The sequence below is a fragment of the Theobroma cacao genome, chromosome 4 (genome assembly GCF_053813885.1).
Source record: "Theobroma cacao isolate CCN51 chromosome 4, ASM5381388v1, whole genome shotgun sequence".
Lineage (NCBI taxonomy): Eukaryota > Viridiplantae > Streptophyta > Magnoliopsida > Malvales > Malvaceae > Theobroma > Theobroma cacao.
In genome coordinates, this window is record NC_142642.1 from 34,142,448 (window position 1) to 34,258,674 (window position 116,227).

The 116,227-nt window shown below is 33.2% G+C and overlaps 13 protein-coding genes, 2 long non-coding RNA genes and 1 other non-coding gene across 32 annotated transcripts; 9 read left to right on the forward strand and 7 right to left on the reverse strand.

Annotated features, from left to right (window-relative positions):
* Positions 1-2,147: 2,147 nt before the first annotated feature.
* Positions 2,148-11,847, forward strand: LOC18602534 (2-isopropylmalate synthase 2, chloroplastic-like). 3 transcript variants are annotated; one of them, XM_007033980.3, is made up of 12 exons: positions 2,156-2,991; positions 3,487-3,700; positions 3,784-3,864; positions 4,551-4,643; positions 4,740-4,826; positions 6,491-6,591; positions 7,904-7,937; positions 8,024-8,098; positions 9,106-9,189; positions 10,118-10,252; positions 11,265-11,410; positions 11,504-11,847. In XM_007033980.3, exons 1-12 carry the CDS (start codon positions 2,300-2,302, stop codon positions 11,634-11,636), a joined length of 1,875 nt encoding a protein of 624 aa, XP_007034042.2. In that variant the 5' UTR covers positions 2,156-2,299; the 3' UTR covers positions 11,637-11,847. The 3 variants fall into 3 exon arrangements, with proteins under 3 accessions (XP_017975277.1, XP_088661415.1, XP_007034042.2); XM_018119788.2 differs by lacking the exons at positions 11,265-11,410; positions 11,504-11,847 and adding an exon at positions 9,945-10,035 and having other exon boundaries at positions 2,148-2,991; positions 10,118-10,251; XM_088805289.1 differs by lacking the exon at positions 9,106-9,189 and having other exon boundaries at positions 2,154-2,991.
* A 2,654-nt stretch (positions 11,848-14,501) lies between these two features.
* LOC18602535 (protein CYTOSOLIC ABA RECEPTOR KINASE 5-like) lies at positions 14,502-19,226 on the forward strand. Of its 2 annotated transcripts, none has more exons than XM_007033983.3 (8): positions 14,502-14,813; positions 15,764-15,932; positions 16,903-17,156; positions 17,304-17,430; positions 17,549-17,822; positions 18,272-18,404; positions 18,525-18,611; positions 18,766-19,226. In XM_007033983.3, exons 2-8 carry the CDS (start codon positions 15,839-15,841, stop codon positions 18,901-18,903), a joined length of 1,107 nt encoding a protein of 368 aa, XP_007034045.2. In that variant the 5' UTR covers positions 14,502-14,813; positions 15,764-15,838; the 3' UTR covers positions 18,904-19,226. The 2 variants fall into 2 exon arrangements, with proteins under 2 accessions (XP_007034045.2, XP_088661416.1); XM_088805290.1 differs by lacking the exon at positions 14,502-14,813 and adding an exon at positions 15,114-15,161.
* A 675-nt stretch (positions 19,227-19,901) lies between these two features.
* On the forward strand, positions 19,902-25,722 carry LOC18602536 (spliceosome protein-like protein). The gene is made up of 4 exons (XM_007033985.3): positions 19,902-21,132; positions 22,880-23,144; positions 24,145-24,322; positions 24,899-25,722. The coding sequence occupies exons 1-4, from the start codon at positions 20,040-20,042 to the stop codon at positions 25,433-25,435; spliced, it is 2,073 nt and encodes a 690-aa protein (XP_007034047.2). The 5' UTR covers positions 19,902-20,039; the 3' UTR covers positions 25,436-25,722.
* A 447-nt stretch (positions 25,723-26,169) lies between these two features.
* LOC18602537 (uncharacterized) lies at positions 26,170-27,605 on the forward strand. The gene is made up of 2 exons (XR_001927540.2): positions 26,170-26,431; positions 27,276-27,605. It is a non-coding gene; the product is annotated as an uncharacterized LOC18602537 (long non-coding RNA).
* A 454-nt stretch (positions 27,606-28,059) lies between these two features.
* On the reverse strand, positions 28,060-33,640 carry LOC18602538 (inositol transporter 1-like). Its single transcript, XM_007033987.3, has 6 exons — positions 32,933-33,640; positions 32,173-32,243; positions 31,369-31,704; positions 29,625-29,732; positions 29,360-29,545; positions 28,060-29,074 (listed from the first exon to the last, which is right to left on the reverse strand). The coding sequence occupies exons 1-6, from the start codon at positions 33,072-33,074 to the stop codon at positions 28,424-28,426; spliced, it is 1,494 nt and encodes a 497-aa protein (XP_007034049.2). The 5' UTR covers positions 33,075-33,640; the 3' UTR covers positions 28,060-28,423.
* Positions 33,641-40,819: 7,179 nt separating this feature from the next.
* On the forward strand, positions 40,820-48,645 carry ARI7 (IBR domain-containing protein). 2 transcript variants are annotated; one of them, XM_018119717.2, is made up of 16 exons: positions 40,820-41,068; positions 42,062-42,261; positions 43,004-43,128; positions 43,414-43,519; positions 43,635-43,725; positions 44,014-44,186; positions 44,501-44,605; positions 44,701-44,789; positions 45,013-45,120; positions 45,911-46,001; positions 46,099-46,188; positions 46,950-46,997; positions 47,562-47,633; positions 47,721-47,820; positions 47,926-48,052; positions 48,282-48,645. In XM_018119717.2, the coding sequence occupies exons 2-16, from the start codon at positions 42,070-42,072 to the stop codon at positions 48,484-48,486; spliced, it is 1,722 nt and encodes a 573-aa protein (XP_017975206.1). In that variant the 5' UTR covers positions 40,820-41,068; positions 42,062-42,069; the 3' UTR covers positions 48,487-48,645. The 2 variants fall into 2 exon arrangements, with proteins under 2 accessions (XP_017975206.1, XP_007034054.2); XM_007033992.3 differs by lacking the exons at positions 40,820-41,068; positions 46,950-46,997 and having other exon boundaries at positions 41,933-42,261.
* A 358-nt stretch (positions 48,646-49,003) lies between these two features.
* On the reverse strand, positions 49,004-52,395 carry CPK24 (calcium-dependent protein kinase 24). Its single transcript, XM_007033993.3, has 8 exons — positions 51,632-52,395; positions 51,274-51,397; positions 51,010-51,153; positions 50,715-50,867; positions 50,185-50,300; positions 49,918-50,085; positions 49,587-49,820; positions 49,004-49,491 (listed from the first exon to the last, which is right to left on the reverse strand). Exons 1-8 carry the CDS (start codon positions 52,163-52,165, stop codon positions 49,351-49,353), a joined length of 1,614 nt encoding a protein of 537 aa, XP_007034055.2. The 5' UTR covers positions 52,166-52,395; the 3' UTR covers positions 49,004-49,350.
* Positions 52,396-54,477: 2,082 nt separating this feature from the next.
* Positions 54,478-54,570, reverse strand: LOC148763332 (small nucleolar RNA snoR8a). Its single transcript, XR_016026085.1, has one exon. It is a non-coding gene; the product is annotated as a small nucleolar RNA snoR8a (small nucleolar RNA).
* A 2,794-nt stretch (positions 54,571-57,364) lies between these two features.
* LOC18602543 (Tetratricopeptide repeat (TPR)-like superfamily protein) lies at positions 57,365-60,873 on the reverse strand. Of its 2 annotated transcripts, none has more exons than XM_018118771.2 (2): positions 57,955-60,873; positions 57,365-57,793 (listed from the first exon to the last, which is right to left on the reverse strand). In XM_018118771.2, exon 1 carries the CDS (start codon positions 60,793-60,795, stop codon positions 58,597-58,599), a length of 2,199 nt encoding a protein of 732 aa, XP_017974260.1. In that variant the 5' UTR covers positions 60,796-60,873; the 3' UTR covers positions 57,365-57,793; positions 57,955-58,596. The 2 variants fall into 2 exon arrangements, with proteins under 2 accessions (XP_017974260.1, XP_017974259.1); XM_018118770.2 differs by having other exon boundaries at positions 57,365-57,876.
* Positions 60,874-62,640: 1,767 nt separating this feature from the next.
* Positions 62,641-64,621, forward strand: LOC18602544 (uncharacterized). Its single transcript, XM_018119084.2, has one exon. It carries the CDS (start codon positions 62,643-62,645, stop codon positions 64,095-64,097), a length of 1,455 nt encoding a protein of 484 aa, XP_017974573.2. The 5' UTR covers positions 62,641-62,642; the 3' UTR covers positions 64,098-64,621.
* A 417-nt stretch (positions 64,622-65,038) lies between these two features.
* LOC18602545 (flavonoid 3',5'-methyltransferase-like) lies at positions 65,039-67,922 on the forward strand. Of its 3 annotated transcripts, XM_007033998.3 has the most exons (7): positions 65,039-65,172; positions 66,413-66,486; positions 66,558-66,643; positions 66,770-66,914; positions 66,988-67,119; positions 67,249-67,417; positions 67,527-67,922. In XM_007033998.3, exons 1-7 carry the CDS (start codon positions 65,157-65,159, stop codon positions 67,598-67,600), a joined length of 696 nt encoding a protein of 231 aa, XP_007034060.2. In that variant the 5' UTR covers positions 65,039-65,156; the 3' UTR covers positions 67,601-67,922. The 3 variants fall into 3 exon arrangements, with proteins under 3 accessions (XP_007034060.2, XP_017974179.1, XP_088661645.1); XM_018118690.2 differs by having other exon boundaries at positions 67,249-67,922; XM_088805519.1 differs by lacking the exon at positions 66,413-66,486 and having other exon boundaries at positions 65,089-65,172; positions 66,519-66,643; positions 67,249-67,922.
* Positions 67,923-70,379: 2,457 nt separating this feature from the next.
* Positions 70,380-74,532, forward strand: LOC18602546 (S-adenosyl-L-methionine-dependent methyltransferases superfamily protein). 2 transcript variants are annotated; one of them, XM_088805126.1, is made up of 9 exons: positions 70,380-70,576; positions 71,347-71,523; positions 71,678-71,740; positions 71,956-72,022; positions 72,178-72,278; positions 72,726-72,770; positions 73,028-73,498; positions 73,799-73,860; positions 74,092-74,235. In XM_088805126.1, the coding sequence occupies exons 2-9, from the start codon at positions 71,389-71,391 to the stop codon at positions 74,096-74,098; spliced, it is 951 nt and encodes a 316-aa protein (XP_088661252.1). In that variant the 5' UTR covers positions 70,380-70,576; positions 71,347-71,388; the 3' UTR covers positions 74,099-74,235. The 2 variants fall into 2 exon arrangements, with proteins under 2 accessions (XP_088661252.1, XP_017975930.1); XM_018120441.2 differs by lacking the exon at positions 73,799-73,860 and having other exon boundaries at positions 70,386-70,576; positions 74,092-74,532.
* Positions 74,533-75,319: 787 nt separating this feature from the next.
* Positions 75,320-79,302, reverse strand: LOC18602547 (gamma-secretase subunit APH1-like protein). 3 transcript variants are annotated; one of them, XM_018119821.2, is made up of 6 exons: positions 79,068-79,291; positions 78,783-78,938; positions 78,305-78,390; positions 77,717-77,842; positions 77,328-77,455; positions 75,320-75,902 (listed from the first exon to the last, which is right to left on the reverse strand). In XM_018119821.2, the coding sequence occupies exons 1-6, from the start codon at positions 79,178-79,180 to the stop codon at positions 75,765-75,767; spliced, it is 747 nt and encodes a 248-aa protein (XP_017975310.1). In that variant the 5' UTR covers positions 79,181-79,291; the 3' UTR covers positions 75,320-75,764. The 3 variants fall into 3 exon arrangements, with proteins under 3 accessions (XP_017975310.1, XP_007034065.1, XP_007034066.2); XM_007034003.3 differs by lacking the exon at positions 75,320-75,902 and adding an exon at positions 76,208-76,373 and having other exon boundaries at positions 79,068-79,302; XM_007034004.3 differs by lacking the exon at positions 75,320-75,902 and adding an exon at positions 76,435-76,915 and having other exon boundaries at positions 79,068-79,300.
* A 409-nt stretch (positions 79,303-79,711) lies between these two features.
* LOC18602548 (endonuclease III homolog 1, chloroplastic-like) lies at positions 79,712-86,376 on the reverse strand. 4 transcript variants are annotated; one of them, XM_088805511.1, is made up of 11 exons: positions 86,150-86,375; positions 85,911-86,032; positions 85,039-85,102; positions 84,612-84,680; positions 84,075-84,193; positions 83,294-83,360; positions 82,023-82,114; positions 81,664-81,801; positions 81,481-81,585; positions 80,674-80,783; positions 79,712-80,238 (listed from the first exon to the last, which is right to left on the reverse strand). In XM_088805511.1, exons 1-11 carry the CDS (start codon positions 86,298-86,300, stop codon positions 80,124-80,126), a joined length of 1,152 nt encoding a protein of 383 aa, XP_088661637.1. In that variant the 5' UTR covers positions 86,301-86,375; the 3' UTR covers positions 79,712-80,123. The 4 variants fall into 4 exon arrangements, with proteins under 4 accessions (XP_088661637.1, XP_007034067.1, XP_088661638.1 ...); XM_007034005.3 differs by having other exon boundaries at positions 80,674-80,757; positions 86,150-86,370; XM_088805512.1 differs by lacking the exon at positions 80,674-80,783 and having other exon boundaries at positions 86,150-86,376.
* A 6,523-nt stretch (positions 86,377-92,899) lies between these two features.
* LOC18602549 (putative NAC domain-containing protein 94) lies at positions 92,900-96,239 on the forward strand. Its single transcript, XM_007034010.3, has 3 exons — positions 92,900-93,180; positions 93,681-93,934; positions 95,633-96,239. The coding sequence occupies exons 1-3, from the start codon at positions 93,036-93,038 to the stop codon at positions 96,080-96,082; spliced, it is 849 nt and encodes a 282-aa protein (XP_007034072.2). The 5' UTR covers positions 92,900-93,035; the 3' UTR covers positions 96,083-96,239.
* Positions 96,240-98,685: 2,446 nt separating this feature from the next.
* Positions 98,686-102,096, reverse strand: LOC18602550 (uncharacterized). 4 transcript variants are annotated; one of them, XR_001927368.2, is made up of 6 exons: positions 101,965-102,096; positions 101,726-101,847; positions 101,077-101,135; positions 100,816-100,887; positions 100,653-100,721; positions 98,686-100,234 (listed from the first exon to the last, which is right to left on the reverse strand). It is a non-coding gene; the product is annotated as an uncharacterized LOC18602550 (long non-coding RNA). The 4 variants fall into 4 exon arrangements; XR_016025737.1 differs by having other exon boundaries at positions 100,529-100,721; XR_016025738.1 differs by lacking the exon at positions 100,816-100,887.
* Between the last annotated feature and the right edge of the window lie 14,131 nt (positions 102,097-116,227).

Sequence of the window (116,227 nt, forward strand, 5' to 3'; positions counted from 1 at the left end):
AAAAACATGAGACACGTCATAGTTAGGTCGTTACACGTCATGTAAAAAAACATATTACACACGATGTATAAAAATATGTGACATTATATGATTAGGTTGTTATATATCATGTACAAAAATATGTGACACGTCATGGTTAGATTGCTACATGTCATGTATAAAAACATGTTATACGTCATGTACAAAAACATATAACACACCATGATTAGGTTGTTACATACCATATTTAAAACAAAAAATATTGTTGTTGTACGTCATATTGAAAAAATATTATTATTACACGTTATATTCAAAAACATTTTGTTACATTTTAATACTTAAAATGTTGTTGTTATTTACAAACCAAAATTTCAAATCTTCTCAACTTTTTTCATATTTTCTAACAATTTGGCACCTATTAAAGTATTTCTAATATGTTTTCATAAATTAAAACACAAATTTTCTTATCTAAACACCTATTTCGACTAAAAATTGAATGTTTTTTTTTTTAAACCTAAATTTATAAATTTCAAAATTTTGAGTTTATTAGTGTCTAGGTCCCGAATCGATTCAATTAAAAACTATTTCAAACATTTGTGATCATTTACTTAAAAATCAAATTTTCCAAATAGTCATCCACCTAAGCACAACAAAACTATCGCTTAGTGTATTGAAAGCATAAAAAATAAAATCTGAAAATATGAAAGAGATAAATCAAGAACATAGCAGACGAATGCTGAAGAGATAAATCAATAAAAGAATAGAAAGTTGGATGGTGACAGAGAAATTGAAAGCACAAATTGTGAAAAATTGTGCTGAATATTTAATTTATTTAAAATAATTTTAAAGGTATTTTTATAAAATCATAATTAAATATGACTAAAAACGATTAAATTTATTTTGATGATTATTTTTAAAAAACACTTATAAAAAAAAGTTATTTTACATAATTTTTTCTTTAAATAATAAATATAAGTGTGTTGTTGTAGAACAAGCAAAGTACAAACATTGGGTCACTTCAATTTTTGAACATTTTTGTTTCGATGCCTAACATATAGATTCCTGGGTGATATGACAGGTCCTAAATTGCACGTGGAAGTCAAGTGCAAAAATCAAATAGCATAGCAAATAAGCAATATATAAACTCATATAATCTTTAAAACGTTTATTTCTTTTCTATACCAGGTAATCTTATCTTTAGTTTGCATATTAAATTGGAAAACAGCCTAGCTGGAATTGGTTAGGGGTGAACAACCGGTCAATTTAGTTCGTTATACGTAAAGATCAAATAGTTTTAAAAAATTAATTAAATATAAAAAAAATAAATTGACTAAATATTGAATTAATTTGATCTGTTTGGTCGGTTATATCTAAAGATCAAATGCGTCAAATATTTTTAAAAAATCGACCAAACATAAAAAAAAACTAAATTTATTAAACATCGAATTGATTTAATTGGTTGGTTTTGAATCAAAATGTTATCATTTTTTTGTAAATTATAATATTAAAATTTATAAATTTTAAAAAATAAAAATTGAAAAAGTGAAAAGTGGGGAAGATAACTTAATAAATAATAATTAAAAATTAAAAATATTATATTTTATGTAAATTTAAAAATAATATAATATTATATATATATTAATATATATGTAATTAATTTTATTTTTTATCAATTTAATTAAAATTTTTTAAAATAAAAAATCAATCAAATAAACTAATTGGATTAAGCTTTTTGAACTAATAAATCCAATGAACCAAACATTTTACTTAAATCATAATTGATTTGAATGAATAATTAATCTGATTTAATTTTATTTACAGTTAATTTAGAAACTAGCAAAGTCATTATCCTTTGGAGGCAAAGTTGGATGTGCATTGACATCAGTTTTTCATTGGAATTTTGTACTTAGTTAGAGTATTGCAATTAAGTATAATCTTGAACTCAAACTAATAATTTACTTTAATTAATACTTGTTATAAAGAAGATGATAATTCTGGACAGCCACGTCATACGATCTTGGATTTGAGCAAGGAATCTTCGTAGTCGAAGCGACCAAACATTGGAGTGGCTTGGTTGAGTTGGGCTTCTGCATGTTGGGTTGTGGGTCCCACCTTTAACATTTTGATCCTTTTTAAGAGCTTATCAGGACACCCTGGAACACCCCGTGACGCTGTGCTGACCTCGACTCCACTCCCCCTACTCCTCAAAAACCAAACGCATAAACCTCGACCCAAAGTCTTTCGGTCGGTCTTCACTTTCGCTTCCTCCTTTCTCACTAGGGTTTGAGGGTTTTACACTTTCTTTCTTTCCTCTTCCTCCATGGCTTCTTCTATCTTAACTTCCTCCAAATTCTCTCCTTTCTCTTCCCCCTCCCTCAAATCCTCCCTTTTCCTTTCCCCTGCTTCCCTTCACTTCCCTTCTTCCAAGCTACCCTCTTTCCCTTCATTTCCTTCCAAATCATGCTCTAAAACCTTCCTCATTTCTTCCTCTCTCACCCCTAACCCTCCCTCCCCCTCCCGCCGCCCCCCTTATATCCCCAACCATATTCCCGACCCCAACTACGTCCGCGTCTTCGACACCACCCTCCGCGACGGCGAACAATCCCCCGGTGCCACCATGACTTCCAAGGAAAAACTCGACATTGCCCGTCAACTGGCAAAGCTCGGCGTAGATATAATCGAAGCTGGGTTTCCGGCTGCATCGAAAGACGATTTTGAAGCGGTCAAGACTATTGCTAAAGAGGTTGGAAATGCAGTGGATGAGGATGGATACGTGCCTGTTATTTGTGGGCTTTCTAGGTGTAATGAGAAGGATATTAAGGCGGCTTGGGAGGCGGTTAAGTACGCGAAAAGGCCTAGGATTCATACTTTTATAGCGACCAGTGGGATTCATATGGAGTACAAGTTGAGGAAGAGTAAAGCAGAGGTCGTGGATATTGCTAGGAGTATGGTTCGGTTTGCTCGGAGTTTGGGTTGCAATGATGTTGAGTTTAGCCCTGAAGACGCTGGCAGGTTTGAATTTTTATCTCCCTTTTCTCTTCTTATGCTTTTAAAATGGATTGTTCAAGAATAAGATCATATTCAATTAGTATTTGTTTTCATATGAAGAAAAGAAACAACAGAAATATTGCAATTATGAGGATATTTAGGCTGCAATAAAATGTTAATCTGGAAGAAATGGATGCTTTATTTGGTTAGAAATAAGGAATTGAAGTTTAAATATGGATAGACTATGATTTAATCCGCTTTTCTTGATTGCATTAATTGAAGCCTAACCATTTTGGCCAAAGATATGTGGTTGATCAAATATTGCTACAACAGTTGCATGCTTGTTTTAGTATGAGGTGGCCTGACATTCCCTGGGATTCAGATAACGGCTAGTTTGCAGTCGCAGCAGTGTATGCATCTGCTGTATGCTGCTTTTGAAATAAGATGAGTAAATGTAAAAGGGTATTACAATTTCTTCTCTTGTGGACATTATGGTCTTATTTCTTTGGATCCCAACAGATCTGACAGGGAGTTCCTGTATGAGATATTGGGTGAAGTGATCAAGGCTGGAGCGACAACTCTCAACATACCTGATACTGTTGGCATAAATTTGCCCAGCGAGTTTGGGCAATTAATTGCTGATATAAAAGCCAATACCCCTGGAATTGAGAATGTTATTATTTCAACACACTGCCAAAATGATCTTGGGCTTTCTACTGCCAACACTTTAGCGGTAGGCCACTGCGTTACTTTGTTAATTGATGCACACTGATATGTACTTGGATTGCATTTACATCTTAGCTGTTATGAATTCAGGGAGCTTGCGCAGGTGCAAGGCAAGTGGAGGTAACCATCAACGGCATCGGAGAAAGAGCTGGAAATGCTTCATTGGAGGAGGTGAGCTTTTGCTTTTTGCAATACTAGAATGATTGTGTATTTGGAATTTGATTTATGCAGTAGTAGATGGAAATACCCCATTTTCTCTTGCACCATGTGGTATTCTTGGACATTTTAGTTAAATAATTCATCAGGCATGAGTTCGTACTACCTAAGACCCCCTCTGCTTCAACCAATCTGCTTTAGATGGCAACAAGTTACCCTGAAATTTATTTAAAGGGGACTTATGGAATTTCGTGTGCTTCACTATATGAGATAGGTGCTGTCTTGTGTGCCTTCAATGTACTATGATTGTCTGTCTCTCTTTTATGGCCCTTTTTTAAGTTTCATAGTTAATGCCAAAGATGGAGGAGGGAGAAAGGGCATTTGAAGGCTCTCATTATCGAGTAACAAATGACAGAAGTTGTATCTGTTGTTCGATAAATTGGCAAAGAACCCAACCAGTTCGGGATCTTGACAATGAGGGTGTTTATGCATCAATCAGATTTTCTTATTCCAGTTTTGTAGGCTGCCTATATTAAACATTTAAATTCTGTAAGTAAATCACTTGAAGCTGTCAGTTGCTATATTTTAGAGTCTACATAAGAATTGTTAATTCGGTTGTAATTGTTGATCTTCTTTCTCTCAACGGTCCTTGTAATATCATATATATATTATTCTGTTGAACTTTACTTTCATTTGTGTAGGTTGTGATGGCGTTAAAATGTCGTGGTGAGCATGTGTTAGGAGGTCTTTATACAGGAATAAATACCCGACACATTGTGATGGCAAGCAAGATGGTATTCTTTTGTGAACTTCAATTTCAATCCAATTGCTTCTTGCTCTAGACTAAATTAGCTTTGGAAGTTATTATTGACTTAAAAAGGTTTACTTAGGTGGAAGAGTACACGGGATTACATGTGCAGCCACATAAGGCCATTGTTGGAGCCAATGCTTTTGCTCATGAAAGTGGCATCCACCAGGTTGGTTTTCCTAGTGTTTGATTGCTTATATGTCATCTCTGTGACCTTCCAATCTCCTTTTATGAAGTTTGTTTGTTCTATGGCTGATCACCTTTGGTGATGGTGGAAGTGTATTTATCAATGTATTTCAAAAATGATAGACTGCACTAACATGTGCCACATTTTCTCCTTTTGCATTTTCAGTTTATTTTTGCTGCTGATGGATGCAGCTTTGTCGGTTTATCTTAAGAATTTCTTCAGTACTTGCAGTAAACTAGTTAGGACAAATGCTTCTCTTTGGTGGAACATTTGTGCTTGTAGAGGGGTTGAGTTATCTTATTGAAAGCTAAAATATCATCTTTCGCTTTTTATTAATAGTTTACGAGAAGGTTAGACCTTATTTGAAATTTAAAGGTGGAATTTGTTCTGTCTTTTTTTTTAAAAAATGTTTGAGGGGTTAGCAAGCAAACTCTTGCTAGGGAAACAATGTCTCCTGAGGAGCATGTTTGAGTGTTGATTCTTTCTTTTGTTGGGTAGATTTTTAGGATTAAGTCAGATAAATTTGGGGAATTAAATGGGAGATCTCTTTAAGAACCATCCTTACAGCTTGGAGGTTGACTCTGTATATCTAAACCCTCGTTCAACCAAAGTGGTTATGATTTAATTTGCCAATGTAGATAATAATATAAAGTCATGCATGTATAATAATTTTTAATCATGTTGAAAGTCCTGACTAGGCAGGTTATTATTTAGCCCAGTGTTTGTTTGACCTGTCAACTTCCATTGTTGTTTCTCTTTTTCTCCAATGATGATTAGATGTATGTGTATCCATGTATGCATATTTAGGCAATATTGTTGAATGCACTCCACTATTCGCTCTCATGTTACTATTATTTTGATGAGTGAAACAATTATGACAAAGAGAAACTATTACATAGGCCTTTTCTACCATGCCAACTATAGACTATTAATTCAGGATGCAAGATGCCTTTAAAAAAATGTTATGCCAGTATAAATGGGGCCGCAATTTTATTATTTTAGTCAAGGTTATCATTATTACGTTGCGGTACCATTTAAGCTAACATGGCAATTTCTAATACCGGCTTTCATTGTAGGAATGTAATAATTTCTCCTTGCTAACTTTTTATTCTTAAGAAGAAATAAAGCTTCCTTTTATTCTTTTGGAGTTTAGTTGAATACGTAAACTATAACCTCTGATTTTCTTGCATGGGTGTTCTTCTGTGTCTTTTGTTCTCCTTTTTCTGTATTTCTTTCGCCTCTTAAGTGAATTGTAAATATTAATTATTAATAATAATTTTTACTATGTTAGCTACGCTTTCTTGTACAAATCAGGCTTGGTGAGTGAAATTGTTGACAATTAGTGATGGTATCGTTAAGAGCCAATTTAACTGAACTCTCCTAAGCCTTAATCCAAAACTAGTTGTACCCGGTTACAAGAATCTTTTTTCCCTATCTGTTTGTTTAAGGGCGATATCCTCTGAAAGATTAGAGAAGGCTTCATTTTTCTTTGTTTTGGTTAATATAGATATAGATATATAGATATAGATATATAGATATAGATATATATATATATATATATATATATATATATATATATATCTGCACTTCATGAAAAATAATAAAAACAATAAGATATATATTCCAAAATGCTTTCTGTTCTGTAGGATGGAATGCTAAAGCACAAAGGTACATATGAAATTATATCTCCTGAGGATATCGGGCTTGAACGGTCCAATGAAGCTGGTATTGTCCTTGGAAAACTTAGGTATGTATTTCATTTTTCAAAAATTTTCCTCCATTTTTCTGATAATTTTTTTCTTTTAGCTATGTTTTGAAATAGAGTTTAAAGGCATGTGCCTGGTGAAATATGTTTAGTGATAGCAAGAGCAATGAATGGTTTTTCTGTCGCTTTTCAATGTTGGATGCAATGTCACCCTGAATTTGACACAAATTGTTGAGGTTTTAACATAAGAAGCAATATGTTTGGTCACCATTACAAAAAATATTGTCTTTAGGTTCATGAATACATCTTATATCCAATTTTGATGAGTATTTTGCTACTTTTGACTGTGAGCTTTATTAGACAATAGTGGAATTGATCCAATGGTATGGGTCGATCTTTTAATAGGTTTTTCCTTGGCTTTTTTCCTTTTCTCTTATGAAGGAAAGTGTTTATCTGCTGATATCAAGGTAGTCTAAGGGCAAAAATAGTGTTAATATATATTTTCTGGGATAATTAAAAAAAGTGTTAAGGATCACCTGAATTGCTAGGCACCAAAAATTTCTTGACCAAGTAAAACAGGGTACATATTATCAATACATTTGATAAATACGTTAATTTTACGTAATATTCTAGAGTGGCTTGGCTAGTTATCAAAATGTGAAGCATAAAGGTTCATTCAAGTTGTTAGATTTTCTGACAAGTTTCTTTGTGTATACATAGGCTTTGCTACCTTTTTTTTCCCTGATGCACCAACTTTTAGCTTTCACCATTTTCATGAATCAACTTCCATGGTGCTATATTGCTTGGAATTGGATATGAATGTTGGACACAAGTACATGTCAAGTACCATTCAATTATTCTGAAGGTTTTCTGTATAATTGAAGGCTCATACCTTCATACCTCTAATCCATTTGGAGGTTTCAGTTTGTGTTCAACTTGGGTACTATAGTAACATAAAGAGTCAGAGCAAGGTTTCCAAATATGTATGTTCATGCATTTTATTTTAACAGAATAGAGTCTTGCATTCTAGCCTGTGGGGGTTGGGCGGAGGCAAATTGCAAGATGAAGCTTAAATGTGTCAAGCAGGCCTGGAATTCCCTCCCATCCCCCACCCTACCACCAACATCACCATAGAAAAAATGGGGAAAGCATTAATGAGTGAATTAGCAACTTCTTTTCTGAGATTGATACCATCTTCTGTTATTTTACTACTACTTAAATCTATGCAGTTTTGTCATGATGCATATCACAATTATGTTGTCAGTATCTTCCTATTCATTTTTCATTTTTACAGATTCAGTTGTTAAAAATGTTTGACTGATCTTTTTTTTTCTTTTCCTATTCTCTGGTAAAGTGGACGTCATGCTTTGAGTGACCGATTGAAAGAGGTATGCTGCTATTAGGCATGCATAAAATTGATCAAATTACCTCACTTTGCTGTATTTAAACACCTAGTTCTTCCTGTTTTCCTCAGCTTGGGTATGAGCTTGATCAGGAGCAGCTTGGGAACATATTCTGGCGCTTCAAAGCAGTAGCCGAACAAAAGAAGGTGAACAAAATTCTACACTATTTCTTATTTCTTTTCCCCTCATATCATTGTACAATCAAATATTTCTAATATTTCCAACTGCACAAGTTATATTTGCAGTAATAATTTAGAAAATGAAATATAAGGAGAGATTGTCTAGAGGATAATGTTGCATAATTTAGCCTCAGTCAACCAGCATTATTATCATGGATAACATTTTTCAACAGTTTCCCGAGTTCTCCATCTCTGTTTCTCTGTCATTTTGAAAACATGGTTTTCTAGTTCTGGCAACTAAACTTCCTTTTATTTATGTGGAAAATAAGAACAGAAAAAAAAAAAAAAAGAGAAAAGAGATACAAGACAGAGACAGGAAATAAGTAATGTTTTGCTGGTAAATGTAATTTTTATATTAGTGGGTGGAGTCATAAGCTCCAGTTGGATGCTGGATGTACCTTTAACACGAAAAATACCTATCTTTCTTAATCCATCATGGAGTCATGACACAGTTGACCTTGTAATTAAGGCTTAAAGACATTGTGTTGGTTACTGGGCCTGTGGGCTTAGAAAACGAATTTTTATAGGACATGGGCCTGGAAGGTGGATGGTTGCTGGTGGCTGATATGTTGCAAGATTTTCTGGTTAGCCACCAGTTTTAATGGTTCTGGTTGTCAATGATGGCTTAGGAAACCTTTTATCAGGAATTTAGGTGAGTTTTGTGTTCCAAGTAATTGAAAATATATTTTCAAGATTGTATAATGATTATAAGAAAAAGGTGGAAAGTAATTAATTTTTATGGTTATGAATGCTTGTGTCAGTTAGTTTCTAAAGTTGCCTGGCTTCCCTGATGTTTTAAGTTTTTGGATGTGGAAATTTAGTTTATTTTAGTTGACTTGGTAGTTGTTTTGTACTTTCTTGATTCTTAAGGGAAAAGTAACATGTGTCTAAAGCTCTGGTATGAATGCGTAGTTTCTATTGTTTGTTTATGAAGATGATGTGGTCTATTCTTTGTTTATTTACTGGTGTTCCAGAGAGTCACTGATGCTGATCTAATAGCATTGGTTTCGGACGAAGTTTTTCAACCAGATGTTGTTTGGAAGCTTCATGATCTGCAGGTAACTAGGAATTAACTTTGTACCATAAGTTAACAGGATCGTGGTATGTCTCAAGTCATAATAAGGGGTGTGTGACTTTAGATTTTTTTTGGTACGGTGGGGTTGAGCTTCATTGGTTCGTTATTTTGGGTCGCAGTATGCTACAAAGCATTGTCAGGGTTGTATTGCCTTAAAAGATGTAAATGTTTTTTTTTTTTATTACATGAGTGTATTTCAATATGAACATATAAGTTGATATTGCCTTAAAAGATGTATTTCAATAATCCATAATTTTCATTATTAGAAAGAAATACATTACTTTTAAAGTGGTTACTTTTGGCGCATGTAAATTTCTTCTTTTAAAGATAAGAAATAATAATGGTAAATTTGAATAGTAATTTGTTTCCTCTTTATTTTGCAAATGATGTGCCAGCCATTTATCTAATTCCCAGTGAATAAAGGAAATATTGGGAATGAAATACTGCATTGAAGTGGACCAAAAACCACTTGAAGTGATTTTGGTAAAACCTTAATAACAAATTAATCAAAATCCAAAACCATGCTTTTGTATAATTAAAAGTTAACTCATGCCGTCGCACCCTGTCTACCCCCAACTTTGGAGTTTCCTTATTCTTTCTTTTTCTATTTAATTTTTTTTCCCAACCAGTCATCTCCTTTTCTCATTCTGTCTTCGCTGTTTCTTGTTTGTACCTCTTTCTTTGCTGACTTATTACGACCTCCCTTTCTTTCTATTACACCCATCAATGGTGATCCAGGTCGCTTTTTTAAAGCGATCCAGGATGCAAAAGAACTACGATCTGGGATATATGAAGTGGATTGCATTTCTAGGGGGTAGCAGCGATCCTGGTAACTATGTTTTATACTATGTTGTTATTATCTGGTTTGAATTAGGTTTTAAGTTACAAGTTTTATTCAATTGGACATGCAGGTTACTTGTGGAACTCTTGGTCTTTCCACTGCAACGGTTAAACTCATTAGTGCTGATGGGGAAGAGCATGTTGCTTGCTCAGTTGGAACTGGGCCAGTAGATTCAGCTTATAAAGCTGTTGATCTCATTACAAAGGTTTGATGTAGGAAATTATTCGTTTTGCTTTGTTCTAGGATTTTCTGTTGGGTGTTGATAAGATATGATCCAAGATTTACTGTTAGGGTTAATTAGGATTTTGTGTATGATAATTAAGGTTATTTTTTGAATTTAATCTTTATTTATAGTGTTTCATTGGCTGTAACTATAAATGCTTTAGTTCATAATTTGCAGTTAGAATATGAAACTTCAATTTGGTCTTTTCTGCTTTCACCTATTAAGTGAAATTCTTTCTCTTCTTTACTTTTCTCCCTAGTTTTTCTGTTTTTTCCTCTTTTGCCTCAGATTTCTCTCTCTTTCTCCTGTTTTCTCTCCCTAACTTCTCTTCCCATGCTGCCTAAATTTAGTACCAGAGCAAATGGCTAGTTTTTATTTGGTTAGTTAGTCGATAGATATGTTTTTTAACATAAGCTTAATTTGCCATTTCTCGTGCCACAGAAATAAACTCTTGTTGCCTGCTTTGAGAACCTTGTTTCTTTTCATCCAGCATTTCTTAATTGAATTGTGGCTCATGACTAGGGCTTTATGGGTTGTAACCTTAAGTTCTTTTTGTGGCAGGTATATTACTGCTTCTTTGGATAAATGAAAATTTTACTTATCCAAAAAAAAAAAAAAAATCAGTTAGCTTTTTGAGAAAGGGAATTCAAATTTAGTTTTTCCATAAGTGAATATCTTTCATTCGTCTCCCTTTTCTTCACTTTCTACCTTGTTTCTCTTCCCACATTGCATCAAGAAAATTATGTGAGCATTCTTCGATGAATATTTTCCGAGGGTTGTCTTTTTGTCCATGATGGAGTGTGACTGTCTGCTGTTAAGAGTGATGATATTGATGACAGTTTCAATTAGTTCATAATTTCCCTTTCTTTTATTCTAGTTTTTCCCCATGCACTCTATCTTCCCACCCTCTTCTCTCATGTTAGAATACTTTTCTGAACATACTTTTGCTGAGATTGTGGAGCAATACTTCGATATAATTTCCGTAATTTTGCAGGAAGCAGTTACACTTCTCGAGTACTCCCTGATTGCTGTTACAGAAGGCATTGATGCCATAGCCACCACCCGTGTTCTAATTCGTGCAGAGAAAAGTCACATGTCTACTCATGCTTTGACTGGCGAAATCACTCATCGAACATTTAGGTAGGTCAATTTTCTTAGCCTTGTTTTCATTGACATTTTTCTATTTCCACCTCCAAAATTCAGTGCATAAAATCATTTCTCCTTTGGTGCCAGTGGAACTGGTGCAGGAATGGACATTGTTGTTTCCAGTGTCAAGGCATATATTGGCGCAATAAATAAGATGTTGGGTTTCAAGGAGCAAATTCCAACAAAAGGTTCAGCAGAGAGAACTACAATTTCTGCTTGAGAAGTAAAAGTAGCTTATCATACAGTTCTCCCTTGCATACATACCATCATCAGTCAGTTTTGCAACTACATAGTTCTCCCTGTTCATCATGCAGTAGTGACAATGCTTTGAAGGGTTTCTGTATACAAGTTTCAGAGACAACAATTGTTCATAAGTTATAGTATGTGTTAAGAACTAGCCAAAAACTGAATGAAGCATCAGTTATATTAAAGATGAGCCAGTTTATTCGAACCAAAGGTGTCCAGATTTCTCCACCATGGGAATGTGGCAAACATTTAGAGGTTTGCCACTAGTCCAGAACTGAGAACAGGCCCTCACTTCCAATGCCTATTTCAAGCCCAATTATGCTCCAAATCTATCAAGTAATCACCAAATATGTTGGCCAAGGGAAGGGTGCGTGGGACGAGCAATGGGAATATAATATAGGAAAAAAGGACATGTTTAAGTTTCTCAGGAAGTTGAATATCCACCCATCTTACTCGGTCTACACTCAATTGAATATAACCCATTGACTTGGACTCTTACTAAGAAAGCAAAGCCCACTTTGATTTGCTGGCAAGGGTGGGGAGTTCTCATTTCTTTATAGTATAGAGCAAGAAAGGCCTAAGCTGTCACAGCCCTTTTTGGAGGCACAAAAACATTAAATTTTTGGTTGTTGGAGCTTTCCATCTTGACCTTGTTGCCCATAACTCCTACCCCTCCAGGCTCCAGGCCGAGAGTGGGTCAATTCCATGGTCCATGCCCTTGCAAAGAATGACAGCCTGACAGGAAAGAGACAAACTTTGCAAGTCTAAGATGATTCTGCATCAAAGTCATCCACATTGCCCATACGAAATTTTGTTATTACATTTTGACCATACTCTTTTCAGCTTCTCACTTACAATTCATCCATTTATCTTTGTGTAAAATCCTACTATTAAATAAGAAAGGAGCTCAAATATTATTTCCTAAATATGGAAAATAAAATTGGGATAAAAAGATTTAAAGAATGTGACAAATTAATGTGGGACATACCTCAAAGCCTCATTTCATATGAACAAAATGTTTTAAATATAAATTGATTGATTGGTACTTGACTTTGCTTTGACATGGTCAAAGGACAATGACTATTTATTTATTTGTCTTTTATTTCCATTATTATCTGTTCTATTAATTCCAAACAACATATTATGCTCCACACTTTCAGCTAGATGGGTGTATTTATATAGAGAAAATTAATCCAGGAGGAAGAAAAGAAAAAATGTTTAGAATATGGTTTTTATTTTTTGAAGGAGAAATTTATGTATAAATTTTAAAAAAAAAGTAAAGAAATTCATAATCTAAAATGGTTTATTATTTTTTTTTCTTTTTGCAAATTTATACTCTCTTCAACTTGTTAGAAACTATATATAAAATTTTAATCTAGTCATCACGATATATAATTCTTAAATATGTCAAAAAAATAGAAAGATCATATAATGTCACAAAATCATTCCTTTCTCTCTAAAATATTTGCTTAACTTAATAAATGTACAACGTTTACATTTATAAAATTTTCAATATATTTTATTTTTTGATGTAAAATTAAAATAATTGTTTATTTTTACAACGTTTGAGGTGATAATAGTATTATTAATTTTCTCTCGTCTTTCCATAGTTGCTTTTCTGTTAAGAAAGCATATTAGTTGAACTAATAATGAAAAGACCTTGTCAAGGAACATTAAAGAGGGAAATCTTCCATTGAAAAAAAAAATATATATGCTTTTTTTTTTTTGGGGGGGTATAAGAGACATATTAATTAGATTAGAATGATGAAAGAAGAATTGAGTCATCAATCAATTGGAATTTAGCATAGGCAACCAACACACTCTTCCAACTATGTCTTAATCTGTCCCATCAATCATTAGAATCCCATGATGTCAGGTTTCTTCTTCTCCTCTTTTGCATTTATAGATGCCTTACCTTCGCTTCAATTTGGTCAAAATTATATATTAAATAAAAAAAATCAAATTTTAAAATACCATTTATAATATTACTTTTGTATTAAATGTAGTAATTAAAAGATAATGCGATGAATTTCAACTTTAATCTTATTAAGTGTATATAGATTTTTAGTAATTAAACTCGACAAAGAAATGTACTTTAAAAGTTCAAATGAACATTCTAATGATTAAAACTTGAGTTTGAATCTTCAATCGAGAACACTGAAATTATTTCATAAGAGTAATTTAAATTCATAAATTAAAAATGAAAGAAAAAAAGATAAGGTTTATTTAAATTTGAAAAATGATGTTAACTACCATTACACCTCTATCAAGCCGTTGTATTCAAAACTTTAGAATGGAAATATCAAAACTTGATACCATTTTGAGGTTAAAGCCTGACCCAAATCTTTAAAACGTACAACTAACCGCTTGATGGTTCTGGTTCTAGATAACTAGAACAGGAAAAAATAAATACGGAAGCAAGGTATGGAGACGTGTCAAAAGCATTATAATATGATACTAAATAAGCAGGATGAGTAAGAGTAGACATAAAAACAGAAAAAACAGTTGGCTTTTGGGCCAATTCATTCGCCTCCACCGCCCTTGCTTTCTTCATCTAAAGCTAAGAGATTGTCCTTTTTCCCAACAAGAAGAGAAGCAATATACGTCTAGAAAGAGAAGAAAACCCATGTTTCTAGGGAACTTTAAAGATATTTACGTGAACCCAGAAATTTGGAAGGTAAAACAATGAAAAATACTATATTTTTGAAAGGAAAGGAAAAATATTTAATGGGTATTTTTTGGTGTGTAAAAATAGTTAATTTTTTTTTTTTGAAAATAAAAGAGCTTCCATTTATAGAGAGAATCTAAAAGAGAGAAAAAGAGAAAAGCTAAATTAAAGAGAGAGAGAGAGAGAGAGTTTCCATTGAATTTATCTTTTTACCCGCGTCGCCTTTGCCTCTCTGTCAATTGGCCTTTTCTTCTTCTTCTTCTCCTTCTCTTTTTCTCTCTCTTCCTTCAAAACCAAAAACCTTTCAAAAATCAAATCTTCCTATATCTCTCTGTCTCTGTCTGTTTCTCTCTCTTTCTCTCCGTTTCTCCAACCCCCCCCCCCCCCAAAAAAAAAAAACTAATACAACAAACAAACCCTAGAAAGAGGAAGAGAGAAGATTGTTTAACAATCAGAAAGAGAGAGAAAAGAGAGAAAAACCAGGTATATTTCTTTTTTTTTTTTTGCAAACTTTGTTTTTCCATTTTAATCCTTTTATTTCGGTTTCGATCTTAAGGCTGTTCTGCTTTTGCTTATCTGTCTCTCTCTTTTTTCTTTCATTATTTTTACCCACCTTTTCCCTCTCTCTTTCTCTCATTTTGAAGCAAACTTGAGGGTTTCATTTTATCTTTTGATTCTTTGATTTCTTTGGTGAATTTGCGTCGACCCATTTTAGAATTCGGGCTTAATTTTCTGGGTTGTCGTTTAATTTTTTATTTGTTTGCGTTTTTTTGTCTTCAATTTCTCTGTTTTTGTTTAATGGAAGACGGGTGTTATCGGCGTGGCTTGGTGGTAAGGCTTAATGGGTCTCTTTTCTCTTTTATTTATATATGTATCCTAATGTTAAAGATGTGAATTTTATTGAAAATTCGCCTCATTAAGGTTTACTTAATTATGAAAGATTCAATTCTGTTGAAAAAATATGTAACTTTTTATCTATTATTTACCGGGGGTAAATTGTATGACATTGCATTCAATTTTGATCAGACATTTTTCTCCGGATATATGGAATTGATGTATATTTTTTTTATTGGTACATATATTGGCGTGTTTTCTCTATCATGAGGTTAATGAATTTTGCAATCCAATCGTCAGTCATTGTAAAATTCCTTTTCTTTTTGGTAGTAATTTTCCAGAATCAATATAGCTGATGGGGCGTGTTTTTTTTGTGTCAAATTTTACACTTTTATTAATTGTACGTTTTTCAGTTAAATGTTCTTGACTTTTATTGGAGCTTTGACCTCTTGCAATCCTTTTTCAGCTTGTTTCCTGTCCTGGCATCAGGCAAATTTGGTTGCAACCTTTTTCTGCATAGATATTTGTTTCGATTATCATAGTTTAATTTTACAATGCGATTGTTGGATTATGAATAAATGTCTTCTGCAATTGTGCAGGCACATGCACCTCGTCCTAGCTACTTTGTTCGACTAGAAAATACTGACGATTTGTATTTGAAGAAAAGAACAAGGATGCGTCGGTGGCTTTGCTGTTCCTGTCAGGTAGAGGAGAATTACCAATCACATGAAAATGAGCTCTTGAAGAGCCCCAAGCATCATACAGATGGTATGTTTCTTTGATGCTAACTTGATTTGGTAATTCTGATTTACTGTTGGAATTTTTCGGTGTATGATTTGCATATTTATGTCCTGGCAAATATGGATGTTACTAAAATAAGTTTTGCAGAACACCTTGTAGGTGTTGTCCTTATTCTGTTGAAGAGAATTGCGACTCAGGCATATTTTTGTATTTGTTAGTCTTGTTCATCAACTGTTTTTTACCTTGTGTAGAAAGTATTAAGTGCTATACATGTTTTGTGAGGGCTGCTCTATGACTCTGTCTCTCGACTGTGAGTAAGGCATATAAATGTCTTTTGTCATTTTGTTTTGAAATATTGTTGGAATATTCTTTATTTGTGTGAGGACAAGAGGAGGTCATTATTTTCTCTTACTTTGCCTTTGTTTTTTTTTTTTCATAACATGATATATTCTGGTTTAAATCTGCCTTGCACTCTAATCATTGAATTTCACTGTGGAAGTTTCTACATTTCTAGTCCACCATGTGCATTTAGGCTTTACGTATGTTATTTGCATAGCATCTGCCTTTAGGATGGAAAGGCGTGAGAGAAAAATAACACTTCCAAAATATTTTGTTTATTAGTGATCTTTGGACAATAATAACCTTTACTTTTTGGGTGATTCAAGCTTGTAATTAGTTAGGCAAGAATTAGCGATTAACCTAGATTGCCATAATTGTTTTATATTTGGCTTTTAATTGCTAGGTTAATGTTAAGCTGTCTTCCTTTTTTAAGATAATTTTTAGTCTTTCCCAAAAGAAAGATGGTTTTGCATACAATTTAAGATGATTGGCATATGTTTTCCAATATTCTACTCTGGTATTTGAAACATGGATGTCTCTGTCTTCTTTGCAAATTTTTTTTCTTATTACTGTTTAATTGTTCAATTTCTATCATTTTGCTGTTTGCATGCTTGTATTCTTAAAATCATTTCTCATTGCTCATGCTATGTGCTTCCAGGGCATCAAAAAAACTCAAAGGTGGCAGCTCCCGCCAAACTTGAAGTGCAAAAATCAGCACCACCTATTGAGGTCCCTGCATTATCATTGGAAGAATTGAAAGAAAAGACTGATAATTTTGGATCAAAGGCTTTGATTGGTGAGGGTTCCTATGGAAGAGTTTATTATGCAAACTTGAACAATGGAAAAGCTGTGGCTGTGAAAAAGCTTGATGTTTCCTCTGAGCCTGAATCAAATGTGGAATTTTTGACCCAGGTGTGTAAGCAATTGGACAGAAGGGTCTTTCTAATCAATGTGCCTGAATCAAAAGCTTGATGCTTCCCCTTGTTTCTTAGCACTTCCACTGCACGAATTTTCTTTGTTTAGATTTCAATGGTTTCAAGATTGATTTTCTTTGTTTAGGTTTCGATGGTTTCAAGATTGAAGCATGACAATCTTGTCGAATTGCAAGGTTACTGTGTTGAAGGAAATCTCCGCGTGCTTGCGTATGAGTTTGCGACGATGGGATCACTACATGACATATTGCATGGTTTGTGAAGCCATCATATTATTTATTAGTTCAAGATATAGATGTATCCGATCAAAATTTTGTTATGCAAATTTGACATTATTTGTTTGACTTTTTTGTTTCTTTTTGGCAATTATAGGAAGGAAGGGAGTTCAGGGGGCGCAACCAGGTCCAGTGCTTGACTGGATGCAGCGGGTAAGAATTGCAGTTGATGCTGCAAGGGGCTTGGAATACTTGCATGAGAAGGTTCAACCCTCTGTTATTCACAGAGATATTAGATCTAGCAATGTGCTTCTCTTCGAAGACTTCAAAGCAAAGATTGCAGATTTTAATCTCTCAAACCAGGCTCCTGACATGGCTGCTCGCCTTCATTCTACTCGAGTTTTGGGGACCTTTGGCTATCATGCTCCAGAGTATGCTTTCTAAGCTCCTTGACATTGTGTTTGCTTTTTCTGAACCAACCAGTCATGGGCTGTTGCCATGTATAGGGTAGGATATGTAATTTACATTTAACGTGATTCTCAGTTAACAGCTAGGACATTATGCAGACGTTTGTAACTGGTCTGATGTACAAATACGTTATTATTTTTTCTACAAAAATCCCTATTGGTGTCATCTTTTTTCCCAAATGATATTGCTATTTGGATTCCTAGCTTCTTTTCCACCTCTTTTAGGATAGGTAGATGGACAAATGCATCTAAGGTGCAATGGGCTGTATGTGGAGTCCACTGTCTGTGTTGCTAGAACCAAGGATGTGAAGGGAGCACCAGTATTTTTTTATATGCATTTTAACTGGTTGTCGTCCTGAGGAGCTGTAGATTATTTAGGATGTTAACTGATTTGTGGCTGTAATGTTTTCCAGGTATGCAATGACTGGACAGTTGACCCAGAAGAGTGATGTGTATAGTTTTGGGGTTGTCCTTCTTGAGCTTCTGACTGGGAGGAAACCTGTTGACCACACAATGCCTCGTGGACAGCAGAGTCTTGTTACTTGGGTGAGTTTATTGCTTTCTCTACTTTCTGTCATCCATTGCAATAGTGCATTTCTGTTTCTTTACTTAGTGCATGACCTTTTCAGTTCTCACTCTTTTAGCATTTCTTTTTCTCCAAATTAGGCTACTCCAAGACTGAGTGAAGACAAAGTTAAACAATGTGTAGATCCAAAACTGAAGGGAGAATATCCTCCCAAAGGAGTTGCTAAGGTATGCCTATCCTGTGTCTGCATAACTTTGTTCAAGGATGGTGTTTTTTCCCCCAGGGTTGGGGATGGGTTTTGGTCGTTTGAACTCTGGAAGACATGTGCAGGCACACAGAACTAGCACTTAATGGTTTTTTGTCATATTTCCGTTGATGCAGCTGGCAGCTGTGGCAGCATTGTGTGTGCAGTATGAAGCTGAGTTCCGTCCAAACATGAGCATTGTTGTTAAGGCCCTCCAACCACTGTTGAAGGCTCCAGCTCCAGCTCCAGCTCCAGCTCCAGCACCAGAGACTTAAAAGCAGATGACTCCAGTTTCTTCACCTTTTATCGAAATTTCTGCAGCCTATACACAGTTTGGTTTCATTTGACTGGCAGATTTCAGCAGATCACTAAATATTATATTTCTTCTTTCCAATTTTTCATATATGACATGGATGTCAAGGATTGGGTTGGACTGTTAAAATGTCACTGATATGATCTGTCTTTCGCTGGTTTGGACGCGGGTGTTGATGCTTTGTTTGAGTTGTAGTCATAAATTTGATCAAGGGATTGGGTTGTGTGGTGGATATAAGTGTTACCGAGTATTGTTTGCTTCCTATTGCTTTTTGTGCTGCGCAAATGATTTTATTTGTACGTATATTTTCTACTGGGCACAATGAATTAAACCAAGTGCAAGTATGCGATTTGTTGTTGGTTAGCTTATGCTTCATCGTCCCCAGGCCTACTGCCTAACCTTCTGCAAAAAGTTTGATTTCGAATTCTTATCATTTGGCAACGACTACACATTCATTCCCATATCAGCTTTGCTTGTAATCTGTTCTGTTATACACTAACATAACAATTATGAGATTAAAGGAGGGCAGCATCTGTCTGTCCAGGGAAGTAGTCGCTTCTTCAATTTGTATATAAGAAGGCTCATTGGCTCATACTGTGCTATACAAAGACAAAGCTCTTTACTTCATGAATTTCACTCACTTTTAAAGGTTTAAATTAAATTGAAAGCTTTTAAAATTTTGATAATGTGCCTGTTTATGAAGATATGAGACTGTCATTTGCTTTACAAAGAAATGCTAGAATTTAAGCAATCTTGCCTTCCACGGTTTAAGTACATATAGAGGAACAAAAACAAGAGGCCAGTGGCCCAATGACCCAGCGTTAAGGGTTAGTGGTTGCTCGCTCCAGCGTTAAGGGCTTGGCCATGGTATCTGACCCAGCCCAGAAGGCATCCTCCATTCTTCCGGAGTCTGGACCCTCTCAACGAAGGATAAAATAAATATTAGTTACCGGTTAACAAGGGAAAATACAAAGTAGAACCGCTTCATTTCTCTCCCAAGCCCCATCCTAAAACCCCAGTCCCCAGACACCTCTCTCTCTCTTTCTCGCTCTCTCTCGCTTTGGAATCAACAGTTTCTCTAATCTCCCTTTCTCATTGATGGCTGACGATCAAGTGGATTCTGATTCATACGCTGGTTCCAAGCGTAGAACCACTTTTGACGCTGAACAAGAAGAAGAAACTCTCTTTCAACTTCAACTTTTGTCTCCTCTCTCTGAAATCACTACCCTCCACCACCACCAAGAAGAAACAGCTTTGGATGATAGCAGTCCCAAGAAGAAACTCAAGTGCTCTTCTCTTCTTTCTGAGGTAAACCAAGAACTGGGTCTTCAATCTTCCACCGAGAATGTTTCCCTTTCTGGGTCTTTTGAGAAAGAACAAAAAGATAATGTGAGAAGCAAAGAGGGCATCTTTGGAGTTCAAGAAGTTGATACCCAGGTCAATGCCATTCAAGTTGATGGGGGTTCTGTTCTTGAAGCTAGTAAGAAGGAACATCTGGGGACGTGTTTGGAATTTGAGGAGAAAAGGGCTATCAAAGGAAAAGCCTTGGATTCTGAAAATGTGCTGGAAGCTGAAAAGAAAAGACTTCTGGGTGAGCTTGAACTTGGGAATATTTTTGGTGCCAAAACCTGCACTGGACACACCTTTGGTTCTGCAACAGACTCGTCCAAGATTGATGATGGCAAGAAGATTGATGGTATCAAAGGACTTGATTTACCTATTAGAAGTTCTTTAAAGGTCGAAGTCATCGATGATACGGCATTGATTGAATCATTTCCACTCTCCAAAACCGGAAATGGCAGTGTAAAGGATGAGAAGAAGAAGAAGGGAAACCAGGAAATTGATGGTAAGAAAGCTAAAAGATCCCGAAGAAAGGGCAAGAATGCGAAAAAGGTTTTAGGGGAAGCTGAGAGGAATATGGAGTTAACAAAAATTGTTGTAGTTCAAAATGGTAGGAAAGAAAGCAACACTCAAAGCAAGAGAATGTACTCAAGAGAAGACTTAGAGGCTTTAAGGTTTGCTAAGGTTGTAGAACAGCGGAAAATTTGGATGGATATGTATAATGGTCTTGGTGCTGCTGTAATCAAAGAGTATGAGGACTTGGCAATCTGGAAGCATCAGAAGAACATTAGTTTGAGCGCTGATACTCGTCACTGCTTTGGAAGGAAGGCAGAGTCTCCTGCAATTATGAGTATGTTTTTATCTCTTTTTTCAGATGCGAATTTTCATCCTTCAAGTATGCCTTTGGTTTTAGTTATTGCTATTTATTTATCTTGGTTGTGATGGAACTTGTTTGCTGCTATAAATAAATAGGTAAATGATCTGGTGGTGATAGAACTTCATTAATCTTTTGGATTTTTTAGTGTGTGATGAATAGTGGTGAGCCGTGTGTGGTTCTCTTCTGCTTTGTATTTAATTTTGAACCATTTACTAAGTTGGTAGTTTCTTAGAATGAGGCTTTGTAGTTTATACCAAAGGTTTTGTTAGGAGAGAGAGAGCTCATTGCTGTTTTAGTTTAACTCTGGAGGAAGGAATGATTAGTATTTTGATATGTAACCTGATAGCCTGGCATAAAACTTGGCATACTGTGAGTGCTATACCATAGGTTTTCTTTAGTATAGCTCAGTGGCCCTGGAAACTAATTGTCAGTGTTTCTTTATATAAGGGATTAAGCTTTAATGAATATTATCTGATCTGCAGAATCTGAAATTAATTCTTTTTATACTTACGGACTTGTTAGTTTACTTTGTGTTTTTTCACTATACCTGCTATACCTGAAAATTGGGATTCTCTGTTTTCATACTTGTCCACCTAAAGAATAGGCAATTAGTTCTTTCATATTTATCAACCTTTTAGTTTTTAATTTGTCTTTAGGCACTACATTTGTGATACCTGAAAATTGGTGTTCTTTGTTTTTTTTACCGTGGTAGATATTTCTTTCCTGCTGTTGTTAAATTTCATTTTGCCTATCTTTTTCCTGGGTGTCTTACACTATCCTAATAGTTTCCCCATACTTGCATTCAAAGATAGCAGAGACCCATATCTGTTATGAATCTAGACTCTTGTTGTTCATGCTCAAGTTAAAATTGTTATTATGCAGACAAAGATTTCAAATATGTTTTACTTGTAATCCAGAAGCATTTCTAAGTACTTGGTGGCGCTCTCTGGTTGCCTTTCCAGCAAGTAGGTTCTTTTTTGTTAAAAGCAAAATTTTGGCTAGTTTAATAGTGAAAAATTTACTTTTCGCTTCAGGTCTTCTGAGTTTTCTATTTCCTTTACTATGTTTTCTTCATTCCTGGAAACCACTCTATAGAAAATTGTAATTTCTTTTTTCAAAAAAAAAAAATCATTTTTTAAGCTTTTCCTCCTTGGGGTTTGTTCAGTTCTTTTCCATAGACAAAACTGGTGTCTTATAATTAATATAGAAGCTCATACACATCTGAGCGGTTTTGATCTTCCATCTACTAGAATCCAGCTTGTAGAGTGTCAACTTGATGGGTTCATTTTCTGTTTGTCACAGGTCTGGTTGCTGGAAGGGGAAGAAGGAATGGTCTCAATATCTTTGTACATTGAAGAATGGCCTGAAGTGATCTGCAAAAGGCCTTATGTTTAAGAATTCTATTCATAGAATTTTCTTGTGCATATTTAGGTGCATTATATCTGTGTTTACTGCCTCCGTAGGCTACTTGTACATAGATTTTAATTCTTGGTGATAGCTTGTTAGTAATACAGATGATATGTTACATTCTTTTGTAACCAGAAACTAATAAAGTGATGATATTCTTTAATGAAATTCAACTTTTTTGAATGTCTTGCAAGTGAATGAGAAGAGATGCTATTAGCTGTTTGCTGTTACTTGCGTTGTAATGTTGCCATTCCTTTTGATTATTGGAGTTTTGAATTGCACAAGCACTTCTAAAGTTTGCCATCACTTTCAGGGGAAGACTATTTTGAAAATGTGGATAATGAACTAAAATACATGGAGGATAATGGGACTGAAAATGTATATTCGTTGCATCTTACTTGTACACATGATGTTGGAGATGAAGATGCCTTCATTGATGTAGAAGAAGAATGTATTGAAGATGATAACAGTGATGAAGATTATACCAGCATTCTTAGGCCTGCTTTCATTGTAGAAGGGGAACCTGACTTTGATTCTGGTCCTCCAGAGGATGGATTAGAATATCTTAGGCGTGTCAGGTAATCATTCTTGATCTTTAAATTGTGAATTAATTTATTAGTTTATTTATGTATTGACAATGCGATTTTGTTTAGTGTTGAAATTTGAGGGTTAATTTGTTGTGGGCTATTCTAGGATTTTAAGGAGATTAATTTAGGGTTGATTTGCTTGAAGCAGAACTGGATTTGAAGCAAGAAAAGAAAAGGATGATAATAAGATGTAGGTTTCACACCTATTCTTAGGGATTGCTTCACAGTTCACACCAAGCCAAAGAAAGCACAACAGCTGCTGAATTCTTTTAAATATGTTCTCATGTAATTGAAAGAATTTGCATGTTAATATATAGAGTTCCAGTAATTAGTTGTGTAATAGCTGTTACAATTCCTTAGTTCCACTGCCAGCCCAACATCCAAGGTGGGACTCCAGAGAAATCTGAACATAGGTCCCAGTGTGACTAATCTATAACTAATTTAAACTTGCTGGAGTCTGGGTGCTGCAGCTGTAAAAACAGCAATGCCTGTTTAGGCTGGAATATCATCTATTCTGCGCTAAGTAAACTTCCCTTTTCTGAGTAAGAATTTCAACCACTGAACCCTAAATTACTCTTTCGCCAACTAATCAAACTTTAAATTAGAAGTTTTTTGTTTCACCATAGTTTCCTTGTCAATTTGATGTAAACCTCCCTGGCTCTTCCAGGTTACGGTAATGGTGCCATGACCTGCATTAGAATGGTTTTTATCATCACTGATACTAGCACAAGTTTTATTTTCATAATTTGGTGGCCATTTCTCTGCGTATTAGGGTCGGTCTTATGGAGCTGCTGGTACAAAATACTCGTTTCCTTCTAGTTATTTTCTGTTGAGATATTAAATCTTATTATGAACCTCTTTGACTTTATTGCATTAATTTGTGAAATCCTTATTAGAGCTGTTTTTATGACTGATAGGTGGAAAATTAATTTTTTCTAGGATTAATACAACTATGTTTTAATTGTATTGAGTACTTCTATTTCCTTTGTAGGTGGGAAGCTGCTCAAATTCCAAAAGTAACTATTGCCAAGCCTGACAGGACTAAATTGAACGAGGAACAAAGTGTTTACATGCCTCAGATTCCTGAAATTGCCAAGTGTCCAGAACATTTACTGCCATTGAAACAGTGGGAGGAAGCATTTCTTGCTGATTTTTCCGAGCTACGACTGGTATTTACTTTTGGCCCCATTTCATTTTGTGTTTCTGTTTACAAGAGAACAGCTCTGCAGGTTTTATGTCCATCACTCCGTCTACCCTTTGAATGTCCTTTTATTTACATTTTTCCTTCCACCATCATCCCTTGACTCTGTGTGCTAACTGAATAATCTTGAAATTTTATATTGAAATGTGGAAAGTGCTTATGAAGTGAACCAAACAATCTATATCACCTAATGCTGCTTGCTTCCTACTTTTTCCATCATATTGTCCAAACGTTTGAAACTGAATTTCCTGATACAAAATGGAGCCTATAGGAATGAGGAAAGCCTTGATTTCTTCAAATTCTTTTTAGAAATCCACATAATGCGATTTCTTTCCTTTCCACATTGTTATCCTAAACCATAGATGTCTTTTCTTTGTAGTAACAATTGGGAAATGAAAAAAAAAAAACAACACAAAGAGGAGGTTTTCTATAAAACCCCAGGACCTCAAGCTGATTACCTTTAAGATCTGGAGAACAGTAAATTTTTGGCAATTATGTACGCAAGGCAACTGGCTTTAACTTTTGGTTCCTCTCTTGATCTCAGACTCTGTCACATTTGGAGTATCCCAGCGTTGAAATTTCTTGTAAACTGCCAATGTTTACCGTTCAAGAGGACAACTTGTATCAGCTTCCTGAGAGTGGTGTTGAGAAATGTAACAACCTTACAACCAGTGAAGTCCTTTCTGACGGGACATCTTTGTCAAATGCTACAGACACTGTGATTCTACTGTCTCATCAGAATCTGAGTGCTAAAACCTCTGTTAGTGATACTTGTGATGACTACCCAGCCTTGTCTGCCATTCAAAAGATGGACTCTGTAGCTCGAGTTTCAATGCTTAGGAAACGCATAAGCTCAGTTGAGACCATGGCCTCACTGTCAAGGAGTAACTGCATGTGGCTATTTGCTTTATGTGCAGCAGTTGACACTCCTTTGGATGCCGATAGTTGTGCTTCTCTTCGAAGTCTGCTTCGGAAGTGTGCTAGCTTGAGAGCTCAGAAGTCTGAGGCAGATGATGAAGTTGTTATGCTAAATATTCTGGCCACAATTGCGGGAAGATATTTTGGCCAGTCGGAAACCTGAAGGTTCACCCATCTCAGGGCTTGTATTTATGCTGGTTGTATGAAATTGTTAAGTTCTTAATCAGCATGTGGTTCTATGCTCTATCATATTATGAAGAAATTTTGAGGTTTTTGGAGAGAAACAACCATCATTTTTCCTAAGCGGATGCAAGGTTTGTGGAACAAGTAAGACAAATGCAGTTGTTTAGTTTGTGAATGTTTTGCAATTTTGAACGATCCAGTGTGTTGTATTGCAAAGAGAAATGTTGGACGGTATGCAGGTTGTTGAAATGATTATAACTTAAGCAATTATTCTGTGGTAGCATATTTTCCTTTCAAGGAAATCATAATACTCATAAAGAAAGTTTTTAACTCTTTGCAGAACTTGTTCCATGGCAGGTTTTGGATACAAGAGATACATGCTGACATGTAGTTACTTGATTGCTGTTAAAGAAATTAGTCATTGAATTCTAAATAGAAAAATCTAAAAAATGAAAATCTGTCTGAACAGTTCAGAAAAGGCGGTAGCCTTTTCCAGCTTTTGTGGCGAATTGTCATGTATTTTCTTTGGTTTAAGTACGTAAAATAACATCTAGAAATCTTCATCGAATGCTAGCTTAGATTGTCCTTTTAACATTGCATAGTACACACTAACGAAGGAGTGAAATCAGGGAGTACAAAGTTGTACTGACTCCTACCAACTATGATTGATTTTTCAACTCTAAAGCTGTACTGTTGTAGCCTTGTGTAGTACATTTGAGGCATGTACTGACTAGTGAATTAGATTTAGAATGTGGTTTATATAATTCTGAATCATTTGTCTGAGATCTGCATCTCCAAGTTGTGAGCCGAAAGTTGTTAATGGTGGAGGAGCCCAACAGGAGCGACATGAGAACACATGTGGCCACTCTTGAAGGACAAACCTTATCCTGTGTGTTTTGATGTGTTCTCAGGTCGCCCCTGCAGGGCTTTCCTTCACCTTCTGATTGTGTCACACTTCATTTTGATAGCCATATTGGTGAGTTTGACTTTCCCTTTTTTTCTTCCTATTCTTTCTATTTTTGTTACTGAAGCTTGATAAAAGTAAATTAGGAGATACCCTTTGCTTCAAAAATATATTTTTTCCATTTGCATATTTTGACTTATTCCTTCAGCTTTTGCATTTCATTTCACGTGCCAAATGGTCAAAGCAAAGATGAAGCTCCGCAACCACTACCTAACTACCTTAGTTAAAAGTCAGGGTGCATTGATATCACCTGGTTTTTACCAGTTTGCATTGAGACTACAAGGTACTCTTTGCTTCAAATAGGTTTATACCTGGCAAAAGCAGAATATGGAGTTGAATCTTTCCCAGTGCTACAGTTTGGATTTTACTATGCTAATATTTGCTTGTGGATAGATACTCCCCAATTGACACTATAACACCATCTAGGCGAACCCATAAGCTAGGAATAAAGAAGGCAGCGCAATTGATAGAAAAGCAATATTGGGAGGGGAAAGAAAGAGTAAAATAAACAAAACGGTCAAACAGTTACTAGTCATTACACCACCATCCACTAATATGTTTATAGCAGACTCATTGGGGTCTAACTTTCCTTCAGAAACACACCCATCAATTTAGACCCCGGATGTATTCCTTACAGATTGGTAAACTTTTAAATTATAAACTCAGCTGCAATTCAATAATTCATCATAGTAGCACTACTAACTTTTGCAACCATAGAACATGATGAGCTGAGTCAACTTTGATTCTGGTGATATACAAAGGATTATGAACTCCACATTATAAGAAGTTTTATGAGTCAAAAATGGATAATATAACATTGTGATGTGCCTGCTGTGTGCTCTAATTGCCCATACAGATTTAAAAAGGAGATGCAGGGATGATTGGAGCTTCGTCACTCACCAGCATTAACAGTCCTATTTCGGTGAAGCTGCGCATGATATTGCAAGGGAGGTCCTTCCTTCTGACTGATAGATTATGTTAGGGGCACTATGTTTGTCTGTGTGTGTCTGCTGGTTGGGTTTATAGTCCTTTCATTATGTATTCAAGATTTGTACTGCCAGGTTTATTCATTATTTGAGGTCATATTTGTTATCATCACTCCAAGTTGTTATTTTAAGCTTTCTTAAATCAAATGCTAGCTAGAACCCTAGAAATTGAATCAAATTAATGTGATTTAGCAGAGGTCTAGTTCATGAATCTTTTCTTTATGAAAGTACACGACTATAATCAAAGAAATCAAGATAAAAATCAAAACAATATCAAACAAATTTCACATATGTGATGTGAGACTTAAATATGAGATTCCTTCTTTACTTAGCCTAATGAATTATTTGATACCAAAGCAAGTCGAAGTGAGCAAAATCCTAGAATTGCCTTTGTCATAATGTTACACCTAAAATTAGTTGGGTTTGGTCCAAAGGAGTGAACAAGATGATCTATTTACAGAAGCAAGCAATCCTAGATTGATTGAATTTCGTCTAAAGGTGTGAACAAGATGATCAATTTATACAAGTTTCATTCTTGGATTTGATTGGAGAATCTAGAGAAAGTTTCTATATAGAAAACCAATCAAACATGTAGTTTTAAACCTTTCATTTCAGGTATTTGGCATTCCTTATTTCCATCCTTAACAACTAAAATCAATCAAAAACAGCCAAGTCTATGTTTATTGAATGCCATTTTACCTTCAAAAAGATGACCTTAGAAAGAGAAGCAACTACATATACAAAGGAGTCTGTCTCTGGTTAGGGACTACCTAAAAAGACATCCCTTCGACAATAATGCAATATTGTATATACAAAACTATCTATGACCATCCACAACTTCTCAACTATAAAATGTTTAAGAGCAAAACGCCCTAATTAAGTCATCTAAATATTTTAAGATACCAATCTTTCCACATAGATGCATAGAAAGATGAGAACACACCTCCAATGGCCCCTAGGATAAGCTACCAACTTCATACAACCGCAAGCCGGCAGTATTTCCTTGTTTCATTGATAACTAGGATTCATTTCCCTGTTCAAGAAGGCTGTCGGTGTTATAACCACTGCCCCAAGCCCTCTCCTTCCAAATTTGTTCCACTTCCACAAATGTCAATCCCTTGGTCTCTGGCACAAACACAATTACGAAAGCAACTGCAAGCACGGCTATGCCAGCTAGAATCAAGAAAGTAGCACCAGTTCCAACGGCTTCAGCAATTGTAAGAAAAGTCTGGGCCACAATCAAATTTGAAATCCAGTTCACTGTAGCAGACATGCCACCACATATCCCTCGGTATTGCTCAGGGTATGCCTCTGAGTTCACAGTCCAGGGAACAGGTCCCATTCCAGGTGAGAAGAATGCAATGTAAAGGGCTAATCCAATGACGGCAAGCCATCCATAGAGTCCATTTGAAGAACCAGATGATTCAGCAAAGAAGGCCCCAGCAAGGATGACAAGGGATGCAATAACACCTGATAAGCTCGAAAGAGCCAGCTTTTTCCTTCCAACATGATCAATAAGGTAAATGCCAACTATAGTTCCTGCTGCATTCATGGCAGCAACAACGAGAGACAGGAGAAGTGCTAGCTGATTGGATTTGAATCCGGCCATCTGGACAATTGTCGGGCTATAGTACATAACAGTATTGATGCCAGTGAACTGCTGAAAAGCCTGCATAATCACAGTTTCTATGTCATTATAGAGTCCTCACACTTCCTACTAAACCTAGTCAAAAGAGAGTTTCTTATGGACAATTTACGTTAAAAGACATTAAAAGCCACAAGTCATCTCCTGAATTAGAAAAAGCAATGCAAAAAAATTTGATCCAATTACCTGTTATTTTGTAAAATAAAAAAAAATTCATAATTTTGAACATGACCAATTTAATGACAAGGATGATTCAACCATTCTGATATACAACATATTGTAGTAAATTCTTGTTGTTACTGTTATTACCTGAAGTCCAGCCCCAGCCAGAAAGGCAAGTCTGATTTCTTTCCTTTTAAAAACATCCAAATATCTGACAGTTCTCTTTCTCTGACGCTCTTCTTCTAGTGCAGCAGAAAGGTGATCAACTTCATCCTCTAATCGAGCAATGTCATAAATTTTGGAAAGCACAGCTATGGCTTTAGCTTTCTCATTCTGCATAATATGATGAGAATAGATGCTTTTGTTAAAGGAATAAATGGAAAGAAGGAATTCTGTGAAGTAATCAATGTACCTTCATGAAAAGCCATCGTGGGGATTCAGGTAAACATAGCATAAAGAAGAACTGAATGACAGCTGGCACAGCTGAAATTCCAAGCATCCATCTCCAAGTTCCCGGAACCTGTTTATGCAACAATGTTTTAAACAACTAGTAGAGGTACTTGAAAACTCTTTGTAGTGAATGAAGTCCTATGATGCACAAATGCCCAGATGACACAAATCAGCTAAGACCCAACCTTCACCAGGTTATGCTTCTCTCACCTCTAAGAGCATTAGGACCTCAAAACTCACATTTCCAGATTTAAAGTTTAAATACCCTTGTACTTCATCTTATCAATAAAAATACAACAGAATCATATCTTTACTTACTCTATGTTAAGATACTTGTTCATTTGTTTCTAAAACCACATATATCTTAAGGCAGAAAATGCAATAAGCTTAGCCCCCACAGCCTCAGAATTGAATCCTTTTCTTGAGAACAAATTATGAGTACTGTAGCTATAGTGGACAATGAGCCTCAAAACTGAAAAACTTTTAGACGACAGTTTAGAATGTTCTACGTTTTAAGCAAAAAGAACAAGAAAACTATTGATGATGGCTTTTGAAAAAGGGCAAAACTAAGCTTCTGAACATACTTTAAACTTCCTACTTCCATTTCATTAGCACACGCTTCAGTGAAACATGAAACATATTTATGCTACATTGCCTCATGTTTGAGAATCACATGCCATGACAAATTTTACTAAGGAATATTCCATATGCCATAAATAACAGCTCCACATGTATAACCTAACTAGTAGGAAAGAACGAGGGAGATTCTGTCAGTGAAACCCCAAATTATATCTTGATACTGCATCTTCAAAGCTGCAAAACTGAAAACCTTTCACTCAAGCAGAATAATTAATAAGCATAAATAGAATAAGTTATCCTGCAATAACTTTTCCTAGAAAATAAACAACGATCACCTCAGAAAATTGTTATTACTTAGAGCACCATGCGAGGATTACCTAATGAAGTATCTATTCTAAGCACTAACAACCACAACAAGAGGGACCAAAAAGATGAAAAGGGTGAGTTATCAAAGATCGCTTAACCAGTAATTTAACACACAAACATTGATCTTCTGGTTGAATAATAAGAAGGTCCTCATTTCAATCTTTGAATCTTATTGTAATCAAAAGAGAAGTTTCAACCAATTAATAATAAGGCAAATGAATATTGCTATTTATACCTTTCGAACTATCATATCTAATTTAACATCTATAGATTTCCATGTGAAGATTATTCTATTATTGCCTGCTAATAGAACCATTTATCAGCAAAGGATAAATAGAGAGAACTATCCTTTAATTTCCTATATTAACAAAATCTATTTTATGCCAGTATTAGCATCTGCAAACACCCAACCAAATGCTAGTTAGCTTGATTCACCACCCACCTTGTGAGTTTTGAACTTCTAAAGCTAACAAATGCCTAAACTGAATACCCAGTTTCTGTGTCCTAGCAAGGTGATTGGGGGAGTTTATTGTCAGTTTAAACTGGTACAAAACCATTTTTTTCACGCATAAAGATTATAAAAGTAAATAAAAGAAAAGGAAAATGGACAATATTGTTTTTTTTATAACGATGATACAATAATAGATTAAAAATATCATATTGGTCATCACATAATGTTTTCAATGAAGATTACCAATCCATATATATATATCACTTCAAGCAGATGAAAGCCAATGAAGTACTAAGGAAGACAAACTGACCTCTGTGAAAGCAAGATTTACAAGGTAGGAAATAAACTGTCCACCAGTTATCATAAGCACATTTGTACTCACTAGCCCACCCCTTACTTCTGAGGGCGATGCTTCAGCAATGTATACAGGTGCAGTAACAGATGCTATACCCACACCCAGGCCAACTAAAAATCGTCCCAATATTAACACATATGGATCAGGTGCAATAGCCATGACAATTGCTCCAGCTGTAAAGACAACATCTGCAAGAAGAGTAGCCTTCTTACGTCCATAAGCATCATTAATCCAACCCCCAGATGCAGCTCCAACCATTGCACCAACCAAGGCCATGCTGACAATAGTTTCCTGCCAAGAAAAAAATCATGAGGTTTCCAGACTGCGAAAGATTCACAAATTAGCAAATCATTTGCATGTTAACTAACATTAGGAGTTATATAAGACAAGGAGTTTAGTAGTCAAGGGAACTCCAAGCCCTCCATACATCCAATTGCTCCCCTTCTGCACCTTTTGCAAACACAAGATTTGCCTACTTTTACCAGGCACCGAAATGAGCCACCCCCCCAATCAGCTAAAAGCATGCAGCTGCACAGCCTGCACACACAAGATCTAGGGAGATGTTGCCCTATGTGCTCTGCTTACAATGCTCCCACCATTTTTTTTAAATTACTCTTTCTTTTTTGGTTGTCTTCCTCTCTCACTCAATCAAACAAGCTCGCACACACACACAAAAAAAGAAGATTTTCATTGATTCCAATTTTTCATGTTCTTTCAAGAATGAAGTTTATCATTTCAGAAGACCTTAAAAGCTGGTACCTGCAGGAAACTACTCTGATTGACCACCTCAAAATCATCTTTTATGTAAAGAAGGGCCCCTGATATTACACCTGCAGTTACCATTTCCAAATGAGAACATTTTCCGATAAAAAAACTACAAAAGAAAGGGAAATAATAACAGAACATGAAAAGCACGGATAAAAAAAAAAAAAAAACTAGTCTTCTCTTTTTGTTCAGTTAAATTTCTGATACTGCTAAAAGAAATCCAGATAACACAATGCAGAAGCCTTTAGCACTCTTTTAGCAATTGAAGGCCCCTGATATCGCGCACACACCGAAGTGAGAATCCCAAGACCATGAAAAGATAATGGTTTACTTAGTGAATACAAAAATCAATTAAAAAAACATAATTATTGGTGCTTAGGGGTGGTCAAAGCCCCAACAATAAAAAATAAAAATAAAAATAAAAAACTAATAGTGAGAGTTAAAGTTGAACATAATTTTAAGTTACTAAATATCAATTGAATGAGCAACTCAATGAAATTCCATAATGTAATCATTCTAAATGGATACTATTTCTTTCTTCAAATTCCAAATTTGAGACCAAAACTTTTAACATTCAAAATCTTTTTCTTTCCTGGTTCAGAGGAATTCCAATGCCTTAGATCAGTCCAATTCCAGTGTTACAAATTGTAACTTACAATCCAGATATTCAAACAAAACTTTCATCAAATGAACCAGAGACAGAATTGTATTAAGAAAAAAACTACTAAAAAAAAGGGTAGAAAGGGATGGATACCTGTGTCATAGCCAAAGAGCAAACCACCAATACCGGCAACGACAGTAAGTCCTAAAACATAAGGATTACTAAAATATGTCATTCTTCTCTCTGGAAACAAATCCAGATACCCTGAACTCCCTGGCAACGACTCTATCGTCATCTCCTTTCCTCTCTTTTCAGCAATTAATTCAACCCCCCCAAACCAAAAAAAAAAAGAAAAAAAACTCAAATTCCCAGGAACTTAACTCCCAACAAGCAACACTTTCTCAATTTGGTCGTCAGCTGATTCCCAACAACCTTTTCTCTAAATTCTTCCTCACCCAACAATGAACGATTCAAGATTATAAATTTTAACACTTCACTCTTGAATTCTGATGATATTAGAGGAAAAGTTAATGAGTTTTCAAGGATCAAGAATCTCCCTAATGCCCAGAAATAAAAATATACACTTTCTTGCCTGGGTTATAGTCAAAACTCAAAAAATGATTAACCAATGAAACAGAGCATGCATTAAAAACCAAAAACTTCAATTTTAAGGAAAGCTGAATTCTCGTCAGTTACAAAAAAAAAATGACTTTTTTTTCCTCCGAGAGACTATGAATCCAATTTGATTTTCCCAGAGAAATGTTGGGGATTTTAAACAATAATTTCCCCTTTTTCTGCCTGGAAGAGAGAAAGAGACGGTAAGAAAAGTGCAAAAGGATGACGATGATTGAGAGAGACGAGGGTGGGAGGAAAATTTTATAGACAAAGTTTGAAACGCAATAATAAAAAGTATAAAACGATGGCTACGCTAACCACCTATGGAATCCTACGCCTAATACCTACTTAAATGCCACCCAACCCAAGATTATTAAGTGGTAGATTCATAAAATACGTTACTTTACTGCTAATTAGAGAAGATATGGATCATGGATAGCGTTGAAAACGTGGAGTTCACTTTTTAAGGTTAGTTTTTAGGACATAAATTTCATTATCGAAGTAGATTTACAAGACGTATAACCTCTCGAGTAGGTAAAGTATGTTTACTCGCTCGTGACACTGCTTGAGCTTCAATATATTATCGATGACGGTTGGACTTGGTTTGGTGTCCGTGGAATTCCAAACGTGTGATCACGCGTGGTCTTTGCGAGTCTTCTCGCTCTGTAAGAAATGTTTGGTTGATAAAGTCGGTGAAGCGGTGAGGGCCACGTGTTCTATCCAGGCAGACGCTGGCTTTTCTTTTTGTTTTTTGTGGGGTCCATGAAGGATTATCATATTCTTTTGGATCAAATTGAGAAATTAGATAAGTTAAATTAGCCACATGATGTTTTAATTATCATAATCTTTGTCTTAATTTTCATAATCTTTGTCTTAATTTATTGACCCTCAACACAACTTTTAGGAGGTCAACATTGTTTTATTTTATATTTTTAACCACAAAAAAGAGTTTAAAAGCCACTTGTCTTTTGTAATAACTATTTTTTTATGAGAGTCTTTTAGTAATAATTTATTTAGTTAATTTATTTAATTGTTTTGAATATTATTTATTTAACTATTATTTTTTATTAATTTTATTTAAATTTTTATATTTTTATTTTATATCAAACAAACTCTTGTAAATAAGTATTGTTACTCAAATTATTATTTATCATTTTATATCGTTACATAATATATTAATATGTTAGATTGAATGATGTCATGGTCATATAATATTAATTTTTATCTTCCATGTTAATATCACATGATATTAAAAAATTAAATGATATTTTGATTAATTTGATTTAAAATAAAAAATTTTAATTGAATACAATAAAAAATTTAAAAACTTGTTTAAATGTTCTTAAATGGTTCAAAGACATTTTAAAATATTATGAAAATTTTTAAATAAAAGAAGCTTTCAAACTAAATAAATCATCTTAGTTTAATTTTGAATGCAATTTGCACCATTAGCAAAAAGATTGCAATTTATATCTTGGGGGGGCTTGCATGACCTGTGATCATTAGCTATATGTTATAAACATTGCGATTTTATATTTTAATGGCTTTGAACTATATATTTATATATTAAATGATTTCATTTACATAATAAGAATAATCTTCTTTTATCATAGTATTCTATTCTTTTTAATTTAAGATTTGAATCAAAATTTCTAAATTAAAATTTTTATGATTTTATCATTATAATAATATATAATGATAATGATTTTAGGTTACATAATAAGAAGATAATCTTTTGTTATCTTGTAAAATACAGTATTATTTTTTTAATTTAAAGATTTGAAAAAATTTCCCAGTTTTATCTTAAAAATATTAAACTTTTATCATTAAAAGATATTTTAATATGAATGTCGTAACTAGATTTCATGTTTCTTTTGTAGACAAATATACACCGCTCATTATGTGCACAAGACAACAGATGCTATTAGCCAAAAATGGTTCAAAGTTGAAGACTCAAGATACAAACGTGCGTGCATATAATAATTAATAAACATAGGCAATCTCTGGTCCATATATATATATTAAAACTTTTTTAATAAGCATACCTACCGCTATTTTATTTATTTGATTAAAAATGCAACGAAATTTAAAATATTTTAAGGTCGAATAGGATAAATGTTTATACCCAAAATTAACATCCTCTCTAAGGCCTCAATAATTTGTTACCTAATTTACTTTCTTATGGTGCAAATACATATAAACTAATACGGTAATCCAGTCCATCAGTTGCATTAAACAATAGTAATTACTGGGTGTGATCATATCAGCACAGACCAAATTTTATCAGAATTCTGCAGTTACACGTGTTTGAACGAAAATAATATCAGAATTGATGACCTCGTGGGAACTCTTCCTGTTGCACGACACTGACTACTGATGGAAACCAGAACCATGCACTTCGTCTGCCAATTGGGGACCCAGAACAATATGAGCCATGAACTCCACAGCCCATTATTAACATTTCTTGTATGAAAAGTGAAAATGTACAGGTTTTGAGGACAGGAAAATTTACTACAACACTACTGTTACCTAATTAACAGCGTGTGGAAGCCTGTCTACAGGCATACGAATCGTGATTCATTTCATGGTGTTGAAACTTTTTGCTACCTTACAAAAGGCATAGAGGGTAGGAGCCAAAATCACCAGCCATCTGTAAGTTGTCCACACCACTTGTTTATTTCAGAGTTTATGTCGTTATCAATATCCCCGTCCGACAGTAGTTTACTCAACGCCAAAACCCTTGATTAGTTCGATGAATGACTCCATTATTCTCTTGCATGTTCGTTTGGTAGGAATTTTCCACCTCTGTTTTCCCTCAAGGTGAAATGTTTGTGAGACTGAGGAGTCATTTTTCTGATACAAATCTTAGTCGACAATCTGACATGACTCCAATTACATGACTCTTTAGGGTCAAGGCAAAATCGAAACCGCAAGGCCACCAAGATATATTAGCCGTTGCCTTTATCACTGTACGTGATTGTGACCTAATATGGATTTGATCTTATCTTATCAAAGGCGTAATATGCATTGGTGAAAAAACCTACATATAATTGAGTCATGCACGAAGGATATATGTATCCAACACAACAATCTTGACAAATAAGCTTCTACACTCTTTTTTCAACTTCTTCTCCAACCCACCATTTCTACCATTCTTTTATTGACAGCTGGTTGGCTAGAAACTCCTAACGAATGCCACATGGACAAAGGAAACAATTGTGTAAGTGATGACATTGTGAAGGAGAAGTGGACGGCTCATAATATTCCATCCATGTCATCTTAATTTGTGTGGCTCTCCGAGCTCCAAATATTTTTGCTAAATGTCACCACCATGTCCTCACCCATCATGGTATAGTGTATGTTTCACGTGTCATATTTTCAATGCAAAAACATGCATGATAGATAGGAAAAAATTTATATTTATTTACTCAAAATTCACTTCATCTCTTATTGATATCGGTTTTGTGATATTCTATCTTATCCTTGCATTAACTCTTTACCTATAGAGACCCATAAAGGAAAAAAACTCTTATATTATCTGAGTCTAGTTTAACCTTATATCTCTTATGAGGTTTTATATCAGTGAAGATTTAAGTTTGCTCTAATACCACTATCACTGGTTCATATTTTTAATTCAAAAAACATATTTAATAAATGATGAAAGGTCCATATTTATATACCTAAGACCCATTTCATTTTTTATTGATATAGAACCTGTGACATATGTATAATCTTTCTTATCTAAAACAACGTATACTATACTTGCTTTCAGTAATGTCAATATTCCCTCATCATCAAGCCTTTGATTTAAAGCATATTGAGATGAGAAACTTTGATTGATTATGGTTTCAAAACTTAATGAAACTTGATATATGATATTTTAAAGGATAAAATACCTTGACTTCTTTAAGTTTTAATCATAATTTTACATAGGTTTACTACTATTTAAAATAAATAGTTCACACTAAACGTGTAAATGACGTTAACGGATAAACATTAAATGTCTAAAATACCTTCCTTTTTTCTTCACTCTTTTTCACTATTTTTCTTTTTCCCAGGCTGGTTGGTGATGCTCTTTTACTTCAACTGGCTACTGTGTAGCCAGATCTGGCCGTTGAATGCCAGATTCAGCCTAATCTCCCTTAAGGAGTTGAAGGGAGCATGGCCAGATTGCATTCGGTCGGAGCTAAATCTGTCACTCCATTTTGACTGTGAGAACGCTAAATGTAGTGAAGAGAATTTTCTTTTGAATAGAAGAGAAAAAAAATTTAAAAATAAAAATTATAATTTATATAGTGTGATAATTTTTAAAATTAATGAAAGAGAACATTGTTCGAGAAATATTATTATGTCATTAAACTAACAATATTAACGGTTGAACTTATGTGTTTAGTTAAAGATATTATTTTGAGTCAAACTGTTCGTGTGAAATTATAATGAAAACTTAAAAAGTCAAAGTATTTTGCTTATTTTATATTGTAGATCAAATTAAAATATAATTCTCAAAATGATTAAAATGAAATAAAGAGATTACTATTTTTCAATTTTATAACATAAAATTTAATTTATTTAATTATTGTGGAGTTGATAAATCATATTATGAGCTTTTAATTATTCAAAGAGGACTTTTGGCTTGAACAAAACCCAAGTCATTTGATCGAAGACAATTAAGGCTAAACAAGGAAAAAAATAGAATTTTTACTGAAATTTGTTGAGGAAAAGAGTGGATTTGATCGTATCGCCTAATATATATGCATGGAAAAAAAAACCTACATAAAATTAAGTCATACACAAAGGATGTATGCATCCAACACAACAATCATGACAAATAAGCTTCTGCGCTCTTCTTCTTCTTCTTCTTCTCCACCCCATATTTCCACCATTTTTTATTGACAGCCGGTTGGCTAGAAACTCCCAACGAACGTCACATGGACAAAGGAAACAATTGTGTGAGTACTGAAATTGTGAAGGAGACGTAGACAGCTCACAATTTTCCATCCATGTCATCTTCATTTGCGTGGCTCTCAGAACTCGGAAATATTTTTTGCAAAATGTCACCACCAGCTGTTATGTCCTCACCCAACATGACATAGTCTATGCTCCTTCCTACCTATCTAAAACAACGTATACTAGACCTGCTTTGGATAATGTCTATATTCCCTTATCATCAAGTCTTTGATATGAAGAAGATTGAGATGAGAAACTTTGTTTGATAATGGTTTCCAAACCTAATGAAACTTGACATATGATATTCTAAATTGTAGATTAGATTGAAACATAATTCTTGAAACTAGAAGAATGAGATAAGCGTTGATTATTTTTTAATTATATAATATATAAAATTTAATTTGTTTGATTACTGTGGAGTTAATAAACCAGATCATGAGCTTTTAATTATTCAAAGATGACTTTTGGTTTGAGCGATGCTTTCATTATTATACTTATAAAAGTGAGAGAATGAATATTTTCAATTCAAACATATATTATATAAGAGAGAAAAATAGTAACGGAGGTGTTGACGAGATTAATAATTATTATTTTTTAATTTTTTTATTATTATATGTGCAAAATTTAAAATATATAAATTCAAGACTTTGTATAGTTATCATTTTAATCCCTCTTCATTTGATTACTATTGTGTTAATAAACCATATCATGAGCTTTTAATTATTCAAAGAGGACTTTGGGTTTGAACAAAACCTAAGTCATTAGGTCAATGATCTTACTATTATACTTATAAAAGTGAGAGAATGAACATTTTCAATTTAAAAAAAGAAAAGAAAAACAGTAACGAGTTAAGGTGGTGACGAGATTAACAGTTATTATTCTTTAATTTTTAATTTTTTAATATATATATAAAATTTGAAATATATAGGTCTATGGCTTTATATAATTACCATTTTAATCACTCATATAAAATTCTAAATCTTTCACTGAAAAAAAAATTAAATGATAATTAAAAAGGACAATGAAATTAAATTAGTAGAAAATGTACAAAAAGGTGCTGAAAAAAAAAAAGAAAAATTGGGCCTTATTTTATGCCTCTCCTTAGAGAGGAGACATATTGCTTATTGCCCCTCCTTATTTTTGGGCCAATTCTTGCCACAAACTCTGACATCGGTACGTACAATTGAACCAATGCAAATGTCTTTCCAACTAGAACCCACTGACTTAACCCATGGCTGAGGCCCAGCCAAAGTTAGGAACCTCGGACAGCACCAAGTAGTAACTATGGCTATTTGATATAAGTAGAAAGGTATGATTATGACAGTTTCTATGTATATCTTAGTACTAAAATATTGTATTTTTATTTTAAATTAAACTCTCAGATTGTGATACTAGCTTTAAATTAAGATGGATTTGTAAGTGAATACGTAATAGATGTTATAGACTTCATAAAAATATAAAATTAAACATTATTTGGTGATAAATTAGAATAAACTAAAAGCCATGATTGCATGAGATGCTTCCTGAGGGAGGTCATGAGACATTAAGATTTAAGACAAACCAAGTGGCTCACACACATTAGAGGAACTTCAGCAAGATTAATTCAATTGATTAGATCGTTTGTTTTAACAGTAACAAATTTTCAATTCGAATATCAATAATTAATTATCGATGTTACTACTGTTCATAATATAAGCTATTTGATAAGATAGAAAAATTACACATTTATATTTTAATTTAACCTTTATTATCATTTATAAATTTTTCTCAAATTTATTTTTATAAGGAAAAGAAGATAATAATGAATGTTAACCTTTATTATCATTTATAAGCATTGACGTCTTTAGCGTACAGTGGATTAGTGGAGGAGGATGTGAAGTGAGCAGTCTTAGCACCCGCCACTAGTTTTGGTCCGCAATGTCACAATCATACTAGGCGTGGTCTACCCCTCATAATATTATGTTATTAAAAGTTTAAACCACCTGATCACTTTCATTAGAGACAATACAATAAAGTAAGTATCCTAATTAATCATTGTTTTACCATAATCACAAATGGCTAATTGATTTTTTTTTAGAAGCTTTATGTAAAAGGGGAACATTCGATTTAGATATACCATCAGCATAATTTACAAGCAACTTTAGTTCATTAAACCATTTGCCTTGTATCTAATACGAACTACCAAATTAACAGTGATTATGTGATAATTAACCAAACATTATTAAAGAAATGAAATTCCCAAATAATTCGAGTATAAATTTTTATTAGTAATTTTAAATACACAAGTCGGGTTTAATAAGTTTACTAAATTTTACCGAAATGAACGGATCGAACAACCTATTGGGGACTTTTTCCTAGGGTTAGCCTTGTAGTCAATAGCGCCCTATAGTCAACATAGTAATAGATGACACGTCATAAAATTATGGTATTCCTTTGACACTCTCTTCTCCTGTCTCCACTTTACGTTCTCGCTTCAAAAGCGTGATGCAACTACCGACTGGTCCAACGCTTCCCGTCTCGCCATTAAAATCCCCCACCACTAAGTTTTGCCCCATTTCTCCTTTCTTATCATTTTCAGTTCCGAACTCAATTGTGTTTTCCGTTCATGCACCGAACGCTGCCTGCAAATTGGGCATAGGTTTCTTTTCCCTTTGCCTTACCCCTATTGTACAGATTTAATATTGGATCCACAGCAGCTGCCTTCTTTGGAGACCATTCGTCGTTAGTGTGAGTAAATTATTTGCAGTGTAGCGACCGTTTATTGGTTTTGTCAGTGTGAGCTTGTGTTCGCTACTTGCTCTCTTCAGTCTAAGTCGGGGACAAATTGGCCAAATTCAGGACGAATCGTGGGACCAATACTGTCCCACAAGCTTTAAAACTGCTGCTTTCCTACTTACCAGTGTACTTTGATTTTAATTTTTTTTTAAAAAAATTAGGTTTGGACATTATTGTTTGGAGTTTGAGTTTCATTTGAATTATGATTTTCTATATGTGTATGGTTAATGGAAAGAAGTTAGAGTAATTTTTTATAAAAGCAATGTAAAATCTTATAGGATTAGGATTAATTTAATTACTTATAAATATGAGTCTTATGTTGCATATTGAGATATACATAAGTGGCAAACAACAATCCACAAATAATTTTGTGAATTCTTCTTTAATTTTATCTGTGTTTCTTCCTCCGACTTCTAGTGTTTCTTTTTCTGGTTGAAGTTTGATAATTGTTATTTCAATTTCCGAAAATCGACCAACTCTTCGTGATTTCAATTTTAAAAAAATAAAGTATAATGATTTTTTTTTAGTTAGATTTGTGTATGTTAAATATCTAAAAGATGATTCTGTTTAAAGAAAAAATTTTAAATTTTAAACACAAGGTATAACCAGAATTATTATTTGAAAATAAAATTAATTGGTTTCCTTATTTTTATATTTAAAATAGAATTGATTGTATTTTTTTTTATAAAACTTCAGTCTTTAAAAAATATTTAAAGATAAAATTATTTTTTTTTAGTTTTTATTTTTCACCGTCCTTGTCTTCCGTTTCACTTTTTTCTGAACTTCTCATATATAAATATATATATATATGTAAAAGGGCGTTTAGTTCTTTTCCTCTTCCTTTACACCTAATTCAATTAAAACTTTCTCACCAAATTCTCTGTTCTTACCTAAGCTTCTGTATATTTTCTCTCCGGTCACATAAGTCCTTCTTCTTGTTTTTAGGTGTCGGGATGGAGTCTGAGGACGATATAATTGACGACTTGGTTTCGATGGAAGACGATTTTTACAGCGGCGATTTTAGCGATTATTACGACGAACCTAACGATGAGGACAACGATTACTACTCTGATGGTGATGATGATTACGGTTTACTTGAAGATGACGAGGATGATCAAGACGCCGTCGTTTCTCGTCGCGACCAGGTCATTTTTTTTCTAATTTCAAGAAAAAAAAGAAAAGCTTTATTTTAATAATTAGCTCGGAAAAAAGTTTTATTTTAATAATTCGGTTAACTTTAGAGTGTGTTATTGAATTTGAAGGATAATGTAATTTCAATGATAGGAGACAATTAAAGCTAAGTGAAATTTGTTGCAGAAAATAGAGGCGACAACGCTTGAAAATAATAGTACAAGTATAAAGAATAAAGATAAGTCAAGAAGATATTTGGAAAATTTTATATCCTTTTAATCATTTAGATCCGCGGTAGAATGATGAAAAGGAATATTATGTAGCTGATCATAGACTATTTTCAGGCTTGAGGGTTATTTGAATGATTTGGTTGTTACCATTATTAAAGAGGCAGCGATTGGCGTTTGGGGTTGGTAAATGGGGTCACAGAATCTTCCTCCATGCAATGCTGATCTTGTTCTTGATTTTTATTTTGTCTTTGATTGATTTGTATTCAAATAATTTGTTAAGTTAGGACCTCATTACATCTTGGTTTTGATATAGTGATGAAGTAGGTTGAGGTTTAGTTTTGGGTTTGATGAATAGAAGTGATAGTGGGCAGTAATTACTTCCTCTCCACGTTCTTTCTAGTCAATAGAAGAAATTCCAGGCTTCAAATTTTCAAATTTTAAAAAATCAAAAACATTACACATTGAATTTAATACAACTATTTCCTGCTCTACTACCATTATTAACTTGTTTTGGTTTCTATTGCAGCTAGGGTATACTGTTTTGAAGGAAGCAGATATAAAACAACGACAGGAGGATGACATTTCTAAAGTTTCTACTGTTCTTTCAATATCAAGAGTTGACGCAACCCTTTTGCTCCGTTATTATAATTGGTAATATGTTCATTCTCATTGTTCTGCCCTTTTGGTGGTATTGAGGGTACTGTTGTGTTACTTACATTTGTTTGCAGGTATAGTTCTCAAGTTTGTCAATTTGTTCTCTTTTACATCTTATTTTATGGGCACCGTCTTTTGGCATCCTTTTCTAGCAAGCGAGCCATTCTGCGATCTAGGAAAGATGGATGTGGTTGCTTTTGCATGCTGTACTTTTCTTGTGTAAGGCTGTTTGTATTATTATTTTCTGGAAACTTGTTTTTCTGAACATGGTTAGCATAGCAGGAGTGTGAGTAAAGTGCATGATGAATGGTTTGCTGATGAAGAAGGAGTACGGCAAACTGTTGGATTGTTGGAGAGACCAGTTATTCGAGTATCCAATGCTAGAGAAGTAAGTTCTATAGATCTGTGGATTTGTTTTTTTTTTTTTGGGTAACTTTTTCTTTTCTGATTGTTGATCTCTGTTAATCACCTACTTATCACACATATTCTTGTTTCCTGACCAGCTTACTTGTGGGATTTGTTTTGAATCTCTTCCGCGTGACAATATTTCTTCAGCTGCTTGTGGTCATCCATTTTGCCGGACTTGCTGGCAAGGTATCTCACATATGCTGTGTCTGATAGGCTAACTTTCCATCTAATCTAAGTGATGGTTGTATGCAAATGTTTTCTCCGTTATTCAAAATTAAAGTTTCTGCTGAATATGGCCTTAATAACATACCAATTTGGCCTTGGTAATCAAGGTTTTGATTTTAATATATTAGGTAGCTAATATATACTGCATTTAGTGTACTTTTGTTATTCAAAGTACTTCATCCTTGTCTGCTTTTTGACATGCAAACTTTGCTTATACTTTTTGTTGCTATATTTGGTTTATTATTGTAGGCTACATTTGTACAACCATTAATGATGGTCCTGGATGTTTATCGCTAAGATGTCCTGTTCCATCTTGTAATGCTGCCGTTGGCCAAGGTATGATTGATAAATTGGCAACTATTGAAGAAAAGGAAAAGTATTCTCGTTATCTACTCAGGTCTTATATTGAAGACAACAGGAAGGTATGTTTTACATTTGAAACCCTGAGATATACCATTATAACTTTATGATACAATTGATTCCTTATCTCCTTCCTTAAATTAGCCATAAAAAATTTAAACTTGTGTGTTTGCTGAGACTGGACTACTGAAAGTTGGGTAGACTCTTCTTAATGCATATATGCATGCATGTGTCCCCATTTATTTAGCATTTGTGAGTGCAATGTGTAATTGAGCATGAATTTCTGGTTCCCTTAGTTTTAATGGGGCATCTCTTTATGCTTGTAGTTCTTACCTTTTTTTTCCTTGTTTCTTCTTTTCTTCTTGTTTGCTGCTAGACCAAATGGTGTCCTGCTCCAGGGTGTGAATTTGCTGTTGATTTTGCTGTTGGCAGTGGAAATTTTGATGTCTCCTGCATTTGCTCACATAGCTTTTGTTGGAATGTAAGTTTCTTCTGACTTCTGGTAATTTGTTAAATTAGATTTCATGGACATTATTCTCTTCCAGATGTCTAAGTTCTAGCAAATCTTGGTCATAGTGTACTGAAGAAGCTCATCGTCCTGTTGACTGTAATACCGTGGCAAAATGGATTTTAAAGAATAGCGCAGAGTCAGAAAATATGAATTGGTAAGGAGACACTCTAATGAAACATTTTTAACTTTTTTATAACTTAGTGCTAAGTGCTAACCTTGTTTGATTTTTAATTGCAAAGCCAGTTCTACCTATCTTTATTCTATTGCGTGTATTATCCCCTTCATTCATTTAAATAGTCTGTTATCTTGTAGCTTGAATACAATATGGTGGAAATTTTTCTATCTTTTTTACTACTTTTGTTGTATGCTATGTTCAGGATACTAGCTAATTCCAAGCCTTGTCCCAAGTGCAAGCGTCCAATTGAAAAGAACCAAGGGTGTATGCACATGACATGCACGCCACCTTGTAAATTTGACTTTTGCTGGTAAGTTTTAAATCCTTTGTTGGTACAGGAAAACGGACACTGCTTGATATGAGATATATATGGCGAGTGTGTCTATTTAGAGTTTAGAGTGGGATAGGGTTAGAGAACTAGGGATTTAAAGGCTTATGGCTATATTTTGGAATAAGGGCTAGGATTCAGGAATCAATCAGGTTTGATTCAATTGTAAATCTGAAAAGAAGATTGAAATTGAGGGGAAAGAGTGCTGGAGAAATTTTAGGTAGTGTCCTGTGAATGGTAAACCAAGAGTATTGTGACAATTAAGTAAAAGAAAGAAGGGGGAGGAAGAAAAAAAGAAGAATACAACAATATTTAGGTATCCATGCCTTAATAATCTTTATTCTCGTAATTTCATTAATTAAAAAGCTTACATTAATTTCTACTCTCATAATTTCATTGATTAAAAGCCTAATAAAACCCAAAGATTAGTAATGAATTCAAGGCTACCACTAAAAATAATAGGACTAGGATTCATTATAGGAAACTAACTAGTAAGCTAACTAAACAAGCTTGGACTCGGAGAAAATAAGACTAAACTCCTAGATAATTTGAAATTCTCCAACAAAATTAGCCCTAGGGTGCATTGTTTGCTGAAATTATGATGCTGTCCCTGAAAAATAAACTACACAAAATTCATGATAGGTAATCCAAAGTTCCTAAATTAAATTACATAAACATTGGGAATGAATTTGAGGTCTTCAGCTGCTGCATCTCTCTTTTTATGAAGTCTGTAATCTTAATTTATGTGATTTTCAATTATATGTAAATGCAGGTTATGCCTTGGTACATGGTCAGAACATGGTGAGAGAACTGGTGGTTTCTATGCTTGTAATCGTTATGAAGCAGCTAAGCAAGAGGGAGTGGTATGGAGATTAATAATTTCTTTTTTGTAATTGTCTTTTAACATCTGCTTGAGTAATGGTTGAGCTTGGGACTCATATTTCATATTATTGCTTGCAGTATGATGAGGCTGAAAGAAGGCGAGAAATGGCAAAGAATTCCTTGGAGAAATACACTCATTATTATGAGCGCTGGGCGAGCAATCAATTGGTAAGCAAATGTTACTTTTAAGTCCTACCCATTTCCCTGCTTTGTTATTTCATAGGTCCTTAATGAATTTTCTTCTTCTTACTTTAATATTTTTTTAAGTTAACACCTATATTCTGTGATTTTATCTGCTATGTGATTAATGCTAGCAACTCAAACTTTAGATGTTTCCTGTCAAACGTGAAGCTTCCTGTGCCTTTGTATCAAACAAAGGTATTTGACATGTCAAGGATTTCTAAAAATGACTTTTATATGAGCTAACAACCATATTTAATATATGTAAAAAAGAAAAAGACAGCAGACAATGATGAGGGGAAAGTAGGGAAGGAAAACAATCTGAATGGCCAAGGCCTTTTACAGGAGCTAAGTCTTTGGTATCCCAGATACAAAAAAACAGAAGTCATTATCTGGTTATTGTTTTCACAGAAAGTGGCACTTTTGAGACTTTTGCTCTTTTTTTTTTGGGCAAGTGACTTTGCTCATTGATATGCCGCCAAATGCTTAACCTTTGAAATTGCAATTGGAATAGAGGATCCAGTCTTCTGCTTCAAAGTGTAGTAACTACATTCTATTGGGCATTATAGCTTTACTAGAAAATGATGAGTTGGCATTGTTTTCATAAATGCTGTTTTTTGATGTTATAAGCTTCTGTGATTGGTTCCATCTTAGCTTTGTCTTTTTTTCCTTTTATTGATTGAATTAATAAAATGTTGAATTTTTCTATTGATAATAAATTTGCATAACCTGAAAGTTCCTATTTGCAGTCAAGGCATAAAGCTCTTGCAGATTTAAATCAGATGCAAACTGTGCACGTGAGCTTTTACCTCCTCTCTTTTTATTTTGAAATGTGCATCTTGCTATTCCTATTTGTTAGTATTATTTTTACTTGGTTTTACATCTTCATTATTTTGCCTTAATTAGCTGATTCACTTGTCATTTATATTTGGCTTTTGAGTTTTCTTCTTCAAGTGAACATAAAAAACTTATTCTTAACAAAGGCAGCTCTTTTAAATGATATTTTGGAGTTTATGAGACTTTACTGCCTTTTTCTTAGGTTTAGCTTATTTTTTCAAAATTTCGTTCACAACAGTTTTTGGAAGGAACGTGTGTTATGGTAAACTCTTAGAGGTTGCCAAATGTTATGCCCCTGGGAATTATTAGAAGCATCTTTTCAGCATGGTTGGTTGTGTTTGGAAGTTCTGCAGTGGGTGCAATTTCTGTTAGAAAGCAGCTTTCAGATGGTTACTTCTTGTCATTCAAATTGATAGAGACCTCATGGCTATATTAGAACTATCTGATGGATACCTCCTTTTCTTCTTCTTTCTTAAATCCTTTTTTAATTTTTAATTTCTAAGCAAATATCTTGAATTTGCCAGCTCGAGAAGCTTAGTGACTTACAATGCACGCCTGAGTCTCAGCTTAAGTTTATAACAGAGGCATGGCTTCAGGTAAATCAGTCATATGAACACCACATGTTTATTGCTTTTTCAGAAAAATTGTAAATTCATGTTTTTGTGATGCTTCAAATGTTGCAGATTGTTGAATGTAGACGAGTTCTTAAATGGACTTATGCGTATGGGTATTACCTTCCTGAGCACGAGCATGCTAAGAGACAGTTTTTTGAGTACTTGCAAGGTACAAGTGTATTTTCAGAAATGCTTGGAGGGACTACAGATGTATTACAAATTTATTTTTCTTTATGGACAATTAATAATGTGACCAAGTTTGCATTTTGTTTAGGGGAGGCAGAGTCTGGTTTGGAAAGGCTTCATCAGTGCGCTGAGAAGGAATTGAATAAATTTATTCTTTGTGATGGCCCATCAAAGGAGTTTGATGAGTTTCGTGCAAAGTTAGCTGGGCTGACTAGGTATGTCATATATCTACTTTTAAATGAATGACGTAGTGTTTATGTTCAATAAAATTATTCGGTAATCTGGCTCTCTTTTTCTCATCTTGAAGTTGTGTTGACATGCACAAACTTCTTTCTCGTACGTTTAATCATATTTAGTAAACAAATGTTTCATGAGAGGGGCAGGATCCGGAAATGAGTTGAGAGCCTTTTCTAATTCAGTTTCTGGTGCATTTCTTTGTTGCAGCGTGACGAAGAATTACTTTGAGAATTTGGTTAGAGCGCTTGAGAATGGGCTAGCAGATGTGGACTCCCAGGCTGCTGCTGCAGCTTGCAGTAAGACAACAAGCTCGAAAAATTTGGGAGGGACTAGCAAGGGGCGAGGGGGCAGGGGAAAAGGGGGTTCTAAAACTGGTGGCTCCAGCAGAAATGTAGATGATACAAGTAATTAGTCTTGTGGCTGCCGTGCCTTGGTAGTTTCTGGGTTTTTGGTGGGTGAATATACATGTCCTTTACTACTTAGGGGAGCCTACTTTATTTTTGGATTGCGTCTTTTGCTGTATATATGACATATATAAATGTATATTGCAAATAGTATACTTCCTATCAAATATAGCCTCCCGACTTGCCTTGCTTACCGATTATGGCATGTTATTATTCCTACGTGTTAAATAGGCTTTTGAATGCAAATAGGGCCAAAAGGTAACAAGTCGGTATATAATTTGTATCATGTCCTTTTGTGTCTCTCTTACTGGCTCTGTTGATAAGACCGTGGAGAATCAGACTCTGGGTTCAAAACTATGACCTTAATCTTTTTAAAATAGAAGATTTGGTCTAATGAGAAACGGTAAGAATTGCAAATTTTACGCTATAGAAAAAGAAAAGAAGGGTTATCTAATTTGATCTTTTTGCCTTTTGAGACTTCACCTTGAGCTTGTCCTGTGACAAAATTTGAGGATCCAAATCAAGTGCATCATGATCTGTTGTTTTAGATTCAAAAAAAAGCTGCCCTCAGGCAATTTACAGATGAACATATTTGTCAATGGGAAAGATTCAGTACTTAGCTTCATCTAACGATACGAGTACCAAAACAAAACCTTCCTTCATTAACATCTGGAGCTTGTAATCTTATGTATATCTTAGGGGAGTAACTCTATATAACTATGCAGACAAATATCCTTTCTATAAAAAAAAGCTTACATGAATTGGACTTCCCATTGCAATGTGTATATAGATATCATCTTTCTGTTTGTGGGAAGAAAAATTTTGTAGTAAGCTCTCAAATTGAGTTACCATATGTAGCTGGAAAAAATTGTTCATCTTAGTTGCCCAGATTGTTTCAATATTTTGATGCTCACTGCATTTAGCAATGCTCTAGAATATTGGCGAGACGCCATTTTCCAGTCCATGCCTGTCAGCATCATTGCCTTAAACTCTTCATAACTGATTCGACCATCCTACAATATCAAATCAATGCAACAAAATGGAAGTTATAATTCACCGACGATGTTATATCGAAGTTGTTGGATTTTAAAGGATTTTTTTCCTTTACCTTATCCAAGTCGACATCGTGGATGATGTCTCTGATCACCTGTTCATTGTTGGGACCAAGGTCGTCATGCAACAAGGCTTCTTGCAACTCTTCAAATTCGATGTAACCGCTTTGGTTCTTGTCGAAGTGATGGAAAGCTTGAGAGAGATGCTCGTCGTTGCTCATCCTTTTCAGGTGAACGGCCATTGTCACAAACTCCTCGCAGCTAAGTGTACCATTTCCATCAATGTCCGCCTTTTGGATAAGAAAGCAGAGAACATATTTCGGATTATTAGAAAATGGTTAAAGCCCTTGCAAGAAGTGAGTTAATTTCTAAGTGATTTGAACTTACTGCATCCATCAACATCTGCACATCAGGGTCAGCAACACAATGTCCAATTTTTTGAAGGCCATCTCTCAGCTCCTCGAATGACAAGTGTCCATTTTCGTCAGTGTCCATCATGCGGAATATCTGTACAATTGCATCGGTTTGCTCATTTGGCAAGTTGCCCGCTACCACCTGGAAATGAAGAGACATGAGCCGTTCCCATGAGGGCCTGAATTAAGCCACAGCCACATTGAACACAGGAAAGCAAAAAGAGAGGTTTCAAAGACTTACCCTAAGAACTTTCTTCTTGAACTTGCTCATAAAGGAGAACTGCTTAATCCTTGTTCTCACATTTTCTCCCAGATTAACATTTGGAGCGTGTTCCAAGTTTTGTATCCAAGGATGTTCTTCATTTAACACACACAAAAATTATTAGTGTAGAGAGATTGGTCCTCATCACATGCATGCCTTTTTTTTTTTAAAAAAAAAGAAAAAATCAATACCAGTGAATGCATTTGAGGGAAAGAAATGCAGGAGAGGAAAAATTAATGCATTGTATAAAAGGAAACAGCAGGTACAACTCTAGAAAATTAACCTGTCCATTTCAAATGCTGCAATGGGGTTATCGTTTATCAAGTCACATTTAAGAATTGCTACCTTTCGTCTAAGTTGAATGAATAAAGAACAATTCTCTATGTTAGCTGTTGATTGTATGCAGCTTCTCTGCTACATTTGTGTACACACACAAAAATGGAAAATGTATTCTCAACAGGTAATAGGAGTGATCATTTCTAGTGGAATATATCAATAAAAATACATACCAAAGACCTCCTGAACCGTCATCCGACTGTAAGGATTTGGATCAAGCATGCTCCTCACAAGATCCTTTGCTTCTTCAGAAACCTTAGGCCAAGGATCCCTTTCAAAGTCTATGTCACCTTTTATAATTGCATGTGCAATTCCTTCCTCAGTGTCTGTCCTAGTCATAGCAAAGACCTTCTGTTAGAAGGCTTCAAACACATACTTTTGCACAAAAATCTTCCAAGTGATGATAAAAGTTTTGGAATTTGAGGAACATTGAAACCAAACTGCAAATTAAGTGGGAAAGGAAGTTACCTGCCCAGAAAGGAGGAACGCCACAAAGCAAGATGTACAGGATAACACCTATACTCCATATATCAACTTCCTTGCCATAATTGCGTCTTAGGACCTCTGGAGCCATGTAGTAAGGACTTCCAACAATGTCACTGAAACGCTGACCTGCAATCGATGATAAAGAGAATGCTCAGGCCATGTCTACAACAACTAACTAAGCTTTTTTCTCACCAGGTGAAGTATCATTCGAGAACAGATGGAAGATTTGTATAACTAAAAGCTTACCAGGTTCGTAGAATATGGAGAGGCCAAAATCAATTGCTTTTATTGGTGCAGTTTCACTTTCATCTGCCAACAAGAAATTCTCAGGTTTTAAATCCCTATGTATCACTCCATGTTCATGGCACACCTGCAATAAATATTAAAAAGATTTAAAAAACTGTCGATGTAGGAAGCAACAAGTTATCATCATCAGTAGAGTAAAAGAATAAAGATGAATGTACATTGTAAATAAAGATAAACGCCATGTTTATCCAAGAAAAACACACAATTTGACGGTATTAGTGCTTACATTATGAATCAGCAGGAAAAGATACATAACATCTTAATTTGATGTTTAGTTAATAATAATGATAATAATTACCTTGACAATCTCCAAAATGGTCTTGATAGCGGTGGCAGCAGCTCGTTCCGTATAATGACCTTTAGCAACGATCCTATCAAAAAGTTCACCTCCATGGCAAAGCTCCATAACAAGATAAACAGCTTCTTTATCCTCGAAGGCTTCCCTAAAGGTAACAATATTGGGATGCTTAGGCAAATGCCTCATGATCTCAACCTCCCTCCTCACATCTTCCACGTCGATCTCCGACCTCAGCTTTGCCTTGGATATCTTCTTACACGCGTAAGCTTCCCCGGTTACCAGGTCAAAACATTGATGCGTGACCCCAAACTCACCTCTCCCTAACTCTTTTCCCAACTCGTATCGCTCCAAGATGTTGTCCCCCGACGAATCCTTCAAAACCTTACCGTTAGTCACGCGTAGGTTCATCGATTTACGTGCCGCCTCGTGGTCGAAACTCGCATGCAGCTTGCGTTTCGTTTTGGATGTGTTGTAATAAGATTTCTTGGATACTACGCCTACTAGCCTCGACGGTGTCGATATGCAGCTTCCCATGGGATGGCGCCGGCGACGAGGACGAAAACTACGTTTTGGATTGATCGGGGTTGATTTGGTTTGGCGTTTCAAATCATAAACATCCCATGGGAAGAAAGATTGATTCTTGAGGGCGTGGTGGTGGCCAGGGAAATGAGAATGTAAACCCTAGCAAAGGAAAAAGAGAATGGCGACTAAATTTGGTTTATTAAAGGAAGTTGGAAGGAGTTTTGAGAAACAACGTTGTTGGTTTGTCCCGCCATTTTCTTAGGACAGTTAAATTCCGTTATCGTTAACGTTAACGCCATTGATTTTGGTTATAAATACCAGCCAATTTTTGGGATCTTTAGAACAAGAGCCACTCAAATCTAGGGATTCTTTTTTTTTTTTTTTCTCAAATTTCCTTTTCTATATATATATATAAAACTTAATTTATTAAAAGGGTAATGAAATAACTCTCATAAAAATGAATAAACAAATGGGTTGATAAATTAAGATCATCAAGGAGTATATATACTTTAATCTAAAAAATTGCAGATAATCACAATTAATTATCAACATTTGCAATAATCAGCAGTAAGTATATATATATATATATATATATATATATATATGTAGCTGTATATGCAATGGATGGTAACAAATTTTTCTTCATTAAAAGTGTAACTTACATTGAACATTATTCAAATTTTGGGTTAATTCCTACAAAGCATATATATCTGGAAACATTTGGGTTTTCCTTCTTAGAGCTCTGATCTCTGCTGAGGAAGGAAGCTTTCATTCTCTAACATTTGACACATCGAGATCACTTACTAAACCCATTTTGTTTGAAATGAGAGGCACTGGGAAGCAGCAGTCTTGTGGCAACCATGAAACTCCTTTGTTGCTCCATTGAGACTCCAACACTACCAGGAACAGATAGATGAAAGCAAGAAGAGAGATTGCAAAAGAGAGATACATCTCTCCTTTGAAAGAAGTAATAGCTGGAACTGATGAAACATTCATTGTTTCTTTGAGAGAGTTGGATGTATCAAAGATGAGATGAGAAGAGAAGAGGGTGTGGTGGAGTTTTTAAATAGGGAAAAGATGGTATGCATAAATCAAATTCAATGAATGATTAGTTAAGAGAGAATGTGAGAGGAGCAGAAAAAATCTCCGACAGAGAGGCTTGAAAGGTATGGGTAATGGGGAGGAGGGGGGGACTTGTTTAGTCACTGGGGGGGGCAATGCATTGAATCTATTGATGCAACGTCCAACTTGGTCATGTGGGTGCTGCTTTCTTGCTCTATACTTTTATATCAATGAATGATTCTTTTCCAAGTTCATGCATTGAGGGACCCATCAGGGTGCATGTTCTCTGAACCTATTTTTCGTTAGGATTTCCTGTGTTTTCTTTTCTTTTCTTTTTTTTTAATTGTATGATATTTCTGTGTTTTAGGACTTGGAAAATGACATGTCCATTGTCCAACCGTACATATGAATCCTGGCCAAGAAGCAAAATGCTTACTTGCAAATGGGTTCAACTTGATCCACTTGAGGTCAATTCCAACTGTCTGGTCTCACCTCATGTACGATGAACATGGGCAAACATTGAGCTGAAATCCAGCGCCATCTGTTCAGTGAAAGAAACCTGTGGGCATGATTTTTATGACGAAGTTTTATATTCATATATTTTGTTTACTTTAGTTTTTTTTATTAAAAATCAAAATAATTTAAATTTTTTATTTAAAAAATTAATTTAATTTAATTTTTTAATGATATTTAATTTTATAATTAAAAGAAATGATGTTAGTATTAACATAATATATTTTGATGACGTGATATCTACATGATGATATGGTATATCAGGTGACATCAACGCGATGGTGTAATAGTGTCACATGACACTAATATTATGATTGTAAATTTAGTTACAACTTTCACAATTTACAAATACTCAGTTTTTTAGAATTATTCAACCCTTACCCAATTTACCTTTTATTTAAATTTATTCAAAATTTCTTATAAAATGATTTTATTTAAAGTCAAATACCACAATCAATTTCTGTTAAATTTAAATTTAACTTATTAATATGGATCTACAAAAAATTTTAAATACAAAATAAAATGGTATAAATATTTAGAATTATATTTAACTCTAATTTAACTTATTAATATGGATCTACAAAAAATTTTTAAATACAAAATAAAATGGTATAAATATTTAGAATTATATTCAACTCTATCAACTATAAATGCAATTTTTAATCTAGAAAATTTAAACATAAAAAATATACTTGAAATATTAAACAAAATAAAAACATAAAAAATAAATAAAAAATTCAAGGAATAGAGCAGCTTAGATTCTATGATTCTAATAAGAGGTTTGTCAAGTCCAAATTAAGAAAGTCAGAATTAAAAATTATTTTTATAATCAATGCTAGCTCTATATCTCCTTTCTTGATTTTTTTAAAAGAAAAAATTAAATCAACTTATTTTGCTAATTTGAGTTCAACTCAAGTTAAAAATTAAATCAAATAAATTTCAAATTTTTGTTCTATTATAAATAAATAAAATTTATTTAATCTTTTTATATTATTCTACTTTAACATAATGCAAGTATTCATCTCAATTTGACTTCCGATATAAAATTTTTTTTGAAATTTTTTTTATAAAAAGAGAATTCAAACTTAATTTTTGTAAAAAGAAATAAATTAATGTATATATTCTATAATCAAATAATCAAATAATCAAATAAAAATTATTTATATATATTTTAACATTATAAATCTGTTACACTTATTTATTTTATTAACAAGTATATTTATTATCTATTTAAAGATTTATATTTTTTAAATGTTTTTTTCAATTTAATATCTCCACATCTCAATTTTGTTCAATTTAGTCCATGTACTATATATTTTATTTAATTTAATTCATATGACATGACATAAAAAATTTGTTAAAATTTTTTTTGATCCACTATATAGCACTTGCACGTTAACATTACTATGTCATCATATTAATGTCACGTGATACTGTTACATCATCATGTTGATGCCATGTGACATGCCACATCATGTGAGTGTCACATTAGCAAAATCTATCATGTCAGTACTAATGTCAACATTAACGTCATATTTTTAATAGTAAAATTGAATGTTATTAAAGAGAAAATTTAAATTGAAACAATTCTTAAAATTAAGAGATTAAATTATTTTAATTTTGAATACAAAGATTGAATTAAATAAAATATATAAATACAGATACTTGATAGGTATTTTAAACATTCTTATGATTCAAGGAAGATTGCAGCTCTTGGCTTTTGCTTTGAACTGAAAAGGTCAGACTAGGAGGAGAATGACACAGATTTTTCTTAATAAATTAAAATATCCAGAAGCATAACCCAAAGTAAAAAGTGACAATCATCCGAAGATTAGAAAAATTGAAACAATATAAAATAGAAAATTATTATTTTTTTCTTAGGTGTCAGGTTGAAATCACAAACTAGCTTATGCCCATAAATCCTATGGAGAGACAAAAATGGAAGACAAGTAACCAACATCACTCTCTCTCTCACAAACACACCCACCATCCCCTTTTTTGACAGGGACACCAATACTAATCCTCGGATTTAGAAGTTAGATGGAATCAGGAATAGTCTAGGAGAGCAGCCTGTTGACTGCAGTTGGTTATCATCCAGATACAGTGATCTAGGAGGACCAGACTTGATCTAAACCTGAATCATTTGAGTTTTGTTTTCAACCATAGATTAAAGAGTTGCACATTGGAGCTTATTTTGGAAGCCAATCCCAATCCACCAACGCCCCACTCTTCTCCCATTTCATGTTTAATCTAATCATAAAGCCACAATGCCATTGGAGGAGAATGCCAAGTTCTGCATTCCCTTCAAGACAGAAAATGGAAAGAATAGGTAGCTTTTCGATAGTTCCCACTACCCATGTATGCAGCAGCCTCTCTTATGCTTGACTTGATCTTGCACTGGAAAATCAGATCTATCAATAAATCTCAACCAATCCAAGTCATTGGGCATCTCCAAATGCCTACCATAAATCACTTTGGGGGGGGGGGGGGGTGTGGGGGGGAGGAATTTTCATTCAAATCATCAAATGCATAAATCATCTAGTATGCAACCAAACTGAGGAACAAGATGTCCCACCACTCACATGTTCTTTCAACTTCCAACACAGTTATGTAGGAAAGGTAGGCTAACTACAATAACTAAAAAATCTTCTTCTACAGTTTCCTCCACAGTCAGGAACCTTCACTCCTGAACAAGTAAATACTCAACCAGGACATAGAAAGACATAATGAGCAACCTCTACTTTGTGGACTAATAACTTATTAACCATTACCAGCTTATCAAAGCAAAATATTTTTAATAACAGATAAGAATTCAAGCAGATATATTATGTTGCATTTGACTCTGGTCTTATATTCCATAAGAAACAGCTCTCTCATACAAACCCTAGCTTTCTATGAGTAAAACATATGATTTATAATCGTATGAGCATGAGTGCATGCATGTTATGTCTATGTGTATTTTGGGTCTGGGCATCTCTTGTGTGCACAAAACAATTAAGACAATTTCCTATAGTCAAATTGAATTTCCAAATTTTGACAGTGGTGAAAATAGGTGAAGCATTTATGTGAGGAAGACACTCAGATGAGTAAGGCAAACATCATATCCAACCACATAACCACCTGCAGCAGAAAGCTGGGCAGCAAAAGGGCACAGGATCTGCCACATTGTTTCCTCATGGTCTTCCATTCAACCAATTGATAGAGAAGTAAAAGTTTGTTCATGGCAAAAGCAATGTTAAACAAACTGTATGTAGCAATAATACCACTATTTATATTCAAGAAAATACTGGTATAATTTGGCATAGCCATCATATATCATATTTTCTGTAGCTTAAGAAGTACAAGACACAAAATATAATCAAGAATCATGATAAGTAAGCATAAAACAAAATGCTCTAATTTAATGAGCACAAAATGCAAAAAGAATCACTTCCCTTTCGTTTTTGGGGGTATAAAAATTGCTTTTTTAAGTTATACCATGAAGCAACATATGCACATTCACTCAAGTCCAACATGATGAGTCTTTACGAATAAAGCATAGATCCATGTGCAGCCAACTGAAATTAAAGCCATTCTGCATTCAACCATCAATCAATAAAAGTCTTTCCAAGTCCATTCTGATAATTACTCCTTCAGTTTGATCATGAAATTAGATACTCAATTAATAAAATGCTAGGTCTCATTAAATACTGGAGTAGTTGTATCAGGTCACAGGGGAAAAGGGAACTCTGTCAACATGGCCTGTGGGACTACCTGAGATGCAGGCATGGCTGCTTGTGAATTTTAATGAATTTCCAAGCAGGTCTGAGAATAGAAACCAAGGGGGGATGAAAGGCTAAGAAATAAAAAAAAAATACAAATCAAATTAAAAGACAGCTATGGTAACCTTTTTCCTGCCACAGGTATGAAAGACAGTATAGATCGGATCTACGTGATGGCAATTATCATGTTAGTTCTGACAGTTTTGCACCAACATAGTACAAGCTATCACATAAACTCTCCTGTACAATACAATTTCCCCATTCAAGTAAACATAATCAGGAGAGGCAAACTGGAAGTCCAACCCTGTTGACATCAAGACAGAAAAAGCATACATCATTTCCCTTACCCAAGCATTTAACTGTCACAATTCCAGTTCAAACTAGTACCTGCAACATGGACCACAGATGAAAGATATGAGACTACATATCTAGTACAGTCACAGTAGAGCTACAAACCTCACTTACCAATGCACTGCATTCTTGACATAGAATAGGAAGTGAACACAGAGTGGCACAACAAGATGGGATGGTCAAGTTGTCTCCTTTTAGTAGCAATGCAACATCACTAGTGATGATGAAGGCATTTTGTTCATATTGTCAAAGCTGAGGATGGGATTCATAATGGTAGCAGAGGTAAAGCTTGTTGTGGTGACAGTGGTTGATTTGGATGACAAACTGCTCTACATACTTCGGTGGCTGAAAAAGCACCTCTTTTACAAACTGGGTTACCTGTAAATTACATGTGAGCTCTAGCAACACCCATGAGAGGGCAATAAGCATGGTTCTCATATTCCAATAAGAGCCCCACCATCAACATCATCATCTTTTAGCCTCACCCAAAAAGCTGGTCAAATGAGAATTTCAAGCTATGCATCCATCCTCCCAGTTAACACATTCTTCACTTTTGTCTTCACCATGCCATTATCTACAATGCATCATGCTCACACGTGAATAATGGCATGGAAAACCTCAAGAACCACCACTGGGCCCTTCAACAAAGCCACAAGCCTTAAATAATAACTATTACGCAGAAGAGACCAATGGAGGAGAAAGATGAAGAGCTTCTCTAGCGGTTTTATCTATAACATGCAGAAGAAAGGGAGTCATTCATTTTCTATAACAACCTAGCTCTTCCATCTCCTTCACAATTGTCCGTAATGTAACTCTAATCTCTTCTGAATCCTTATGAGATTGATCACCTGCGAGAAACAAATGAACTTTGTCCTTCACTATCACCCAACTACACCCAGGGCTCTTCTTTATTCCTTTTGATTTCTTGTCCATTCTTACTTGGTCTCCATCTTTCTTCTTTCCCAGGATAGAATATAAATTGGACAAAACAACATAAGGAGTTGCATTATCTGGGTCCAATTTTGTAAGCTGCTGAGCTGCAAGCTTTGCCAGATCAAGACGGAGGTGAGTTCTGCTTGCACCCAGGAGAGCTCCCCAAACTCCAGTATGGGGCTCAGAAGGCATTGAATAAATTAAATCAACTGCTTCATCAAACAATCCAGCTCGGCCAAGGAGATCAACCATGCATGCATAGTGATCAGGCGTCGGTTCTATATTATATAAGGATTTCATGGATTTAAAGTATTCCCATCCTACTTTAACAAGTCCAACATGGGTGCAGGCAGACAAAACAGCAAGAAAGGTTATCTGATTTGGCTCCTGGCCTTCACTCTGCATTTTCCTAAATAATTTAAGAGCTTCTTCACCAAATCCATTTTGAGCAAAGCCAGTAATCATTGAATTAAAAGAAACAATATTTGGTTCTTTAATACTCATAAAGACCTGACAGGCATCAGATACATTTCCACATTTTAAATACATCGAGACAAGTGAATTTTGAATTGACAGATCAAATTCCAGATGCACCTTTATTGCTTGTCCATGGATCTGCTGCCCTTGGGTTAGTATTGCCAAATTGGCTGAAGCACTCAATAAACTGCTCAAAGTAAGAGAATTTGGCTTTACTGATTTCTGAAGCATCTCAGTAAACCAGCAAAAAGCCTCTTCGTACATCTCATTACTCACAAACCCTGAAATTACTGCAGTCCAAGCAACATTGTCTTTTTCAGGCATCATCCTAAATAACTCAACAGATTTTTCAGTTTGTCCTTTGCTAGAAAACCCCATAATCATGGTAGTCCAGGAAACTACATCCCTTTTAGGCATCTTCTCAAAAAGATCATAAGCTTCCTCAACTTCATTCTCTTGAACATATCCCGTGATCAAAGAATTCCAAGAAACCAAATCTTTCTTCCTCATCATATTAAATACCAAATTAGCAGCATAAATACAACCAAATCTACAATACATAGTAATAATAGAATTCCCTAAAAAAACATCAAATTCAAATCCAAACTGCAAAACCAGCCCATGCATTTGAATTCCTTCTCTATATCTATCAAAATTTCCACAAGCTTCAACCATAATACTCAACGTAGTAGAATTAACCAAAACTCCACTTTCCTTTCTCATACTCGAAAATAAACCAAAACCATCAATTAAATTTCCCATTTTCATGTACCCATTGATCATTGTTGTCCAAGTAACCACATTTCTCTCCACCATCTTATCAAACAACTTTCTAGCTTCCGCAAGTCTCCCACTTTTGCAATACCCATCAACCATTAAGCTCCAAGAAACAACATCCCTCTCAACCATGCCTTCGGAAACGCCAACCGCCTCATCTAATCTCCCAACTTTCAAATACCCATTAATCAATACATTTGAACAAACCGGTTCCCGCCATTTTGCAGGGGTATTTTCGTAAATTTCCATAGCCTTGTCAAACCTTCCCTTATTAACAAACCCCGTGATCATCGCGGCATAACTCACAGCATTCCGCTCGGACATGTTGCAGAAAAGCTTATAGGCTTCATCTACCATACAACCGTTCTTATTATAAGCCGTAATCATCGCATTATACGAAGAAGTTGTTCTTTCCGGCATTTCATCGAATACTTCACGGGCTTTTGAAATTTTCCCATTATCCGCATACGCTGTCAACATGGCAGTCCAAGACACGGTGCTTTTGAAAGGCATGCGGTAGAAGATTGACTCGGCTGCTTCGATATTACCATTTCTACCATTTTGAGTGATCTGGGTATTGCAGTAAACAAGGAATTTGGAAGCTTTGTTGCGGGTTTTCGCGGAGTCAATGAAGGAGCTGCTCTTTGTTGCTGTGTGGAGTGAAAATGTTGTAGTTTTGAGAGGAAAAAAGAAGCGGTTATAGAAAATTGAAGAAGTTGGTTTTGTTTGCATTTGCATCGTCAAGAAACAGAGTCCATGATTTACCATGATATGATAGGCCTGGCTCTTAAATTTGTTCAAGCAAGGAAAAGTTGAAACATGAACACCTCATTTTTATTCCCTCCCCACAACAATATTTTTTGAAAATTAATTATCTATAACTAATATCATACTAAACTAATAACATTATTTTATTTATTTATTTATACAATTAGATTACAATTACTCAAATCTATAAATTCCAATTTTCCATCATTGAAATTGTTCATATATATAAACAATTAACATGCAGAGAATAAAATAAATGAATTTTAACTTAATTCCTGCATTTCTCCTTTTTGTTTTTAAAATATAAAAAAACACAACGGTTAAATTGATTAAATTATTAGTTTGTAATTCAATTTCATGATCGGCAAACAAATGAAATGAGCCAACCTATCAAATTGAGATCAATCCTAAAATGTAATTGAATTATAAACCATTTAATAGTCTTTTTAAATTAATTTAAAATCCTTTAAAATTATCAATTATATTCAATTAAGATCAATCATAAATCATAATGGAATTATAAATCACTTATTAATCTTTAAAATTAATCTAAAATTATTAAAAACCATCAAATGTAAACTGATTTGTGATGATTATTTAATTATAATTTGTTTATATATGTGCAATGGCTTTACTCATTTTTTGCTTTGGTCACAAGTTTTAATTTTTATTTTTATAATTGGGAGAAGGAAGATTTGAACTTTATTTTTTAAATAAAAAATCATACATCAATTAATAAATCAAATGTTCGAATGTTGGTTTGGCCACAATTTTGGTAACAAAAAGTTTCCAAAAGAAGGAAGGCAGTAAAACTACTAGTTTGCCGTGCAACGACCCAAGCAAGCCAATTTCTACATTAGGAAAAAAAAGCCAATTGAGTGTTTTACCAATTTTTTTTTATCTCTTACTATTGATTTTCACCGTTTATTATTTATTTGCCATCTAAAAGGCCATTCTACTTCTCATGCAGAGTTTATCTTTGATTTCATGTCGGCTTCTAATAGTTTAAGGGTTTTTCCCCCTCATCCCTCAGTGCGTCAATAACAACAGGTAATCCCTATTTCTTTTTTTCTAGTTTTTTTTCACTTTCCTTTAATTTAATTAATTAAATATGTTAGTACTGTGCACTACATGAAGAAAGCGTAGGCAAATATCTCAGAGAATTGGGCTTTGCTTGATTTGTTAGAGGCAGGGCTTAGCTTAATTCAGCCATTGTCACTTTGGTATGTGCTTGAATGCTCATTGGTTATGTCTATACTTGCATGAACTCTCTTTTTCTTGTAATAGTAGGAACCATCCCTTGTTGAACTATTCTAGCTTTCCATGATCTCTATATGGTTCTGGTCTTTGCTCTCTTAAATGCTTTAATTTTTTCATTTTTCCTATTATACATTCCTTGCATTTTTGACTCATTCTACCATACAACTAAAATGACTATTCTATTCAATTCTAAACATCAATGTCAAAGGCTAAATAAAGTCTTTAATCTCCCATATCTTTTAATTTTGTTAAGATTTCAATGTCAGATGACTATTAGTTGTGAGACTTATAGCTAATTCTTTGTTTGTCATGCTTTAATCTTGTTTAATCTTCTTGGAATTCTTCAATGGTTGCCGGTCACAGCAGGCTTCTTGGGACTTACCTGATTAGTATTATTAATATCTATAGTTTTTGTTTTATTAATAGTTACAGTTTTCCTTTCTAAAATATATAGTTTTTGCTCCTGGTTAACCCAATGTAAGAGTGTACCATTATTAATTAATGGAAATTTTGACAGGATGGGACTCAGAGGAAGAGATAATAGCTTTTCTGATATTGCGAAGAGGGTCACTGCTACTTCGCCTTCAATGAATAAGAAGCATGTGGTTGTTCAAAGAGAAGAAGAGCTTCCTAGACCAATATCAGGTTGTTCTCAAACTGTATCCATTGGATCACAAATTCAAAGAATGGGTCCTATCTGTACAGCCAGGAAGAAGGTTGTTTCTCTTTCTCCTCAGTTGTCAATAGAAGAAGATGTTGATTTTGTCAAACAACTTGGTAAGGAAAGATTCTCATCTGCTGCTGATGACTCCATGTGGTTGTCTTCAGGTTGTATATCCCCTTCATCATTTTTCGAAGAGCATGAATCGTCGAGTCCCTTTCATCTTGTAGCTGATGAATGCTTAGTTTCATGGCTCTCAACATTAGCAGATTCATATGTTTCTTTGAGTAAAGGAGCCTCTCTTTCTATCAGCTCTAAGACAAAACCTGAAGAAGATAAATCTCTTGCTCTTGCTAAAGTAGTATCAGGAAAAATAGCTAGGGAAGGTTTGGAGGATGAAGGGGAGATTACTTGGCAATTGCACCCACGAGGAAATTATGGAACCGGTCCTCCTGCAGAAAGTGCTGAAAGAATCAAGTCTTCTTGTGGGCAATGCAGTGATGAATCCTCTAGTGATGGCAATTGTTTGACATCTCACAGCACCAATCTCGACTCTTCTTCTCAGGTATCAGATACGGACACAACAAGTTTCATGGCCTCTATATTGAATCTTGATGAGGATGGCTTCCATTGGATATCAAATACAGAGTTGGAGTTGGATTATTTCCAGTCATGTTTCCCTAGTCCATCTAGCACAAGCTTTTGGGATTCTGAAGCTAAATCTAGCACCTCTACTACCATTAACAGGAAAGATGAAATAACAGAACCTAATCTGTCCTTAGAGCAGACTTCTGAAGCAGAAAATGTGGAAGATTTCAGTGCTGATGAGCCACTTTTCTGGCCATTTGATAGGAAAATTGATTGGAATTCTGAGGAAACGTGGGAGTACTTCTCCATGTCTCCTCGGAAGGAAATAATAAAGGTTACAACTTCTGAGGGGACCTCTCCTAGATCCATCGACTCTGAGCTCAACAATAGGAATGTGTATCCTCCAAACAGGTGTAGGAGAAAATTGGCATTAAAGTCAGGGTCAACAGCATCAAAAATATTAGAACTGAATCGAGGAAACAAAGGCTGCGACAGCAGCAGCAGCGGAAGAGTCAAAAGGGGAAACGCGATGCCATCAAGGTTGAGAGAATCAACCAATGACTCTGCAAAAATAGTACCCTTAGACATTGACAATCAAATTCTGCCACTAAAAGTTGGAGAAGTTCCCACCACAAAATCAATTTTAACAGGCAGAAACTTTTGGGAGGATGAGTTTTCTTCAAATGAAGAACTTTCAATTGAGGCAGTACTAGGCCTTGGCGAGTTTGATGGGCACGAGGGCATTGATTCAGAATTCAATGAAGGTGTTTTCTTCCTTGACGAGGCTCTATGAGTATTTGCACACTATTAGTTTTCTGATAAAAAGATGTAGGAATCAAGCCATATCTAGATTCCAGGGAAAAGACATTCACTAGAGTTTCCACTTCTTAGGAACATTTATGTCAGCATACAGATTTTATTTTTCTACATTAGATAAAGCTGCATAATGAAGCAGACGCACAAAAATTTTAGATGGAACATAATGTCAAATTAACGGTATATCAGCGTTTCTCATGTTATTGAAACATGGACTCAAATATTAGGCAAGAATAGTTTTGCTTCCATTTATTCTTCAACCTGGAAACAGAATCTTCACAGCTTGGTTTCTGGTTTTGCACAAATCTTCAACTCTGTGCCAGCACTTATAAAGTCCCAAATCCAATTTGCAATTCCAACGTTGAACAATTGGTTCAGTAGAAAGTTATATTCTCTGCTTTATTATATGAACTAGAATTTCCTCTGTCATCGAACTGTCACATTTAAAACATATTCTCCAGATGTAAAGGTGCACCCTGTATATTTATTTAGGTAGCATGTCTATCCCAGCTGCCTTTCATAACTTTGTACGACCAATAATCCCCAATTGCTATCAACAATTCATCATTGTTTATGTATATAAAAACACACACGCTCTAATCATATGAAGTGAACCTGTGCACACATTCTGCTAATTAAATTTCCGAACCTTGTCAATCTTTGTACTTTAGGCCATAAGATCTCTCTTATGTCATTCCATCATTCATTAACCTGACATGGATAATAAAGTGTGTTTATTGTCAACAATCAAAATGTTGGGAGATGCATCTGAGTATTTAGCTAATTAGTTGATTCATTATCTCTCTGTCTAAAAAGTAATATTCGAATCCTCTCTCTCAATTATAAAAAAAAAAAAAAACCAAAATGTTGGGAGACAAAAATGACTATTGTGCCCATCAATTGTATGATCGAAAGAAGCATGTCGACCACACAAGGATAAAAGGAGGAGAAGATATCAAAGAAAACCAAAGAGAAAAGTTACTGAAGCTAGTCCTCCCGTGACAAGTATTGGAAGAGTTCCACAGCCAGAGCTCTTATGGATCTAAAGCAAGGTGCACTACGTTATTTCCTCCCTTTTATTTTCTTCATTTTTTTTTTGTGTTTCTTCTAAAATGAGTTATTAAATTCCATGGATTGTGAACTTAATTTGTTCAACTATTTTTTAATTAAAATTGAATGACACCAGCTTAAAGAAATGCTATTGGTTTTTTTTTTTTTTGACACTTTTATTGTTGAGGTTTATGATTATGGCTCCTTTACACTTAATCTTTCGATTAAAATAACTTTATTTTTTATTGCAAAATAATGTTTCCACTCTGTTTTGTTGGTAAATACTAAAATTATACTAGTACCCTTCTATATCAAAAAAGGAAAATTGTAGTCAGCCCTTTATAATGAAAAATATAGAGGAGGTCCTTCCACCTCCAAGGCTTGGATACTTTTCTCTTTTTACTCCTTAAAATCTTGACTACTTAATCATTCCCTATCCTTTGTCATGGTATTCGCTATTCCAGTCGCTATGGAATAGCATATAAAAGTTTTAAGATCAAAATGTCTTTATTTATTTTAAAAAATTACAATTAAAAATCTAAATGTGATTATAAGGCTAAATCTAGATCTCCCTGACCAGATCCGATCAAGAAAACACTAGATCTGGTGCTTAGTGGCCAAATCCGACCACATCTCTAAGTAGTCAACTAGAGGAGAAGAAAAGAATTTAGTATAAAAAGCTTAAGTTTTCAATTATATATTACCAAAAATTAATATTTTAAATTTAAAAATTAATTAAAGTTATTAATATTTTAGTCATAATAATGTTTAAATTTTAAATAAAATATTAATATTCAAATTATAAATTAATTATTAATATTTTAAATAAATTATAAATTATTAATATTAAAAATATAAAATAAAAATCAGATATTGTAATAAAAGATATTTTTATCTCTTTATCACTTATTCTTTTGTTATTTCAAAATTATTTGTATTAATCAAATATTGAAATAAGTCATAATAGCAAATCTTACCTGATTTGATTGCATAAATCAAATTAAATAATAATTATTTTATTCTATTCCTACTTTATTTATTTTTATAAAATAATTATTCAATGAACCAATGAATAATAATTATTCATTTGACAATCAATCTTGTGTAGATTGAATGAATATGAATAGCTTTTGTTGGTCACTCTTCTGAGACTTTCATTACATTCTTGTTTTACACTAATGCTGTATCTTTTTCCCTTTTACAATTTACTTGTTGGGTTCAATTTACCATTCAATGGAGAAGACATTTTCCAAGAGTTTCGAAGCATGGCAGATACCCCTATGAAGATGATCCTCAGAACCGAGGCCCTTCGAAAGGTATCTCATTTTACTTCCATTGTGATGTTTAGGCATTCGCTCAACAAAAGGACCAATATTGTGTGTTGCAGTATATTTATGAGACAAGTGCTTATCCCAAAGAGCACGAGCAACTAAAGGAATTAAGAGAGACCACTGTGGAGAAGTATCAAAAGAGGTACTAGTACTGTTTTATATTTCAAAGAAAAGGCCATTTTGATTTTGAAGGAGCTATCCTAGAAACAAATGAGATGATTTCCAGGTAGGAACCATTTTCAGAATACTTGGTTGATTTTTTTTGCAGGAGCTTCATGAGTACGCCTGTTGATGAAGCACAGTTCCTCTCTATGCTTGTAAAGATCATGAATGCCAAGAAAACCATGGAAATTGGAGTTTTCACAGGTTATTCCCTTCTTACTACTGCCCTGGCATTGCCTCAGGATGGCAAGGTAAGTCATTTATGCCTATTAATTGACTGTTACTATTTAACTTTTGCAGCTGACTTGTCTTCCTTTCTGGCAGATATTAGCAATTGATCGTGATAAAGAAGCTTATGAGTTTGGATTACCGTATATTAAGAAAGCTGGAATAGAGCACAAGATTAACTTCGTTGCATCAGATGCCATTTCAGCTCTAAATGACCTTGTTAACAGCGTAAGTCTACCGTCGCACTCCGCCACATATAGCAAATCATCAGATGGGTACATCCAAGTTTTAATTTGACCAAGTTTTGCATGTAAGATCCTATAACTTAAACGATCCTCCATATATACATTATTGTAGGGTGAAGAAGGGACATTCGATTTCATATTTGTAGACGCTTTGAAGAGCGAATACCTGAAATATCATGAGCTGACGATGAAATTTGTCAAGATCGGAGGAGTTATAGCTTATGATAACACTTTATGGAGTGGATCGGTTGCACAAGCTGAGGACCAAGTGGAGATGCCAGGTATTAGATCATTTAGAAAATTCGTGATCGAATTCAATAGCTTTATCGCGGCTGATCCTCGAGTTGAATCATCTCTCCTTTCAATTGGTGATGGCGTCACTCTTTGCAGGCGTCTCTATTAGCGAACTGCTCAATCTCTTCCAAGAGTTAAGGATTGTTTTGTTGCCTGATGAGTCTGAGTAATCTTTGACATATTATAGCATGTATGACTTTAATCTAGCTGGTACATGCATGTGCTCTTATAGCCGTGGTGGTGTTTGCTTATACAGCCATGGTTTCTATGTAAGGTGTAAGTGGGGGGGGGGGGGGGATTTGTTATGCTGTATGGTCGTTTATTTCTGGGTTATGTTTGGTCGGGCTGTTGAGCCTGCTTCTTGTATTTAGCAGACCCATGGTCTGGGTCCTCGTCCTCTCATCATAGGGTTATCATTACTAGGGCTTGCCAAGTTTCTGTTGTCATACTTTGGTGATTTTTAATAAGTTCATCTTATCCAGTTCATTTTAATATTATTTATCACAAAATTATTAATTATTTTATATTTAAATTTTAATTATTTTTAAAAAAATTATACATCAATTAATAAATCAAATATTCGAGTGTCATTTTTATTTTTTTAAAAAGTTAACTTAACAGGTATATAGTGTTTATATTTATATGTTTTCTAAAATCTTCTTTATTCGTATTTGAGATTAAAATATTTTATTTATATTTTTTAAAATGTTTTATGAGACACATATACTATATTATTTATTTTTTAAAATACATATATAATGGTAAATTATATAACAAAAAATAATAATCTCTCATCTCATAGAAAATCAAATCTTTTTATTTCGAAATATGACTCAAAACTTTAATAATAAAATATCAAATTTTAACCTAAAATAAAACATGAATCACATTCCGCACTTTCCTGTTGTTTTCCTACTATTTAAGGTCCACCAAACTCCTTCCATTGGCCAACGACTTTCACGTGTCACAAACGTGCTGTAAAGTCAAGTCAATGATAGTCCAAGTCAAATGTAATGATAACATGTGTCATCCACGTGGACCAGACTCGCCAAAATTTTTTCTAATTGAGGTGGCCTGAAACGACAGCCAACCTACCTACTGGATTAGCTTAGAATTTCTCATTTTTCTTTTTTTTATGCTTAAAAAATTAATTTAAAATTATGATTCCACTACATAAAATTTTAAAAAATAATATTTAAAAATTTTAAATAAAATTTTAATTTTTTATTATATTCAATAAGTATACATGTATTTATTAAATAAATTATTATAATTATTGATTGTTTAATTATAATTTATTTTTTATATTTATAAAATATTCACGTGACATTAATATAAATAATAAAAAATTTTATATAATTATATTATTATGTTATATCAATATATCACGTTATTATTTATGATGACATATCAACATATTACGTCAATATCATATAATATTTTTATTAATAATTTAAATTTATTAAATTTAAAATAAAAATATAAAAATTTAATTAAATATATTAAATTATATAAAATTTTTAAATAATTAATAAATTTTTATGTATTATTAAAATTTGTTGTGCTTTTTTATTGAAAATAGAATAAAAAAAAAAGCAACCATAGCACGTCATGTAATAAAGACTAATAATGGAGGTCGGTTGACAAAATGAATTCATTATAATCTTTTTAAAAAGTTGTCAAGTTGATTTTGACATAGGACGGAGAAGTGTATTCTAATAAGATTCCTTCCACTAAGTGCATTTTTTGTATTATAAAAAGTGTTAATGCATTAATAATAGAATCACGTATTGTAAATTTATTAATGTAATAATATAAAATTGTACATTTTAGTATTCTATAAAAAAAAAAAACAAATTGAATTTTCGTTCTCTTCTCCAAGTTCTACTATCCAACTTCCATGTGGATTAAAAAAAAAAAGAACATGCGAATTTATTTTCTTTCTTCGAAGTATTAAGTACGGGGCTTTAGATATATTAAAATTTGATAATGAAGTAATATATTAATTAAAAATATATATTAAATTTATCACAAAATCTAAATGATTTAGTAAAATAATTTAAGTTTCCATAAAAGGAAATCCACCTGCAACTGAAATTAGAACTTAAAATTTTATTTTAAAAGTTTTTGAGTTTGAAAAACCAAAGTAAGAATTATGAAATATTACATGTACTTAAGAATTAAAAATTTATTAATGCATCGGTATCAATTAAACTCTATATAAATTTCTTTTTTTTATTCATACAACTAAAATATTCATGAATATATATATATATATGTATAAATGTGGATATTTAGTAAATATTTTAAATATTCATAAAAAAATCACGAATTTTGTTGAATAATGAAGATATATGCGGAAATATAGAGGATATTTTTCAAAATATCCATGACAATTTTTATTGATAAATAAAATTAATGAGTAATCTTTTAAAAATTTGTCCAATTTATTACTATTTTTTATAATATATTAATCTTGATTATTTATTTTTCACTATAAATATTAGTTGATTTTTTTACCGGTATATACATATCCCTAATTTGGAGTCCTCTTTATTTCTACCCATATAAATATCAAAAACAAATAAAAGATTAAATATAGTATAATTATTTTTTCACCAAGAAGATTAATCAGTAATTTAGTGGTTTAATAATTTTTATATGGAACACGAAATCCAACACCAGCATGAGAACAATCCATAAAAAAGCCGTTGGGTTGTACCGTACTGCCATGCACCCTTGATCGGTGAGCGCAAACAGCACGCAAACGAACGCTTTTGCCATTTACAAACACAAAACGCCCCCTGGGTTTAACCTTTATTTACCAAAATGACACTTCACTTGTTATGGCATTGAGGATTAAATATATAATAAAAGGGGGGTAAAACAGGAAGTTTACTGTTACTGTGAAACAAAGTCTGAAATCGAACCTTCTTTCCTACTACTCCCTCTCCACTCTGTCTAAATGGGTCCTCTTTTCTGTTTTTCTTTTTGCTTTTGACTTTCCAATGTGACGATTTTTTCTCAGAAATTACAAAGCTTTGATCTTTACTTGTAATATATAAAAGAAAAGAATACCCCTTTTTTTTCTCAAGCAATTTGATATTGTGTTAAAAGATTGTTTGCTGATCATTTCTCCTTTCAGGGTAAGAGGTTTTTTTTTTTTTTTGCTTCTGGGTTTTGTTGGTTTGATATAATTTTGATGTGGGTTGTTTTTAATTTTCTGGAATTTTCATGTTTTTAGAAAATCTTTGGTAATTTGACCTTTTTATGCTGTATTTTGTTGGAATGTTATGAGCATTTCATTTTTAGTAATTTAGATTAAGTTGATCCTGTTATGTTTGAGTTCGACTCTGCTGATGAAAATTAAGATTTCGATTCATCCTGACTTTCATTAATTCTCCATAATGTTAGTCTTTTGTGATTTATGCATGAACTTTGTTTATAATCTTTATTTATTGATGGTTCTTGAAGAAATTAAAATTTTGGGTTTTGTTTTTGTGCCTGACGATTTGCCTCCAACATTAATGGTTCCAAGTTACCTATAAAAGAAATTAAAGATTTTGATGTCATTAATGTGTAAGCATGTGCCTTGTTTTTAAGTGCAAATTTGCCGAATTTTCTTGTCTTGTCTTCTTAGAAAATTTAGATGTTCCCATGAAAGTTGAATTACCTCATGGTATTTTGTGTAAGATTTTGGCTCTGGTACATTTAGTTGTAAAACTGACCTTATCAGTTATTTCCTTTTGTTCCTCTTTCTGCAACTTTTCTCATTATAGATTTTGCAGTGGTAGTTTTTAGCTCCTTATTTCTCTTGATGTGTGATTTTGATCTTGTTACAAAAGGGTTCTTATTGCTGGTAGTAATGATTTCAAGGAATGATCTGCATATTAATGGAAAATGTTGATATCTTCAGGTTCTTCGTACCTAAAAACCTGTTTCCTAGTGTCAGACCAAGATGCGTGCACCATCACTGCTTGCACAATGCTTGCCAGGCTTGGTGCCCCAAGATCGAGGAAGCCAAAGCGTGTCCACTGTATCAGAGAGAGATGTCCATCTCCCTTCACCAGCTGTGGAGATTCTCCCTTCAAAGGTGTACTTTTTTCTCCCTGTCAAGAATTACTTGTGAAATTTAAATGTGTTACTTAAGATACAAATGGTTGACTATCATGCAATGAGATTGCTTAGTATGTAAGTGATGGGGATTAAACTTGCTTTCAAAATTAAGACATTCTGCTATTGTGCAGACAGCTCATCCTTATAAGTATGCTGGGGATAATGTAGACTTGCAAGGGCTCAATGTGTTCAAGGTATATTGACTTCTTTTTGGATTGCTTTATCAGGCAGCTTCGTATCTTTTCTTGCTCACTTTAATATTTTGTTAGACTTTCCTCTCTTTCTTCCCTCTTTCACATCCACACATACACATGTGGTGTTCATGTATATATTTGTCCTTTCAGTAGTAGTACTATTTTAAAGACACAGCTTCTGATATGCATGCGGATACTTTTTGAACCTTTTACAGGGAAGGGTTAGCGTTGCTGATATTATTGGTTTCACCGGTTCCGAACTGATATCCTCAAAACCTGAAGGTAGGGCATATTAGTTATGCATTAATTTTTAATGAATGGTACTTTTTATTTAAAAAGTTATGTTTATTGTTACAAAGTATTGATGTCAGTTCATGTGTTGACTTGTCAAATTAATAAGTTGTAACTAACAGCTATAAAATAATTTTGTTTTGCAGGGTTTCTGAAATCTTGGGACAGCTCTATCGATCTTGTTAACGTCCTTAAGCATGAGATTCGTGATGGACAGTTGAGCTTTAGAGGGAAAAGGGTGCTTGAGGTAATGTATAAAAAAATCTGAAAACATTAGCCATCGGAGCATGTAGTACTTGATTTCTTTTCTTTGAATTTATTTTTAACTATTAACATGATATCTCAGTGTTTTCCTTTTCTTTATTGAAAAGTGTGTTTTAGATCCAGATGATATTGTTAAAATGTTTGGTAAATGTACTCAGAGTAGAAAAGGATTTTGGCTGTTATGTTCAGCTTGAACTAATCAACATAAATTTGCGCTTGAATATCTTTGTTCTTTGCCATTTTTAAACAAATTCAAACTTTATTTTGCAATTTTAGAATAGTTCTAGATGTTATAAGCTTCCTTGCTCTTGTGCTTCTCTGAATTCCATGCATGGAATAAAACCTAAGAGTTAAGGAATTAATTTCCCTGTTTTCTAGTTCTCCTTGATATAGAATGTGAGCTAATCATCCTATTTGATAATTCTTACAGCTGGGTTGTGGCTATGGACTTCCTGGGATTTTTGCTTGTCTGAAGGTATGCTCCATTTATTGATTTTAGATTGTTCCTCTTATGTGCTGTCTGTATCTCTTTTATCTTAGTAATTCTATTAGATATTAATGGTATCAACTATTAATATATTGGGAATTACACACACACACACACACAAAAAGGGGTAGGTAGGGGGAGTCTGATAAATGAGAGCAACTGGCTTAGACATATGCTGAAAAATAATCAGTTATTTTTATGAAAGATCTACTTCCACTCGATTTTATTCATTTTTTCTGGTACAGGGTGCTTGTACAGTGCACTTTCAAGACCTCAGTGCAGAAACTATTAGATGTACTACCATACCAAATGTTCTTGCAAACCTTGAGCAAGCTCGGGACAGGCAGAGTCGACAGCCTGAGAGTCCTTTGACTCCATCCAGACAAACACTTGCCCCAACAGTGCACTTCTATGCTGGGGATTGGGAAGAACTCCCCACTGTATTGTCTGTTGTTCGGAATGATGTGTCTGAAGTGACTACAGGAATGAGCTTGAGCTTCTCCGAGGAGGATTTCATGGATGGATGCAGTAGCCAAGATGGTAGCATCATAGCACAGGAAATTTCCTCAAGGAGATCAAGAAAGCTTTCAGGAAGCCGGGCATGGGAAAGAGCTAGTGAGATAGATCAGGGAGAAGGTGGTTATGATGTTATTTTAATGACAGAAATTCCATACTCAGTTTCCTCTTTGAAGAAGTTATATGCACTAATTAAGAAGGTTAGTTTCTTAACTTGTTAGTATTACTTATGACCTTGGTTCCATGAATTAGGAAAGAAGGGTACCTCGGTCTTCATCATGTCCTTGTCCATTTTGTGGAAGATTATGAAATATTATTGGAAATAATTGGGAACGGTATGTAGATTTAGATACTTTTGTTGTTGCTGCTGCTGCTCCTATCCTGGCATTGAACTAATTTTGAAAAGACTGAATAGATAGGTTGAGAGTAATCTGCTCAATAACCCTAAGTGGTTCTTACCAACTAAAATTATCATGATCAACCTGAATGATTGGTTACAGCAAAAGGAAAAAAAAGGACTGATGGAAGTGACATTGGCATCTGGACAAATGCCTGATTTGAAGTAAGCTTGTGTTTGTATTGAACCTTAGGTCACGCCCTAGCCATATTGCAGTATACATTTTTGACTATCTGCTTTCTGCCTTGATGCGATTACTTCTATTGACTTCCCCTCATAATTTCATTTTCTTTTAGCTGGATGCATTATGAAATTCAGTTTTGGGTTTTTCTATGTTTATTTTCTCTGCATTTCAACTGTAATTTATTAATTTTACTCCACGTTTTGCACAACCAGTGTCTGAGGCCTCCGTATGGAGTATTATACTTGGCAACAAAGAAGAATTATGTTGGCTTCAACAATGCAGCACGGCACCTCAGAAGTCTAGTCGATGAAGAAGGCATATTTGGAGCCCATTTAATTAAAGAGGTGGCTGATCGAGATATTTGGAAGTTCTTTCTCAAGTGAAACAAAGTCCAGAACCATGCATAAATGCCTGCTAAACTGATTACAAGTATTGTCTTTTTGCTTTTCTGTCCTATTGGTGTAATACATATAAGAAATTGTGTTGATTCTTTTGGTAGTAATAATGAAATTGGGATCAGAAAGATTACTGAAGGCTAATTTTGCTACCATGTCTGTTGTATTCTTTTTATTTTTTTCCCCTATTTTGTTCCATTTTAAATGTAAATCAAACAGTTAGTTAATTCAAAGCCTAAGATTTAATGTTCTTTGTTATATTGATTTTTCACTGGTTTTTTGCATAAGAAAGGTGGAGGTGGAAGCTTCCTTATTGCCTGCTTGCCAAATATGACTAGTTGTGAGACTATTGACTGGGTGGAAAAGATGGGAAGCGATGGGTGTACAGCCGGAAGACTAATCATACTCAAATGTTAATATTGTAAGTACAAAATATCAGTATACATGCAAATATGAAAAACAGTAATACTAATATTGTTATATATGTCCACTTATATAACTAGATTACTATCAAAATCTGAGATAAATATCAAATTTGCCATACACACTGTAACTCAATTGAGTTTTTCATTATACTCTACTTCAATTGTGTTGAATTTTGTCACTGTACTTTATTTTGATTGAACTTTTAAATAAAAATTAGCGATAAAAAAGCATGCCATAAGTATTCTATTTACACAATTTAAATCAATTTGAAAAATAAAAATTATGACGTTAAATTTCACATTAGACAAAAAATGTATATAACAATTATTGACAAATCAATTTTTTTTTAATAATTCTTTATTGTCAAGTAAACTTTTTTCAATTTTATTACTATCCACCAATCAAAATTATTGCTGTTAATCATTATCCAAAATAGAGTTAAAATTACAATGATAAAGTTGAATTCGACGGTGACAAAATTCAATGCAGAGCTATACAGACAGTATAGTAACATTTGAACGTGTCTGTTACACTGGTAATATAGTTGTTTTATCATTGCGAGTCTTGATACCCAAAAGAAATGGAGGTGAAGAAGAAAGACTCCAGGGTACAAACAGTAGGAGAGAATGGCAGAGTGTAATTAACGATGGCGTTCAACATAAATCCATGGTTTCACAATATGATCAAATTGAAAATAGAACTAAAATTATGTCGTTCCCAAGTAGGGTAGACCAAACTGTTAATGTCCATTGAATTGGACAAAGTAAATACATGACTGTATGTTGAAGAAACTTGTCAATGCTGTCTTGCCACATAAACTGCAAGAATTACCCATCCCTGTGAGAAGACACCAAAACTATACAACTCCATGAGGCCTCACAAACATAAACAAGTAGATACACAAATAAGCCACTAGACACGGGTTTGAAAGAATGTTCTTCGATGTTGCAAACTTATTTCATTCAAAAAGGAGCATTCACTTGGCTTAGATGTCCACCACCCCGCATCATAGGAACTGTGCGGGTGCAACTAAACAAAGGTGGATTTGCAAAAGTTTGTGGTTGTTATGAATTACCTTGCCTTTGGTTTTCAGTTAAACTTCTCCACACCATCCTCCCACAGTGCATCAATGTCAAGATTGCCATCAAGAAGAGAAGAGGAATCCCAATAATGCAGCCACCAGATGCAAAATTTATCAAAGTCTTGGGAGAAATGATGAAAAAAAAAGAAGGAAAAACAAGTTGTTAAGAATTATGCACGCAATCCTTGCAAGAAAACATTAAATTCAGAAAGGATGGGGACAAGCTGCAAAAATTTACAGTACAGCTAAACTTGAGAGAGAAGGGAGCTAATTTGACCATTACAAGTCGGCACATACAAACTATTGACGTGTCAAAGGAAAGGCAGTTTGTTTCATAACCAACAGCTATATTCTAAACTATCTTGGGTTAAATGATTCTACAGGCACCAAAGAGTGAGCATCAACTCTTAGGGCTACTTCACCAAATTCTTTTTCTACAACAGCATCATGCATTTCAGTATTACTAATATGATGAAGCAATTTATAGCAAACTGAACATGGTGCCTTCCAATGACCAACAGGAAAAACCTTCTTGTAATTCGGCTTGTTTACAAACAACCAACATGAGAGCTTGCTTGTAGCACTGGTCCTTCTGGTATTTATAGGAGAAATGCTAAATGTAAAACAACATTGTTTCGAACTAAGCACTAAAATTTCCCCTTATTGTTAGGGTCAAAAGGATGCCAAAAGAAACTGTTTTGACCTTCTCATAATGCCCCTTATCAATGTCTATTATGAAAGTGTAACATCAACATAGCATACTTTCACTTTTGAAAAAAAAAAAAAAACAAAGGCCAGTTATATACAAATAAAGCAAACCAAGGATGAGAGTTTCTTTTCTTCCGCTTTCTTAACTTTGGAGGGAATGAGAGGGGAGGTGTATCCACAGTTCAACATTACAAAAGTTATTCTTATTTTGTATGCCAGAAAAGGAAAAACCATACTTCATAACCAGTAGACATGACAGTTACATGATTAACTCTTTTGAGCTACCATTCAAGGTCTAATTAGTTTTCCTACAGTGTTTCCGGTTTAGTATTCACAGCACAGAGACCACTTCCTTTAAACAAGATTCTCTTCTTCTTTAAAACCGAGATCACAATCCTTGTGACTTCCAACCATATTTGTGCCTACCTGCCAAAGTCCACAATACCCCAATTAAATCTTAGTATTCTTGCTGCCCTAAATTTCCAGCAATTTTTTCCTTCAGTTTCAGCCCTCTTTTGAGATAAGCTGTTCCCTAAACCTAACCCTAATTCCTACCATCGGCATAAACCCTATTTTCCAAAATTTCTAACCCTGTCCTATATAAAACAGGTCTGAACAAATGAAGTTCATCCACTTCAGCAAGAAAATAGATATTAACAGTTGTTTTATGCCTTTCAATTGCATGGCTCAAATTGATATGGCTACATAGCAAATCCATCCATGGAATCAAAACTATCACTGTTTAGAGATTAGCATTTTTGCAAATAGTCAGACTTGATAAAATGTCCATCTGAACATGAAGGTATGACATAAACATGTAAAATAAAAGTAGGCTTACCATCATTCCAGCAGCAAGATGGACTGAGGGAACAAAAAGTTGGTCCACTTTATTCCCTTCAGCATACCCATTAAATGCAATAACCATTGAGAAAGTGTGAATCGTTACAAATGCAAGAGCAATGATTGCTGCAATGATAGATAAAAGCTATTAGAAAATACAAACTTAACTGCAAATCCAATTTTTACACAGTTTGTAAGAGGTGTCAATCCACAAAGAAACCAACTAGTCCTAGAGTTCCATTCCAGTAATCCAATCTCAGTCTAAGGTAGCATGAAATGAAAAACAGTGCATATAAACTGCAGATAGAGGTATGCTTGATGTATAAATGCAATTGACAAAGATATAAGATGCATGTAACGAATTTATAGAAAAAACACATAACTCACCAGAAACAAGGAAAAATGGTATCTGTGAACACCTATCAACAAAATAGGTTGCTGGACCAAATGCCGGTGTTAAGAGGCTAACACAAAAGAACACTGCATGTGCCACACCATGACCTAACCCGCCAGCTGATGCAGTTAATGGAAACATATCAGTGCATAAATCAAATGAGCAAGAAATACTGTTCAGAAAGAACATAAAAAGTGATAATAATATAATTTATTATTTCCAGAAAAACCAACAAGAATAAGGGAAAAAGGGGATCATAATATGGCCAGATTTATGCTTATAATCTATATTCCCAATAAACATGTCTTGCATACAACATGAGGCTTCCTAGAATTAGAATCCACTGCAAAGTCAGTACAGCAAAGGGCCTGACTGAATAATTGAAAGGGGTCATTTTACAAACTGCAGAAAAAAATCACCTTCACTCTGTCCTACAACAGTGCTTCAAAAATACAAGTATTTTTTTGCCCTTTATGTATCAATTCTAACAGAAAAATCTTTGCACGGTCAATTCCAAAGCAAGTACAGAACAGTATTTTAGACAACCAGATGGTGAATTTAGAAACGTCTTCAAATCTTACCTAGAGCAATTTGCATCTTATCCGTCAGATATAGGCGTGGCTTTGAGACCCTATCAGCAAAAGCATCCAATATGTCTTCTAATCTCCTGAGAAAGTTCATATGAGCCTTTATCCAACTTGGGTTCACAGCAAAACAGCGTTATACACCAGTACATAACTATACAACTAATGAAGGACCCTCTCTATGTTCTTTAACACTCTACTTGTTTCATTGACTTTTACTACTTCAGTTTTATCATTTCTTTTTCTCTTCTTCTAAAGTTTGCTACAAAAATTGAAACAAAATGGCAGATAGCAACAACTACATTATTGATTAAAAATAAGCAAATTACAAAAATAAATCACCAACAAAGTACAAATCACAAGTTTTCGTTCTCCCTAGATAAGAACTTACGAGTGTTTTTACTTTCTACTTCTGAAAAGAAAAGACAGGTATCGAGGCGAAAACAACTACCTAAAAATAATTGAATTGGCTTACTTGTAAACTTTCCAGAAAAGAAGGCGAAGTCCTTCCTGAAAGGCAACGGATGAGAATATAAGAATTGCAAAGGGCCACCATGTTGTTGATTTCAAAGGAAGGAAAGCTCTCCATATTCCAGATAATATTATCAAACTTATAAGCCAAACCAACGTACTGCATTACAACGAACCCAATTAAAATTTGAAAGTGACCAACAAATTCAGCGTTTAAAAAAATAGGAAAAAAAAACCCAGAGTTGGGTTTGTTTGATGAGAGTGAAAACGGAGGGAAAATGAGGGAAACCTGGAGAGGAGAGTGAGGATCAGGAAGGGTTTTTTGGAGATAACAGAGACGAAGAGTGAGAGAGACGGTCCTAACGCCAGCAACGCGTACCCTATCCCTGCCGTTACTGTCATTGTTTTTCTCTGATTTTCGTTTTCTCTTCTTCGCTTTCCCTTGACATGAATTGGAATGGTGTTGGAATATTAAGCTTTCTTCATTGAAGAAATACGATCATTTTCCCCTCGCCCCCGGTTCCTCTATTCAATCCCATGGTGGAATTTGCTAAAAGGCACTAAAAGTTTTTTAAATATTCAGTTCAGTCCTTCCATTTTTTTAATAGAGTTATGTAACAATAAGACCATCGTTGTAACAACTTATAAATGTTGGGGAGTCAAAACGGAGCAATTGGAAAATTCAGCGATCAAAGTAAAACAATTTATTAAAAGATGAGGGACTTACAGTTCATTTTAACATTATGCTGATTGCCTGGGCCTAAGCATGTAAATGACTGAATTCCTCTAAAGAATGCACTATTTGTGCAAATACACTTTCCATTTCGGCAAACATATATGATCAAACCTGCTAGTCCTTCCTACTGAGTGCAAATAATTGAAATCAACTACCTCATGCTGCTGGTAAAATGGAAAACAAAACATCAACATCTCTAATCGTCAAATAGGATATCCATACATCTAATAGATATTAGAATAAGGGGGTTGCTGTAAATTACAGTCCAATTTACCCGGCCGCTGATTTCCCACCCTTGAGGGTATCAATGAATTTCCGAATTAGTGTTTATATAGGTTTGTTGTAAGAACTATACACTGGTATTGCCCCAAATTCATATTGCTTCTAAGCCCTTTCACAAAAATATACAAAGGAAGGTCCACTCCTAGCAATACTTGCAAAAACATCCTATCCACAGCACAAGATAGAACAACCTTGACTGATGCTTTTCCCCCCTCCTGGGTTGCTTCGTAAACAGAAGGGCAAATTTTGGAAGAGAGAAGAAAATGACACTAAAATCCCTTTGCAAGAACTAACTTGATGAAAGCTTTTTTGTAACACCAGACTTTTTTACTTTGGAGGACGGGCTTGAAGTTTCCTTGAATGCAGACGGGCAAAACTCAGTAATGCTGCAGACTTCACACTGTGGCCTGAGTGGAGTACAAATTGTCTGGCCAAATCCCACCTGTTTTAATTCAAATTTAGTCATAAAAGCAAGACATTGTTTGGCATTAATTGGATAAATTCAAGGGCTGGCACATGGGTCTTTTGTAACATAATATAAAAAGAAACTGCAGCATACTTGTTGAAGAAAGCAAACTATATAATCAGATTATTTAGTTTTATAAAATAAGGATCTGGAATTTGTTACTTAATTATCTCAAGATTGGAAACTTCTCCAAACTTTACAATGAGGATATTGGAAATTTGAAATTGTGCTTCATGTTATGTAGGCAAACTCACATACTCGAGGCTAATCAGGAAAAGGAGATTTTATACAAATAAATCTACAGACCCTTATCGAAAAGATGATAATCTATGCATGCATCTAAATTCATCCCATCTAAGCGTGACATATGTATGTGCATGCAAGTCAGATAAATGAACTAGCAATACATACCAAAAGAGGGTTAATTGGGACCCATTCCTCCTTTGGAAGCCACTGTTGCAATGCCACTCTTGTTTCCTCCGGATATAAAGTTTTCTAGCAAACCGACACGATAATGAGTACTGATATGGCATTTGGTTAGTATGAAGAGGGAAAGGACATCCATTAAACAAATTTGTCATGGAAGAAAGACAACTTGTATTTCCTATTTGTAGTGACTCGGCACTAATACATCAAATTATTTGTATGAGGTTTTCTTTTTTTTTTCTTATGCCATTATTTGTATGAGGTTTTAAAGTTCACTTGACATAGATTGAAGTTGTATGAACATATTTATGAAGAAGTGATGATTAGGAAAAATAAAAATGGGGAAAGAGAGAGGAACAAATATTATTTCGCTTCTTTCAAGTAAAAGTTGTCACAAGGTACAACAACTCTAGAGGCCTTCCATCCACTTGTTAACCATAACTTAGGTGAGTAGAAAATATTCTGATGACTTCTAACTGGGTTGTTTCCCCGATATGTTCCTCCAAAAGGTGTATTAATGCACTCATCAAAATATTTACAAGCATCAAATCCATGTCATCTCCCTTCAGAAGCTAGAAGTAATGATGTACATAATCAGTGACAAAAGGGCAGCTTCATGCAATTACACCAAAAAGGTAGCAAAATCATGTCTAATACATCTGCTGTTGCCTTGAAATGCTGAAATGCATTACTAAGTTACAAAATTTGGAATTGACTACAATCCTGATTAAATTCAGATGGATATGTAAACTAAGAAGTTTTAATATTGGAAATGATTTATGTATGAGGTACCTGTTTTGTGCCTGGCCGAGACACCCATCCAAGCCGATTGCAAATGCGGTGCACATGAGTATCTACACATATCCCTTGAACATCATCCCATGCAATATTCATAACCTAAAGCACCCCACAACCAAATGACTTTAGAAATCCAGCATACCTCCAACTTAAATAAGTTATGCAATTAGCCCCTACCAAATGAGCCATCTTAGGGCCTATCCCTGGAAGTAAGAGTAATTCCTCCAATGAGCTTGGTATGTCCCCATCATACTTCATGAGACAGATTTTTGCAATTTTCTTCACATTAATAGCTTTCCTTGTATAAAACCCAACCTAAAACAAACAAATATGAAATTTCATAACTACTGCAGTAGCTAAGGAGAGCGCAAAGCGAAGGGGAGAGGGGAAGAGATAGAGAAGGCAATAGGATTAAAGTTACAGGCAAAAAATGCATCTTTCACAGTAATAATTCTTCAGGTTAGTCACTTAGTCTGGACTTGCACATGTCAAAAAGTATATACCTACTTTTTCAAGTGACTCCTAGAAAAACATACCGGGTAGATCAAGTCCTTAATAGTTGCTTCATCAGCTTTATCAATGGCATCGGGAGTCATAAGACAATTCTGAATGAGACGTTGAATTGCACCTGCACAGGGGTATCTTTGTGAGAGTGTGAATAACATAATTGACAAAGTCAGGATATCCGATTAACACAAAGGATCATAATATCTACATCAGAAAATACAAAGCATCTGCAAGGTTTTAATGATGACAGCCTCACATAATACAATCATTTACATTTCATATTATGCATCCTTAGCTAATTGATAATGTGAAATTTGAAAGTGGCATTGGACTGCTTCGAAGCTACTCTTAGTTGTTTGCATGACCATTGACAACACAACAAGTTGTAATCTTGTACCACTATAATTTTGAAGCAATTCACACAATTAAAAAAATCTCCCAAATTTACAGGTAATAGAAGAAACTCTAATATGATTCCCAGTGTCTAGAATGATTATGTACTGCTGTATACTTTTCTTATTACAAGGAGCAATTCTTCTCCCCATGAGTCCAGCTTATCTATAAATTCAAAAGTGTATAACTTCCTCTGCATCATTCCCCTCCACAGTTAAGACTACAAGCATGAACTCTTAAGGCATCCCTTAAATTCAAAAGTGTATATTTACTTTAGAGAATCTTGATATGAGGATTGAAATTCACCAATCACAATGAACAATATATGCATCATGCATCAGGTTTCAATGATGATGCACTTTTTCACTAAGAACATGAGAAAATTTTTCTGAGGGATCCAGTTGTAAAAAGGAAAAATGAACCCATATTGACAATCAACATTAAACACTTCTCGCTGAGATTTTATTATAAGGCTTTGTATTGGGAACAATTCTAAGCTGATTATAACACTTTGTGGCAGCTTTTATTAGGCAATCAAAGTAGAGACTTAACAGGGAGTCCTATTTTGATTTCTACAGCTATATTTGAAGCTGACCTATTTACTTTGTAATATTTTTGCTCTTTACCAAATGCTGAGACCAGTATCTTAGCAGTATTTCATTTTAGATTACAATTAACCATAACCATGATATGCTTTGAAGAGATCTATATATCATAATACAGTTGTCAAAGTATAATTCTAAAGAATTTTCTAATGGAAAACTTTTCCCTATCTCCAAGCAAACATGCACTAGTGTCCTGATTTCCTACCGTTGCAAGTTATAACCACAACATGCAATACTTCAACAAGATGATTAGTTAAAGAGGCATATTAATTGTAAATTAAACCAAAAGACTAGGAAGTTACCATGAGTAACATGATCTTTCGTTTGGCTGGATAGTAGTGAAGATATCAGGACAGCAAACCTTCTTTCCTGACAGATAGTGAGATATAGAAGACAAATCCATTTATAACATGTTTCAAGCATAAATAAAAGTTCCATGATATAGAAAAGCATCAGTAAATGAGAATCTGAAACAAAATGTCTTCACAACACAAGGGATCTTCAGCAAACACTGCAATAAGTACCAATCATTGATGAAATTGTAATTCCAGAATCCAGACCCCATTGAGGGAGTTTGAAGCTAGTGTCCTGGCTAATAAGAAAATATCAATATGTCATTATAAAACCTTTTGTAGCTAATGATGTGATATGAAACCTGTCCATCCATCTAACATATTCATGGTCAACATTGAATATTATACTACACCAGTTGGTGCTGCAAAGTGGCTATAATAATCACAAGTTATTTGTCTGCAAAAGGCATTTAAAACTACTTAAATTACAATGAAGTACATTCTCCATTGGCTTTATGGAGTCTCTCTAGCTAATAAATATGTGTGGATTCAATCAATTTTATGTGATGGTCTCAAATGATATAAAGCATGGTGCCCTTCTTTTTTAAATCCCAAATTTTGATGACAAATAATTCGTTAAAGACTCAAATACAAAATACAAGACCTTGAAGAACCAAAAATGGCACCAGAAATGGTAAGAGTACAGTATGAAAGGATGAATTAAGAATCACCAGAGTTCAATCATCCATTCTTCCAATATATCTACCTACACCAGAATGAAAGATTGTACCTTAGGAGGAAGAACACTGCCAGCTTTCTCACATCCCATAGTGTCTACAGGTGCATCTTCTGCAGACCTCATTTTACGGATTCCTTCAAGAACTTTTTCCCAGTTAGCAGGTGCATTGCCTGTATCACATCAAACACATCAATAGCAAATGCATCTGTAATTCAGAAGTTTATACTCTCAAAAGAAATGCACAAGGAGAATGTCTTGTTGATCAAAATTATTAATCATTCTATAATCTATATGGACATCTACATTAAGAAGAGACAATCTACTTAACAATCCAAACACATCCTTGAGGCAGAAGTCTATAAATATGCTACATTTAAATCATGATAATAGGATGAAAAGACCAACTGCAAACTTTGGTAACTTAAACAGACTATTTAATTCACATATAGGAGGAAAAGGTTTACAAGGTAGAGCAAATTGGCATGCACTTATAATTTCTCTTTAAAGTCAATAAACTCCTTGGGCAAACTCTCTTCTTCCCTTGCAATTTCAATTACCATTACTCATGCACAATTTTTCACCATTTACCTCCTATTCCAACTGGGGAAGCAATACCAGTTCCCACATTAATCTCATCAGATGTGGACTTTGACTTCCCTGCAAAGCCATTGCTATGTGAAACCAGTCAGAGCCAGGGACATTATCCATTAAAAATGGACATTAATATACAAAAATGAATATATGTATATACCACTGCCCATGCATTTGTGCATCTATGTGCTTGTTTGTGTTTTTTAGGATGGGAGTCCATATGTGCTCATGACTGCAATATGAATACAGCATAATAGCAATCTACAAGTTGCCCAGGATGGTGAACTAGTACAGCATCCTGATATTATTCCCTAATATGTCATAACTCCATGCATAGACATTGTCAATCTAATAAACTTTTTCGGGAAAAACTTTCACCAAATGCTATACTCATAGGAACATAGCATTGCAACAGAAATCTTACCAGACAGAGAAGGACCATCTACCTTCTTGTATGCAAATTCCTCTATGTCTGGTAGGCCACACAGCTGCAGACAAAATTTAAATGGTTGTATGGTTAAGAATTACTCTATCCTGCTAAAACTTACAACCAAATCTTTTAAACTAAAAAGAGGAAACTAGATAGCCTAGTTGATAAAGTCCTTTAGTACCAAAACCTAGGATCCAGTCCTATAGGATTTACAGGTTTAATTCTAAAAAGGAGGGCTATTCCATATTGTGTACTCAGTTTATTGGACCAAAAGAATCTTTACAAGTAAAAATGTAGTCAAACTTAAATTTTGAGTGATACAGTGATAACACACGGGAAAATATTTGATGCACTAACAATGTATAGCTTCTATAGAGTAGCAGGTCACCAAATCCTAACACCTTATTAAAGAAGTATTATTTTGAAGGAAATAAAAGACTGATATTAAAAACTGATGCCGTTTTGGGACCTTATCAACCTTTTATTTCCTTCAAAATAATACCTCATTAATGAGTAGTCAGCATTTGGTGGCCTGACCATGTATAGAAGCTATAAACTGTCAGCGCATCAAATATTAGTCCCTAACTCATTATCAAATGATGAATTTCACTGTATATGCATTTTCTAAAATCACACAGGATAAAAATTCAATTAGTCAGGAAGACCATTAGTCAAAGAAATAATCCTTCTTCCACATTTAAAAAAAAAAATACATAACCAAGACATTGTAATCATGTTTACAGCAGATAACAAACAAATGTAAACCCATTAATCATGCCCAAAAAAAGTTACATTAATATGAAATAAAAAAAGATTGCCGTCTGATTCTCAAGGGAAAAAAAGGGGAAAAAAAATAATGGCCTTACCTTAAGGCCCTTATTTTCTGCTTTGGGAATCTCTTGTACAACATCCACTGTCTTTTTAACCCTCTTTTTCCTTGTAAAAACTCGAACTGCTGGCACAGAAACGTTGTCCGTTGTTTCAGAACCTGCAAATTCCCAAAAGTTTACAGTAAGGAAAGAATAAGAAGAAAGTGATAGGACGGAGAAGAAATTTATAAGAATACAAGCACGTAAATAATATCTTTATTATCCCATTAGAAAACCTGGGTTTGGGTCTGAAGAAGGAACTTCAGTTGTTGATGATGATGAAAGGGTTTTGAAGGCGAGTCTTGTTTTTGGCATTTTGCTGTTCAATTTCATTCCTCCCAAGCCAACGCCAAATCCAAGTGGAAAACTTCTGGGTACAGCATACATTGTTTTTGTCTTCGTAATTTAGGGGGCAATGAGGAGTGTAGTAGGAAATATTATTATTTTAATAATTAGGAAAATAGAGGGTGAATTCAAAATTGATGTTTTTTCAATGCCTAATTCTTTTTTATGGTCAAAACCAGTAACATTCTAACACCTTTGCAATTATATTAAACTTATCATAGCATTTGCCCTGCATAATCCCTTCTACTACATTAGGTAACTGAAAAATAATGGTAATGAGTACCTCACACGCCATGTTAGGAGAAAATGGAATTACTGTTCAGTGTTCATTGAAAATAAGAGAGAATGGAATAACTAAACATGTCACCATACAAATTAAAATAATAAAACTAAATAAGTAATATTTATTATGCTAACAGTATAATAATCAGTAAATAATAAAATTAATTTTATCACTTTTTTTTTACAAATTATAATATTAAAACTTATAAACTTCATCCATAATTATATATATATAATTAATGATATAACTTATATATTATAATATTTTATATCAAAATTTGTATAAATAATAACTAATTATAAATAATATGTTATATAATCTAAAATGATAGCTAGTAAGCTTATTAAGTGTAATCATGTAAATAAAGTTTATTATAAGTTATAGTAATACTTATGTATAAATTAAATATATGTATATATAATATATTACTTTATTATATATATAAAATTAATGATACAAATTATATGTTAAAATATTTTATATATATCAAAGTTTGTATAAATAATAATTAATTATAAACAATATGTTATAAAATTTAAGGTGATAACTAATAAAATTATTAAGCGTAATCATGTAAATAAAGTCTATTATAAGTTATAGTAATGCTTATGTATAAATTAAATATATGTATATATAATATATGACTTTAATATACATATATATATATATATATATGAAATTAATGATATTACTTATATGTTATAATATTTTATATCAAAATTTGTATAAATAATAACTAATTATAAACAATATATTATAAAATCTAAGGTGATAACTAATAAAATTATTATGTATAACTATGTAAATAAAGTTTATTATAAATTATAGTAATGTTTATGTATAAATTAAATATATTATATATAATATAGTTATAAAATTATATATATTCATAACATTTTATATTATGAAATATTACTAAAATGTAATAATTATAACATATTAATATATAAGATATTTACTATCATATATTATAATATTCACATATAAGTTATATCGTTTAAAATATATAACTTGTAATTTTGTATTAATACAGATTTATAAATAAATATATATAACTAATATCAAATTATTATAATTATGATTTGTATATGTACATATAATACCCTAATATATTTTAAGTATATTATTAATCAAGTTTACTATCAATTCTTCTTAATATATATATAAAAATATTATATATATAAATATATAAAATATTAGTTTGGTTTTTTGAGTGGATTGGTCCAAAAGTTTTAAAACCAAGAATAGACCATAAAATCAATTGGACCAAACATTTTGGACCAATTAATCCAATGGACCAATTAAACGGAATCATTTTACTCAAATTGTATTTGGTTTGAGTGAGTAATTGGTCTGAATTGGTTTTACTCATACATAAGAAGTCATCATGCTAAAAAGACAAGATGTAATATTTTAAAAAGTTTTTGAATTTTTTTAAAAAAATTATTTTGTATTAAGTTCGATTAAATTTTTATATTTTTATTTTGATTTAAATAGACTCGTAAGATTAACAATTGATTAACCATCAATAATTAAAATATTATTTATTATTTTATATTTACATGATGTTAATATTAAGAGTGAAAACGTCATACAACCATGTTATTATTCTATATTATCATCTACTATGATATGTTAGCATGCCATATCAACAACAAGTGACATAAAATGACAAGTGACGTTTAAACTAACTACAATTAATCAACTGTTAATTATAGCTCATAAAAACTTATTTGATCAAATTCAAAAATATAATGTTTTTATTAAATATAATAAAATAATAAAAAATTTCTTAATAATTTAGAAATTTTTTTTTAGTATTAAACCAAAAATATATATTAAAAAAATAGACAAGAGCATGTAAGGATAAGATTTAAGTTTCAAAGGTCAAATTAACTAAATCAAGTTCATGAAAGGAAAATCAAGTGAAGGAATGCAAAATCAGATATGAGAATTGAACTCCTTGTGAGACCAGGGACAAAAAATCTTGTTATGAGATTATATTTGAGAAGGTCATGGATGCATCTACGTCATTGATTAGGAATGGAATGACTTATGCTACCTCTTACTGATTTCTTATTTCTTACATTGGACCAATTGATGCTTTGGCCCTTCAACTCTGTCAATTTCTTACAAGAGAAATTTATTTTTAAAAAAGAATTAAAACTCATAATCCGTCTTTAATCCTAGGTGCATGTGGGACATCATGTTCAAACCTACTCTTTGAGCCCAATATCGTTTGTCCAAGCCTTGCCCCATTGGGTCAGGTTGGTTTGCAGGCCATGGCAATTGAGCCATGGAACCACTGAAATTACATATGACAATTTGTCAAGGAATTAGCTGTAAGCGAGAACAACGAGGGGAGAATTAGTGATGAGTTGAAGAACAATTTCCAAAAACCGTGTAAGCTCCATTGAGTCCAAGCTATTTTGTTTATAAGCAACTTTATCATTAAACTTTGTTATATCTGAAGACTGCTTGAAAAGTGAAACTGAAATGGTCTCCCTTCAAATGCCTTAAACCAACCTTTTCAAGAGAATATCAATCAATGGGGCCAAAATCAAAGGTGCAATCGATTCATGCATTTAAATTGTTAGGAGTAAGAAACATGTTTCAATTCGGCAGAGCGTCATCAAAATCTAATGTCCCGAACACCAAAATCTTTGAACTTGGAAAAATTTACAATATAAACAAGACAATGTGGTCCAGAGATGGACCCCTCATTATCTTTGCAACAAAATGTGGTATCCAAAACCCCTTTATTCACACTAATATATCCCCCAGTTGTCAAAACATTTAGATACACTGAAGATACTCATTGATTTACCAGAATCTGCTTCAGATTTAGTAAGGTTTCATAGATGATAGCGTCAAACATATTAACCGTGTTCCATGCAATGATGGATAAGGAATAAAACCCTACCAGCTGGAAGATCCAAGGAAAATCTCCATTGATGTAAACTTTGAGATACAAGCATTAGTTTACCTTCAAAAAGTCAGCTTTCCATAGATGCAGGCATGCCCAACATTATGTCTAGGTTGTCCCAATTTATGCTTACTTGACTTAGTCTCAGACATAGTAATTAATGTGTACAGTTTCCTTCTGAGAAACTTCCTTGACCATGGGGGAAAAAAACACAAAAAGGAACCCTTGTGTAGATTCATTAAATCCAATTATTAATGAGCAGACTTAAGTACTGCTCTTTTTATAACTTGATCTTTTGGAATCACTATAAAAGATAAAACAAGTACCAAAAGTAAAGTCATAAAAATATAAGCTAGTGAAAATATATTATTTAATTTTTAAGATTTTCAAATAACATTATTTACTTTTCAATTAAATGTACCCAAAGAAAAAATTAAAAAAATTGAGAATTGAACTCTCAACTACATTTTAATACACTTATCATCATCATTCACAGGTGTATGTAGGAACAAGATGATTAAATGTGCGTTAAACGTAGTCCAAACTTAAAAAAATTTAGTGATGCTATTAATTACTTTTAATAAAGCTTTTTGTTTGAATGCTGGAAATAGAACAACAAAAGAGAGAGAGAGAGAGAGAGATTGAAATCCGAAGAATCCAAAGAGAAGAAAATGTTGGTCAGTAGAAACTAAAGAGTTGGCTGGCCGGGGTAGACCAAAACAGAGGGAAGGAGACTTTAAGGACGTTATAGTTGAACCATGGCCAGCTGCAAACCCATGCTGTCTGTTAAATATGCAGCATCTGGGGTAGACCAAAACAGAGGGAAGGAGACTTTAAGGGGGGTATAGTTGAACCATGGCCAGTTGCAAACCATCCTGTCTGTGAAAATATACAGCAAAAATCCAGATAGGATATTCCCAGATTTCTTCACTCTAATCAATAGATTGATTATCGGATTCAGTGCCCACGAAATAAAACAAAAACTCATTGATTCCAAATCTTTTCCATGAGACTCTGCAACTATTACTAAATATTTCCTTTTCGTGGACTCTTAATTAGGCTTATATAAATTGGTTGATTTGTTATTGTTATTCTGCATTACGAATGAATTATAAATAAAAAAAATTATGAGAAATAACCCTCTTTAATGAAAGGTATTTTAAAAATAACAATTGAAATAAATTTAACGATTTTTAACCATATTTAATCATGACTTGATAAAAATATCTTTGAAACTATTTCAAATAACTTAAATCATTCATCACAATTTCTCTTCATTTGTACTTCAAATTTTTCTCTCTCGCCATCCAACTCTTTCTAATTTTATCGATTTCTCTTTTCAGTATTAATCTGTTATTCTTTCGATTTCTCTCTCTTGTGTTTTCAGATTTTTCTTTTTTGTCATTTCAAGACACCAAGCGATGGTTTAGATGTGCTTTGGTGGATAACTATTTGGAAAATTTGATTTTTAAGTATTTTGGATAAAATAAAAACGGTATAAATGATCATAAATGTTTGAAATAACTTTTAATTAAATCAATTCGAAACCTAAACACCAATAAACTCAAGAATTTGAAATTTTTAAACTTAAGTTTTCAAAGAAATTTTTTTTTTAATTTTTAGTCGAATTAGGTGTTTTAGATAAGAAAATTTGTATTTTGATTTATGAAAACATGTTAGAAACATTTTAATATGTGTCAAATTGTTAAAAAATTAAAAAAATGAAGAGAGTTGAAGGGATTTGAAGTTTTGGTTTGTAAGTAACAACAACATTTTAAACATTAAAGTGTAACAAAATATTTTTGAATATGGCGTGTAACAATAATATTTTCTCAACATAGAGTGTAATAACAATATTTTTCCAACATGGCGTGTAACATGATTTTGTACATAGTGTGCAACAATAATTTTTTTTTTTTCAATATGACGTGTAACAACTTTTTTTAACCATTGAGTGTAACAAGTTTTTGTACATGACGTGTAATAATAATATTTTTTTTAACATAGCATGTAATATGTTTTTATTCATGGTGTGTAATAATAGCATTTTTTTTCAATATAGCGTATAACAACTTAACAATGACGTGTAACATATTTTTGTTCATAACATGTAATAATAGTATTTTTTTTCAACATGGCTTGTAACAACTTAACCATGGTATATAACATGTTTTTCACATGAAGTGTAACATCATAGTTTGTAATTTTATTAAAGGTAATTTTATCCAATTTGACAAAAAACAGTTAGAATTATAAAAAAAGTTATTTTTTAAAAACATTTTATCTTTAAAAATTATTTTAAAAAATGCCCTATTGTTATATATATATATATAGACATGGCAATGACTCCAAACCAAAGAAGCCCAGACAAGTTATAATAATGGATAAAACAAGGCAAGCAGCTGCCTTTGAAGTGCTTTTGGAAACCTTTGCCTTTATATAGTATCTCAATCTAATTAATTCTTCTAACTCTAGCTACCTCAACTTACTATATATAATAGCCACTTTGTCATCAAGAGAGAGAGAGAGAGTAATAATTCCCTGCTTTCCCATACTAATTATGAGTTTCCCTTCTAAGTAACTTATTTCCACAAACGAATGTTATATATTGTTGGAATTTCTATTATCGATTTATCATTTTTAGTAATTTTAGAAACACAAACAAATAAAAAATAAAAAAAACACCAGTCTAATAACTTTAATTAGTTATGTGAACAAAGAAAAAGCTACCTTTTTTTATTGCTAATTAAACCTAATTTTTCTACTATAACCATTCAAAAAGTAAAAACCTACTCCATGCCTAACTTTCTACATTATGCCTTTCGATTCCCTAAAGTCCATCAAAATAGCAATGACATACATGTGAGAATAAACGAGAAACACACACACTCTCTCTCACGCGCACGGATATATTTATATATATATATATATATATATATATATATATATATATATATATATATAGAGAGAGAGAGAGAGAGAGAGAGAGAGAGAAAAGTGAATAACGTGATCAACAGATGAAGCTAGCACATGCTCTTAAAGTGAAAGAAACACCCCTACGATCTTATATAGCATAAAATTGCAAGAATAAATGTGAATGCAACCGCACAAAAGCCATGTATTATTAGCATCATCATCACCGTGTCTAACTTGTAATACATTATTGGTGACTGACTGACTTCGCATATCTGAGCTCAATATTTTTATAGTTTCCATGCATCCCGATGACTTGAGTCAACCTAATTAATATTGACTAATGTTAATTTCCTCTAAAATGAACCAAAAATTTGTTTGTCTTCTCTCAACTTGAGTTTCTTTTTGTCTTCTTTGCAATTTCTTCTCTACTTCCTTCTCTCTTTATAAAGACCCATCTTTACTCTACACCATTTCATAGATTTGCATTTTCTTCTCTACTTCCTTCTCTCTTTATAAAGACCCGTCTTTACACCATTTCAGAGATATCTGATTTGTTTTGAACGAATGTTCAAAGTTTTTTTTTTTTTTTTTCTAAATAAAAAAGAGTGATAATTAAGTTACAGGTTTCTGTCTTTACTTTGAAGAATAGAAGATGGTTCCAATGGGATTTAAATTCTGCCCTACCGATGAAGAGCTTATCCAAATACTGATACAGAAAGTATCTGGGAATGTCATGGCGCCGTTTGATTTCATTGTTGAAAGAAATATTTATAAATTAGAGCCGCAAGATCTTCAATGTATGACATTCTTTTCTTCTTCCTTAATCATATATTAATTTTCTGATAGCATCAAATACATTAATCTCTTTGTTGTTTAGTTTATCTATATATGTTTCCAGTTTCGGTGCATGACCAGACTTGTTAGCATATAAAAGTGAAATATTAATGCGTAAAGCTATCAATATTTGTCCAAGGGTTCATGTCTGAGGGTGCAAAGGAACAGAATCCCGTAATCCAGGGAACATTGGATCAATCAGATCACAACGACAATCATACTTCCTATGTTTCATCGATCAACTTAATTGTCTCATCTCATCCTCTGTAGCCTCTACTGAACTGACTCCCTTCCCTTGCTCCCTTCTCTTGCCATGGCTCCCAAAATCCCACAATTTGTACTATATGTAACGTTACTACAGTAAAAGCCAGTACATGGAAACTTATTATCTTTGATGGTTTTATTTCTCAGACTAATATTATATATGCCTAGTCATCCTTTGTTTTAATTATACTTTGTGCAGGGATTCAAAGCGCGGCCTTAAACAATAACGAAAGGTATTACTACTGTAAGAGGGAGAGTGATTCTAGAGAGGTGTCGGGTCGAGGATGGTGGAAGGCCACCAGTCATGTCAAGACAATTTCTGCTAATGGACGAGTGGTGGGTTACAAAAGGCCCTTAACATTTCACAGGTTTAGGGATAACGGAAGAAAGCGCAAAGGTGCGATCAAGACTGACTGGATCATGCATGAATATGCCCTTCACTCTATTCCAACGGTTTGTGTCCTCCTTCCCAGAGTTTGATGCATAAGGCATATCTTCAAACCATACATGCACCCGCTGTCCTTTTTCGTATCAGCTAATTAAGTTATTGCTGGGTATTTTTCCCCCAAGCACTTTTGAGAGCATGAAGCTATTCAAATTATTAAACAAACCTGTTCTTGATAATGTGGTGACAGTAAGAGCAAATCTGCCTTTTTACAGCCTGGGGGAGAAAAGAGGAAACATATGTAATCTAGGCTTTTGATTTAATTTCTTGAGATATCATTGTCCAAAACCCGATTTCTTTAGATATCCATAGACTTCCCTCTTGTCTTCTGATGCCACTATAAGGATTGTCTAGTCTACACGTGTGAGCTTATAGCTATACGAGGTTATTACCTTTACATAGCAGAACGACGTTAACTAGGCTGTGGGGAGCCAAATGGCAGGTAAATAATTGGGGTCCTGAACTTGTAAATATAGTTAGATTATCAGATCAATAATATCTCCACAGCATATATAGCAGCTAGCTAGCAAGTAGTTCATAAGTTTAATCCTTTTCATCTCCCAAGTAAATTATACCATCATATATAATTACTCTCAATTTTAATGTTCTTAAATATTATGATAATCTCAAGCCAAACCATATACTATATATGGTTAAGAATAACAGTACTATACTTGTTTCTGCTACAATTTTCACTATCAGCTCTCACTCCCATAATTTTAACCATAAAAAATACAAGGAGAAGATTGGTAGGTAAGTCCTGCGTCTATTGCCTACATGAACAGGGCTGAAGCTGCAAGCAAGGGATCGGTTAGAGAGTGAACAAGATGTATTTTTTAGTTAATTTTGATGGCTGCCTGCCCCTCCAATACTTTAGGCATAGGCAGTATATTTTTTGTTGTATGAACTGCAGTGACCTTGGCCAATGAGGATTTCATATATGTTTTTTTAAAAAAAGAGAATTCATACCCAATTCCTTAAGTAAAGAATACATATGCTAAATATTGAACCAAATACTAGTTAGCTGTCAACTAAGATTTAACTTTAACAATAAAAATGAGATACTCAAACCATTTTAGGTCAAAAATTCAAATTTAATCCATGTATAAGTTTGCTTCGATTTAATGTTGGGTTTTTTTTAATTATATAGTGCTACTAAAACTTACCTTATGGTTGTAACTATTGGTTTGTTTTCCTCTATTAAAAGCTGGTATGTATATCTTTCAAAAAAAAAAAAAGATGGTATGTACAATTTGTTTGTTTTTCTATCTAAATGCACTTTGTATTTTTCTTATTTTTGTAAGAAAAAAGAAACAAATAACAGAAGTTCCGATTAACGAGAGGGAACTTTAGTTGATTATATATGTGTTTTCTATTTGATCACTTACTCTTTTTACTCTTCAAAGATAAGTGCAGTGTGGTAGGAAAATTCAATGAATATGTACTGTGTGGAAAAAACGAGACAAGACAAGGTATGGGATATTGCGGTTAGCATTTGTCAAGGAATGAGATGATACTCTTGCCTTTTGCTTTATTGGCACGTGTACAAGCTTTATGGGGTACCAAAGTTTTGGTGTTTGGACAATGTCAGTGCAGTCATCATTATGGTTTTGCATCTCACTCTGCATTGTTTAGCATTTTAGAATAGTAATTCGTATGATTCTAGCTTGACTTTCTTCTTCTTTTCTTGTTCCTTTTTTATGTAGGACTGGAGACTCTGTAAGATTAAGTACAAAGGAAAAGAAAGGCTTGAAGAAGACATGGAAAATATCAGAAACAGTTCTTGTCCAATGAGTTTAGAAGCTACAGGTGGCTGTATTAGTTCCATAAATCCCATGCAGGTGGATCAGTTTGCTTGTAAGGAACAGCAGCCGCAGCCGCAGCAATTTCTGCCGCCATTAACCTTTATTAACAATGAGTATGAAAATTATTTTGGGTCAAACTCAAACTCAAACGTGAGATTTGAAATATCGATTGGTGAGCAGCAGCAGCAGCAGCAGGAAATGGAGCCAATCTCCTCATTTGATCCAAGTTGGATGCCGCTGATGGCTACACCAAGCCACATTGCATCCCAACAACACAACCAATCGGCTGAGACCAGGGAAGCTCAATCTCCATTTCCAGACCTGTGGTCCAGCTGGGAGAATTGGCATTGACCCCCTCTTTCCTCCAAATATTTATTACTCAAGCAGCTGGTTTGCTAAGGGGTTTTATTTAAACCCCATACTTATATGGTTTAATGTTTCTTTTCCTCATGTAATGCATGTGAATAGTAATTAATATAGTTTGAAGACCCACATATTGGGCATTTCACTAATATATCTGAATGAGTTCAAGTTGGGGAGGTTCTTGACTCCACCGGAGTAATTTGCATCTGCTGTTGCTGAGAGAGAGTTTTGGGAGATAAAAGATTGTTATATATCTTTCACTATCATGCGATTCAAATTCGATCAGAAAGTTTATTTATTAGCTTAATGTTATTTAGGAAAGGTAGATTTGCAGGTCACCAAGATAATAATTGTTTGTGTATTTATAATTCCTCACCTGTAGAGAGGATGATCTAAAGAGAAAGCAGAAGATATATCAACTTCAAGTGTTTAACAATGACATCAACATTTGGTCCTTTCAAGTTTAATTATGTAAAGATATTTCCAAATTCCAAAAGACCCACAATTTCACCATAATTTGATGCCATCTTCCAAGAAGAGAAGCAAAAGCAAATAAGACACAAGACATTATTAAAGATAGAGACTAATATGCGACGATATTAAAAAAAAAAGATGCATTCAAATCAAAATAATTCGTAACATTAAAAGAAGAGTTACACTATGATCAAAAGATAATTATTTCGATCAAGCAACTCGTTTTCAATTATTTTCCTCACAATTCTCTTAAAACATTTTTAATTTGGCCCTGCATGCCAATTCTCTATAGCATATAATATTTTAATTTAATTTTTTTTATATATATAAGGTTAAGTGGAAAATTACCTCCACATAAATTTTGTATCGTCTATTTCAAAATGAAATCTCGAAACTTTCAAATTAAAATATCAATTTTCTAATTGTGCCACTTCCCCTTAGAGACTTGAATATAATCTTTTGACTAAAACCGCATGATTAATTACATATTATAATAGCCAAAAAAAAGAGTGTAACTTACCTCTTGTAGTTGATAAAAGGCTATAAATGCAATGTGATAAGGCTATTGGTCGACCACTCAAGTTAAAAGGCAGTAACATAATGGAACCCCATTCTCCTTTCTCTTTCCACCAAGCAAATGCGAGGGCACTCTTTACTTTTCCTTCTAGAAGGCTTTTCCAAAAGGAGAGTTAAAACCAAAAGATACGAAAGCGAAAGAATTTTTGTTTAAAACAAAAAATGCACTGGGATGCTTTGTACAGGAAATTAAAAAGTATATATCCATATAGATCGAAAAAGAAATTATTTCTCTCCTTTCTTTTAAGTGGAATAGAAAAGAATAAATTACACCAATTACTCCTCACAATCATAATTTTTTTTTTTTTACTTTTTTATACCTCTTTTCATGCCCTATGTATAAATTTTTAGTAAGTGTCTATTTGATGCTTGAAGTGTAAAATATGTTACCTATCTCGTATCTAAATAAAGAGTAAAATTAAACACTATCAATTGAAAATTAAAAAAGCTTCATCCATCATTTATCTTATCATTTTTTCCTCTTTTAGTCACTTAAATTTTCATGATTTTTCTCTCATCTTAAAATTTAAAGGCCAACATTCCATGGACTAAGCAGTGTTTTATTTTTTTGTTTTCTTCCCTTAACTTTGGGGTTTAGCTATAAATCTTTTTTTTCCGCTAATCTTTGTATGGACGGCTGCATTTTGATTGAAAGAGGGAAGAATGAATGGGGACAGTAGAGAAGAACCATGATGGGGGAGGATTGGGATTTAGCATTCCCTGAGACTGTTGTTGTCTGCAGGTGCTTACATGTGTTTTTGAATTGCTGCCAGACGACGTTCTGGGACTGTACAGGGGAGTTTTGACACTTTGATTCATGGTGCTGTGTTTTTCTAGAGTTTTCGTGGATGTTTTCTGTGTTTGTAATTTAATGGTGGGCATAAGTTTTAATTGGTTTAGAAAACCTTACTTAACAGTGTTAAATCTTTAACTACAGCTTTTTATATCAAAAAATGACATAATGTTTAAATAAATTATTATTATTTTATTGTATTTAATTAAATTTTTATATTTTTATTTTAAATTAAATAAATTCTTACTATTAATAATTAATTAATTAATTATCATTAATTAAAATATCACTTTTCATTTTAACTACAACCTTTTACAATCATATAAATACAAATCTGCTAGCATAAAATGATTGCTAATTCCAACTAAAGAAATACTTTTAATAAAAAGCTGCAACTAAGATGACAGATCATTTTATTATTATTATTAAGTTAACGTAAGTCATGAACTTATTTGACAAGTGGTTTTTTTACTAATAATAATTAGTCAATAATTTTAATTAATGATCATATTTATTAATCATTAATCATAAAAATTTACTTATTTAAAATAAAAATTAAAAAACGAACGTAACGAAATAATAAGATAGGAATTTAATTGATTTTTTTTTTATATAGTTCAAAGACTTATTTAGACATTTAGCCAAAGTAAAATAAAAATGAAACAAACCGAAAAAAAAAAAAAGAAGAAAACTTACATGAAGGCTATGGAAATGGAAAAAAGTCTACTGATTGCACACATGGCGAATCTTCAACTCCCAACTTCTTTATGGTTTGAATTAAATCTGAATTTGAACAAGGGTGATTAAGTTGGGAAGTTATCGCACCAACCCCTAATTAACTTGCTATCTACCTGAATATCAATATTCCTGAATCCTTGTTCCCATGTGTATTTGAGCCCTTGATAAACACCTCAAAGTTCAGCTCGGTATGCTGTGCATTTTCAAAGTTTCATCGCATAGCCTCCTCTCCATTGACCATTCGAATCTCGCAAGACTCCTCTTATCGCTACCTGCTCAGTTGTTTTTCGACATGCACCATCAGAGTTGAGAGCCATCCAACCGGAGGAAAACTCTGTCCAGCCAATTAGAATTTCCTCTCGGGGTCTTGTTGAAATTCTTCCACTAGTTTCAGTCATTACAACATTTTTTATTGATAAGATCTTGCTATCTATTGAAGACAATCTCCCTTCAATAACTACAGTTTTGCTCTCAAAGATCCGTACAGTTCTCCATTTCCACAATAACCAAGACGTCACTCCAAATAAAACATTCCACCCAACTCCATTCTCATCAGCTTTTGATAAATACCCACCAAATCTCTATATCCACGTATTTTGTTCAAAAATTTGTGCATTTATTGAGATTTGAACCAAGGACCTCAAGCACATCAAAATCCTTAACATTACACCTCAGCCTTTAATTTTAACTGCTTCTTGCTTTTGTTTCTTTTTCTTCTTTCCTCCTTCTTATTTTTTATCAAACAAATCCTTATAATTGATGATTAATTAATTATCATTAAATGTCTTTTATCAATTTACATCCACATGACATTGACATAATGTTAATATGGAAGGTAAAATATACGATATGACTATGTCTTCATATTAATCATTATTTATAAAAATTTATTTGACTCAAAATTAAAATATAATGACTTATTAGGTTTAAAATAAAAATATAAAAACTTATTTGAATGCAATAAAAATATAAGAACTTACTTAAATTTTTTAAAATAATTTAAAATTTTTTTAGCTATTATGTTTTTTTCTTTTCAAAATCTAAATTACAAAAAAAAAGTCGTAGGCGTGCATAAAAATAATGGGAAAAGCCATGTATGAATGAAACTTGCTAGGGCTTACTTCTATTCTATCCTAGCCGTGCCAGGTCTGGTCTATTATTACGAGATCCAGAGCAATGCCAACTGTAACATGCTTGGCTGCTAGGGGTAGCAATGACTTAACGTTGGTTCAGACATAATGAAAGAGACAAGAAGATTTTCTTGGCTTCTCTTATATCTTCCCAACCTGAAAGTGCTAAAACTTTACTGGCTTTAATTAATTATGCCATTGAACTTAGAAGAAGCATTAAGATTATTCAAAATGCTTGTAGCCTTAAGTAAGGGATCAACTTTTTCAAGGAATTTTCTGATTTGCATCTTTTTAAGTTAAGCAAGATTGTACCTTAGGAGGAAGAACACTGCCAGCTTTCTCACATCCCATAGTGTCTACAGGTGCATCTTCTGCAGACCTTATTTTACGGATTCCTTCAAGCACTTTCCCAGTTAGCAGGTGCATTCCCTGTATCACATCAAACACATCAACAGCAAATGCATCTGTAATTCAGAAGTTTATACTCTCAAAAGAAATGCACTAGGAGAAAGTCTTGTTCATCAAAATTATTAATCATTCTATAATCTATATGGACATGTACATTAATAAGAGACAATCTACTTAACAATCCAAACACATCCTAGAGGCAGAAATCTATAGATATGCTACATTTAAATCATGATGATAGGATGCAAAGACCAACTGCAAACTTTGGTAACTTAAACAGACTATTCAATTGACATATAGAAGGAAAAGGTTTACAAGGTGGAGCAAATTGGCATGTACTTATGAGTTCTCTTTAAAGTCAATAAACTCCTTTGGCCAACTCTCTTCTTCTCTTGCAATTTCAATTAGCATTACTCATGCACAATTTTTCATCATTTACCTCCTATCCCAACTGGGGAAGCAATACCAGTTCCCACATTAATCTCATCAGATGTGGACTTTGACTTCCCTGCAAAGCCATTGTTAGCTGAAACCAGTCAGAGCCAGGGAGATTATCCATTAAAAATGGACATTAATATACAAAAATGAACATATGTATATACCACTGCCCATGCTCTTGTGCATCTATGTGCTTGTCTGTGTTATTTAGGATCGGAGTCCATATGTGCTCATGACTGCAATATGAATACAGCATGATAGCAATCTATAAGTTGCCCAGGATGGTGGACCAGTACAGCATCCTGAAATTATTCCCTAATATGCCATAACTCCATGCACAGACATTGTCAATCTAATAAACTTTTTCTGGAAAAACTTTCAAATGCCAAACTCATAGGAAAATAGCATTGCAACATAAATCTTACCAGACAGAGGACCATCCACCTTCTTGTATGCAAATTCCTCAGTCAGGTAGGCCACACGGCTGCAGAAAAAATTTAAATGGTTGTATGGCCAAGAATTACTCTATACTGCTAAAACTTATCACCAAATCTTTTAAGTAAAAAGAAGAAACCAGGTAGCTTAGTTGGTAAAGTCCCTTAGTACCAATACCTAGGATAAAGTCCTGTAGGATTTACAGGGTTTATTCTAAAAAGGAGGGCTACTCCATACTACGTACTGGGTTCATTGGACCAAAAGAATCTTTACAAGTAAAAATGTAGCCAAACTTAAATTTTGAGTGATACAGTAATAACACATTATTAAATGATGAATTTCAGTCTATATGCATTTTCTAAAATCACGCAGGATAAAATTTCAATTAGTCAGGATGACCATTAGTCAAAGAAATGGAAGCAAAAGACCAAAGTACATAAGAATCCTTCTTCCACATTGAAAAAATAATAAATAAATAAATACATAACAAAGACATTGTAATCATGTTTACAGCAGAGAACAAAAAAATGTAAGCCTATTAATCATAATGCCCGAAAAAGGTTACATTAATATGAAACCCAAAAAGATTGTATTCTGATTCTCAATGGAAAAAAAGGGGAAAAAGAATAATGGCCTTACCTTAAGGCCCTTATTTTCTGCTTTGGGAATCTCTTGTACAACATCCACCGTCTTTTTAACCCTCTTTTTCCTTTTAAAAACTCGAACTGCTGGCACAGAAGCGTTGTCGGTTGCTTTAAAACCTGCAAATTCCTAAAAGTTTACAGAAAGGAAAGCAGAAGAAGAAAGTGCTAGGACAGAACAGAAATTGATAAGAATACAAGAATGTAAATAATGTCTTTATTATCCCATTAGAAAACCTGGGTTTGGGTCTGAAGAAGGAACTTCAATTGTTGATGATGATGAAAGGGTTTTGAAGGTGAATCTTGTTTTTGGCATTTTGCTGTTCAATTTCAGTCCTCCCAAACCAAAGCCAAATCCTAGGGGGGGGGGGGGTGGGGGGATGGGAACGGGAATGTAGTAACATTATTATTATTATTTTAATAATTACGATTGAGTTACAAAATTGAAGGTTTTTCAGTATTTAATTTTTTTTTATGGTCGAAAACAAAATCATATTTACGCGTTTGCCATTATATAAAACTTATTGTAGCATGTCTTGCATAATCCTTTTTACATGCATTTTGTAATCGAAAAATGATGATCCAACTACCTCACATGTCATGATAGAGAGAATGAAATTATTATTCAATATTCACTCCAAATAAAAAAGAATGGAATAACCAAACATGTCATGATACCAATCAAAATAATAAAACTAAATAAATAATAATTATTATACTAACTAAATATTAATCATTAAATAATAAAACTAATTTTTGAAACTCTAATCATTTTTTTTATTACATTTGTATAACATACACAAATTAACTAAGTAGGCAACTAAAAGCTGAAATCAAATAAGAAGACAACGTGCTAAAAGAAAAAAAAATATTAATTTTTTTTATTATGATTAATTAAATTTTTATATTTTTATTTTAAATAAAATAAGTAAGAGTAATAGCTGACTAATCATCTATAGTCAAAATGTCATTTTTTATTTTATGTTTACCAAATGTTAACAAAGTAAAAATATCATGTAACTATATCATTCTGTCATATTATTATTTACTATGACATATTAGCATATTATATTAGCAACATGTAACATAACATGATGAGTGATATTTTGATTAATAATAATATTTTTATTAAATATAATAAAATAATAAAAATTATTTAAATTTTTTTAATAATTTAAAGACTTTTTTAAATATTACATAAAAAAAACAAGACACTACAACGATAAGTATTAAGTTTCAAATGTTAATAAATAAAACAAGATATGAAAAGGAAACCAAGTGAAGAAATGCAAAATCAGAAGTAAGAATTTATCTCCTTGTGAGACGAGGAGAAAAAATCTTGTTATGAGATTTGAGAAGGTGATGCATGCATCTACGTCATTGATTAGGAATGACTCATGGTACCCATCACTTATTTCTTATTTCTTATATTTGACCAAATGATGCTTCAACTTTTCAATTTCTTGTAAGAGAAATTTATGTTTAGAAAAGAATTAAAACTCCTAATCCATCATATCTATACAATATATATAAAAGTAGCTTGGTAAGTTACTATTTGAATTGTTCTTCATTAGGCCTTCAGTTGAATGACAAGTATCATTCAATTGAAGGGCTACATCCTTTTTTTTTTTCTCGTCTAGCAAAACGACATCGTTTTGCATGTTTGGAAGTTTTTTTCCTCTTTCTTATTAGGTTGCTGGAAACGACCTTGTTTGTAAACTTATCATTTAGGTTGCCTGGGTAGGGTTTGTTGAACTTCAATGTCTCACTTGTTTTCTCTCTTTTGGTTCCTTTATCATGAATTGTTTTTAATTTTTTATAGGTTTGGTTATTGAGTACTTTAATTGAGTGGAAGAGAGGAAGAAGGAGGGACGAGGATGGAGGAAGGAAGGGCTTTAGCGTTCGTTATTTGAAGGGTGGCTATTAAGGTTGGATAGGAAAAAGCGTGGTATTAGGGGTTTTGTTTATTTATCGAGGGACAAGTTTGGTTTTTTGTTAGACAAAATTGGTGGGGAGAAAGAAAAAAAGGAGGAAGATTGAGGGTGATGGGTTATCAGGTTTGCCAGATAGGTTTGGGCTGTAAAAGTTGTTTCGATAAGGCAGTTTTTTTAGTGATGGCTTTAGGGTTTTGTTTTAAGATTCAATTGAGTGGTTGGTTTTTTACCGATAGTTGATCTTCATTTTTTATTGATGAAGTTGGTTGTGGGATTGATGGTTTTAAGGTTTGCTTATTGTTTCAAAATGATGTCGTTTTACACATATGAATGTAAAAGAAAAAAAAAAGAAAATATCAATGATTTGTCCCTTGATTTAACTTTGTGTTATGGGGAACTCTATTAACTTTGAGTTAAAAAATTGAAGGTTTTTCAATATTTAATTCTTTTATATGGCCGAAAACAAAATCATATTTATGCGTTTGCCATTATATAAAACTTATTGTAGCATGTCTTGCATAATCCTTTTTACATGCATTTTGTAATCGAAAAATAATGATCCAACTACTTCACATGTCATGATAAAGAGAATGAAATTATTATTCAATGTTCACTCCAAATAAAAAAGAATGAAATAACCAAACCTGTCATGATTCCAATCAAAATAATAAAACTAAATAAGTAATATTTATTATACTAACTGAATATTAATCATTAAATAATAAAACTAATTTTTGAAATTCTAATAATTTATTTTTACTTTATTACATTTGTATGCCATACACAAATTAACTAAGTAGGCAACTAAAAGCTGAAATCAAATAAGAAGAAAACGCGCTAAAAGAAAAAATATAATATTAAATTTTTTTATTATGATCAATTAAATTTTTATATTTTTATTTTAAATCAAATAAATTCGTAAGAATAATAGTTGACTAATCATCTATAGTCAAAATGTCATTTTTTATTTTATGTTTATCAGACATTAACAAAGTGAAAATATCATGCGACTATATCATTCTGTCATATTATTATTTACTATGATATGTTAGCATATTATATTAGCAACATGTAACATAACATGAAGAGTGACATTTTGATTAATAACAATATTTTTATTAAATATAATAAAATAATAAAAATTATTTAAATTTTTTTAATAATTTAAAGACTTTTTTAAATATTGCATAAAAAAAAACAAGACACTGTAGCGATAAGTATTAAGTTTCAAATGTTAATAAATAAAACAAGTATATGAAAAGGAAACCAAGTGAAGAAATGCAAAATCAGAAGTAAGAATTTATCTCCTTGTGAGACAAAGGAGAAAAAATCTTGTTATGAGATTATGTTTGAGAAGGTGATGCATGCATCTACGTCATTGATTAGGAATGACTCATGGTACCCATTACTTATTTTTTATTTCTTATATTTAACCAAATGATGCTTCAACTTTTCAATTTCTTGTAAGAGAAATTTATGTTTAGAAAAGAATTAAAACTCTTAATCCATCATATCTATACAATATATATAAAAGTAGCTCGACAAGTTACTATTTGAATTGTTCTTGATTAGGCCTTCAATTGAAGGGCTACATCCTTTTTTTTTCCTCATCTAGCAAAACGACATCGTTTTGCATGTTTGGAAGTTTTTTCCCCCTTTCTTATTAGGTTGCTGGAAATGACCTTGTTTTTAAACTTATTGTTTTGGTTGTCTAGCTAGGGTTTGTTGAACTTCGATGTCTCACTTGTTTTCTCTCTTTTGGTTCCTTTATCATGAATTTTTTTTATTTTTTATAAGTTTGGTTATTGAGTACTTTGATTGAGTGGAAGAGAAGAGGAATGAGGGACGAGGATGGAGGAAGGAAGGGTTTTAGGGTTCGTTATTTGAAGGGTGGCTATTAGGGTTGGATAGGAAAAAGCGTGGTATTAGGGGTTTTGTTTATTTATAGAGGGACAAGTTTGGTTTTTTGTGAGACGAAATTTGTGGGGAGAAAGAAAAAAAGGAGGAAGATTAAGGGTGATGGGTTATTAGATTTGTCGGATAGGTTTGGGTTGTAAGAGTTGTTTCGATAGGGCGGTTCTTTTAGTGATGGCTTTAAGGTTTCATTTTAAGATTCAATTGAGTGGTTGGTTTTTTGCTAGTAGCTGATCTTCATTTTTGGTTGATGAAGTTGGTTGTGGGATTGATGGTTTTAAGATTTGCTTCTTGTTTCAAAACGATGTCGTTTTACACATATGAATGTAAAAGGAAAAAAAGGGAAAATATCAATGATTTGTCCCTTGATTTAACTTTGTGTTATGGGGAACTCTATTAACCGGTTGCTTAGGTTCATTACATGATAACTGATTTTTTTTTATTCCTTTTCTAGAAGAGTATATTAAGTGATGTTTGCCTTGATTGCTCTATGATCGATTTTTTCTATTCCTCTTTTAGAAGAGTTCAAAAGCATTTGTATATTAGCTTGTAGAGTACTCTTGGATGATTTAGGGTTTTCTTTCTTTTTTGGGCTCTCTTTCTTGATTAGTTTATCAAGTGATATTTTCTTCTTATGATTGTTACTTTTTCTTTTTATTTTTTCAATCTTTGACTTGGTGTTTTTTGGTTTTCTGTGGTTTAAGGTATGGTATAGGGTTTAATGTTGCAATATTTTAGTATGTATTGTAAGGTTTTGTTATTCTTTCTATTCTGTTATAAGCTCTCTTTGTTGATTAGTTTATCAAGTGATATTTTCTCCTTATGATTGCTTTTTACTTTCCTTTTATTTTATCATTATCTGATTTGGTGTTTTTTGTTTTTTTGTGGTTTAAGGTTTAATGTTGCAATGTTTTAGTATGTGTTGTAGGGTTTTGTTGTTATTTTACTTTTCTATTCTCTCTTTAACCATATTAAAAAAGTAATGAAATCTTCTATTTTGTTTCAAATTTTGTGTTTAGCTTAACTATTCTGTTCTTTATTTTTATTTCTATTTCTTTGATTTTAGTATTTTGTTCTTTATTTTTATTTCAATTTGGTTTAAAATTGTTTGATTGTTTGTTATTTAATCGTAATGTTTTCTTTTATTGTTTATGTGCTCAAATTTGGTCATTCAAGTTATTGAATTCTATACTTGGGGTGTTCAATCATTTGAGGTTGAATATATTTGTTTACTTGTAAGTTTACAATATTTATAAATAACTTCCCGTTTTTTATTTTTTTTTCTCTTTAGATTATTTTATTATATTCTCGTTGCTTTGTTACTTTGATAAAAAATTTATTGCTATACTTTTCCTTTGCGTAGTTTGTTTGTGCAGACAAGTATGCACAATAAATTGTTAAGATACTTATGGTTTATTTTTGGTTTCTTGAAAAATATTTACTTTGTACTTAGATAGTGAGAATGGTTTTCTCTATTGGTATTACAAGTCAACTATTGAGGGTAAAGGATAATAATAATAATAATAATAATAATAATAATAATAATAATAAAGAAGCTATAGGGAAGATTAAAAACAAATATTGAAATTTGCTATATGTCATGCACTATCATTGCATTTTTTAAAACATCATTGCCATATTTTTATATTCTATAAGTGAATTAAAGTTTCAAAGATGAGATTTTTTTTTGGGGAAGTTTGTAAAGATAAACTTCCTCGAGAAATTCTCTAGGTGAGAATTTATCTCCGAGTTTTACCAGAAAGATGAGAAGATTTGGGAAACATTTTCAATACAAGACTTTGATTTGCACTTAACAAATTGGAATATACGTCATACCCCGCAACCCTTATTTTGTACACGATTGCCAACCCCGATGATGTGATTTCTCCACAAGACTTGTAAGGATAAGTCTTGTTGGAGAATTCTTTAGGTGACATGACATTCTCGAATTTCGCTAGAACGATGGGAGCATATGAGAAATGGCATCGATAAAAGGTTGTCGATTGTAATAAGCAATTACGAACTTGCATTACATTAGCACGCATACATTCGAATGATGATCTCGATGATGAGAATTCTTCGTGAATTTTGAAAGGATAAATTTCTTAAAGGGTTCTCTAGGTGATAGGGTGATTTTGGATTTTACCAAAAAGATGAGAAAATTTAAGAAATACCCTTAATAAGCGATGATAATTTGTATTTAATGATTTGGAATCCATAACATTCACCATCCATGCAGTTCATATTCATTATTGCATATCTTTATCTTTGAAATAAATTTCAAAAGATGATCTCGATGATGAGATTTTTTTCAAGAAATTTGAAAAGATAAATTCTTTAGGTGAAATGATATTAACAAGGGTCTAGATAGAGCAAGGGCTATGATTCTGAATGGAAATTTAAAAATTGATAGATATGAGAGTGATGCAATCAGAAATTTTGATGAAGTTAGGATGCAGTTAGATTGTCGATAATTATTAGCATACGAATCATGTTGGAGAATGTTTGCATTTGATATTCATCATTATTAGCTTGCAGTTGAAAGATTAATCATTCATTTTCTAGAAGAACAGAATGTGTGTTTCAATGAGGCAGATGATTTGTCTAGAGTGACGTTGAGACCAAATGTGAAAAAAAAAATAATGCTAACAGAGTGGTTCCAAACAAATCAATTGTATGAAGAGGCAATAAGACTTATTTATGCTGACTTTCTGATAAATGCATTTGGTCGAAGTTTGAGACAATATGGAAGACGCGAAAAAGAGGTAAATCAATTGGGAGGATCACTTATATTCATCTAGTAGCAATTGAACTTTATTTCATGAGAATGTTGTTAAATGTTGTCAAAGGTCCAAAAAGTTTTGAAGAATTAAGGACAGTAGAAGGTGTGGAATACCTTACATTTCGAGTAGCTTGTGACGCATTAGGTCTTCTTAGGGATGATCGTGAATGGATTGATGTAATTGGACAAGCTTCAGAATGGGCAACAAGTGAAAAGCTACGAGAGCTGTTTCTTACAATCATTATGTATTATGAAGTTGGAGATCCATTGAAACTATAGGAACAAAGTTGGCAATTACTTAGTGTCTAAACAATGTATGCTAATTTTCAAAATAATTTTACAGAAGTAGGTTATTTAAGACAAAGGTCAATCATTACTCTATATAATGAAACATCGTTTTGATGACCTCATATAGGTGTGATTTGATTCCAAGTATATTGAAGTCGTATTATAGCATTGACGAAATATCAAAAGCTTTCGAACGTTCTTGGGAACATGAACTATTATATCTAGTAGATAGAATTCTTAAACTCATTTAACTTTCCTGGTATTTCAAATCAAGAACTCAATCTGAAGGTAAGTACAGTTGTGATGCTGTTAAGAAACATAAACTAAAATTTTTGTCTATGCAATGGAACTAAGACTTTGATTACTAAATTAAGTAGTAATGTCATAGAAGGAAAAATTATATAATGAAATTTTACAAATAGTATAGTATTCATTTCGAGAATTGTCATGACAATCAAACAAGGAAATGACCCTTTTTATTTCAAAGAAAACAGTTTCCAATTAGGCTATTTTATAGCATGACAATAAGTAAAAGTCAGGGACAAACTTTAGATATTATTGGTTTATATTTACCAAAACCTGTGTTTGCACACAGTCAGTTGTATATAACTTTATCAAGAGTAACATCATGACAAGGGTTGAAGATCATTGTTTTGAATGACAACAAACAACAGCCAAATCATACGAAAAACATAGTTTACATAGAAATTTTTGACATTCTCCAAACAGGTTAATGTAATTTCTTCTTTTTCTAGAAAAATTATTGCTTTGTATTTTCTTACTTTTTCTTATTTCCTTTTACCTAACCTAACTTCTTTTGTATTGTGCACTCATCATCGATACATTCTATTACTTGATTAAACTATGTTCTATTTCTTAGTCTTTTTAATTTTCTTTTGTTTAAACTGAATTTGTTTGTGCTATACATTTTCATTGTTTATAGTTACTAAATTTACTTAATATTTGAGATTTTACATTGTAATATTTCTACACATTGAAATGCAAAAACTTGCATAAATGAAGTCTTTTATTTTCTACAAACATTTAATATTCAACAAACCTAATTTTATTCAAGGTCCTTGGTCAGTTACAAATGAACCAGCAATATCTAACTAATTTGCAACTCTTCAAACCACCAAGTGTCATAAAAGTCAAGGTACTGAGGATGTGGCAATCCACGACACCAGATAATCCTTAAAATTTACTAAGCCTTGACTTTTTAGTTGTTGAACAAAAAGGTAAATTGTCAAACAACTTTAGGTTTATTATATTACAAATATTTGTATAATTATAAATTAATATTAAACTAACCATAAGTTATTCTATCAAATGACAGAAAAGGTGATGTAAGCGATGATTAGAGGTTTAGATGCTCTACAATTTGCACCAATACTGAAAGAAGGTGGTCTATACATGATTGACAAGTTTCGAGTCATAAAACCTACAAACAACTTCAATGTTCTATTTGGAGAGTTAGTGATTGTTCAGTCAAGGATAACAGAGGTCAAAGACAATCATGAAGACAACACTGTATATCCTTCCTACCAATTTAGCTTTGCATATTACAAAGCTCTCTATGACAGGATATACCACAAAAAAGCGTTGACAGGTACTGCTATTAAAAAACTCAATGATAAAACTATATCGTATACTCTATTGTCTAACTTCTATGCTTATGTTTATGTCTAATAATGCTATAGATGTAATTAGACTTCTTACAACATTACTTCTATAATAAATGTCCACCTTAATAATAAGAACACACATATCTAGAAGCGTGACATATACTTTCAAAACTCAAAGTAAGACAAATAAATAAACAAGTACTTCAACACTTCATCGTAACTTTTGTTCATATGCATAACTTTCATATTTTACAATAATTTTCAACAATTATGAGACTTTGAAAGTGATGCTGAATGGAGACTTAGCATCAAGCATAGAACAGAAGCATCTTTTCTCCAAGAACACAAATGTTATTCTTGCATTTACAAGACTAATGATCAAAACTTACCAACGTGAGTATAATTCTTACTATTCTTTTACTTGTTGTAATAATCATTGTACACACAAATTATATTCATATTTAGCTAGTCATTCATTGTAGGATCCTTATACGCTTATCCTGTTCAGTGACAAGAATCTACATAAATTTCAACATTCTAGAGGCCCATGAACTTAAATCAAGGTAATGTACAAATCAACTCTATTGTGTCATTTTACAATCAATAACAACTGTCAAATTACTGTATTAATATTCAATCTAATATTTACTATTAGATATGAAGAAAAAGCAATACAACCACTAAAGACAGAAACACAGTCATAGTTGAGTCAGTAGACAAGTCTTTCAAAGGCAACAGTGGCAGATTTATTAGCTACAGATCCAAAGCAAGTATTGGTAAGATATCTGTTTATAGTACTATAACATTGATGATGATCAATATTCACATGTTGTTGATAAATGAAAAACAAAACAATTAACTATATAAAAATACTTGTATTCTTTTCCATGCTAGAATGCCAAGTTTAAGGTGACAATGACAATTGTCAATGTTGAAACACCAAATTGATGGTACTATAACGCTTGTAATCAGTGCGCAATAGGTCTACGATTTTTTGTTGGTAAATTTTGGTGCCCAAAACACGATAAGAAGACATCGGTTCTTATATAAATAACATAATACTTATTTATTATTGAATTTAGTAAAAAGTGCATCTTTACAAAACAAAAAATTTAACAGAACATTTTAAAATATTTTACAGAATGATTTATAGTTAACAGTCCAAGATGAAATTGGTACCATTGAATTGCTAGCCTTTGGACAACAAGTTGAAAAATTGATTGGAGCTACTATTGTAGAACTTGCTGCAATTAGAACACTAAACAAGATGACTTTTCCATCTCTTGTGAAGGCACTAATCAACACTAAAGGAAATTTAAGAGTAGGACTCACAGGAAAAGCCATCGATCATGGATACATAGTTTTTAAAATCTTTAACTGTAATAGTGTCAAGTAGATTATGGCTTCAAATACCATATTGTAGGAGTTTACAAGTTCTACAAGTCAAGAATTGGCTATCTATTATACTTTATCATTTAGCATTGGACAATCTCAAAAGGAAGTCTCTCCATCTTTGACAAGTATACAAGTTTCAAAGGAATTATTTCCAAAATAGTCACCTGAACAAAAAAATAAAATTTATTAGGTAAATTACCCATAATAATAAGTATTTTTTATTTAAATTAGTATATAGAAACTATCAACTAACTTCACATTATACTTGATGATGTGCAAACAGGAGGTTCAACAGTGTTGTAAAGAAAGCAACAGTTCATAAACAGCTTCACTCAAAAGAAAATAGGTAAATTTTACCATAAATAGAGCAAGTTTTTTGTAGCTTTAATGCATTGTAGTTGTTATGGTAAAAATGTGCAAACAATGCAAGAACAATCAAATTTTTTATAGCAGAACTGATTATTGTGTTGCTTTAACTGTTGGAACAATATCATTTTGATATTTTATTGTACAAAAATTGTATGACGACCTGTATGGATGTTGTTTTTGTACATTCAACGTTGAGTTTGAGTTATCAGTGAATAGAAATCTAAAACAAATTGTTTCCATAAAAAACATATATTAAATAATCTGCACAATCTCTTTGTATCTTCACCTTAAAAGAAATTTTACTGCTCAATATTTTTGTTTCATGTGTATGGAATTTTGCATGTAAGTCCATTTAAAATATATTGGCAATTAGACTATTCAGAATACATTCTGAAAATTTTTCTTCATTCAATGGCTAAATTTGTAAAGTTAAATTTACTAAGTACACAACATTATTAAAAATATACTACATCAAAATATTATAATATTCTTTTTAACATTCATTTTTCATGAACAGAAAAACCCACAACAACGCGTGGGTCTTCTACCGAGTGTCTTTAACTCTAGGTAAAGTTTAATCATGTAAAACATCATGTCCAAACCTACTCTTTGAGCCCAAAATCTTTTGTCCAAGCCTTGCCCCATTGGGCCAGATTGGTTTGCAAGCCATGGCAATCAAGCCATGGAACCATTGAAATTACATATGACAATTTGTTTGCGTTTGGTTAGATCTTTGAATCAAGTATATATATATATATATATATATATATATATATATATATATATATATATATATATATTGAGTTGAAATTTGTAAAGGAATTAGCTGTAAGCAATAACAAAGAGGGGAGAACTAGTGATCAATTGAAGAATAATTTCCAAAAACCGTGTCGGCTCCATTGGCCAAAGCTATTTTCGTTTATAAACAACTTTATCATTAAACTTTGTTATATCTGAAGACTTCTTGAAATGTGAAACCGACGTGGTCCCCATGCAAATGCCTTAAACCAATTTTTTTAGAGAATATCAATCAATGGGGTCAAAATCAAAAGCGAAGTTGATTCATTCATATAAATTGTTAGAAGAAGGAAATTAACATGTTTTGATTTGGCAGAGCATGATCAAAATCTACCGTCCAGACTACCGAAATCTTTGAACTTGGAAAAATTTACATGACCTTGCAATATAAACAAGATAATGTGGTTCCGAGATGGACCCATCATTATCATAGCAACAAAATATATGCTATCCAAAATGCCTTTATTCACACTATTGAAGATACTGATTGGTTCATCAGAATTTGTTTCAAATTTAGAAACATTTCATAGATGATAGCGTCAAACATATTAAACGTGTTACTTGCAATGGTGGATAAGGAATAAAACCGTAACACCTGGCAGATCAGACTAGGAAAATCTCCATTGATGTAAATTTTGAGATACAAGCATAACCTTCAAAAAGTCCGCTTGTCATGGATGCATGCATGCCCAACATTATGTTAAGGTTGTTCTAATTTATGCTTAGTTGGTTTAGTCTCAGACATAGTAATCAATGTGCATACTTTCCTTCTGGGAAACTTCCCTGACGACGGGGAAAAAAACAAAAACAAAAAGGAACCCTTTTTGTAGATTTACATGTGTAGACTTAGGTACTGGTTTTCTTATGACTTGATCTTTTGGAATCACTATAAAAGAAAAAACAAGTGCCAAAAGTAAGGTCATAAAAATATAAGCTAGTGAAAACATATTATTTACTTTTCAGTTGAACGCACCTTTTCATTTTACTTTGAAGTATTTGTAATAAAATAAAATAGTTTACCATAGGTTAATTAGATATGATAATTTACATGTTTTAATCGTATTATGTAAATATAAAATATTAATAGTTATATAGGTAAGTATGAACATAACACGATTAATTAAATGTATTATAATCTTAAACACGTACGCAAATGCATTTATTACACATGTAACACAATATGACATGTCTAACATGTTTATTAAACAAGTCGGATTAAAATGTTATACAATACGACAAAATTTATAATTCATTTAAACAATTAATATGATTAAAATTTTAGACACGATAAATCGAAAAAAGAAAAAGTTGAAAAAGGATAAGGTTTGAACAAAAAAGTATTTATAGGGATCTTAAATGGGTTATAATCGAATCATAAACTGGTAACAAATACACAAATTAACATGAATAATTAAATGAGTAATGGCTACATAGTAACACGATTAACTAAACAAGTCTTACTCTCTTTCCGAAGAAATTAGAATGTAGCGAGGGCTTAGGTAAGGCTGTTCTTTTTCCCCGCTTCTTTTTAACTTGGTTACTGAATCTTTTAATGCTTTCATGTACAAGGCAATAGACAAATAGCTTGTGAAGGAGGTTATAGTCGGCTCCTCAAATGTTTTTGTTTCTCACCATTAATATGCTGTCGACACAGTAATCCTGTGTGAGCCTAACCCTCAATTTTTTATCAATATTAAGCGTTTGTTGCTCTTTTTTCAGTTTGTCTCGAGACTTCACCATATTAGCTGGGTTACAATTTGCAACCCTTATGACCTCGTTGGCCTAGGAATGGTGGAACTCGGATTGAAAAATAGGGTCCTTTTAAATAAGTGGTTGTGGTGGTATGGTAACGAGTCGAGTGGTTTTTAGAGACGTATTGTGGATGCTAAATTTGGTCTTGACCAAAACAACCTCATCCCAAGACTTGGTAATCCAAATAAAGCCAAGAATTTGAAAAAATATTACCCGACCACTTCAGGGGACATGTGATTTTAGTTCCTATGTTTTTGAAGGCATGGGAATATCATTAGGAAACAACACCCGCATCAGTTTTTGAGGGGTTGAAGGGTGTCATGCTTGAAAGATCTTTGCCCAGAATTTATGCTCTGGTTACCAAAAAGAAGGGCTTCATTGTTGATTTTAGAGAATGGGTCGAAAGTTACTAATTGGGAGGATTGAGCTTCGAAGGAATTTGTTCGACTGGGAGTTTTAACAGTGGGAGTGCTTCAACAATCTGCTCAATGAACAAGTTCTTCAGAAAGACTTCCAAGATAAACTTGTGTGGGAAAAGAGCCCTGGTGGTAACTATATGCCCAAATCCTTCTATCGAAGTGTGCTCCCTCCTTGCACCTTTAATGGCTACCACTGAAAGCTTATTTGGACTGGCCTCACTCCTTTAAGGATTGAGATCTTATGCTGGCAGATTCTCCATAACAGATTGGATTTGAAAAATACTTTCGTGAGCAAAGGAATTATTAACGATAGTGCAACCACATGTCTCTTTTGCAAGTCGGAAGTTGAAATAGTATTTTTAGTTTTGTTAAAACTTGAAACTTGTGGAAACAATGGTGTCCTATGTGGAATTTTCTCTAAGTGATGCATGATGACACTCGTTAGTTTGTTTTTTATCTTGGTTGGATACTGTTAACACACTTAAGAATGGGCTGGTTATGAAAATCCGATGGTATACCATAATTTGGACCATTTGAATGGGAAAAAATGAGGTTGTCTTTAGTGGTAAAATATGAGATAGTGAACAAATTCTAGAACTTACTAAAATTAGAGTCGCATGTTGGATGAAGGCACAGTGGCCGGAGATAAATGTCTTAATTGGAGACCTTGCTAGGCAGCCAAACGAAGGACATGTCCTAAAAATTTTGGCCTCTAAGAAAAATTAACATGGAATAAGCCAGCTCTTGAGATCCTGAAGTTCAATACTGATGGGGCCTCTGGAGGCTACCCTAGAGATTCGGGCATAAGGGGGATTTTAGAAAATGACTATGAAGACATTCTTATCCTTCTTTCCAAATCTATTGGAGTTTTTATTCCAATATGGCCAAGCTACTTGCTGCCAAAGAAGTTGTGACTGTCTTGGCAGTGTCTAGGTGGGTTTCCTCCCACTCCCTATTCCTTGAATGTGATAATTGCAATGTGGTTAATGGATTGCCAACCCTCAAAACATCCCTTGGGAGACTAAGGAAAATACTCATGCAAATTTGTGTTATTCTTAGCAAAATCAACAAGTGGGTTATTGAGCATATTCCCCACTTAGCCAATGTTGAAGCTAACTCACTAGCTAAACAAGGTGTTTTAAGAACCAGTGACTTTCTTTGGGTTAATCTTGTAGTAGCCTGATTTTTCTATTTCAGATTGTACCATGTTATGTTTTTCCATTT

Bases quoted from the DNA above. Each gene is read 5' to 3' on its own strand.
- LOC18602534 (XM_007033980.3), top strand. From the start codon at position 2,300: ATGGCTTCTTCTATCTTAACTTCCTCCAAATTCTCTCCTTTCTCTTCC. The intron at 3,865-4,550 runs GTGAGCTTTTGC...TCATTTGTGTAG, and splicing joins GAAATGCTTCATTGGAGGAG to GTTGTGATGGCGTTAAAATG. The intron at 4,644-4,739 runs GTATTCTTTTGT...AGGTTTACTTAG, and splicing joins TTGTGATGGCAAGCAAGATG to GTGGAAGAGTACACGGGATT.
- LOC18602544 (XM_018119084.2), top strand. From the start codon at position 62,643: ATGAATAAGAAGCATGTGGTTGTTCAAAGAGAAGAAGAGCTTCCTAGA.
- LOC18602545 (XM_018118690.2), top strand. The intron at 66,487-66,557 runs GTATCTCATTTT...TGTGTGTTGCAG, and splicing joins GAACCGAGGCCCTTCGAAAG to TATATTTATGAGACAAGTGC. The intron at 66,644-66,769 runs GTACTAGTACTG...TTTTTTTTGCAG, and splicing joins GTGGAGAAGTATCAAAAGAG to GAGCTTCATGAGTACGCCTG.
- LOC18602538 (XM_007033987.3), bottom strand. From the start codon at position 33,074: ATGACGATAGAGTCGTTGCCAGGGAGTTCAGGGTATCTGGATTTGTTT. The intron at 32,244-32,932 runs GTATCCATCCCT...TGGTAACTGCAG, and splicing joins GCTCTTTGGCTATGACACAG to GTGTAATATCAGGGGCCCTT. The intron at 31,705-32,172 runs GTACCAGCTTTT...TTTTCTTGGCAG, and splicing joins ATCAGAGTAGTTTCCTGCAG to GAAACTATTGTCAGCATGGC.
- LOC18602549 (XM_007034010.3), top strand. From the start codon at position 93,036: ATGGTTCCAATGGGATTTAAATTCTGCCCTACCGATGAAGAGCTTATC. The intron at 93,181-93,680 runs GTATGACATTCT...TACTTTGTGCAG, and splicing joins AGAGCCGCAAGATCTTCAAT to GGATTCAAAGCGCGGCCTTA. The intron at 93,935-95,632 runs GTTTGTGTCCTC...TTTTTTATGTAG, and splicing joins CCCTTCACTCTATTCCAACG to GACTGGAGACTCTGTAAGAT.
- LOC18602536 (XM_007033985.3), top strand. From the start codon at position 20,040: ATGGCTGACGATCAAGTGGATTCTGATTCATACGCTGGTTCCAAGCGT. The intron at 21,133-22,879 runs GTATGTTTTTAT...CATCACTTTCAG, and splicing joins AGAGTCTCCTGCAATTATGA to GGGAAGACTATTTTGAAAAT. The intron at 23,145-24,144 runs GTAATCATTCTT...TTTCCTTTGTAG, and splicing joins GAATATCTTAGGCGTGTCAG to GTGGGAAGCTGCTCAAATTC.
- LOC18602535 (XM_088805290.1), top strand. From the start codon at position 15,129: ATGGAAGACGGGTGTTATCGGCGTGGCTTGGTG. The intron at 15,933-16,902 runs GTATGTTTCTTT...ATGTGCTTCCAG, and splicing joins CCCCAAGCATCATACAGATG to GGCATCAAAAAAACTCAAAG. The intron at 18,405-18,524 runs GTGAGTTTATTG...TCTCCAAATTAG, and splicing joins AGCAGAGTCTTGTTACTTGG to GCTACTCCAAGACTGAGTGA.
- LOC18602543 (XM_018118771.2), bottom strand. From the start codon at position 60,795: ATGGTAAATCATGGACTCTGTTTCTTGACGATGCAAATGCAAACAAAA.
- LOC18602548 (XM_007034005.3), bottom strand. From the start codon at position 86,300: ATGTATGCTGTACCCAGAAGTTTTCCACTTGGATTTGGCGTTGGCTTG. The intron at 84,194-84,611 runs GTAAATGGTGAA...GATGTGATACAG, and splicing joins TTCCCCAGTTGGAATAGGAG to GCAATGCACCTGCTAACTGG. The intron at 82,115-83,293 runs GTAACTTCCTAG...ACCCCTGTGCAG, and splicing joins GAAAGATCATGTTACTCATG to GTGCAATTCAACGTCTCATT.
- ARI7 (XM_018119717.2), top strand. From the start codon at position 42,070: ATGGAGTCTGAGGACGATATAATTGACGACTTGGTTTCGATGGAAGAC. The intron at 44,606-44,700 runs GTAAGTTTCTTC...TCTTGGTCATAG, and splicing joins CACATAGCTTTTGTTGGAAT to TGTACTGAAGAAGCTCATCG. The intron at 47,821-47,925 runs GTACAAGTGTAT...CATTTTGTTTAG, and splicing joins GTTTTTTGAGTACTTGCAAG to GGGAGGCAGAGTCTGGTTTG.
- LOC18602546 (XM_018120441.2), top strand. From the start codon at position 71,389: ATGCGTGCACCATCACTGCTTGCACAATGCTTGCCAGGCTTGGTGCCC. The intron at 72,023-72,177 runs GTAGGGCATATT...TTTGTTTTGCAG, and splicing joins GATATCCTCAAAACCTGAAG to GGTTTCTGAAATCTTGGGAC. The intron at 73,499-74,091 runs GTTAGTTTCTTA...TTGCACAACCAG, and splicing joins TATATGCACTAATTAAGAAG to TGTCTGAGGCCTCCGTATGG.
- LOC18602547 (XM_018119821.2), bottom strand. From the start codon at position 79,180: ATGACAGTAACGGCAGGGATAGGGTACGCGTTGCTGGCGTTAGGACCG. The intron at 78,939-79,067 runs GTTTCCCTCATT...GTTGTAATGCAG, and splicing joins ATCCTCACTCTCCTCTCCAG to TACGTTGGTTTGGCTTATAA. The intron at 75,903-77,327 runs GTAAGCCTACTT...ATTTCTCCCAAG, and splicing joins ATCTTGCTGCTGGAATGATG to ACTTTGATAAATTTTGCATC.
- CPK24 (XM_007033993.3), bottom strand. From the start codon at position 52,165: ATGGGAAGCTGCATATCGACACCGTCGAGGCTAGTAGGCGTAGTATCC. The intron at 51,154-51,273 runs GTAAGCTTTTAG...CATCGATTGCAG, and splicing joins CTCCATATTCTACGAACCTG to GTCAGCGTTTCAGTGACATT. The intron at 50,868-51,009 runs GTAACTTCCTTT...TGACTAGGACAG, and splicing joins CGTTCCTCCTTTCTGGGCAG to ACACTGAGGAAGGAATTGCA.